Raw genomic sequence first — 144,179 nt, 5'->3', positions numbered from 1 at the left:
TCTCTCTGCCCTTTCACCCCTGCTGTCTGCTTCTAAAGAGAGCTGCTATTTCTGCTCTCCTCTCAGTGTCCGTTTGGGGAAAGGAGAGGAGAAAATCCCACTGGAACGCCACAGCTTATCTCCAGCTTTGTTTAAAGCAAAAAACAGATCTGAGTGAACTGCTTCAAGGCTGCTGGGCGTAATGAGTGGCAGGGTGTGTTATCAGCTGTAGCTCCAGTGTAGAACAGCTACAGGATCACACACACACACACACACTCAGAGATAGGAGAGATACTGTGCCTCTGCTAGCAAAGCTTACTGAAGAGATTATCTCACAGGCATATGGGGACAATAGGGTATACTTGTCACTGATGGCCTTTATGTAATGGCTATTGCATTCATTCAGGATCAAAATAAAAAAAAAACTGCAAAATTAAACAACAAAGTGATTCATCTTTGTAATTCATATTCCCTCTGCCAAGGCCTCACATGCTTCACCACCTGTGGGTGAGAACTGGGGTCTGGGTATTCAGAATAATAGGATGATATTCTCATTATGGCTGCATTTCTGTGTTCTTCCGGCCGGTTTACAGTGAGTCATTCCTGCTTTGGCCGCAGGATAATGATGCATAAGCATTACACACACACACACACACCCACACACCCACACACATAGCATTCATCCATGAATGACAGAGGACTGGGTAGTGAGGGACAATTGTCTTCAAATTACACAGTATTTTATCCATCTGATGATGCGAGTATCATCCACTTGAGCTCACTGAGCTGCTGGCTCTCTCACAGACAGGAGATTAGAGAGAGAGAGAGAGAGAGAGAGAGAAAGAGAGAGGGAGAGGGAGAGAGAGAGAGAGAAAGAGAGAAAAAGAGAGGGAGAGAGAGAGAGAGAGAAAGAGAGAAAAAGAGAGGGAGAGGGAGAGAGAGAAAGAGAGAGAGAGAAAAAGAGAGGGAGAGGGAGAGAGAGAGAGAAAGACACCCACCACTGGAGTATGAGAGCATTGAATCCGTTTGGCATTTGCATGGTTTTAACCCTCAGTGAAGAAAAGAGAAATGACATTCTAGTGTAAGGTAAGGTAATAATGCTAGTGTAAGGTAAGGTTATAATGCTAGTGTAAGGTAAGGTTATAATGCTAGTGTAAGGTAAGGTTATAATGCTAGTGTAAGGTAAGGTTATAATGCAAACAAATGTGTAATTACAGGAAATGGATCCCATTTAGCATCTACAATAGTGTACAATATTGCAACATAGCATGCCTGTACTACTTTCATATAACTTTGAAGCACTTTTGCTTGCCATTGTCATCTGAATATAACTGTCCTATAGCTGCCCCATGGTCCTGTGCCTGTGAGTTGCCAAACCTCAATGCAGCATGATCATCCATCATCACCATGGAGACCATGCTGTTTCTACTGGGAAGTGGCCTACGTGAGCGTGTACAAAACTGGGGCAGGAGCTGGAAGGCCATTGAGTGGACGACGGTGTCGGCCTGCTGCTCTCTGTCGACTCTCTGGAACTGAGGGAGCAGAGCAGCCTCCAGAAGAGCCTCCGACCTCAGTCAGAGCCAAAGAACCAGGCCATCTCATCACATCTCATCACGGCGCAGGGAGCCAAGAGGCCACGTGAGCGGACAGCTCAAAGAGGCTCAGGTGCTGAAAACAGAAATGTAATGACGTCCCGGGAGGAGAGCGGGCAAAAGCAGGACGATCCTGTCAGGTCAGACGGCAGGCCAGTCACCTTGACAGTGAAAAGGAAACAGAATAAAAATGCTAGAGGCAGAAAAATATGCCCTCTGGATATATGAACACACAAGTGTACAAGGATACATGAACACAAACTCAAGTGTACAAGGATACATGAACACACACGTACAGTAATTATACAAACTCACACACATTTTAACATACAAAAACACAAATATGTATTATGTACTGAAAAATGGAAAAACGGCACACAAAGTCCTGTTGCTTAGCCTGAGATGACCTTGTTTGCGATGCAGATGGGGTTATATGGCCAGATCCCAGAAGAAGGTGAGATTATTTTCCAGTATTTATTTACTGTTTATTTTTTGTTTTGTTTGCAATAACGTATTGTTTGTATTGTACTCTATAAATATCTGTAATTCTGTCTTTTTGTTGCAAAATTTTGTAAAGTGATTACTGCAGACGTCCTATTTTTGACTTTCACTGAAGACTGAAGACACTGAAAAAATTACAATGAAAATAGAAAGACTGTGTTGTTTTGCATAAAGTACACCAATGTGTTACTGAAAATGTGCCTGTATTTTGTTGCAAGAATGACATTTTGCAAAAGGATGGTTAAGTTTACATGGCAGACTTTCACTTTGACACAGATGTCAGTTGTGTATCTCTGAGTGTTGTGTCTTGATTTTGTGTGTAGTTTTTCACAATGAGCCAAATTCTACAAAAAGCATGTTAGCTATCGGAAAAAAATAATAAATTACCTAAGGGTATTTTCGTTTCAAGGTTACAGTGCAGTCAAATGTTTGGCAATACTTTGAGTGCCCTTGAAGATGTTTTTCTATGCCATTTTTCTAATAATGTCAGTAAAAATGTGTAACTGCTCCCTTAACATCACACTAGATGTGCTACACCACACAAGTGCCGCCTCTCTGCGCCTCTTCCAGGCGACTCCCAAACTCCCACTTTCATCGGCGCCATTTGGGGCTTACAGGAGGTTGCAGTGGGGCTCCTCTTAAGATGCTCGTTAGATGAAGACAAATCAAACAGAGGTACGCCAGGCAGCAAACGCTTCACCTGATGCCCTCAGCTCCATCTGTGTCACACACACACACACACACACCTTCATCAATCGCCACTCATGTGACGCTACATTAGTGCAATACGTCAAGCTGATGGTGTTAGTATTCCCCTGTCTAGAGCTCAGCATCCTTCCATTGCCAAAGCCATCTTCTGGCAGGTCAGAGTTCAAATGAAGACTCAACCTCCCACCAGTCACATGTAGGCTACTGCCCTGGGAATCATAGGGGTAGCACTGATTGCTCTGCATGCAACAGCACGTGCAGAGCCAGAATGTGTGTCTTCACACAGAATTGTTCAGTTCCACATTCATTAGTAAAGACAAACATACTTAAATAAGAATGATAGAACTACCAGCATGCAACATGAATAAGGAGAGAACAATCGTTTAGCTTTGGTGTTGAATTCTATTTGTAAAGGCAGAAGAAATATGTCTATTCACTGGATACATCCGAATATTTCCGTGGGACTAAAGATTAAAGGCTTTTGAGTAATTTATTAGCAGAGGCAAGAGGTTTCAGTTCAATTGTGCTTTTAAACATGCAAATCCATTACACCACCAAGCTATTCCAAAATTAGTTGATTTAATGATTCAAATAAAGTCAAAATATTGCTGTGTACACAAAATAGCCTCTTTGGCTATATACTGTATGGGATAAAATTATGCAAAGGGACCTAAATAAAGCAACACATTAACCATGAGTTACAAAATCGTTTTAACTAGCACCACAACAAGAATTGTCTGTCGTAATATATATATGACTAGATATAACCAGCAGAGCTGGACAGTAACGGAGTACATTTACTTGAGTACAGTACTTGAGTACAATTTTGAGGGATCTGTACTTTACTCGAGTATCATTTTTGGTGAGTACTCATGACTTTACTCAAGTACATTTGAGAGGCAAATATTGTACTCTTTACTCCACTACATTTCTATCCATAACTGTGAGTACCAGTTACTTCTTAAAAAAAGAAAAATCTCAGAAACCCTCAATTTGTTGTTTCCCTCTCAAACGTGATTGGATTGTACAGGCGCCACTGATTGGGACAGCCTATCAGCAATCACCTTCAGCTTTCCGCTCAACTCCATGGTCAGATTTAGATAAGAGACGAAACCATGGACGAAACAATGGATGAAGATGCAGCAGGTCCATCCCGGGATTGTGCCAACCTGTGGCCCCACCTCGCCAGACTATTTCAAATTTCTGAACCAGTTAATGATAGTTTTCACTTCAAGTGTTTCAATTACAAAATAGTATTTTGTATTTGAAATGCGTATTTTAAATACATGTATTAGAAATACTGCCCATCTCTGGCAACATGGTAAAAAGATGAAAATGACTTGATTTTACTTTCAATTCCTTTTACATTCTCCAAGGTATTAACATTAACATTTTTCATAACTCAATGTAGGACGTTTCTGTACATAAATGTAAGCACTGTGGCAGTAGTAATGCAATATTTCGAAAAATGTAGGCTACTCTTGTACTCTTGATACTCAAGTACTTTTAAAAACAAGTACTTCAGTACTTTTACTTAAGTAGGCATCTGACTGTTGTACTTTTACTTGTACTTGAGTAAAATTGAGCAAAGGGTATCTGTACTTTTACTCAAGTAATAAAGCTGTGTACTCTGTCCGCCTCTGATAACCAGTAATTAATCAATTCATTGCAATGCCTATCAGCACTATTGAATCATCATTTTGACTGGATAAAAACGCATTGTGTTGTTTTTGTTTCCCATCAAACAGCTGGCTCAATTAGGCATACATGAGTTTTGGGGCTTCATATGTTAAATTGAGCATAGATAAATGTTTTTTTTTATTCAGGCAACATCTAAATCCCTTAATTAAAGACACATGTAGAAAGGCAAAAATGGTGTTAATGAATGCTCCTGACAGCATGTATTTAAAAATAATGTTCATCATGCCTATTGGCACATTGAAACCACAGCAAGCTCACTGGTTTGCTAACACTTCAGCGGTTAGATTGATAATCATTTTTGAAAACATATTTACTCGCATGACCAGCTCTGAAGAGCTCTCTGGCCCTAACCTAGTATAGAGTTTGTGTGGCCCTGAAGTGAACCCACTAACTATTGGATTTTCCTCCTCTGCTGAATTCTGCTGCCATTTGTTTTCACTTCATTGTAGCCTCCAGAGGCCTGCACCCCTCACAGTGAATATCCAATAATAACAGAGGAGAGTGTGCAGGGGCAAGAAGGCAGCACAGTTTGTCTTGATCAGCCCTTGGAGAATCTGGCAGTTGTGGAGACTTATGTCATTTAATATACGTCAGTGTCTCTATTGCTGCAAATGAGAACAGAGTAGAGTTGGATCCACAGGCTCTCTGGATTTGGACAGACCCTGAGGAGGCAATTGGCCCCAGAAGGCAAAGGCCACAGTAGAATAAGCCCTGCCATTAGAGACATTTTAGAATGGGTCTGTACAAGGTTAGCAGTTTTTTTGTGCAGTACCTGAATGAATTACAAGGAGATTTATGTATGTGATTTGCATTATTGTTTGTGTTTTAGCTTTGTTTTCTCTTTTTTGTTCCAGCGGTTTTGATAGATATTAGAAATATTGTCCTCATTAGGCAAGCATTTGGCATTTATTGTCGAAATGCAAAACTATAAAAAAAGATATATGCTCACTGAATATTCATTATGTGCTATTTGTCGCCTCATTTGGAATGCCTCAAAATGTAATTCATCTGGAACTCATAATCCATTTTCCAAAATCACAAACAGCAACTTATTATCATAAAATACATCTACAAATTTCCTTCACACACATTTAGTCATCTTCTTGCACACTGTGGTCATGGCACATTTGTCATTTACTGAAACTACATTTTTCAGCTCAAAAGAAAGAAACGAAAACATGTGAGGAGGAAATACAAGAGACAGAGACGTCAAAAGTAGTCTTTCCAGAAACATGAATGTGCCTTTCTAAAACCCTGACAGAATCCAATTGTTGTTTCATCTGAATGAGAATGTGATTCTCCAGTGATGTTATCTCCAGTATGGGGGAAACTGCTGGCCTGAGCCTCTGGGACAGAACTACTGATTATGACAGAAAATCAGAATAATAAAAAAAAAAAAACGAGACATACATAAGTGCGTGTGTGTCTGTGTGTGTGTGCGTGTGTGATATGTAAGTGTGTGTGTGTGTGTGTGTGTGTGTGTGTGTGTGTGTGTGTGTGTGTACTGTGAAACACATTTACTGCCTTGCTGGGATGGGAAGACCATTGCAGACGGATAAGAAGAGGCGAATAGGACATGATATATGCTACATTTCATCTACTACATATTAACCTCAATCAGATTAATTATCAATGAATTCCATTTACCATTCAGCATTTGCAGAAGACCTACTATAAGGAGTATGAGTGTGGGTGCTCCGACCATCAGTATTCATACTAAGCATTTTTGTTCTTTTCAAGTGATAAAGGGCCCTATCATGCACCTGGCGCAAGGTGGCACAAAGCGCCACACAAGGCTTATTCTTATCTTACACTCAATATACTGTAGGTCTGGAATGCAAGCAGATTCCTTCAAATGTGCTGCCGACTATCAAAATACTGATGCGCTGTTTGAAGTTGTGCTGCTTGCTGTTAAAGGGAATGACGGATTTTAGACAGAAACTTTACACCTGACCATCCGTTTCTGATCCCCAAAATATGGCCCAAAGTCTTCTTTAAGAATTCTCTGATGTTCATCTTCCAAAGGCACACATACTTTGGCAATCAAAAACTGCAGCCAAAAGCTAAATCAAATCTTAGTCAACTGTGTAGTCAAACCGACTACAACTAAGAATAGAATAAAACTGCAATGAATGCAAATGCAATGGACAACACAGATTACTCCAATTAGAGGTCAAATATAACTTGCTCACATAAATAAAAAGCCATATAATAGTGCAACTGTGATCTATGGTGTGCATGCATGGACAAGACGCCTGTGTAGATTAGTTCATCCTATCAACCACCCTGGTCAACCCTTTTATTGGTTTTGCTCTTAAACAGAAAATGATTGACAGACACTGGACTGCTGGCCAGAACATCAGCAATCTGTGGAGCAGAGCAGAGCAGATGAGAGATCAGAGAGGACAGACGTGAAGCATCAGGGAGGCTGAGCTTGTTGCCTCATTATTCTGTGCTGTGGACAGGAAGGCATCATCAGCTCATCAGCACAGCGGGCAGAGCCGTCTTGATGGAGAGAACAGGAAATTACAAAACTCAGATGAGTCCCGTAGACTTTATTAAAGCTCTGCAGACCGCTTATGCCTTACAACCAGACAAAGGTGTTAAGGAAGATATGAGCCAGGAGATTTAGCATGTGCACACTCAAGCAAGCACACACACACACACACACACACACACACACAGAGAGAGAGAGAGAGAGAAAAAGAGACACACACACACACACACACACACACACACACATGCTGCACATACACACACACACACACACACACACACACACACACACAGACTCAGCTTTTATTAATAAAACCATCATGGACACAGGAATGGGGAAAAGAACAGAAATCAATGCTGAAACCTCATACTGTGAAGTCCTCCCCCACCCTTGTCCTCCTGCTCTTCCTCCCTCACTTCAGACAAACACTGACGTTGTGTTATTAAAAGCTCTCTTTTATTAAAAGCACACACACAACCAGACCTTTTCAATAACATGCGGAAACCTGGCAACATATATGATGATTATGCATGTTGGGCATATTTCTACACCTCTAATCCATGCTTTGCTCAGTAATGAACAAAACAAGTGAAAACACAAAATGAAGCCTGGTATGATACTGAAACAACTCTTTTTTTTTCAAAACTTAAAGTGGAAATCACGGGTTGTAAGGCTTCCTCCCCATCCACCACATATTAATGAAAGAGAGGCCAAAGATGAAAGTAAATAAAGTCTCATAAGGCTTTCATCTCAGCATTAACCAGTCCAGCCAGAGAGGCAAATCTAAACAAATTGCAAACAAGCAGGGACAACATGAAGGCTGTGAAGCTTTCACCTCACTCACAGGGATTATAAATTAGAGGCACATGAGTGTGATGAAACAGCCATTCCGGGGTTCATGCAGTGCCTCTGAAACTAATGCAACAGTGTGTTCACAGCTCTGGAACAGCAAACGCGGCAAAGGGCTGATTCAGACTAGGTGCGTAGCGTGAGCGTGTCCGCCGCGTGGCATGTCATTTTTTATTTCACGCGACACACAAGCACGTTGGAAGCGTTTCCATTCAAAAGAGAAAGTGAAGAGATGTTTTAATAGGCAGAGGGGCCTCTGCAGTGCAGTCAGACACGTTTCTGGTGTGGAAAGACGTAGAAAACGCCACGCCACATGGGCAATCTGCAGCCGGCCTAAGGCCCATGTGAATTTTACCAAATTGCGTTTATGTGCATGTTTTGCATGTTGATCCTTTGTCTATAGTGATTTGGAAGGTATCTTTTATATTATCCAGGGCACCATTATTTAGAGAGGCAAGACAAATCATTTGAAATAGAAATACTTTTTAGAAGAGGAAATGCTTAGTATGCATGAAGCAAATGTTTTCAATCATGTCAGATTCATTTGATTAAAATGAGAGCTACAAGCGTATTTCCGATTGAAAAAACTAAATCCTGCTCATTTACAAGCTAAGTAATCATCTCATATCATGGGGTTTGAATGTCATATCTGAATTGTGAATTGTGATTGCTCATTACAATGTCTTATCATAGTGGAGAAGTCAGGCTCCTTTGATACAGTAACTAGCTCTCTCTCTCTCTCTCTCTCTCTCTTTGCCACCACCCCCAAACACACACACACACAACATTCTTGTCTGTTGTTATGAAGAACGACATTTTGGCAAAAAAAGAGACGGAAACATTTCAACACATAAATTACAATGAGCAAAGCCGTGTCAAATCAGGTTATTATGCCCCCTGCTGTCTCAACAGAGGAAAAACAATCATATGGGTTTTATTTGTGTGGATTTTATGTGGATCCTCTGGATCTGCCATTGAGATTGTTTACCTATGCATGCTTTTCCACATGGTGGAGATGCTGGTTGGTGTTTGTCTGCATGCAGCCCATCCTGTGTGAGGGAAGAGTGGGATGGATTAGGATGGATTAGCCTTGTGTTTGCCTCCCCGCGCTCCTGTTTGTTTTTACAGATTTCCCATCTCCCATTGTGTGTTTGCTCTACTTTTTAGCGTCTTGTGTTTTCCTCCTCCCTGTTTGCTCGTCCAAATGATCTGTTTGAATGGAGCCACGTTGTGCCGCACCTCTGGTGATGAGGCTCTGCTCCAGTGAGCAGAAATAGAAGCAGGGCCACGCGCGCTATCTGCTAACTTCACTATCTGCTAACGGCAACGAGAGTGTGGGGCCGAGCTCTCATGGGCACAAAACTAAAAGGGGCTTAGTGGCAATTACAACCACACACTCACACAACCACCCAAGTGCTAGATAGTCAACTTAAGTCTTTGACAGGGGACTTTTCACAACGTCGGTACACAGTGGGGCACCTGTAATACAGTAGGTCTCACTACAGTTCACAGGAAAGACTCTTATTCATGATCAAGGGGGCATATTTTCTTTTCAAATGGGTTGAATATCTGACCTGAATCAGATGGTTGCATTACATGAAGCTCTGAGTATTGCAGCGCTCTCTATGCTAACCTTGAGGAAATCAGATTTATTTTGAGAAGAAAAATAAATATTTTTTAGTAAAGATACATGTGCCACAAGTATTGCCATCCTTGCATTTAATTATTTGTAAAGAATCTCTGCCAAAAAAGAGCTCTTAGTTTTCCCATATAATATCTAATAAAAGCTGGAGAATACAAAGCAAGGGATTTGAAAGCTCTTTACAGAATATCTTTAGTCGTCTCTTGGGCATTTTCCTCTGAACCTCACCCCACTGGCTTTCTATGGAGTTCAGATTAGGGAACTAAGGTGAACCTGGCATTTGTGTTCAGTAAACCATTTTTATGTTGGTCTGTGATGACAGACATTTTGGATCATTGACCTGCTGGATGATCCATTCAGGACTCACGTTTAGTGTCTTGGCAAAGGTATCCAAATTTTGATTTAAAATCCCCTGGTATTTTGTCATGATACCACAAACATGAGGTTCCGATGGAACATTAGATTAAAAACTGCACCAGATCAACACAGACCCTTCACTATACTTGTACTTAGACATGGGGTTCTTGTAAGTATAGACATTCTTCTATGTACAACAAACCCGAATATTTGGTGAAAATAGCTCACTTTTCTTTTCATCTGACCACAGAACATAATTCAAAGCATTTTCATACCTCTTTTAACTTATCTTTACCAGAGGTGCCAATAAATGCAGGGAACAACAACTTGAAAAACTGTTTATTAATAATGCTTTGCTGTTTTGAGAAAATATTATAGGAGATATCTCTTATTTCAGGATAAAATCAACTGAATGCATCAAGGTATTGTGATGTGGGCACCAAAACAACACATACTGAATGCTGATTGGCTCTCAGGCATGTGTGAGCACATAGAATGTGGTCACGGGTCGCAGAGTAGCAGGTGCAACCACGGCACAATAACGGTCGCACACATGGACCACATCAGTTAGCGGTCGCACACATGGACCACATCAGTTAGCGGTCATTAGCAGTAAGCAGGTACTCATGCAGGTACTGATGGTCATTTTGATACCACAGATAAATAGAGACCCAGTCAGACCAATAGTATGAAAAATCAGAAACAGAGTTTATTTACAATGATGCACATCAAGGGAGAGACAGCATGACTTCACCTAAAGATCCATCAGCTGCTCTAACTAGACAAGGAAATAGTTAGGGTTTAAGTATCGGGAGATGGCGTTGGTCATCCCATCTCACATGGACTACACTGAATCAGACCCTGATTAGTGGCAACCTGGCAATCTGGAGCAGATAGCTACTGACGCAGCCATGCAGAACAGTGAAACACTGCAAAGTCATAATATTCCAGCTTATCTCTAAATACAGTCACACACAGATATACACAGGAACAGTACAGATATCATACAGTCATTACATAGAATCATACTTTTAGTATCAACGTGACCCACTAATGAGAAATGCAGAACATCAAACCATATATTGGAATATTGGACATAATGCAGAACATTAAATCACATATTGGAATATTGGACATAATGTTCTATGACACTTTCTCTCAGTACTCAGCAGGAACATGGTGTGAATAGGATTAATGGACACTTAACTGTGTCCTTACGTTCACATTACATCAACACATGGCACATAGGACGCTAGGATGAAAACATACTGGCTACATGAACACATTAACACCTGCACCCTATACATGAAATTCCATCCATGTCAAAATATAATCTTTAAAACAAGAAAACTAGAAAACTAGCTGTTCTACGTCCCACCAGATGCCAGCTGTAGCATAAAGCTGAGATTTTACAAAGCTTCTACAAAAGATGTAAAAACTTTGAGAAGTGTGTGCTTGGAAAACTTCTGTCATGCATGAAAACATGAACAAAAACATCCAAAGAAATGTTGAACACTCAGGTGGAGTGGTGAAAAAAATCAGGTGGGATAGCTCTCAGGTAGAGTTAGGGAAGAGGATGAACTTCCCAGTGCTTGCAAACACTAGTGCAGCCGTGGCCTACTGGTTAGGGCTTCGAACTTGTAACCAGAGGGTTGCCGGTTTGAACCCCGACCAGTAGGCACGGCTGAAGTGCCCTTGAGCAAGGCACCTAACCCCTCACTGCTACCCGAGCACCGCTGTAGCAGGCAGCTCACTGCTTCGGGATTAGTGTGTGCTAACCCCCCCCCCCATATACTTATACTTACAGTAGTGTGTCACACCAAAATCTTTTAGGATCCACTATAAAAATAAAATTGCCAATAAATTAAAGGCCCATGAATGATCTTCATATTTATATATGTAAACCAGTGCAGATGGTTTTAAATGGTTGATGGTGATGAGAAGTATCAAAGTGTTACAATATCAAGACATGGAGTATATTCAAAAAACATCATTTTTAATATGGACAGGAAGATGGTGAAAAAACGGAATGCTATTGATATGCCTTTGTTCATTAGAAAGCTGCAGAGGCTGGTAGTAAGGGTAGTATGAGGGTAGTAAGGGTAGTATGAGGGTAGTAAGGGTAGTATGAGGGTAGTAAGGGTTTTATAATGGAGTCTCCCCTGAGCTCAGACTCACAGAATCCCTGGAGACATAAGAGAATATCTCAGTTTTGTCCCTCGCACTGCTTGCATACTGTAACAGTCTTCTCACTATACTGTATGTGTGCTTCTCAGAAAGCAATAAAAATACACTTCCCATCCCCCCCTGGTGCCGGTTGGGCCACTGTGGTCATGATGTTGCACTGTGTTCATGATGTTGCCTTGTCTCACTCACAGAGCTAGTCGACATCTGAAAATTAAGCTACTTATCTCTGTGCATATCTTTCACATTTCACTTCCTGATGTCTGTGTTATGAAAAATGTATATACTGTACATCCTCCCTCAGTAATTTTTCCCCTTGGTGTGTCTTTGTGTGTGTGTGTGTGTGTGTGTGTGTGTATGTGTGTGTATGTGTGTATGTGTGTGTGTGCATGTGTGTGTGTGTGTGTGTGTTATTGAGTTCTGCACAGTAGTTGGTTTTGAAAGACAGTCTAGCTCCTGTGGATGTGCTGTTGATGATCTAAGGAGCAGTTTTGAGAGCCTGTGGCCTTTTCTTTACTGCTTCCGCCATAACGAGCAGCTTTACTGCCAGGGCTGCGTGTGTCACGACTCTTTCACTGAGGAAGATTTCTTTTAAATCCCTGCTTTCTATTTCACTTTTCACATGTTCCACACTATTCTTACACTCTAATAAAGACTTTTTTTCAAGAGCACAATAGTAAAATAAACACTGCTCTTTTAACCGCAATGTTGCAGGACTCATACACCACCACTCGTGTCTTTCCTTGTCTAGTTAGACACTTCTTAGGACAGCTCCTCCTGTCAGCCACTGACAAGCTTATTGCTGCTCTGTGTCTACCTTATGTGCTCAGGTGCTTTTCTTTCATGGTCACCATTCAACCCTGGACCCAACACCTGTCTCAGCATATTGCAGTAAATTCCCCCCGGGACAAAGACTTCCTGTCTGTGCATACCATGGAAATTAATGAAGCAAGCAGACGCTAAGGTGACCATATTAACCATATGGACACACCGTCTTCTTTCAGGATGACACAACTGACCCATGGGGCGAATTGTAAGCAGTGAGTGACATTCAGTGCTCTAGTCAGTGGTCTGGAATATGATTAGTGGAGAGTTTTAGGCGGGGATCACATTAGCCAGCGGCAAGCGGCAGGTTTTCTATTGTTCTCTATGGTTCAGCAGCGGAACGGTGGCAATGCTGGCGTAACGCTAGCGTTGAACAAGCTGAGCGTTGAACTTGGTTCAACTTTCAAAGCACAACGCGAGCGTATTCAATTGACAAACCGTTTGTGTTGCTTAGGAACGAGATAAAACTTATTATGGTCTGAGCGTTGCATTACGTTTGCCGCTGCCGCTTGCTGATGTGATCCTCGCCTTAGAGGTGACCGCTGCTGAGATGCACTGCCTGGCTCTCCATGTCCATCTGGAGGAAGTGCCCCATTTCCTGCCAGCTGTGGCCCGGATCTGGGCTGGATGTGCTGTAGTATGAGCTGGTAGAGAAGACTGGAGAAGATTGCTGGGTGTTGAACCAGCATCTGCTCTGGCATCTATAACTGATGTTAGTGGACACCTGTAAGGCTCTCCTTGGGTGTCTGGGTTAGGATCACGCAGCCCTAAGTTTAGAGCGCAGTTCAGACACAGCCTACCAAGCACCTGCTGGACTTGATCCTCACCCCACTGAGACTTCTCTGGACATAATGCTTAGACTTAGACCAGGGGTGGGCAACTAATTAAAGTCTGAACTCAATTCTGTTCAATTCTATTCTGTTCTTGTATAACATTAAGTAAATCATATGGTTTTGTTTACTAGTCGTAAGAACAGATGAAAATGTGAGGGAGACAAAGGAAAAACAGCAATATTTAATCTATGTCCAGTATTTAATCCTCATTCTCGAAAATTATTTTTTGACATTGACATTTTTTTCAGTTTTCAAAGACTGATATAAAAAAAGTACTACAATATCTATATAATTCCGGCGGACAGCACGTGAAGGACGCTGATGTAAAGCCACTTGTAAAACCTCCTGTAAAATGTGATTATTAACGTCGAATTATATGATTTACCCTACAAAAGACATTTAAATTTTGTTTCAAGAGGCATGAACTTAAGGTCTGGCGCGGAAACGAAGGAATTTAAGTCAAAGAAAACTACGAGGAAACGCCAAACAAAAGAAGTGGAACAAACAATGGCTGAGAGCAGTCTCGAACAAAGTTTGAAAACTATGTTGACCGACTTTAAAGAAGACATACTGTATGTGCTCAAATTGGAGAGCTGAGGCGCGACTTTGAGAAATTCTCAACAGAAATAAAACAAATACGGGTGGATATGGAGGAAATTCAGGTTGGATTAAGAGAGGCCGCGGGCAACATACAAGACGCTGAGCAAAGAGTCCACCACCTGGAAGAAAGCGAGGTGATAACGAACAAGACCTTAACAATATTGAAACAAGAATACAACCAGTTAAATGAAAAGTTGGAGCGCCTCGAAATTAAAGATCGCCAGAATAACATTAGAATCTACCAAATCAAGGAAGGTATACAGAGAGAGAAGATATGGTGGATTTCGTGGGAACTTTGCTCAGGGGAACATTGGATATTTCGTTGGACACACAGCAGATCACCGCAGCCTACCGTTCCTTCTCCAAGAGTGGGACACAGGGAGTCGCAACCCCCAGATCCATCGTGGTGCGGTTCCAGCAGTGGAGAACGAGGCAAAAAGTCTTACAAGCGGCCTGGACAAAAAAGGAGATAATCTATGACGGAACACACATCTATTTCTCCCAGGATTTCACGAGTAAAGTACAGAAAGAAAGAAACAGATACGGCCCAATAAGAAAACTACTGAAGGAAAAGAACATTAAAACGCACCTGATGTACCCAGCCAAGCTGAAAGTGTTTGAAGACAGAGGGCCTGCGGTCTATGAAACACCAGAAGGAGCGGAGAACATGCTTTGGCAACGGGGCCTAATCTTAAACACGGATCGGAGGCTATATCATGCAGAGACAAACGAGGTGAACGTGAACCCCACTCCCCCCCAGAAGGAGGATGAGTAGGAATAATGGTAAATATGTTTTGACTACACCCCCCCCCCCCCACCAATAAGGCAAATATATATAATTAATTTTCCTTTCTCCTTTTCCCCCTTATTTTTCAATGTTTCACATAGTAACTTGAATGAATAGCCCTGCCTACTCTTAGTTTTCGCAGTTGTTTATTTTTTGTTCTATGTTTATATAATGGACATTAGAAGGGAGGGAGTAGGAACGATCTCTGTAGAACTGAATATGTGAATATGGAAAACTTCCCTTTCTCATTCTCATCCAATCATATATTATGTTTTCTCTTTTATTTTCCCTTTTTTCTTTTCCTTTTTTTGAATGACATGAGCTTATAGAGGGAGAAGATGAGTAGGTCTATGTTTTTGTTTTCGCTTTGGCTATGGACTACATGCTATATAGAGGTGTGTGTGTGTGTGTGTGTGGGGGGGGGGGGGGGGGGGTTAACAACGAGTGTACCATATATTAAAACAATGGAAGGGTAAAAAGGATAAAAAAAATAAATTAAAAAAAAGACACATTTGGGGGAGATCATGTGACATTTCATATATGCTGTTTGCCACACAAATAGGGGCCTGTATTAGCCCTGTTACCGCAGGAATAGTCTTGCGGCAGGGGTTATCCAGTAAGACCCCTCTCTTCCACAACATAAGGTGGAAGGCTTTTTGCAACCATAAAGAGGTTGTGGTAACTGGAAGTTCACATTTGGGGCTTTGGGATTTTTTCTTCTTTTCTTCTCTTTTCTTCTTGTATGTATTATGTTACTATTAGGTATATGTGTAGTGGCTTTGAACATAATTACAGATGGTGGGGGAACAGTTTCTTAAATGGAATATCATGGGGAAGGTTAGAGTAATCTCTCTCAATACAAATCGACTAAATAATCCGATAAAAAGGAAACGGGTACTTCAAAATCTCAAGAAAGAAGGAGGAGAAATTATTTTCCTCCAGGAAACTCACCTGAGTACAGTAGAGCATGTAAAATTGGAGAAGTTAGCTGGAGCTCAAGTGTACTATTCTTCTCATACAATAGCCAAAAGGGGAGTAGCAATACTTATTAAAAATGATCTTATGTTCCAAAAAGAAAAATGTATTAGAGATAAGGAAGGAAGATATGTGGTAGTAATTGGGGAAGTAGAAGACCAAGTTCTAACTTTGATCAATGTTTATAATCCACCAGGAAAAGAAGTAGCTCTGATAAACAGATTATTGTCACTGATAATGATGGAGGCAAAGGGTATAGTGATAATGGCGGGAGATTTCAATTTGGTAATGAATCAGAGAGAAGATACTCAAAGTAGAATAAAACACAAATCAGAGCAAGCGGCAACTCTATTGAGGAAGGCTCATATTGAAATTGGATTATTAGATGTTTGGCGCTGTTTACACCCACAAGAGAGAGCTTTTACTTTCTACTCAGATGCACATAAGGTTTTCTATAGATTGGACTATGTTTTTATGTTTAAAAATGATATAGCAAAAGTCTCCAAATGCGAATTATTACCCATATCAGTATCAGATCATGCACCAGTTGTAATTGATATAAATATGTACAGAGACAGAGGAGATCAAATTTGGAGAATGAATAACTCACTACTTGGAGACTCGGTTTTCAATGAGAAGATGAGGAGAAATAGTCTTTTTTTTGACATTAATGATAATGGGGAGATAAGACACATAGTATTATGGGAAGCTGCAAAAGCAACCATACGGGGGCAAATAATAGCATATTCATATAATAGCATATTCATATAATAGCATACTCATATAATAGCATACTCATATAATAGCATACTCATATAATAGCATACTCATATAATAGCATACTCATATAATAGCATACTCATATAATAGCATACTCATATAATAGCATACTCATATAATAGCATACTCATATAATAGCATATTCATATAATAGCATACTCATATAATAGCATACTCATATAATAGCATACTCATATAATAGCATACTCATCCTGGAAAAAGAAGCAAAAGGAAAGTGAAAGGAAGGGGTTGGAAAACAAGACTAGGGAGTTGCAAAAAGAGTATGAAATTAGGAGTTGCAAAAAGAGTATGAAATTAGGAGTTGCAAAAAGAGTATGAAATTAGGAGTTGCAAAAAGAGTATGAAATTAGGAGTTGCAAAAAGAGTATGAAATTAGGAGTTGCAAAAAGAGTATGAAATTAGGAGTTGCAAAAAGAGTATGAAATTAGGAGTTGCAAAAAGAGTATGAAATTAGGAGTTGCAAAAAGAGTATGAAATTAGGAGTTGCAAAAAGAGTATGAAATTAGGAGGACTAAAGAGGTGCAGACACAACTAAATGCGGCTAAAAAAACACTTGAAACAATAGAAACAACTGAAATTGAGAAAATGCTTATGCTACTCAGACAAAGCCATTATGATAATAGTCCTAAAGCATTGAAGAAATTGGCATTTAAGCTAAAGAAACAGCAAGAAAAATCCACAATAGCTACTATTAAGGACAAAAATCTTATATATAATAGAGGCAAATCAAAAATAGCTGCATGTTTCAGAGATTACTACCAAAAATTGTACACACCAGAAGCGGAAGTAAATGTACAGGAAATTAAAAGCTTTTTAGAACCCTTAAATCTCCCCCTAGTAACTGATGAACAAAACAAAGGCCTAATACACCCGATAGCTGAGGCGGAAATCTTAGATGTCATTGGTAAAAGTAAATCTGGAAAAAGCCCGGGAAGTGATGGTTTTACCAATGATTTTTACAAAGAATTTAGGAATTTACTGTCACCCATCTTATGCAGAGTCTTTAATGAGGTACTAGAAACAGGTACCTGGCCAAGTACATGGAACTCAGCAATTATCGCCGTTATACACAAAGAAGGGAAGGACCCAGAAATCTGCTCATCATATAGACCAATATCACTTTTAAACGTGGATCAGAAGATTTTTACAACAATCATAGCTAACAGACTCTCACATATACTACCAAAGATAATTTTAGACCAGACAGGTTTTGTTAAGGATCGCTTACTGGGTGATAATGTCCGGCGCACTTTGGATATTATAGATTATGCATTAAGAACAGAGAAGCAAATGCTGACATTATTATTAGACGCAGAAAAAGCTTTCGATCGAGTCGCATGGCCTTTCCTTATAGAAACAGCTAAGAAAGTTGGACTTCACCAAACCTTTATTAACTTAATAGAAGGAATGTATAAAGAACCAAACGCAAGAGTGAGAGTTAATGGGACACTATCGGAAATAATTCAACTGAGAAGAGGGACAAAACAAGGAGACCCCTTATCACCCCAATTATTTGCTTTATATATCGAACCATTAGCAGAGAGTATTAGAAAAAATATGGTTATAAGAGGTCTCCCCATAATGGGAGAAGAACACAAAATAGCACTATACGCAGATTACATTATTTTATATCTCACAGATGCTTATAACTCCCTTCCGGCACTATTGGATGAAATTGATAATTTTAGTGTGCTATCAGGTTATAAGTTAAACACAGATAAAACAGAAGCCATGGAAATAGGAGGTCAACTCGAAAAACTCTTCAAAAGACAGTTTGATTTTAAATGGGATCAAAACAAAGTGAGATACTTGGGTGTGATGATACCAAATAATCTAGACCACCTATATCATTGTAACTACGAAAAATTGGAGAACTCAATAAAACAAGACATTAGCAGGTGGAAAATTCTACCTCTCACCCTACTTGAAAAAATAAGTAATGCATAAGATGGGTGACAGTAAGTTCCTAAATTTGAAAAATTGAAAAAAAAAAAAAAAAGACTTCAGAGATTTCACCAAATGTTTGGAGTGGATGGAATGGAGTCTTTTGACAATATAGCAGATGCATATAAACTACCAAGACACCACTTCTACCGAAATTTACAAGTCAGAAGTTATTTAAATGAAGAATTTCAGTTAACAACGCTCAACGACCTCCATCCTTTGCTGGAATACATGATAAAGACTTACCAAAGCGGAAAAATAAAAAATGTAACTGGTCAAATTTACCAATTACTGCAAGAGAATGAAACCAAAGATCTAAACGGCTTGAAAGAGAAATTGGAAAAGGATCTGAAAATAACTATACTTGACAATGACTGGGAACAGTGTTCCAATATTACCAAATATACAGGATCCCCCTTTTGGCAGGAATTTAGCTGGAAGATGAATATTAGATACTTTAGAGCACCTTCTACAACACATAAGTTCACTCAAACTAGCTCCAGTTGCTGGAGGGAGTGTGGGACAACCAACGCTGACTTAATACATATATTCTTTACTTGTAAAAAAATTACAAAATTATTGGAGAGAAGTATTGAATAAGATGAAACAAATTTTAAGAAAAGAGGTGTTATAGAGTGTCATAATATACTTCTGGGTATACAACCCCAATCTTGGGAAAAAGGGCAGTGTTATCTTTTCTGGATTTTGAGAATCACAGCACTCAAACAAATAACAAGAAGCTGGAAAAAGGTTTAACCACCCAATGTAAATAAATGGTTAGCGACGGTAGAGGATGTGTACAGGATGGAAAAGGTAACCCATAAGATTGCCAAAAATGAAAAGTTATTTGAGAAAAAATGGGCTCTCTTCCACTTAAGTTGGATGGAACCCTGATTTTTTTGTTTTTTGAATAATGGATAAAAGCTGCTTTGAGGAGGTTAAAATAAAGGAAAGATTACCTCTGTAAGATAAGCCAACACCATGATAACTGTATCAAAGCCAGTTTTCTTTCTTTCTTTCTATATTTTTCTTTTTCTTTCTTTATATATATTTTTTCCCTCTTTTTCTTATATCTCTTTTTTTTTGGTCTATGTGTATGCACTTGTGTGTATGAGTGAATGTATGCGTGTGGGTATATGTGTACGTATCTATGCTTGTATGTAGGAACATGTGTAGGCTACGTTTGGGTATGAGTGTATTTGTGTATGTATGAATGTGGGTATACGTATGTGGGTGTATGGGTATGCATGTATGTATGTGTGTGAGTGTGCATGTGTATATGTTCATAGACCTGGGGCCTATTGCACAAAACTAGGATAAGGGATTAAGCCGGGATATCTTGGTTATCCTGGCTCAATTTATCCGTGATCCAGTTGCACAAAAGCGGGATAGGGGGCAGCAGGATATGTTATGGTATAAGTTACCATGGCGATTTATTCTTTGGAGCTAGCCTGCTCCAGACCAGGCTAAGTTCCAGGATCTATTTAATCTCATCCCTTATCTCAGTCAGCAGTCACCACAAACGGAAACCAATAATTATTCCACTGCCCACTACACATTGTTATCACATATACCTAGACCCATTGTCATTATTTAAACGTTTGTGATCATTAATTAACTTTTACATACTCGCCATTCCCGACCTGTCATGCGACAATGTGACATCACGGGAGTGCCTAACCATTTCGCACGTGGTGGTCGCGGAACTAGTTGCAATATTCTCCTAAACAGAGGTGTTGCTGTTTGTTGCCTGTTGTGAAAAGGCTATCGCTTCTACACCGTAGAAGAAGCAATGAAGCTGCTCTAGTTGCCATGGTGAATCAGTGAATCTGTGATCCTGGGGTCCGTTGCACAAAAGCAGAATTAAGACATCCGGGATAAGTTACTGAGCTGCGCTCAATGAATCCAAAACAAGAGTGTACAGGCTTAATTGGTTGCACAAAGACCAAGCCAGGATGAGCAGACACGAATTCATCAAGCCAGGTGAAACCTATCCTGGATAAGTGCGCGCTCACGGCTCCCTCAAATAGACCCCGCCACCGATCACAGATTCACTGATTCACCATGGCAACTAGCGGCTTCATTGCTTCTTCTACGGTGTGAAGTAGGTAGCGATAGCCTTTTCACAACAGCAACAGAATATTGCAACTAGTTCCACGACCACCACGTGTGAAATGGTTAGGCACTCCTGTGATGTCACATTGTCGCATGACAGGTCGGGAATGGCGAGTATGTAAAAGTTAATTAATGATCACAAACGTTTAAATAATGACAATGGGTCTAGGTATATGTGATAACAATGTGTAGTGGGCAGTGGAATAATTATTGGTTTCCGTTTGTGGTGACTGCTGACTGAGATAAGGGATGAGATTAAATAGATCCTGGAATTTAGCCTGGTCTGGAGCAGGCTAGCTCCAAAGAATAAATCGCCATGGTAACTTATACCATAACATATCCTGCTGCCCCCTATCCCGCTTTTGTGCAACTGGATCACGGATAAATTGAGCCAGGATAACCAAGATATCCCAGCTTAATCCCTTATCCTAGTTTTGTGCAATAGGCCCCAGGATTCGCATATATATATGATTTGTTATTTCAGATTTATTTATTTATTTATTTATTTGGGGGCTGTAAAAAAAAAAAAGTGTATCAATTGTCAGGGAAATGATTTTTCTAATTACTTTCAAATTATGAAATGAAATGAAATGAAAACAATAAAGTATAAAAAAATATATATATATCTATATAATTAGGCTAGGTCATGAAAATGTGAAGGAGTCAGTACAACCGATAGGCCTGTGCCACCATTTCATCAACACTCAGCAATATTTCATCATTAAATCATTACCATCATTAAATTAACTCTATGCAGAATTAGACTACGAAAATGTGGAGCAGACAATAGTAGGCTGTCATTAGTTAATCAACATGCACAAAGAAAACTATTTTAAAAATGTAGGCTATGTTTTTGCTTTAACTTTATGCACATATAGTACAGTACGCTGTGTTTGGAAAATAGGGTCCCGCTGGATTTTCATGTAAAAATTGATTTTTTTGCATATTTTGCTAATATAGAGTCTAAGGAACAAGATTTTTTTTGTCTTCAAATTTTCACGATCCATCTTTAGTGTTTTTTTCTGTATGTTTTAAAATAAGTGATTATATCTAGTACGAAAAGTGATTTTCACATTTTCTTCTATTTTTTTGACAATTAATTCCACTTTTTGCACACAAAACCCCCAGATAATGTAGAAAGGTTGTTGGTTCTAAAACAATATCCATAGTTTTCAAACTTTGAGTGTCTGAAAAGTGTAAAAACACCTCCACCCTTGTTGCCTATGTCAAAAACGATTTCTTAATCTTTGCTTTTCTTGATGCTTTCCTTGACCTGCCATGTCATTCTATTGTCTACCTTAAGATAAATTTGTCTTGGAAATAATCTAAAATAGTACAGGCAACACAGTACACCACTAGGTGTCATAGGCATGGGTAGTTGAGTAACAGTAGGCAAAATTAAGAAACAAAAGAATATAAGGTACAAACAAACAGACAAACCACGGATGGCCCTCTCACAGCCTGAACTAATACAAAAAAAAAAAACTCAAGGGAAAACATTGCTTAGACACTAAACCATGTGCATTTGCTCTCTTTAAAAGCAACGGGTTATCCACAGCCAACAGGCCGGGCGTGCGAGAGAAGCAATGAAGTTTTAGAATTAAGAATGAAGCCATGTTCTTCCAACAACAACAACCACAAACACCCATGCGGCAAAAATATCAAATGACCGGTTGTGTTCTCCCAGAGAGAAAGCTACGTATATGATCACCACCCACGGGTGGGCGTGTAAGCCAGCGCTGCAGGTCAGCCTTTCCACATACACATCTGGCTTTAAAGTTCACCCTCCTGGTAGCATACCTATCTACTGCCAAGGCCTGAAGGGGACGGGGAGAATATTTACTTCTGCTACACTGGCAGAGAACTCATGTGAAACAGAATGTGGGAGGTGGAAGGGGTTTGAATGCTGTCCGGCAGTATTATGAGTGGAAGGTCTCTTCCCCATACGGCCTGATCTTATAGTGTGTGCCAATTCTATCAAGACACTCCACAATTTCATACTTGGTAGACACCCATGTATCCTGGATTTTGTGGCGACCGTTAAAATGGTTCTTGCAAAAGAGTCACTGTACATTATACTTAGCAGACACTTCTTGACCAAAGTCACTTACATACTGTATGTCAGCTATATTACAAGGGATCAGATTGTCCCCGGAGCAACTTGGGGTTAAGTGCCTTGCTCAAGGGCATAACAGTGAAAGCCGGGAATTGAACCGACAACTTTCAGGCTACTGCACGCTAGCCCAGCTCCTTAACCACTACACTACCACTGCCCACTTGAAAGACTAGAGTGCCAGGTGGTAATATGGGTACAGTGTCAGGACCGCACACTGCAATCTCCCAGAAGAACTACATTTACTGAGTTAAAAACATAACTGATGACCCTGGTGGGTCGAAACGTTGCGTTATGTGTTATGATTGCAGTGTGCGGACAACTACTCTTCTTTCCTTGATAAGCTTTTTTGTCCTGCACCTGGCCTCAGTGAGGTTGGATGTGCATACAACCACTTTGAAGAGGACTACAGTGTTAGGACCACCATGCCTACGATATGCCGCAGCCTCTTCTAAGTGTCTCCTAGCACTAGCATAGACAGAAGTCAGGTACTCTTGATGTTGCACCACCCAATCAGTCGGTGGACTGTCCCTGTGGTCACCTCCAGTATTTCCAAGTAGGTAGTCGACTGGTAACTGTGGCTTCTGACCGAACATAAGCTCGTATGGGGAGTGCTGTGTGGACTGGTACATGGTGGTATTATAGGCGAACAGGAGCTGAGGGAGCAACTGGGGCCATTTACGCTTCTTTTCAGGGGGTAAGGTCCTGAGCAAGTCATGAAGTGTCCTGTTGAAAGTGGTGGTTCTAGTCTTTGTTATGATGTAGGTGTCACACAGGTGCTTCAACAGCTCCCCCTCAAAGCTGCGCCCCTGATCAGAGTGGATTCTCCTTGGCACACCATACACATAGAACCATCTCTCAGTTAGAATCTTAGCTACGGTGGAAGCTCTCTGATAAGGGGTGGGAAAGGCCTGGGTAAACTTTGAGAAAACATTTGTGACTACCAGAACGTTCTCCTATGCTAGCCCAATCCAAGAGAGTAAAGTCAATGGAGATTATCTACAAAGGCTTAACAAAGGCTAACATATTTCCCAAGAAGGTTCTGGCTTGGGTTGTCTTGCTTTAGCAACCACACAGTGCTCACACTCAGAACGCCACTTTTGCATCTCATGCCACATCTGGGGCCAGAAGCACCTCTGTCATATCAAATCTGTGGTCCTGTCCACCCCCAGATGGCCGTGGTTGTTGTGTAGGCTAGTGAGCACTTCAACTCGCAACACCTTTGGCAGCAAAAGCTGCAGCACTGGATCCCTGGAAGGAGGAGCCTAGATCGCTCGGTACAAGGTCCCATCCACTTCCTGCATCTGGGACCACTGCTTTATCAGCTGCGGACTTCCCTTGGTTCACTCCACTTGTCTTAACGGGTATGTGGTCGTCCCTGTCACCAAAACCACAGGTATCTGGAAATACAGGGATCAGTACCTAGCAGGACTTTCAGGTCTCTTTTGGTTTGACCAGGGATGGTGTCCACCATACAAGATTCTGTCATCCAAGAGTCTTGGATAGGTGCACTCGAGGCTTGCATGTTGGCTATGGCAAGCGGCAGGGGGACGTCCAGGCTGTGTGACACAGATCGCAAAGAGTTGTGGGAAGCCAAGAAAGGGTATCGGCATTGCAATTAGCTGTCCCAGGACGATATTTGATGTTATAATAAAGAGGGCAAGCTGAGAAACCCTGCACTGTTCCAGAGCGCCCAGTTTCGCTGACTGCAGGTATTGGAGGGGTTGTTGTCAGTGTACACGGTGAACGTGTTGCCCAGGAGATACTTGCCATTTTGATTGTGATTGCCCACTTGACTGCAAGGAGTTTGAGTTTCATGGCACTATAATTTGACATGTTCCTCTCACTTGGCCGCAAGCCCCGGCTAGCAAAGGCTATTGGTCGCTGTAACCCATCCTTCTCCTGTGACAGAACTGCCCCCAATCCTGCATGGCATGCATCCGTCTCTAAGATAAAGGGATGACTGAAATCGGCATAACCTAGGACTGGTGCTTGAACAAGCCATTCTTTTGAGGCTCTGAATCCAGAAAAAGTTCTGAAGGCAAACCTGAACGTCACTACATTTAATGTTAACTATCCAATATTCAGATGTCTGTAATTGAAATGTATGCAAATTAGCGCATAATTAATGAGATATTGTTAAATTACATGCATAAACATATATTTTCAGAAAACTTGTAATGCAAAAAAATATTGTCTCTACATAAATAATCAACTAGTAAAGTTTCATAAGAATACCAAAGAGTTACATTTTTTACCCTATTCACCCATTCTATGTTGCCTATGGAGGCCAGTTTTAGGCCGCAAATGCTAATTAGCAGGTTTAAAACTAAAAAATCAGCTAAGTAAATATGATATTCAGAATCAGCACCCAAAAATTAGGCAGAATACCCTCTTTACCAGTGTTTTCTCACATTTAACCCCCAAGTGACAGTAGTCCCAGTCTTAATTATGCATTATATAAATGATGATGTCATCTAAGTGTGAAAATGGATCGTGAAAATTTGAAGACAAAAAAAATCTTGTTCCTTAGACTCAATACTAGCAAAATATGCAAAAAAATCAATTTTTACAAGAAAATCCAGCGGAATTACACAAGACACCGTACTAATAACTGTGATTGGTGAACTCGCTCTGTGTGTTGAGCCGGCTGCTTCAAGCAACCTGTGGGTAGTAGCATCATACGAGTTGCTAACATAAGCTTTGCAAATAAACTCAGACATATTTTGGTTACAATTACGGGGTTATCCGATTGTAAACTGTATCTGCCAGTAACGTTTTGAAATGAACACTTCGTATCGCCAACGAGCAGCAGTAGGAGTTTGTTCTAACAACCTTTGCGGTGGTGAGCGGACATAAGAGACACAAAACTTTAAAAGGTTTACGCCGACGTAAAGGCAACTGCATTGTGTTGACGCAGAAGCATAAATTCTATTCACCAGCACATCAGTGAGGGTGTTTACGTCGTATGCATCCACGCACAAATGTATGGGCGTACAAATAGCAGTCGCTTTCAAAATAAAAACAACGATATTGATTTGCATGCATTATCTCTATGCTAGGCTCTTGACTATTGTTCTTTCACGGACCTTACGCGGGCCGGTCAGGGAAAGCCCAAGGGCCGGATGTGGCCCGCGGGCCGTATGTTGCCCATGTATGACTTAGACCATTTAACACTAGTATTACTACGGTAATATCTTAGCCAATAGCAATACTATTCTGTTAACATGGCAGGAACTCAGTAGCTTTCACAGCCATCCAGGATCCTATCAGCAAATCTTCTCTCAGCCCCTTTGTGTTACTAAAGGCGTACCTCAAGGTTCGATCCTAGGCCCAACATATTTTCTCTGTATATAAAAATACATTGCTAGCCTGGTTAAAACCACTTTATGTATAGAGTCTGGGGACTCGCGCTTGCGAAAGCTTTTCAACACTAGCATGGTGATGGACATTGACATTAGCGTTAACTTTGAAATCATTGGTCCAGCCTCATTACTACTATTTAATTTATTCTTTAAAGTTGAGCCGGCTCTTGAGCATAAGAAATTTGATCACTGATAGATCTTTATTTATGAGTACATGACAATAAACTTGAAAAGTCGAGACTTAAACAGCCATGGCAGTCACGACACAATGTAGATTTCACAGCTTTATTTGTAAAATCATTCAATATAACAACAAAAATAGCTTGCGTGACAACTACATTTAATATCTTAATTAAAACATGCTTCGCACATGTTTTTCTTTTCTTTCCTTTTTTCGTGGATTTGGTCAGGTTTGGGTTACAAATCAGAGCGTATTTTTGTGGATGGGGCGGTGCCTACTATGGAATTCAACCCTAGCGCCGCCCATGATCAAATATAATACCTGGGATTCTGGTTAGACAGCACTCTGTCCTTCTAACATCACATAAACGAAGGCATTTGATCGCAGATGTATTTTTATCTTTGTTTTTTATCTGAAGCAACGCAGACTCACAACATAGGGTTCAAAGAAACCCAAAAGAGCTCAATATGTTTGGGAATAGGAGTATGGTATGGCTATGGCTTTAACTTGCACACTTAGATTTTAAATGGGAGTGCAACATTTGGCATGTACTGTTGTTGGCAGTTTGTCTAATGTAATGTATTTGTCTATATGCAAATTGGGCTTCCTGGCCTCTGGAATTGACACATTAACAAATTTACATTCATTTACACACTTCATTGGTTTCATTCTGGTTTAATGCAGTCATGGCAGTTTAACATTTTGTTTTGCGCATAATGTGTTAAGTATTTAAACACCAGTTTTGATTTGGCCTTTTAAAATAATGAACCAGTGTGTACGTAGCAGACATTATGTGGGTGAAACAAAGACAAACCTTCCTCTTCTCTCTTCCTCTCTCTCGCTCACAAAGACACACTCCTGATGCCTAACTACACACCTCCTGCTCAAGACACACTCCTGATGCCTAACTACACACCTCCTGCTCAAGACACACTCCTGATGCCTAACTACACACCTCCTGCTCAAGACACTCCTGATGCCTAACTACACACCTCCTGCTCAAGACACACTCCTGATGCCTAACTACACACCTCCTGCTGAAGACACACTCCTGATGCCTAACTACACACCTCCTGCTCAAGACACACATCTGATGTCTGAACTAAGGCATTCCTTTCCCCATGCTGAGACCCAGTCCATGTCTTCCGGTCATAATTTGCCTACTCTCCCTGTGCAGCTGGTTAAAAAGTCCCTCTGATGTACCTGCGGTCTGGACCAGCAGCATCACCTAGTCTGCTCTCACAGCCAAAGGGAGCCCTAGGAGATGGACACAGCAGGGTCGTCTCCAGGGGACCTGCAGCCTACATGAAGAGGTCATGCTCCCTGCAGGAGGCCTGGATACTCACACCTTTATCTCACACCTTTACTTGCCTCCTGTGATAGCTAACTCAACTACTGATTTCAATTTGTTGAAGCCTGAAAGCATTTGTGGTTTGTATAGGCATGTCACTATGATTTTACATTAAATGTCTAGACATGGAATCATAAACTGTCAGGTTGCTGAGCAGGTTGGAACCCAAATGCACGACAAGAGGCTTGAGAATACATCAAACACTAGTTTACTCTTGAAAACCCAGGAAACATGGGAACATGACAAAACCATAATGACCAAGCAAAGACAAAGACAACCACAAGACCTTAAATACACAGGAAGGTAATTAAAAGGACACAGACGATAGGGCAAAAACAAGGAGACACAGATGAACATGGAACAAGGCACTAATCAGACTAATAGCTTAACAAGACTCAGGTGAGGGGCGGAGACATGACAGGGAACAAAGCCACATGGCAATATAAACAAAGGAACACATGGCACAGGACACAGGAAGTAACAAAGACAACAGGAAGTAAACAAGAGAACTCAGCAAACTACAAACTAAGAGTCCCAAAAACCAAAACACAAACTCCAAACTGTGACAATAAACAGTAAACTCTTGTTAAAATTATTCTTCCTTGTGTCTTATTATGTCTTTTTAATCATTCTCTATTTTTAAATGATTTCACCTTGTGTGTTTTATGTTTTCTTTTTATTATGATCTTTACCTTTTGAACTATTCTTTGACTATATTGCCCTTCTATGCTTTTATTTGTTATTATTGTTTGGTTTTGTTTATGTAAAGCACATTGAATGACCTCTGTGTATGAAATGCGCTATATAAATAAACTTGACTTGACTTGTCTCTATAACAAACTGACTGTTCTCCTCTGACATATCTCCTCTGGTAACTATTCTACTGTAAGGTTCAAGTTGGATCAATTCAATCTGGTTGAGTTCATTTCTCAGCATGTAGTTTTATGACTCATGAGTTCCAGCTGAGTCAATTAGACCGGAATTTCATTTTCTGTTGCCAAAGGTCAATGAATCACAAAGTCAAGATAATTTAAAGGGACACCAGGCAAGCCTGATGCTTTTTCTCTACGAAACTCCCCCTCGCTCGGTCTGAAGCTCTTTTACTTTTCTTTGCTTCTTCCGTCAAGGGTTTTCGCTGCTTCTTCGCCGGCTCTGCCATTATACAGAGGTTTGCAACAATCTCTAGCATTTTGTTAGCCTGCCTCTGTGCTGTAAACTGATCCTGCTTCGGTCGGTGGGTAAGATACACCGAACTTGCAAGTGGGATATTCTTCCAACAGGCAGTAGGGGCGGGCGAGAGAGCCTTCATTCGCCCCGTAATGAGTCATTTAACCATATACCGACTTACGAAGATGATTAATTAACACGAAAACGTTGCCTGGTGTCCCTTTAGCGAGAGATAATTATTTTATTAAATTTTTTGACACAAACTCACTTATTGTTTATAGAATCATTTCTAAAGGCAAATATTACATGTGACTCTAAGATAAGAGAACAGCTCACAGATGCTGCAGAAATAGTTTATTAATAAATGATTAACATATTGATAAGGCTCATCAGCATATACATTGGGTACAAAGAGAAATATATGCAAACGATAAACCTCAGAAAAATAATCACTTAATACTGTTCTTTATGGTGGAGCTACACACTTCAAATTTGTCATTTTGTTGGTGCTAGATGTAATGCTATTAGTGAACTATTGAGTTGTCCACCAATGGAGAACTACATGTAAGGGGCACTTATTCTAATAAAAATGAAGTGCTGCCTTTCTAAGGAACTTTTCAAAAGAGGAGAGAAATATGAAAAAACAAGGTGGTTTACTCAGAACATATAGCCAGCATTTATTTAAACATCAGTTATCAAACAGAAATAGAAAATATAGCTGCAAGCAGCAATGTGGGGGCCAAGCAGGCAGTTCAGCAGGCCAGATTTGCAATGCAACTCAATGCCGTGGCATCAGGCATATAGCATTAAGCAGTCACAGCAAGTTCCATGCAAAACAACCCAAGATTGGCTGAGTTACAAGGTCAAGTTTCACATCACAACATAACTGATTTTGTGTGGCTGAACCAGGGCTGAGTGTCGCTGCCCGTCCCACCCTGCCCCACCCTTGCACGCACGCATTAGAATTAACTGGATGGAACTCGCTGTCATCAGTTTCACATCAAAAATAAAAGATCGATTGAGATATGATCATGCTTGCTGTGATTTCAATGCCCCCATAGAGGTCAAAGGTCACCAAATTATTTGTGCATCATCAGGATGAACCAGACGGTTCTATTGGCTGCCATTGACCTCCATTGCAGAATAATCAGGGCTCCAGACTAACTTTTTGCACTGGTTGCACTGGTGCGCCTAACTTTTTTTCTTAGGTGCACCAGCACAAAAGTTAGGTGCACCCAAATTTTCAACCACATCGCATTTAACACCGCAGCAGGTTCACTTTCTTTCCTTAATTACTGTCCTATATAGGTTGTCCTATGACTTATGATTTACAATTCTACAAGAAAAGTAACTTAATGAAGTGTTGGTGCTTTAAGTGCTTCACTGAGCTAAAATTTAAACTTAAAACATCTCAAGATGTATTAAATAAAAATAACAGTGAGTAAATTAACAGTGCATGTCTTTAAGGGCTTCAAACTGCACATCTCATGGCTCAATGTTTTACATACTATCCTTCATGATCTTTAGGCCTTGGCTAAACCAGCTCGCCATAGCATCTTCCATAGAAATGTATTTGAGCACAATTTAAAGAGATGTTCCAAGTAGCCTGGGGGATTTTTATGTGATTTTGCAATGATGATTGCAATAATCATTTGACAGCCCCACAATGCAATTTACTTTTTAATTTTAGTATTTTTAAATTTTCAATAAGAATATGGTTAATGCAGTAACGAAATGGTAGGCCTAATATTATAGGCTATTGCAATGACTTGTCATGCTCGATCTAAATGTGTCCATTCAATTCACCGTACACAATGACCACTGTATACATGCATGGAATATTCGGGCTTTAAATGTAGCAGCGATGTTCGGTTTGCGCCAAATACCGGATTAAATTGATTGATGCCATCAGAATGAGTTTACACAACTCGCGCGCAAAACGAATATTGCTGTTGAAAACCGGGTTACTCCCTGCATGTAACTGCGGTCAATGACGCACTCCTTTTCGGCGATATCTGTATCTCTGTCGTTCGCGAAGGCCTCGTATGCATTGTTCGCAATTTTAAGACGTCTTTTCATCTGCAACGACTCCTATAACTTTGGCGCAAGTGGCATTCATGTACGTCGGGTTACGTTCAAACTATATTTCTGGTGAATAATTATTTCGGACTGAACTTGGTGAAGGGAAGTTTCACTAGGCCTATCGTAGGCAACGATAAACTTGATCATCATCTCGGGCTCGTCTGATCGGTTTGCTGCTGCCAGCTGCTGAAAGGCAGTGGGGAGAGGGGACATTTATCTCGGCCTATGTGACCACACTGTAATGCAACTACATCCTCTGTCTATCTGACGGGTCTCTGACCTCCCTCTCTCTCTCTCTCTGCAGCACACGCATTTTCAAATTTACACACAGGCACTGGGCCACGGCCAATCAGAGGGGAGGTCCCGCCCTTCACTGTCTGTGATTTGTTTAAATCACGATATTGGCCAAATATGTGTCTGTTATTGAACCAAAGGTAGAGTTTCAATGCGGACACTTATTCCTCTCTCGAATAGCTGGTTGCACCGATTTTTTTTAGTCGCACTTTTGAAAAATTAGGTCGCATATGCGACCAAATTGGTCGCACTCTGGAGCCCTGATAATGCAACTACAGGCCAAAATACATTTTTGACAATTACAGAGCCCCCTAGAGGGCAAAGGTCACCAAATTTGTTGAGCGTCCTCCCGATGGGGTCTGAGGTGCATGTACTAAGTTTGGTTTTGATACATGAAAGCGTTGCTGAGATATGAGCTCACTTCCTGTTTGGCGGCTTCGCCGTACATTTCAATTGGCTGTTACGGGCTAATGCTTCTGTCAATTGTTCCAGAAAGCAATGCACTCATCAGGCATAGTCTGAAGATGGTCTCTGTCAATTTTGGTGAGGATCAGCTGAAATTTGTGACCTGCGAAAACTTCTTTGTGTTTTTGATTAAATCCAATATGCCGTCCGAATCAATTATGATGACATCAAAAGTTGACCTGGGTCGGCTTAAGGAACTCTAACAGTATTACCAGACACCACTAGTGCGATTTAATTTTAAACACAACAGCAGGTACAGGCCAAAAGGCATGTTTCTTAATTACAGCGCCCCCTAGAGGTCAAAGGTCACCACATTTTTTGAGTGTCCCCCTGATTGGGTCCTGAGTCCATGCAGCAAGATTGGCTTTGATACATGCAAGGGTTGCTGAGATATGAGCTCACTTCCTGTTTGGCGGCTTCGCCGCAAATTTCGATTGGCTGTTACGGGTGAACGGTTTTAGTTCCGGAGACAAAACACCACAACTTTTGTGAGGATTGGTCTGAAGATCATGTGTGTCAAGTTTGGTGACGATCGGACAAAATTTGTGACCTGTGAAGAATTAGTTTCACTTTCACTAAAATCGAAAAATGGCGGAAAATACATCATGGCGGAAAATGACGTCAATACATTGTCACTCAATATATCGAACAACTGAGTTATCAGCAAAAATACAAAGGGATAACTTTACATGCTTAAACTAATTAAACACACTGTCAGCTAATAACACATAAGAAACACGTGTAAAACTCACCGGAGAAAAGGAATGAAAGAAAGTAAATAAATGATATTGACGAGATGTGTGTAAGCTAAAAACCAATCGGAGATTGAACATTAGTTTGAATGATTTGAAGTACCATGCTATGTTAAAGTGTAACGTGTAACTGCGTGGTATGCTAGTTTCCTGTATGTAGTGAATGCAAATGTTCAAAAAATAAGAATAGCTACTACAGTTCATGAATGAGTTTTTTTTCCAGATCTGGTAGAGAGTATAAAGAGAGTAACTGAATGTTGCCCTTGAAAGTAATTGTAGGTGACTAATTACTTAATATTGATCTTAGACTGGCGAACTTCAGGAAAAACTCAGGAATCAGGTTTATTATGTTACAAGCTGAGAGAGAGTACAAAAAAAGGTCTATGGTCTATGTAGGCCTAGCCCAGGCCTGAGGCCTAGGTTGGCCTGTAGCCAACTTATCCTCTCTTCCGCTACATCCTTAGTCCAAGTCTAGAAAATCTGATCTGACAAACATTGCAGTTTAGTTACTTTTAAATGTTTTAAACAAAGAACAAAATGGCGCCAAGAACAATCCCACTTGGTTGGCTCTTCACTTGGTATCAGACACACCTACTCACACCCACTTCACACCTATATGAATAGCATGAGGAGAGATATCTTATATATCAGAAATATCACTTATAGAATGTTCCAAACATTCTCACAATCACATCATTACAATCCTTGTAATGAGACTATCAAAATGATACCAGACATGAATACATTTACATTTCATGATACATGGATACATTATATCAAGGTAGCATCCTTTGTCTTGTGTAAGTGATAGGCCTTAAACCAGCACATTAGCATTCCATTGGGGGAGGGGATGGGGTCTTTGTTTAAAACCATGAAGGGTTACATGGCTAAATAAAAGTAGTCTTGAAGTTAAATTATTATCCATTTTTTAACCATACATTTTTATTGCTATCACCCTGCTATGCAGGTTGGTTTTTCTTGGATGCATGATTTGAGAAAAAGATTTCCTTTGGAAAATTCGCCATTGGACACGAGGCAGCAGAGCGGAGGGCGGTGAAGGATCATCTTGCCTGCATCACGAACTGCTACTACTCACCATTTCAATTAATCAATCAGATAAGCTCGAGATTTCGAACAAAAAAACGAGTAGATGGACTTTTAATTTATTATTTTGGGGTTAAACAGAGCTCTGTGGTCATTTTATTTTCTATTTCTGTTCGATAACTGATGTTTAAATAAATGCTGGCTATATGTTCTGAGTAAACCACCTTGTTTTTTCATATTTCTCTCCTCTTTTGAAAAGTTCCTTAGAAAGGCAGCACTTCATTTTTATTAGAATAAGTGCCCCTTACATAATTTGGCGAGCCAGTGGCCAAGAGGAGAAATTAGATTGAATTACTATTTGTTTACATTGCCGGTTAAACCTGATTATTGACACACTGTAATATTGTTTCTTGTTAGCGTTTTCAGTTGCTTTTGTAAATTGTGTCAAATCTTATATACTCATGGATGCTGAACAAGAGTATGGTGTAAATTTGAAAATGGCTGTGTACATTGAGGGTATTACCTCAACTGATACTGATGAACAGATAACCGAATTCTGTTCAGCTTGTGGGCCTGTGAACAAAGTTCTTAGGGTTAGACAGACAGGACAAGAGAATGGAGTTAAAGCTCTAGTTGAGTTTAAATCTGAGGAATCAGTCATAGACCTAGCTCCTAACCTCCCACAATATCTCCCTAGTGTTGGAGAGCCAAACATTATGTGGCGTGTAGATAGGGCTTATAAAGTAGCTCCAACCCCTGAAAATTCCCTACCCCCAGTGAGATCGAAGCTTTTTTTTTTTTTTTAGATACTCTTTTGATCCCGTGACGGAAATTTGGTCTCTGCATTTATCCCAATCTGTGAATTAGTGAAACACACTCAGCACACAGTGAACACACAGTGAGGTGAAGCACACACTAATCCTGGCGCAGTGAGCTGCCTGCAACAACAGCGGCGCTCGGGGAGCAGTGAGGGGTTAGGTGACTTGCTCAAGGGTACTTCAGTTGAAGGGGTTCAGTGTGATTGCCTTCTAGATTCAGGTTCCCAGGTTAGCACTATTTCAAAGTCTTTCCATGAGAGTCATCTTTCACCAGAGAGTCATCAGCCCATTTTCCCCATTCAAGACCTATTAGACATAGAAGGTGTTGGTGGTCAGGAAGTACCTTATCTAGGCTATATCCAAGCCATCATAAACTTTCCAGAGAACATCATGGGAAAGCCTGTGAAGATTCAAACCCTAGCACTCGTCGTGCCTGACCACAGAACAAACATGGACATTCCCTTGTTGAGAGGCACTAACACATTGGAGCAGTGAGGGGTTAGGTGACTTGCTCAAGGGCACTTCAGCCGTGTCTACTGGTCGGGGTTCGAACCGGCAACCCTCCGGTTACTAGTCCGAAGCGCTAACCAGTAGGCCACGGCTGCCCCTCTTGGACTTAAGTAACAGCTCAAACTCTGATAGTGAGCCAGATTCTGATGACAGTAGAACCCCTTTAGTCCCTAAAGCACACACTAAATATCACCCAACCCACCATGCTTCCCCTACATTCACCACTAAAACAAGAAAACTGACAACACAGTCAGCTCAAATCAACCAAGAAACCTCAGACAATGACATATTCAATCTACCTGACGTTCAGAGGATCATTGTAGAGCATGTTATTAAAAATGACAACTCCAATGCCTTAAACCAGGGATCTAAGCGACTTTGTCCTTTTTCAGGCAAACTTCCTAAACCTACAAATGAAGCTGACTTTCAGACATGGTCTCTTCATGTGGAGCTTATGATTCAGGACAAAACCCCTGCTGACATACAGCGACGTAAAATTCTAGAAAGCCTGCTTCCACCAGCCTCTGATTTAATCAGGCAGCTAGGCCCAGATGCAGCCCCTTGTAATTATGTGAAGCTCCTCGACTCAGCATATGGGTTAGTCGAGGATGGGGAAGAAATCTTTGCAAGGTTCCTTAGCACTCATCAAAACGCAGGAGAGAAAGCCTCAGAATATCTGCAGAGATTGCAGGTGCTAATCACTACAGCTATAAAGAGGGGTGGCATTGTGAAAGCAGACGCCAATAAACAGCTGTTGCGACAGTTTCGCCGTGGGTGTTGGGACAGTCCCTTATTCTGGCATTGCAAATAGGCCTTAAAACAGAAAACCCACCCAATTTCTCTGATTTCCTACTTCAAGTTAGAACAGAGGAAGACAGGATAACTGCAAAGCAAGATCGCATGCAACGTCAATTAGGGAATACAAAGCCCAAATCCTCTTTGAATATGCAACTCGTGCATGAGCCGCCTTTTTCTGATGATGCAAGTGCAAATGTTCTCCAGACATACATTACAGAAACTGAAGCTTTACGGAAACAAGTCGCTGAACTAAAAATGCAACTTACCAAAAAGAAAGATCAAAGGAGGACAAAGTATGCTAACAAAATCCAGAATTCAGCTCAAGGAACCCCCTCAACTAGAGTAGCCGAAATTCAAGCCCAACAAACATCGCCAAAACCCCGGCCAAGGGCTTGGTTCTGTTTCAAATGTGGCAATGATGGTCATCTAGCAAGACAGTGTGTGGTGGATCAGAAATATAAGGAACTCAAAACAAGACAAACCGAATTAAGAGTCTGTGTCTTCTTCTCTAACAAAGTACAGCAGTTTCCCCTCTATGCAGCGCCACCACTGCCACCTACTGGACAAATGTGATGTGCAGGGAAAACATAACTAAAAGAAATCAAGAAGTTGGATGTAGTACTAAAAATAACCTAACCCTGTATGAATGCTATTTTTGAGTGGGTTACATCCAGATGAGAAAAGGTTGCATTGACATGAGTGTACAGGTGGCAGAGCCAGGTGGCGTTCTTTGGAGGACAGTTGTATGAGGGTATTCAAGTGGGTGTACAACCAGAACACTTTGTAGGCAAGCATTAGCGATTTAATGCGGAAGGCCTGTGGAGCTTGATGAGCTGGTTAGTTGGTGTTTCTCACTACCCAAAAAAGTCGAATTTGATTTAATGTCATGGTGGATAGTTGGTTTGGATGAGAGGACCAGCCGTTCGGCCTTTGAAAGTTTCAGCCTGAGAGACATTCAGAAATCCGTACAGAGACCAAGGGGTCATCAGATGGGAATGACAGATAGAGCTGTGTGTGATGATGACAGTCACAGTATAGAAATCAAAGCCAACTTCCCTTTCAGACAAGTGTGTGGATTTGGGACGAAACCCTAGGAGTCGGGGGAGAGAGCAGTTCCAGCCTGCCCCCTCACAACTTCTGGGTGATGGGACTGAAGGACTTGGGGTCAGCCCGAGCCTCCTCCATGAACTCCTCGATCTCCTCAACGGTACGCGGGACGCAGGTGAGCAGCTCCATTCCGTCTGCGGTCACAGCGATGTCATCCTCAATGCGCACCTGTTGGGAAGATGAAAATGTCATAATATTCCTCAGAGACCTACAGTAATGTCACAAAAGCACATGGTGAATAGTATAAATACAAAAAAACACAGGAATGTTCAGACGGACAATAACATTTATTCCTTTAGCAGAGGCTTTTATCTAAAGCAACTTAAATATGTCAATTATATGACAAGGGCCATTGTCCCCGGTGCAACTTGGGGTTAAGTGCCTTGCTCAAGGCCACAATGGTGGAAGCCATGAAGTGAACCCACAACTTTTCAGCTACTGAAACATGATTTTTAAAAGTTAGGAAATTGAAACTAGGGTTGGGCGAATGAAGCCCCACGAGGCTTTGGAAGGTTCTTCCTGATTGTATCGTTAAGTGTTTCGAAGTGTCAAAGCATCGAATACAAAACAGTGACATCTGGTGGTTAGCAGACATAACAGCGGCTCTCATTAGCAATTAAACAATTACAGACGAAGCCACATGCCGACCAAATGGCCCTTCTCTGACACTGGTAAAACAGAGCGGAGAGACAACGTGTTCTGTTCCCTTGTGAGTAAAAACTATTAGGCCTACAGTCATTGAAATAAACATTATAGTTTTGATATGCTTCTAATGATTCAAATTGAGAATGTAATGTGCTGGGTTTTAAATAATGCTATGTTTCCGTGAAAATGGCCTTGGGAGGGTGGTAGCGTGTTCGTATACAGCGCACGCACGCAACGGGGTCAAATCCCGCCATGTTCATAATTGCCATGCGTTAGAATTATTTGATATTGCATGCTTCTCTATAGTGGTTGTGTTTAAGACTTAATTTGATGTTTTGCAAAAATGAATGGCAAAATAATGTAGGCTAATTGCTGCAGATGACCACAGCAGTGTCAGATAACAGAAAACATATAAAGGGCATTGTGAACAGTGGGGGTTGTGAAAACATGGGGCATTGTGTACAGTGGGGATTGTGAAGTGCTTGTGTAGGGCTACAATTTTAGAAGGGTGCTTGTGCAACAAAACATATGTGTTGGGGAAGGTGCTTAATGGGGAGCAGAGCTACTATCCAAGTTTTTATTTAAAAACAAGATTTGCTCCACTACACTTGGTTTGAGACGTGTTAAATGAGACGTGAGCACTCTCACCCCTCCAAAACCACGGAAGCGAGGCAGCACGTCGTTGTTGATGAAGCAGCGCTGTGCTGGGGAGGCCAGAGCCTGATCCAGCAGGTGGTTGATGAAGTAGATGCCCGGCTAGGGATGTAACGGTATGAAAATTTAACCTCATGGTTATAGTGACCAAAATGATCACGGTTTTCGGTATTATCACGGTATTGTATACAAGTGTGTTCAATATGTTCAGAAAGCACTGATACAAGCTGACATACAGTATTTTCAAAAAGTTTCCCTTTCACTTTTTTCTTGGTCATGTTTAATTGGCTATGTGTTTATAGCTTAACTTACCCTACCATAACTTGGAGTTTGCTATTTCTGTTATTTGGATCTAAGCGTTCGAAATAAAACTTTAGGCTACTGTATTCTCCTGATAACGTGAGTGGAATGGATTTAATGTGGACGAGAACATAAAAAGACCCAGAGTGGCTACATGATACAGTGCACATTTTGCAGTGAAAATGTTTTAAAATCAGGTGTAGCCTAATCCAAATCATAGTTAAAACCATCAATTAGACAACAGAATCAGTATGGTACAAGTTTTGTTTCATTGTACCAGGCCTACTGTATGTCAAAAGCAGGCTCGGATGAAGCTGGGAAGGATTAAACACACGGTTTCCACACCGCGGTAATCAACCGTGATAATTATGATATTTGAAAAGAAAAAACGGTAATTGTTATCGTCAACATTTTTATCACGGTTTACCATTATACCGGTAATTGTTACATCCCTATGCCCGGCTCCACAGTCAGGACCATGCGCTCCTGAACCAAGCGACCCATGCGCAGTGAGCTGCCTGCTACAACGGCGGCGCTCGGGGAGCAGTGAGGTGTGAAGTGCCTTGCTTAAGGGCACTTCAGCCGCGGCCCACTGGTCGGGGCTCAAACCGGCAACCCTACGGTTACAAGTCCAGAGTGCTAACCAGTGGGCCACGGCTGCCCACTGACAAGACTGCCCACTGACAAGAGTGCAAGACTCCTCCAGGCAGAAATTAGAAAAACACACTTTAATGACTGCCAAACTAACAGACAGACAGCACTTCGACAGGATAAACAGAGAGACAATCCGACAAGGAACAGAGAAGGAGGGCAGAAATACAAAGACCAATTAACAGAAAGACAGAGGACTGTTTGTCGTTGCCATGGCGCCGCCGCGTTCGGACGCCTTTTTGGTTGCTCCGCCTAATTTGTGCTTATATTTACTCTTTTACCTTTTATTAACCCCTACTTTTTTGCACTTTTCCACTGCACTGATTACGTATGATGGCGTTACACTCAGAAACATCGGAAATGAATTGCCTTTTTTGTTTCGGGATGTTTTAATCAACGATTCTACCCAGTGCCAGCGCTCCGCACACGCACATCACGCACTGCGCGTAGGGCACCAAGTGCCTGGGGGGGCACCAAAAAAATCTTTGTCGTGAAAAATCATCACAATAGGCTACTAGTATAAATAACAAATAAAATATGTATAAAGCATGTTAATATACAAAAGCAATACAAATGTAATAGGCCTAGACTAAATTAGTCGAGAAAAAGGTGAATCTCCTGTGCGGCCCTCTCTCCAGTCTCCCTCTGGTGCCCCCCTCCCCCACCTCCCAGTGGTCTGTTCGATTACGCCTCAATCTTTGGGTAGACACCATTGACCAGTCCCTCCAGGATTTTGCGAGGATTTTTTGAGATTGTTGCGATCTAAAATGCCTGATTTCGCGACAACTTACTTAATAACAACTTAATTACTAATAGCCAACTTAGGGCCCGTCCCATTTCTCCCCCCTTAAAACTTCCACTTGGTTTTGATTGCCCTCAACATTAAAGCCCCCTCGACAAGGGAAGTGGAGGTGAAGATCTTTCCTTATAAATTGGGACACCACTATATGCAAATTAGCGTAGCAAACGTGCTCACCTATGTCACGCGCAGCGCCGACGTGTCTACCGGTAGTAGCCTGCTACTATTTTCATTCAGGAACATGCTCATTCCAGCGGTCGTTGTTGTGTGGGCTGTGCTGGTTTATCTACGTCTAGTTAATCAACAAAGATATTCGTGTTCATGTGAACGCCAGAACACCCACCTTAAATATTGACGAAACTACCCAGATCAGATATATAACGTTATTTGATAGGCAGACTCTCTCAAAGCACTCAGCAGATATCATGAACATCGTCAGATAGCTTCGTGAGATATTTTCTAACATTAGTGTTCAAAACTCAACAGTCCATCAGATGTGCATCCAGCTAACATATTCCAACATATTCCGAAATTTTAATATGCTTATTTGCGAAAATATATGAAAAATTTGGCCGGCTCGCTGAGCTTGCACGGTATCCAGGGTAATTTCATCTCCCACTTCGTTTTAAGCCTGCATCGGTCCTGGCTATGTTTTGAGGGTTGATTTTAGGGGGAAAATAGCACTTCCCCTTGCTCCCTAAAGTAATAGGACACCCTAGCCCTACACGTGCACGCGCAAAAACGAGGGTTAGGGCAAAAATCTAGGGGTAGGGGAGGTATTGGGACGGGCCCTAAGTATCTAGTAATTGGGGGCCAAGCAGCGAAGCTGCGAAGGCACCCATTGAGTTACTAGCTTTTCCTATTATTACACTTCTGCCATTGGAGTCTATGGCAGCCCATAGAACGCCTGGCTATTTTTTGGCAGAAAGTTTCGGGACACTCCACTGACCACTCACACTCATTTACGGACCTCTAAACCCAGCCGTCTAGCGCCACCAACAGGTCAAAATCTGGCCGAAAATTGAACCGCTGGGTCTAAAGTTATGGAATTTGGCACACTGATTCAGCACTGTCGCATGATCACTCTCACCAATGTACAGAACTCTATGCCCAACACTCTAGCGCCACCAATGGGTCGAACCTGGATTGCATTCACGCATGTGACCATTGAACGGTGCGTCCGATTTTCACATATCAGGCACCGTTGGAATCCCTGGACCGACCTAAGTTCAATGACCCCTATTACGTCACTTTTCGCCATATTGGACCTCCGCCATATTGGATTTAGTCCAAACTCTACGAAAAGTTTCAGCGGTCACAAATTTCATCCGATTTTCACGGAACTTGGCGGAGATGATCTTCTGCCCGAGCCGCACAAAAGATACTTGTCAGATTTTTCAATTTCATTTTTGTTTGCCCGTGACAGCCAATCAAATATGGCGATGAAGCCGCCAAACAGGAAGTGGACAAACATCTAGGTGACACTTTGCGTTAACATAACAAAACTTGATACCATTACTCAGGACACTGTCCCAATCACTCACAGCAATTTTTATGCATATACATCGAACACTCTAGTGCCACCACCAGTTCAACGCTGGACATGTGTTCAGGTGCGTGATTCTTGACTCTTTTGTCTGATTTTCACAATTGAGGTAGCGTCTGAATCCTTGGACCATCCCGAGTTTATCGACCCCTATCCCGTCACTTTCCGCCATATTGGACCTCCGCCATATTGGATTTAGTCCAAACTCTACGAAAAGTTTCAGCGGTTACAAATTTCATCCAATTTTTACAGAACTTGGCGGAGATGATCTTCAGACCGAGCCGCACAAACGATTCTTGTCAGATTTTTTTATTTCAAGTTTATTTGCCCGTGACAGCCAATCACACATGGCGACGATGCCGCCTTACAGGAAGTGGGCTAACATCTCAGCTATGCTTCAATGTATGAAGTCCAAACTTGGTACAGGGACTTGGTATCTGATTGTGAGGACGCACTACAAAATTGGAATCATGTGGCCTCTATAGGGGACGCTGTAATACAGGAAGTGAGCTTGTATCTCAGCAACGCTTTGGTGTAAAAAGTCCAAACTTGGTATAAGGACCTGTTACCTGATTATGATGACGCACTAGGAAATTGGAATCATTTGGCCTCTATAGGGGGCGCTGCAATACAGGAAGTGAGCTCCTATCTTAGCAACGCTTTGATGTATGAAGTCCAAACTTAATACAGAGACAAAGTAGCTGATTGTGAGGACATGCAAGGAAAGTGGTCTCATTTGGCCTCTAGGGGTGCTGTGATAGACAAATTGAGCTCACGTCTCAGCAACTCTTTGGTGTATGAAGTCCAGGGACACGGTAGCTGATTCTGAGAACGCACAAGGACATTGGTGTAATTTGCGCCTCTAGGGGCACTATAACAAAGTAAATGAGCTTATTTCTCAGCCATTCTTTATCCAATTGCAATCAAACTTGTTGTGAGTGCTTGCTCATGCCATGGCAACTCCATTCCTGCTATAGCGCACTGCTTGGCCCCCACATTGCTGCTTGCAGCTATATTTTTATATTGATTTAAACTATTAGACTACACTTTTCTTTAATGTTATTACATTGGTGGTGTGTACGTCTAATTGACTGCCTGCCACTTTAAGGACGTGAGAGTACCCTGCTGGCATTTCAACATTGATTCAACGGTGAATAAACGTTATATACCAAGGGTGAATCAACGTTGAATTATGAGTTGGATTTGCAAATCGAATCAACGTTGATATCGCAACATTGTTTCAACATCCGCCGTTTCAACATAGGTGAACACATGTTGAAAGCCTTAACAGTGAATCACGGTTGAATATGATATATTGCAACATTGAAACAACGCAGTAAAATCCAACATGGTTAAAGCCTCAACTACAAATTACCGTTGAATAAACGTTGATATTGCAACATTGCTTCAACATTTTACCTTTATTAGCTTATGCAACTTGCAGTAGGCCTATCACACACAGAAATGATAAACACCTCCATCAAGAACCAGTCAACTTATATATTTTTTTACATTATTTTATTTTGTTTTATGTTTTACAACATAAATGATCTATCCAAACTCAGGTGTATGTGGTGCATGTATACCGCATGTATACCATTCAGCAACAGCAGGGAGTGTCTTCCGAAAGCCACCACCACCCACCCTCTCCAGTGCATAATTCAAATATCTTCCCATGGTGTCCATTATTCGGGTCAGGGTGGTTCGCTGAAGACAGCATCTAAAGAGGAAACAACAAACCATTATTGTCAAAAACTGGTGAAAAAGCCTGTGGACATTCTCTGGGATTTGAATCAGGGATATTCAGATGACTGAACTTCCAAATAACGTCCATCAGTCACACTGTGTGAAGTAAGCGGCGCCAGAGAATGTCTAATAAGGGCTCTGGCGGCGCCCTAATTAGCAAGTTCATAGCTAGCTAATGTTACGCGGTTTCTAAACTAAAACATTTTTTGTCACATACAGCAAACATCACCTCATCATCCGCTAGTTGCCTGTCCCCTCAATACCATGTAAAAAAAACGTGGTCTCTGTGGACAGCCCAGGCTCCAAAAACCATGAAACATAACAAACTGTTCTAGCCAGGGGAGGGAGGGGCGAGCTAGCTCTCGGTTTTGTTTGAACATCAACAGAAGTGATGTTACCCAACATCTCTTGGAGCACCTGTAATGCAAACTACTCAGCTTGTGTGACAAATAAAAGCAAACCTACACTAGCAGCCTCGAAGTCAGGTGCAATAGTTAGAAGTAAAGCAGATGTGTATACACAACCATTATAAAGTTTGGGGTACACTTAGAAATGTCCGGTGCATTTCTTTTGATAAAGAGGACCTTTTTTAAAGGCCGTGTTGCAGGGTTCATTTTCCAACGAATTTGCACAATTTGCTTATTGGTAATAAACATTTAAACTGTTATCCATTGTATTTGATGTTGTTGGGTATCACAAAACGGAATATAATACGAAAAAGCAGGTACAATTTCACAGCGGTTTGAAGTGATTCTCCTTTCCCCCACAATGCATTGCATTACGTCACCTTGGGGAGGCTACAGACCAAAGCCCACCTTGAGACCCTTGAGAGTAAGGAGAGAGGAGTAAAGAGACGAGTAAGGGAGTGTTCAGCAGTAAATAGCGCAGATTATAGATAAATAGATATAGATAGCCTAGATAGATATATAGACAGGTAGATAGATAGCTAGATAGATCATGTCATCTGCTGGTCGCGGGGTGAGCTCGACCAGCGGCCAAAACGCACTCGCTTCCCCAGTAACAGCAGCTCTCCACCGCAGTTTCCATCGGGATGGCACAGCCCACACAAGCACCTGCCAAACTGCGACTTGCCCTTATTATCTCCCTCTTTGGTAAGCCATACCCTGACGATGTCAATGACAATCAATCACGAGGAGTAGTTATCGAAAATATTCATGCTGAAGACGCGACCAGCCTAATCGGCGGCGGTTTGCAACAACAGGGGTGGCTCACAGGTGGGACTGGAAAGTTAGCCCATAGCACTAGCTAGCTATCATGATGCTTTATATTCTGATCTTCTGACAAAGTTTACCCAGTAGCCTACTTATCTGAACTAACGACATGATCGATCACCATCACTAGATATAAAGAAAATGTTGACTTCCACTCAGTGCTGTTCACTGACAGTAACAAAAAAAGGGTCATAACGATATATAAGCATAATGCATTGAACTGAATAGGCGCATTATGTAGCCTCATAACGAGACCTCTCAAATTCAGAAAATTGCTTAATTAACCCTTAGAACCCTAAGCTGTTTTTAGGGCATTTTCACTACCTTTATTCATAAGGATTTATTCTGGTCATTGTAAGTGCCACACACATATATTGTATATTGTTTTTTTCAGGAGAGTTTAGGCTATTCAGATCTGCCACCATTTCATGTATTAATACTAGCATTGATTTTATTTTGATTTTTAAAGAATTAAAATATAAAAAGTGTATTATAAAAATTCTTATATTTCGACATGTATCTCACCACAGCAAGCTCACAGCTCTACATGCATTTCATGTGTGTGTAGGGCAGACTGTCCTGAATCGGGCAATATAATTGCCATGTTGGAGGGATCCTATTTACAGAAATATTTGCTGTGTGATTTACGGAAATAAATGCCATTTTTTATTTAGTGATGAAAAATGACCTTTCTGCGCTCCATATCTGTGACACGAACTGATCTGACCTGACTTGACCCGAGGTTGCGTGTTAGTCTGCGTGCCTGTGTGTATGCAGTCATAATAATTCTCAACTCTTTACTGCATTGCCATGAACAAAGTAAAGGCAAAAAAGGTGTTTATTTGTTGAACAAATTGGGATACAATGTGAGCCTTGAATTGGATGCCATGCAGGAATTTGCTAGGATCTCAAAACCGGAATATGAACATGCTTTGCCATAGAGAAACACATGATAGCATTGGATTATAAACATGCTTTGCCACAAGAACAGACAAAAACGTGGGGTAAGTCCAGCTATATGAAGTTATTATTTTGCTGTCACTTCGTCTGTTTTATAACCCAGAAGGATGTACTTGGTATCAAATGATAGCTCTGAGTCTCCTCTTTCATCTGACATACGTGGCATATCTATGCGATCACGGGTCCGCGAGTAATTCAAACGAGAGTAATGAGTGTGCAGCGTTGGTTTGTGTACATGACGTTATTATTTTGCAGTCACTTCGTCTGATTTTATAAGCCAGAAGGATCGATAAACATGGTACCAATGGATAGCCCTGTGCCCCCTCTTTCATCTAATATGCTTGCCATATCGATGCGATCACGGGTTCGCGAGTAATTCAAACTAGAGTAATGTGTGTGCAGGTGAATGCAGAGAAGTATAGACTGTAAATATGATGCAATTTGATTTAATTTCATGATTTTTTTAAATTTTCATACTTGATCGTACAGACAAGTGTGTAGTCTCGTTGGAAAGCCCCACTTCTGCTCTGTCGCGCAATAAAGGTTTCATCTCGCTGCGATGAACCGTTCTGGAGCAATGTAACAGAGAAGAAAGGGTGTGTTTTTTGACGCACTTTGCGTCAATCGGGTTCTAAGGGTTAAACTAGAAGACATTGTTATCTTTGTTAGACCATAGGGTCGTTGTCATATAAATGCTGTAACAAAATTTGAAGTGTAAATATACAAACTTTATGTTGAACGTGTAACCGCGACCGTTTCCCATAGGAATGAATGTAAAACATACCCTCCAAAACGAGACCTCCCCAAATTCAGAAAAAAAATACTTAATTGATATCAGGCAACGTTATTACCATTGGTCGATCATAGGGTAGCTGTGATATAAATGCTGTGATGAAATTTGAAGTGTAAATATACAAACTTTATGTTGAAAGTGTAACCGCGATGTCCATTGGAATGCATTGAAATGACTGAAGCGCAGATCATGTAGCCCCCAACGTGACGTCATCACCAAATTGCGTAAAAAAAACCCCGCTAATGCTAAAAACAACAAAAACTGGCATTTAACACCATTTGGAGACATTTTTAAAAATGATATACATATATCGAGTGCTTTATGTACCCATTAATCAACAGTGGTGGTTAACCTGCAACACGGGCTTTAAAGTGACCCAACACATCTAAGCAGCAGTATGTCTGTGTGATATCATACCTAATTGCAACATTGCCTGCAGCAGCTCTTGCCTTCTTGCTTACACCACCTTTCCTCCCCCATCTGACTTGCAATAGCAGCTTCTGGCTCCAGGCTGGGACTGCTGGATAGCACCTAACAAATAAAACAGCAATTGCCATACATTTTGTTATTGTTGATAAAGGTCAAAATCATAGCATCAAAAAAATAAGTAAGGTAAGTCAATCAGGTGTACCAACAAAAATTATAATTACCTTCTGAAGGCACCCTTGCCACCATCGCCGTCTATGTTAAGTCTTGATATCAGTTTACTTGTGAGGGCTCTGCCAGTAAAATATGAGTAAAAGATAAGATTAAACAAAATTATGCATCCTGTACAAAAAATTGAATTGCTGTACAATTACAGAAATATTGATTATGATCAGTTTGGCAGATATTCACAACACTACTAACATTACCACCAACACAATGGTAAAGTGGCTAAATTGCAAAATTCAAGACTATTTTAAGTAGCTGCAATAATCCTGATTAGTTTCTGTATTAATGCATTACATAGCACATATGTCAAGCAAATTAGAGCATGCACAATAACATAACCCATAGCCCTATCCATGGAACAAAAAAAATGCATTCAAAACACAAACACTTACACCACGTTGAAGGCAGCAGCCATGGCTATCAGACATCATCAAGTAGCAGGTAGTGCCATCCTGACGGACTGACATTGCCCTGGATAGTTGATGGAGCCCACTACACAGTCATAACAACAGACAGACACATGAAAAGAGGGGATAAACTAAACACAGTTACAGACACAAATACATGCTTACCCATTATAATGCTATATGCAATTCTACGTGTGTTTGTGTGTGTGTCTACCTGGTGAGTGAACTCTCTTGCGGGCTTGGAATTTCTTCAGTATGGAAGTGGCACACATTTGGAATATTCCAGAATGCACTCAGAGTTCTCAGGGCAGCAGTCCTCAGAACACACCGACTGCAAACAGAGGGAACACATGGAGACTAAGATCAATAAGTTCCAAAACACACAGAACATGAAAAGACCATCACTGAAGCACTACTTCACTCACATGCATCTTAAATAAACACATGCCTCAGTGCAAGTCAGGTACATCAAACAAGGGCCAAATAAGGGCTAAGAAATGAAAAACATGTAGCCTAACACTACCCTTCACAAACTAAAGATCCCTTTACTTGTTGGCATGCCCACCCATCATACTTGCCCCCATTCACATCTATTATATGACAGGTCTGTTAATGAACATGGCTATACTAAACTGCAGTTCCTTAGTTCCTTAAATCAGCGGGTATAGATATAACTTATATATGACTTTATTAATTTGTTTTACAGGTCATCTTTCCAGTTAACACGTTATAGCAACACTACATGTATATTATGTATGTTGAAGTTCGCAAGGTAACCGTTATTACTGCTGCTTAACTTTAACAACCTTCATGTGTCTGTAACATTAGCCTGCATGGTAACAGCCACTTTAATGGTAGCTAAGTTAGCTTTATAACTTACTTGCGCCTGATATTTCATTCAAACTAAAACTCTACATTCATAGCGACATCACAGACAGATACAGTAGAACTAGATATGGTATATGATATAAACTACCATTCCAGATATTCCACACAATAATGAAGTTAGTAGCTGGGAAAGTTAGCTCGCTAGCTAATTGCTAGCTAATTCCTAACATGACTAACAGCTTTGGTTAACATTCCATTATGAAAACAATATATTTCGAATAAATTCCCGTTTTCAATTGGCATACAAAAGTACTGTAATTCTTACCTTGGATATGATAACGGCAGAGTGCGGTGAGTCAGATGCATGACAGAACAGTGACGGTTAAAGTCACTGGTGGGCTGGAGTTCAAAATAGTCAGTCAGGGGTGGGGGATGGGAGTTGCTGTGTGTGCGCATGCGCTTATCAAGCGGCGATAAGCATCCGTTAAAAACAATCGTTGCATTTTAGACTGTTACATTGAAATGGCTACCAAACTAATTAGAAGTGTCAAAACAATAATAACATTAGCCTAGTCTAGTGGGCTGTTATTACTAGCCTACTATTATGATTATTAACATGATTGTTCCCATGAACATTTTCTTTCCTTTTCCTTTTCTTGATATCAAATCAATTTGGTTTAATATCCATGCTGATTTCGTTGATTTCTTATTTTACAACCATTTGTCAACATTTTACAACTATTTAGCATTAAAACAGTGTTTCAACTTTTTATTTCACCTATAATTCAACATTGATTTTCTTGACCTTTTTACAACCATTTAACATTGAACGTTGTTTCAATGTTTGTCTACATACCCTTTTACAACCATTTAGCATTAAACATTGTTTCAACATTGTTTCAACATTGACGCAACAACTGACGTTATTTCACCTATATTTCAACGTTGAAGGTCGGTCGTGTGCCGGCTGGGTAGCCTATTTACATTTCTAAGTGGATTGGAAGGCTTGCATCTCACTGTGTTCGGCTACGAGTGGAAATAACTTTTTGCATAGTGCATTACGATATGTGGATGGAATTCGGGATGTTTCTATGTCATTAGTTAAAATAAATGTTAAAAAATAACTCGAATGAAAGCATTCTTGGATCACAGAAGAGGTAAATGTCTTGCAATGTTATTAATTTCTATGATTTTGGTAGCACTACACAACTGAGCCCACAAGCTAGCAAACATGACACGAGACATCTCCAGGTGTAAACGTTTGCCAATGGGTTGCATACTGTAGCCTACTCAAATGTCGGCCTTAATTAAAAAAAGTAGGCCTTAATTAACTTACTTTCATAGCCTAGGTAGGTTAGCAACACCAGGTTGAGAGATGCGCAAGTAAAGCAGCTGATCATTAACGTTAGCCTTCTATTTATTGTCATTAAAACTGCAGAGGAGTGAACATAGGGCAGTCTCTGGTGTCTGCAGAAGTGAGTGTGGCATCTGACTTAATATTCTGCACGAGGGACTGTTGTGGTAGGTGAAATTTCACGGGGAAAACATGATGATTGATCAAATTTGCGAAAAAGTTGCGGTGTTTGGACAAAATTGCGAGGTCGCCCAGAATTCACGAGGATTTGCTGAATTTGCGTTAATTGTTGCGATCGCAACATCGCGAATTCCTGGAGGGACTGCCATTGACATGGCCTCAAGATTCGGGGGCGGAAAAAAGGAAAAAGAAGAGACAGCCAGATGATACTCGTGCGGCACTTGCCGGTAAGACAATGTTTCAAATAAAAGAAAAATGTTAGTTTTGAGGCCCTTGCGTGTATGCATATCTATGCTTTAAACTTTGTAACGTAAGCTCCTACTAGCCATGTTCATGTTCAAGTGTTACGTTGATTGATGCTGGCTAGCTAGTTATTTTACGTTGTGGATATGGATGGATTATGGGTTATTGAATGCAATTCAACACTCGGCTGTTTTCTGTTAACGTTAGCAATCGGTGCATAAGACTAGCTAGCAATGGTATTTCTGATTATGCTTAAACTGGGCTTGCTATTTCTTTTCAGATATAGTCAGATAACGTTAGCCTATTAGCCTAGTTTGCTTTGCATTTCAGGACGCTTTTTCGGCGTTTGTTATCAATTATGATCAAACAATCTGATTGTGTAGTGAAAAAGTAACGCTACTGTGACACTTTCATAACGTAGGCCTAGATGAGTGGGAAACGGCTCTTGTTAAGGTGAACTTTGGAAAAACCCTGTAACTGAACGTGATGTGATTTTGCCAAATTAGAAAGCTTTAGATAAGTTTAGTTGTTGTTGTGTATGTGGTTATTTTCAAGAGGTTCATAGAGGGCGACATGTGTTGGTGGAACTGCAATTAGAAAAAAAAAACACAATATCAGTAGATTTCATGTATTTATGTAGATGTCTTGTATTTCTGAATGCAGGGTCAATGCTAAGATACATGCAAGGAGCAACTCAAGGCCAGGAGGAAGCATTAGATCAACCATCAGTTCTAGTCCACAACACCAGCCACCAACCAGCTCTGCAGACTCTGCAACAGCACTCAGCCCTGACCAACAATCATCAAATAGCCCAGGTACAGATACAAGTCGACACACAACCGCATCTGCTTCTGAAGGCAGAGTGAGTCCTGTCACTGAGAGGCCATCAGCAAGTGACACTGCAGAGACATATCTGCCCCCTCCAACTGATCCTGCTCTATGGTCAGCTCACATTTTAGATGCTGATGTGTGGAAATTGTGCGGAGAGGGCCTTTTAAAGTCAGCTCTGATTTTGTAAATAAAGACAACCTAAGAAATTCTGAATGATTGTTATTCCTTTGGTGGTGGTGGTGGTTGGTTGGTTGGGGGTTGGGGGCACCACCAAGCATTTGTGCTTAGGGCACCCAAATGGCTAGCGCCGGCCCTGATTCTACCTGGCCGACTGAGATTCTCCGAGATGCATCAGGGAACCATGGAGACGCATCTCGGCGCAGAAGGAAAAAACACAGAGGAAAACGAGCCGGGGCCCGTAACAGATTGAGGAATAGAGCTCATAGGCCTCCACTGCCTAGCATTCTCCTAGCCAATGTCCAGTCTCTTGTGAACAAGATGGATGAACTAAGAGCGAGGAAACAGTTTCAAAGAGACATCAGGGACTGTAACATTCTATGCTTTACTGAGACATGGCTAACTGAACTTGTACCGGACTGTGCCATCACTTCGGTGGAGTTTTTCTCTGCTGCTCGCTCTGACAGGACTGAGGAATCTGGAAAATCGAAAGGTGGCGGTGTTTGCATCATGACGAACAGCAAGTGGTGTGATCCTAGAAATGTCACCGTTCTCTCAAGTCCTGCTCGCCTCATCTAGAACATCTAGCGATCGTCTGTCGACCCTTCTACCTGCCCCTTGAGTTTACTTCGGTAATATTCAACGCTGTCTACATTCCTCCACAAGCCAACACAGATGCTGCGGTTTCAGAATTGCAAGAAGTGTTAAATAGACAACAACACACGCACCCTGAAGCTGCGCTTATTGTGGCCGGTGATTTCAATCAAGTACATCTGAACCGGTCCATGCATGAATTTATTCAACACATTTACTTCCCTACACGTGGTGACAACACACTGGATCACTGCTACACACAGTTCAAAAACAGTTACAAAGCGAAGTCTCTACCAGCTTTCGGAAAATCAGATCATGCCGCTGTTTTCCTACTGCCTATGTACAAACAGAGAAGTCATACGGATCCCCCAGTGACGAAGGAGGTCAATCGCTAGACTGACCAATCGGAAGCCAGGCTACAGGATGCCATTAGCAACGTTGACTGGGAGATGTTCAAGACGAACTCTGCTGACATCAATGAGTTTACGGAAGTATCATTGAGTTACATCAATATGCTAACTGATTCCACCCTCCCAACTGTAAAGATCCGAAGCTTCCCTAACCAGAAGCCATGGGTGGATAGAGAAGTGAGATCGGCATTAAAGACACGCACCATGACTTATAATGCTGGGCTTATTTCAGGGGATATGACGGATTAAAAAGCATCACAGCCCGAGAGGACATGAGCACAGTCTCGTAGATGGCCTTCTGGTCTGGCGTGAACTTGCCATTGGCTGGAAAAGAGTAGGTGATGTTGGAGGAGTAGCAGTAGTACTCTCCACCCATGTCAAACAGGCTGTGAAATAAAAAATAAAACAAAACAGAAACTATTTGATTTAGCCTAATTTAAAGAGCTATTTCCACCCATGTCAAACAGGCTGTGAAATAAAAAATAAAACAAAACAGAAACTATTTGATTTAGCCTAATTTAAAGAGCTATTTCCACCCATGTCAAACAGGCTGTGAAATAAAAAATAAAACAAAACAGAAACTATTTGATTTAGCGTTCTTGAAAAAGAAAACTCAAATAGCTATTTGTAGACTTGTAGAGACGGTAAATTGCAGCACAGCTTTAGAAAAGGGCAGAAGGCCTCTCAGATCTCCTAGTGTGGTGTGAACATGAGCTCTCTAAAGTGCCGCTTTAAATCTCCATCAACACACCCACTGGACATCGTCTCTCAGGTTCAACCACAGAACACACTCCACTGCCATCAAACACACACAAGCACACACACAAGCACACACACAAGCACACAGCACAGAGGGCAGAGCAGACACAAGTCTGGTGGGGGAGTGGATGGAGACATCCTCTGAGTTAATATGTTAAAAAGTCTAGTGGGCCTTCCATGTAAACATCCTCTGAGTTAATATGTTAAAAAGTCTAGTGGGCCTTCCATGTAAACGTCCTCTGAGTTAATATGTTAAAAAGTCTAGTGGGCCTTCCATGTAAACATCCTCTGAGTTAATATGTTAAAAAGTCTAGTGGGCCTTCCATGTAAACGTATGTCAGAAGGAACTGGATATCTTGAACAGACTTGATTATTTATTTAAAATAGAGAGAGACCTCATCAGCTTCATCGCTACAAAAGCCTTAGAATGGACAGGTTATGTAATATTCCAAAAAGATTACATCTGTGTTTCCTCTTGTGATTAAAATGAGAGAGTTGAATGCAGACATGAGAGAGTTTTGAATCTCTGCACTCACAATACCAAACACTGACTAAATCAAGTAAACTTTTAAACACACAACACAGTTCACAGTCTCCTTTGAAAAGGAAAATAATGATCTGATTGGCCTCAAAGTCAGTGAAAATGACAATTAAAGCATTTTGGTGAGTTTGTGTTTCATGCTCACCACATATTTCCGTCATCAATAGTCTTGTCATTGGGAGCTCCAGGATGGCCATAGTAAATAATTGAACCGTTGTTTCCGCTGTCAATCAAACACAAAATCACACAGATCATAGTCTTAGCTTTAATCCACCAATAGGGAATCATGACTTAAACAGACTACAAAGCGCATCATAAACACTGACCACTTGGATCTTTACTTGACAATATCGACATAAGAGTGACATGATCTTATCCGAACCCTAACTTGTTATGACAAAAACCGAATGTCACTTAATAACAGAAGCGTTACAGTATGTCATTAGCGTTTTTGACTTGTTTATGACACATTCATGACAGTGTCATGTCACTCTTGTCGATACTGTCAAGTAAAGTGTAACCCAAAATTAAAACTCTGCAGTAATCCTGACTGAGTGGCATTTAAAATGAGCCAGCGATGGTGTGGTTTATAAGAGGGACAAACGAGTTGAAACAGAAGGAGCTGGCCTGTCACTCGTGCCACAGAGCTCAAAGATAAACACAGAAACGACAGCTTCTCAAAGTTTATCAGTGAAACCAGCTGCATGATGTGGGGATACACTTGAAAGGCAGCGCTTTGAACTGAGGGAACTTGCTCAGAGGAAGACCCAGAGCACGTTTCTGATGAGGCTTGCAGTAGTGAGAGATGAGGAGCGTTTTTCAAAGAGGCTGAATCACTGCCACGTATGTGCTATGCTCACTTAGAGTCCCCATGCCCACTGCTATAGTGCTGACTGGAACTGAATGTGTGTCTATATCTCCCCCAGAAGGGTTGAGGGAGGATGAAGCCTTACCTTCCACAGATGCATGTGTAGGAGACATGTCGCATTCCCCCACGAGAGTAGCAGTAGTGCTGGAACAGACTGCAACACAGAAACACAGATGCACACACTCACACACTGCAGTTAAGACACCTCAGGGCTCTCGTTTGAAACTTCCTGGACTGAGTGAGTGGAGGCGTCGTTTCTGTTGGCGCACCCAGTTCATTAGCAGCTCAGGGACATCATCTCACAGCATATGCACAGACTGTACAAATGTGTTAGACTATGATTTGGAGAGAGTAGTTCTATCAAACAAAAACTGAGAATGAGAAATATTATTCATATTATTTTAGGCCCCAGCGGCTACTGTGTGCTAACAGAAATACTTCGAAAAATGACATACTGCCAAATATTTCAAAAACTCAAGCTATTAACAACAAATATTTCCTCCACCATCAATTATCCTTGTGTACCAGGAAATACGTCATCAGACTTTATGACAACCAGAATCCAAGTAGAAAAATTGAGAGCTCAAGATCTATGACAATAGATTCAGGATTAGGGTGACAAATACATTGTGAACATGTTTCAGCAATAAGGGAAAAGATACTTATTTACACCACGAGACTAACATTACCTGGTTATGATGGATTTAAAGAGATCTAAACAAATCTGAGGACATGTGGGAAAACTCTGCACTTCTCTTAGTCAATCTGAGCTGTGCAGCAGCCTCACTGAAGACTCTTAACTCACTCTACACACTTAAACAGCCACATTCTCAAACACATGCAAAAATCCCTCCACCATCTGGGAAAATGGTGTGAAATATGGAGAGTGTCACATTCACAAACAGCTTGTGAGGAAACATGGAGAGAGGGAGAGAGAGAGGGGAAGATATCAGTCGGGCGGAATGAGTCAGCCTCACTCCTCCCCCAGTGAATGAGAGGAGGCGTCTTTCTGTGGAAAAGTGCTGGGGCTCAATTAGGCAGATAGTGAGCTGGTTAGGGTTTGCTATCTGTGCACATGTCCTCAGCCACTAGGATGAAGGTGCCAGATAGTGAGCTGGTGAGGGTTTGCTATCTGTGCACATGTCCTCAGCCACCAGGATGAAGGTGCCAGATAGTGAGCTGGTGAGGGTTTGCTATCTGTGCACATGTCCTCAGCCACCAGGATGAAGGTGCCAGATAGTGAGCTGGTGAGGGTTTGCTATCTGTGCACCTGTCCTCAGCCACCAGGATGAAGGTGCCAGATAGTGAGCTGGTGAGGGTTTGCTATCTGTGCACATGTCCTCAGCCACCAGGATGAAGGTGCCAGCATCAAACAGGAAATGGACTCTTATGAGTGCACACAATAATGGATTCTCACACATCCTTACAAAGTTTAGTTTGGTTTAAAGAAAAGGCTTCACCTTAGTAGATAGATTGAAAACATTTGACCAATGACCAAACACTTGCATCTCTATGACTCAAATAGCATTGTGTGAAATAAACATGTTGTAGGTGAACTTTGATGATATAACTACTGCAATAACACAGCATGGCTAGCACAGTGCATCTTCAAAGTAAACATTTCACTTGTATTTAAATTACAGCCTAACATTAGAGATCTTATTTACTAGATACAGGAAACAGCTTAAAATACTCATTGCTGACCATCAAAGGAAAACAAATCATCAAAGAAAAATCGGTGGAAACATTCATGTCTGATTATCCACAAGTGTCATGCTCTCCTCTGATCTTCAGCAGCAGACAAACAACTTCACAGTTTCTCCTGCAGAACCTTAATTACCAGTAGTGTGAGACTCCACATCACCTGTGTTCTCCATTTCAGAAATATGATTGAAAACATTTTTATAAATATTGATGTTGGTATTTTTTAATTGCCCGCAATTTTACCAAGAGCAGACCCTGTTTTCCACTCATCTACAAAGCATCGATTCTTGACCACAGGGCAATTATTCCTGGATCTTTAGTCAGTGTCAGAAAGATCTCACTCAAATGCTGCAGATAAAAGTTCACTGTAGGCGCCTGTCACCTTGAGAAGGTCACAGTGAGTTTTAATTGGCAGACTTGTGTACACTTGTCATGCGTGTGACCCCAGCTGAATTTTAATGCAGAATCTCAAACCAAGAGGACAGACTGATGGTCTAGCAGTCATTAGTCTCTCAGTTTGGTGTGTATAACCACTGAGAAGTGTCAGTATATAGCAAATGGATTTTACTAGTCTCTTCTCATAGGCAAATTATTATAATATGGAAAGGTCTTTAAACTTATATGACAGCCTTGTTAAAATGCACAGTCAGGGTGTCTGTTTGCAGCTGTATTTCTGTGATGAAAGCCGTTTATAATGCAAACAAGAAATAATTAAGACCTCAGACCGCCGCCTCCCTCTGCCGGTGCCATGAGTGATGGTTGTGCTGCCCCGACAGCAGACAGATTAACCCCAGCGCTTACACACGGCTGCCTCCCAGGACATAAATCCTCAGAGAGAAATTCAGGCTGATCTGGGAGAACAAGGCTGCCTGCCGTGTTCAGCAATTAGGGAATATTTTACCTGTCGCACGGTCAGCTGTCATCAAATTAATTATGTCAGTGTCAGAACTCCAATTCCAATTATCCAACCTCATACGCTTGTGGAGATGGAGATGCTCATGCGTGAGTACATGATCATGCATCTTGCATTAACTAGGACCACATGTAAGCAGTGGAGCATGATGATGTTACATCAACACAAACAGAAAGATAAGACAGACAGCACCCACAGACAGGGAAACACACACACACACACAGAGTACTCAGCTGTGCCGAGCTGAGCTACTCGTGTGTCCTTTCCTCAAACCCTCAGCAGGCTCCGCTTCAAACTGCTTTCATGCTGCCGCAGTGGCCCAGGCCTGTCTCTCCTGAGGGGGCTTTATAAGCACTTCCACATGGCACCACTGGCACATGTGCCCGCTCTGCTGCCCTCTGCCTCTACAGATGCCAGGCCTGGAGATGGATTTTCCACAGCCGGCCCCTGGGACGTGTTTCCATCTTATTACTATCCCAGAGAGCCTTGCTGCTGACTCCGTCCCCGACAAACATAGCCGTGCACCGGCAGCAGCGTGACCTTGAGGGCAGCGCAAACGACCTTGCATCCTCCGCAGGGGCCACTCCGGTCCTGCTGCCGTGGTAACAAGCATCAGGACGAGTTTTGATTAATGCTTCTGGCCCACTCCGGCAAGACCCAGGTCCGCCCCTGCCCAGAACCGCTCCTCTGCAACCCGTCTTGGACCGGCCAGCGATGGAACTGGACAGCAGATTTATCAGCGGCAGCAGCCCCAGAGCAGCAGAGAGGGGAGAGGAGCTGGACCGGAGGGGCTCTGCACCACATACTTCTACCTTCACAACCACAGGCCTCCACCTCTCTGCAGCCCACTAACTTATGGAGGAAGCAGAAACTGCGCCCTGACTGCATGCAAGGCAAAACAAAAGAGTTGAGAGTTCTTTCATTTGGCAGATAATCATAAAACAGAGATTCCTACTGCATTATCTGCACAAACAGGTTACTAGGAAAATACATGAGAAAATGTAAAGGCAGAATGAAGGCTGCAAACTGAAGCTCAAACAAATAAGTCCTCATATCTGTCCAGATTCTATTCTAAGAAAATGTAATCAAAAGGGCTGACAGGCACTTGAATTGGGTCAAACTGATAGATCAGTGATGGATCCTTGCATATCACTTCTCCTAATGAACCCCAAACATTCAGAGTACAAACATAACAGCTGGTCTGATTCACTCAACATTGCTGTGACTCACAATGAGTGGGGAGAAAGACTATGACCTTCAGAAGCACACAGAATGATTGCACACACACACACACACACACACAACCAGGAGACTGCTGCCTCTCCTGTCTCTGACGACAAATGAAGCGCAAACTCACCCAGCTCAGCCAATTCCCCTGGTGTCCCGCGTCAAACCAACTCTTGCAAAGCGACACGCAGAGGAGATCCTGCCCAGCTCAACACTGTCGTTATTTTTCCAACGTTCTGTCATACCAGGAGATTTACTTAAAATATGAATAAAGGACACAGAGATGACAGATGAAGCAGAAAGAATCAGGATGGCCAGAGGACAACATGCCCCCCAACGTGCCATACACACACACACACACAACCAAACACACACACACACACACACACACAAGCAAGCAAACAAACAAACACACACACACACACAACCAAACACACACACACACACACACACAAGCAAGCAAACAAACACACACACACACACAAGCAAACAAACACACACACACACACACACACACACAACCAAACACACACACACACACACACAAGCAAACAAACACACACACACACACTATGTTTTGTTTTATAGCAGGTTAAGCATTAATCACATCCCAAGCCCAGGACAGATGTGTACTGAAACATGGATTGAATATACTGGACAGGTCAAGGGACCACTTAATCCGCTAACTGTGAATGAGCCACAGACTCGCCCAACTAAACCAATTCTGTGGGGGCCGGCGTCACAGGAGGCGTCACAGCACAACAAGAGGGCTCGCCGCACCCAGGACCTGTCTTCCTGGCAATGACGCCTCAATAGCAACTCAAACGGGCACATATCAACACTCCACCACACCACCCCATCCTGCCACCCAGCTTGCTATCAACACAACAGGAGCAGTTCCAGGTGAAGGCTGCAGCAGTGAGCTCCATTGTGTTATCTCCCCTCCCCCACTCGCGCCTCCCCTCCTCCCCTCTCCTCCCTGCTCCTTTCGCCTTCCTCTGGCCTCATGCTGCAGTGTCATATCAGAGGCTTTGATGTCAGAGCCTCTGGCTGCGTGTGTGTGTGTGTGTGTGTGTGTGTGTGTGTGAAAGAGATGTATGTGTGTAGGTGTAAAGTATGTTTGGTATGTGTGTTTGTGGGTATGTGTGTGTTTGTGTGTGTGTGTAAGGTTTGTGTGTGAGTGTGTGTTTGTGTGTGAGTGTGTGTTTGTGTGTGTGTGTGTGTGTGTGTGTTTGTGTGTGTGTGTGTGAGCTAGGTGTGTGTGTCTCCTCATTAAATCCCAGCACTGTTTGTAATCACCGGCGGTGTCATGGCATCCTTGGTGGGAGGTGAGGCGGTGAGGGAGTGGGGGGGGCACAGGAGGGCAAATGAGCCTGACGCACATGCCATCCACCAAGGAGAGGCAGGAGGCACATGGCAACCACCAAGGAGAGGCAGGAGGCACATGGCAACCACCAAGGAGAGGCAGGAGGCGCACAATCACAGAGGCACAGAGGCAGACACTAACACTAAAAACATTATGGGAGTTGTGTGGGGAGATATGAGAGCAGAGGTCTGTTTTGATGTTTTCTAACAAATGGCTTTTATTTTTTTAAAGAAGACACAAAAAAGCTGTGTCACTCTGTGTAACGTCAGGGATTAGTACACAGGGGCCAAGGGCAATAAACCTAATTAATGAAGCAGGGTAACTGAGTCAGGCCGAAGTGCATAACATGTGATGTTCCTCCATTTTAATGGGGGCTTTAAAGGGACACACACAAGTTGAGTTTAAACAACTCATTATGGGCATGTTTTCTTGTGAATGATTTATCTCCTCATAGCAGCAGCAGTGGAGGATTCTGGGAAGGATTTCAGCACAGTCTTTCATCCTCCTTGCTCAGCTCCCCTGTCACCTGCGCACCACAAGACACTATTTATAACTTTGTAACCATAACAACTGCCATATTCCTTGACTAATGTTAGAGGATCCCTGTCACTGCTTGTCTTTTGTTCTTTCCAGAAACACGCTCTTCTTTGCATTTGTTTACAGAGCCTTCACAAAAAGTGTATAAATATGACAACAACAAGAGACAAAAGCTGCTCATGGCTGAATTCATTCTAAAGTCCAGAATCATGGGACTCCTGTGTGCTGTGATGTCTTTCATGGAAACAACAGATAGCAGGGAGGAGGGAGTAGATTCAATTCAATTCAACTCAAAAACACTTTATTTATTCCCAAGGGGGAATTTACATGGAGTAGAGCACAATTAAAACCTATAAATATCACTGTTTAAAATACATGATGGAAGGATCTGGACTAAGTCACTGGGCAGCAGAGAGATGGAGAGCTCCGACTGGACATATGTGTAAGACTACACTAACAGCTTATACAGATGGAGAGGTGAAACAACAGTGTGAAACTGACCCCTAGGTCTGTGCCACATCAGCTGGATCAGGGGCTGTGAGGGTGTCTCTGACATGAGGGCAACACAAGGCCGGCTGATCCCTCAGCATGGAGCAGACTCTGGCCTGACCTTTCAACTCAGGAAATAATAAATATGCAAATATGCTTTTGTGGAGCAATCCGTCTGGGTTAAGAATGATCAGAATGCTATTATTCTACAAATTCTCTAATCTTATTTAAAAGTAATCTGGCATTTCTGATCAGGATCCCTGAGCAGGGAGTCCTGCAGTAATGTGTACTGTAAAGCTGATCAGGATCCCTGAGCAGGGAGTCCTGCAGTAATGTGTACTGAAAAGCTGATCAGGATCACTGAGCAGGGAGTCCTGCGGTAATGTGTACTGAAAAGCTGATCAGGATCCCTGAGCAGGGAGTCCTGCAGTAATGTGTACTGAAAAGCTGATCAGGATCCCTGAGCAGGGAGTCCTGCAGTAATGTGCTGAAAAGCTGATCAGGATCCCTGAGCAGGGAGTCCTGCAGTAATGTGCTGAAAAGCTGATCAGGATCACTGAGCAGGGAGTCCTGCAGTAATGTGCTGAAAAGCTGATCAGGATCCATGAGCAGGGAGTCCTGCAGTAATGTGCTGAAAAGCTTAAGAGCGCATGGTCTCTGCAACATTTCAACAGAGGGGGAAAAAGGAGGAAAAAATGTCCTCAACTAATTATTAAATTATTTTCAACATGTAATGGCTTTCTGTCTTTGATAGTCTATTTATGCAATCTCTGTGAACTTGCAAACAAGCAGTTCTGCAGCATGACCTGTTTTAATTAAAGCAGCCTGAGCAGAGTCTACTGGGCTTATTTCTCATATTTATGGATGTTTCCAGAAGGTATTACCTGGGGAGACACACCACCACTCCTAGCTGCTGTTGTTTACTGTATTTATTTATTTAACATCATAATCCCCTGTTCAAAGATCTTCGCACCATTTAAAAAAAATAAACAGTTCCACTGAACTGTAATGTGCATACTTTTCTCCCGGAGTATAATTAGGTAAAAAGTGGACCAGTTTGTCCACCAATTTATACATCCAAGCTCTCCACTCATATCTATAGGGGCAGCCTGGAGCTAGCTGGCCTGTTCTTTTTACATAAATGCAATTTAATTTCTTTCAGGACAGAAATAGCCATAGCCATGACTGAGAAACTAATTTAAGGATTACTAAATGACAAGTTTGAAAAATGAGATGAGGAAAATATAACTTCATTAAATCTAATTAACTGAACTGAGAACATTAAGTATGCCATTTCTGTAGACCTAGCTCTAACGGCAAGTCTAAACTCTTAGACAGCCACTCAGCAAACAGCAGCCATCTCACTGCTTTTGAAATGCACAACCATCTGCCCGTCTTGTCAGTGCGGCCGGTACGAGTCAATTTAACACAATTTGTCTCACAGGGAAGCTAAATGTCATCTTCAAAGCCTGTTAGTGTACTAGCAAACAGAGGAGTGTGTAAAGTCAGCAGAGCTCTTTTGTTATGTGAAACATGCTTTGTCAGCTGAGAGGCGCATGACCAATTGGCCAAAGTTAGTTTAAAGTTAGTGAAGACATTCACAGATTTCTGAGAGAGGGCCATATATATATATGGCTATGGTCAATTTAGCAGACGCTTTTGTCCAAACGGACTTACAGAATATGCACATTACAATAATTAAAATGAACAGTTTTAAAAAAGTTGTTAAGCCTGCATTAAGCAAATTATTAATAACAACAAATTATTAGGATTAAATATTGTTTTATCTGTTCATATGTAGGCCTTTTGTATTGTATTATTATTTTATTATAACCGCTGTGCAGCGAAGCGGCGGTCATGGTTTTATTTCAGTTAGCCTATTAGCTGGTATGATTTGCATTGAGCTTAAAGAGCATAAAAATAAAACCATGCCAATCTCTAGGTATAGTGAAGCGTATGTGATGATGTGGGGCTATTTTAATTCCAAAGCCCAAGGGAACTTTATCAGGATGCATAGTATCCTGGATCCATGAAATAACTGGCTTTTAAAATCTTTAAAAATCTGCCTGCCTCTATGGGAATTTAACATAGGGGTGCCAATACTTATGACCCCTGTATTTTAAGTAAGTATATAAGTATATAAGTAAGTATATATACTCTTTTGATCCCGTGAGGGAAATTTGGTCTCTGCATTTAACCCAATCCGTGAATTAGTGAAACACACACAGCACACAGTGAACACACAGTGAGGTGAAGCACACACTAATCCCGGCGCAGTGGAACAGCGGCGCTCGGGGAGCAGTGAGGGGTTAGGTGCCTTGCTCAAGGGGAGCAGTGAGGGGTTAGGTGCCTTGCTCAAGGGCACTTCAGCCGTGGCCCACTGGTCGGGGCTTGAACCGGCAACACTCCGGTTACAAGTCCAGAGTGCTAACCAGTAGGCCACGGCTGCCCTTCGAAAGGAAGAACATTTATTTATGATACATTAGTAGATAGATACATTATGATACATTAGTCATTCACAAAGAAAATTGGTGTCCTTAAAGGTTGGATATTTCCTCATTTTTTTACTTAAGGCATTAAGATCAATTTCCAAAAGATGATTTTATATTCCTCTTTTTAGTCAACTTTAGCAGAGGTGCCAATAATATTCATCCAATAATTGGAGGTCACTGTACATACACAAACACACACACAAAAACACACACACACACAAAACTAACTTACATGCAGGCACACATACTCAATAAACACACACAGAAGCACACATATACACAAAAACAACCACACACTGCACACACTCAATTACAAACACACAAAAAAGGAACAAAGTAGGAAATTAACACAATTTTTTTTGTTATTACACAATTTTGTTTGTTATTGTTAATCCAGTGTTTCCTCATCTATTACTACAAAAGGACTAAAAAGGAGTCAATTTAAAACATCTTTAGAACAAATAGAAGCCTATTCGAAGATGGAAGTGAGAGGAGAGTTGAGAGAACGTGGCTGCTTCATGGAAGCCATGAGAGCCATCTTCAACGCCATCCGAGACTGGCTCAGACCAATGAGAGCACGACAGAGGACCAAGAATTATAGGATCTGTCGCAACTCCACCATGACCAAGATCAAGTCGGAGAAAGAGAGAAACCTGAAGAAAAAGCTATCATCTGGGCTGTAAGCCCAGACACTTGTAGGTGTTCATCACCTCCACAATGGAGACTGGTAGCAGAGCGGGCTTAGACCTGCGGAAATCCACCGCCATCTCCTTGGTCTTTGAAGTGTTGAGTTGAAGGTTGAGTTTGCACCATTGCACAAAGTCCTCCACCAGGCTCCTGTACTCCTCCTCTTGCTCGTCCCTGATACACCCCACAATTGCAGTATCATCAGAGAACTTCTGCATGTGGCATGACTCAGTGTTGTAGCAGAAGTCAGATGTGTACAGGGTGTGTATAGTTTTAGTCAGACGGGTGCCTTTTCATCTGAGTGCTAATTTTCAATGCCACAATAGGCTGTTGGCAGGGTTAGGCCTCAGTTTTTGCATGATACTGTCAGATTATAATCATCAGATGATATACATTTCAGACGATGGAATAAACTAAAAAAAATAGGATAATTCAAATAGGACTCTAAGCAGACCTGAAGCCCAGTCTCACACACAGATCAAAACACACAACTTACCCTCATTAACACAATGCACACACAAACCCTTCATACCAGACATAGACACGTTTGGTGAAACGAATGATCAGTATGCAAATGAATAATTTCAGGCAAGCTCACTTAGAATGCACAATATTACGGCAAATGTCCAGCAGAACGGAGCAAATTTAAATAAAATAATTACTTTCCAAGTGATTGCATTTCCAGTATTGCCGCACACTCACTTATTCTAACCATGATCCCTACCTGGGACCTGACTCTATTAATTAAAACAGTAAGTGCTCATCACAGCATACTGAATCCTCAAGGATTACAAGAGCTAAAAATGTGTGTGTGTGTGTGTGTGTGTGTGTGTGTGTATACATGTGAGCTTCAACAATGTGAGCAGTTTGTGCTCTCCGTGGTGCTGATCTCAGCTGGGAGGTGCCCATTCTTCACCATGCCCAGTTTCCAGGGCCTCAGATGTGGTCGCTCTCCAAGGTGCTGAAAATGGCTCCTCACCTCTAACCAGCTGCTGACACACCACATAGTGTGTGTGTGTTGCCTACATTCAGCACGATCATACAGCTTCAAATATGAATCTCACTTGTTCATTATTCATCAGAGAGTGTGAGTTCACAGTGATTAAACAAAAAGATATTAGTGAGAGTTTCTCAGAGCTGAAAAAATATTCCTGGATAATTAATGATGATCTGACTACAGCACTCCTGGCTATTTATGGTGGACAGATGGAGAGGAGAGGACGGTGGGTTTTCAATGCGCTATATTTGAGAGGTGTCTGAGAGGATAGGCCTTCCAGCTGTGTAAAAGTGTGTTTTGTGTGTGTGTGTATGTGTGTGAAAGGAAAGTGTTATGTGACTGCAACAGTAAGCCGTCACAGCCCATTACGTTAATGCATACAGGTGTGAGATTGTACATGTGAGTGGGTGTGTATTACAATATGAGAATGCCTGACTGTATGGGCATGCATACTCTGTGCCTCTGTCACCCAACATTCCTCATAGTCAGTAAACAGCAGCCTTGCGTGACCTCCCCTCCAGCCCTTCTGTCCTGCTCTCAGTCCCACTCCTCCCTGCTCCTGCTCTTCCTCCTCCTCCTCCCTGCTCCTGCTCTCAGTCCCACTCCTTCCTGCTCCTGCTCTTCCTCCTCCTCCCTGCTCTCAGTCCCACTCCTCCCTGCTCCTGCTCTTCCTCCTCCTCCTCCCTGCTCCTGCTCTTCCTCCTCCTCCTCCTCCCAGTCCCACTCCTCCCTGCTCCTGCTCTTCCTCCTCCTCCTCCTCCCTGCTCTCAGTCCCACTCCTCCCTGCTCCTGCTCTCAGTCCCACTCCTCCTCCTCCTCCCTGCTCCTGCTCTCAGACCCACTCCTCCCTGCTCTCAGTCCCACTCCTCCCTGCTCCTGCTCTCAGTCCCACTCCTCCTCCTCCTCCCTGCTCCTGCTCTCAGACCCACTCCTCCCTGCTCTCAGTCCCACTCCTCCCTGCTCCTGCTCTCAGTCCCACTCCTCCCTGCTCCTGCCCTCAGACCCACTCCTCCCTGCTCCTGCTCTCAGTCCCAGTCCTCCCTGCTCCTGCCCTCAGTCCCAGTCCTCCCTGCTCCTGCTCTCAGTCCCAGTCCTCCCTGCTCCTACTCTCAATCCCACTCCTCCCTGCTCCTGCTCTCAGTCCCACTCCTACCTGCTCCTGCTCTCTTCCTCCAGTTCTCTCCCTCACCAGCAGCACCCCCTACAGGCCTAATCGCACAACAAAACTCAAAAGAGCCCCATCAGAGCCTCAAGGAAGACTGTTTAGGTTTTGTCCAATAAGGTGCAGTGGGTTGTATTGACCATTCAGTTATCATACTGCCACACAGTCTGTTACATGCCTTTACTCAAGAATATATGAAAATTCTAGACATAGTAATCATTTTTTAGAGAAAATGAAAAAAAAAACTAATGTTTATAAATGTAACAATTGCACTGTCTAACAACAACAGTTGTAGTTTTTTACACCTACTTTATTGAAAGTATACTGACCTTTTCATTTATATGCTGGTTTCACTCCCTCTCAATCAAAAATAAGAAACACTTCCAGAGCATTGTGAACATGTTCTAAAATCATTGGCCACCCTCTTCAATCTCTGACATCACTGCACGACAAGGCAACATTAAGGAAAGCCAACTGCATCCTAGAAGACTCTACCCATGTCCTGAATGGCTGCCCTCTGGCAGTCTGCGCTGTCCTCTGGCTAGGACTAACAGGAGGAAGGCTATTCGCCTTTCTAACTTGAATATGCTCCCAGCCCCCTCCTCCTCCATCTCCTGGGACTAACCCCCCCCCCCTTATACTCCTGTCTGTCCTGTTCTTTCTTTGGTCCTGTCTTATATGTTGTGTTATGTCTTATGTCACTATGCCTGCATAGGGAAAATTGGGGAAAAAAATCAAGTTTTTTGAATTGAATTGAATTAAATACTAATGTAACTAATGTAACCAACTATTCCATCTACTGCCCTCTAATGTAAGTTCAGTGTGTGTGTGTGTGTGTGTCTGGATTTCAAAATGTAGTTTCTACAGTGTACTTACTAGTCACTACAAGCCCCAGAGTGCAATCTGTCTCTCTACCCTTTCACCCCTGCTGTCTGCTTCTAAAGAGAGCTGCTATTTCTGCTCTCCTCTCAGTGTCCGTTTGGGGAAAGGAGAGGAGAAAATCCCACTGGAACGCCACAGCTTATCTCCAGCTTTGTTTAAAGCAAAAAACAAATCTGAGTGAACTGCTCCAAGGCTGCTGGGCAGAATGAGTGGCAGGGTGTGTTATCAGCTGTAGCTCCAGTGTAGAACAGCTACAGGATCACACACACACACACTCAGAGATAGGAGAGATACTGTGCCTCTGCTAGCAGAGCTTACTGAAGAGATTATCTCACAGGCATATGGGGACAATAGGGTATACTTGTCACTGATGGCCTTTATGTAAGTGATGCTGTACTCATAAAAATTTTTTAAAAGATGTTAAATAAATGTAAAGGGACATACCTCTCCATTTCATATTCCTTCTGGCCAGGCCTCACATGCTTCATCACCTGTGGAGGAGAACTGGGGTCTAGTTATTCAGAATAATAGGATGATATTCTCATTATGTCAGCAACTCTGTGTTAGTGAGGCCAGTTTGGTGTGAGTCATTCCTGCTTTAGCTGTAGGCTAATGAAACAAGCACATATCTCACACAGACACAGAGAGCACACAAAAAAGGGGAATGTTGAGTGTGAGCGAGCAATTGGAAAATGAGGGGAAATTGTCTTCAAATTTCACACTATTTTATCCTTCAGATGATAAGAGTGTCATCCACTTGAGCTCACTGAGCTGGCGGCTCGACAGAGAGGAGTTTAGAGAGAGAGAGAGAGATAAAGGTGAAGAGAAGAGAAGTAGAGACAAGAGAAAATGAGAGAGGGAGGGAGGATGAGACAGTAGAAAGCAGTGAGACAATCAAGAGAAAGAGCATAATGGATGACACACAAGCAGGGTAATGAAGTGCAGGTACACAAGCAGGGTAATGAAGTGCAGGTACATTCACAAGCAGGGTAATGAAGTGCAGGTACACAAGCAGGGTAATGAAGTGCAGGTACACAAGCAGGGTAATGAAGTGCAGGTACATTCACAAGCAGGGTAATGAAGTGCAGGTACACAAGCAGGGTAATGAAGTGCAGGTACATTCACAAGCAGGGTAATGAAGTGCAGGTACACAAGCAGGGTAATGAAGTGCAGGTACACAAGCAGGGTAATGAAGTGCAGGTACATTCACAAGCAGGGTAATGAAGTGCAGGGTAATGAAGTGCAGGTACATTCACAAGCAGGGTAATGAAGTGCAGGTACACAAGCAGGGTAATGAAGTGCAGGTACATTCATAAGTCTACATTTCAGAATAAAAAACCCAATTTTACAGAATTTGGTATAGACATTAAACAATATATAACAATTTCTAGCAGTAATAATAAGAAGGCTGTCAAAACACAAAACACTTTTTGTGCTTTACAATGTGTTTTTATGATGTCATTATTATTTTATTTTATTTTATTATTATTTTTGTGTAATGTACATCCCCCTGGCGTAGTTGCAACAATGTATACTCTTTGTATACTGTTTGTATACTTAAATTGATCTAATAATAAAAAAAATAAATAAAAAAAAGGATAATACACGTATGCATTGAGCAACACTATCATGCTGATATGTTGTATCTAAGCCTTAACGTTATATAACTTACTGTCATAAAGCACAGTCTGCACTTATCTGATTGAAGGAAATTATACAGTGTAAAACTTAGTACATATGGCTTTTTGTAAGCAATATACAATAAATAATATATACTTCTGTGAAACCCACAGTTTGACAACAACTGGTCTAACTGGTTCAAACTGTTTTATTTTGGGATGTGGCATAAGCAGACAACTCAAAGATTTGAGGTGCTGAAAACAGAAATGTAATGACGTCCCGAGAGGAGAGAGGAGCTAAAGTAGGATGACCGGTCAGGTCTGATGGCGGGAGCAGAAAGGACACAACAAATGAGGCACACATTTACACAGGTCTTGCCTCCATACATATGCACTAACTGGTCTTTCAACAGCACAGTTATACTAACAAGCTGTAGCTAAACACAGAATGCCGAAATGGCAGAAATACCCTGAGCCAACATGGTTAGCATGGCTGAAAAGAGGTTTGGTGTTGTAATGAATCACTATCAGTGGCATGCAAACTTTTCTGACGATAGGAGATAGTGATCAACCACATGACGGCACAGTCAGAAAGAGTAAAGATGAGTAGCACTTTGGATGTTATCACTAATAAAAATCGAATCTAATGATTTAGAACTGGCTGTAGGACGGAAGATTAAAGGTTTTTAACACATTTGCAGTAGCACAGAGGTTTCTCCGGTGTCAGTTTAGTTTTACATACATACATACAGTACATACATACATACATACAATCATACATACATACATACATACATACATACATATACATACATACATACATACAGTACATACATACATACAGTACATACATACATACATACATATACATACATACAGTACATACATATACATACATACAGTACATACATACATACATACAGTACATACATACATACAGATATACATACATACAGACATACATACATACTCATACTCACTCGGAAATTATCTATAAAGAATTTTAATATAGGCTAATGTACTGCCAGCCCATTTGTTTGCCCTTTCCTGATTGGAGGCTTTAAGGGGCAGATCCACGGTTACGTGCATCCACGAGTTCATTCACTAAGTGGCGTCTCCAGAGTGGTATTTCCCGTAGACTGGCACGAGACAATTAACAAATGTGCCAAACTGGAACACTCTCTTGAATGTCAACAAGCCGCATAACAGCACAATTCAGCAGTCCAAAACACATATTTTGCAACACACTAGCAATTAACATTAATAATAATGCCAGTAATTTACTGGTGTGATTAGTATACTACACCATAACAAGAAGACGAAAAGGTACTCAGAAACCACATACAACTATAAACTGCCTAATTGAGTCTAACAGACATCTGACCAATCAGATATACAAGAAGTTTGTGGTTTATTGCTGTAATTATGTGAAACTAGACACACAGATCAGACAATATCTAAAATATTAACTTGGGGACAAACGTTTTTAATAACTGCACTTGGCTAAATTAAAAATTAAAAGACTGCTTGGGCCTATCGGCCCATTAAAACCACTTCAAGTCTGCTAATACTTCAGCGGTTAGATTGAGAATTATTTGTGAAAACATATTTCCTGGCATGGCCAGCTCTGAAGAGCTCTCTGGCCCCAACCTAGTATAGAGTTTGTGTGGCCCTGAAGTGAACCCACTAACTATTGGATTTTCCTCCTCTGCTGAATTCTGCTGCCATTTGTTTTCACTTCATTGCCTCCAGAGGCCTGCACCCCTCACAGTGAATATCCAATAATAACAGAGGAGAGAGTGCAGGGGCAAGAAGGCAGCACAGTTTGTCTTGATCAGCCCTTGGAGAATCTGGCAGTTGTGGAGACTTATGTCATTTAATATACGTCAGTGTCTCTATTGCTGCAAATGAGAACAGAGTAGAGTTGGATCCGCAGGCTCTCTGGATTTGGACAGACCCTGAGGAGTCAATTGGCCCCAGAAGGCAAAGGCCACAGTAGAATAAGCCCTGCCATTAGAGACATTTTGTCATCTGCTGGAGAAGAATGCTACATGCTTTATAAGAACTCCCACATAAGTGCATTTTAAGGAGATTAATTTTACAATTTACATAAATACTAGGGCTCGGTGTAATATATGTGTTAAATACGGTGGTTTATAGTTGGTTTTCAATGCCACAAGGATGGCTTCTTTTTTTCCTTATTTATTCATATTGTATGTCCAGTTGGGAAGCCAGGGATATGCACCTGAGATAACACCTGATTTCAACATTTATAATACAAAAGTAATGGTTGTCATTTCACCTACTTCCCTCAAAATGTAATATAAACCAAGAATTTAATCTGTCACACTCACTGTGTCCATCAGGATTAGTCCGTTATTCTGTGCCAATTGAAGTGCTTATTTCATTAATGATACTTGACTTGGCATGCCAGTTCATATACTGTATGCATTGGAGAAAAACAAAATAAAGATAAGAGGTTTTAACCTTCCTAGAATACAATTAGAATCTGTCTTGGTGCGCCTCTGCCTGAGTTCTTCAACTACCAAACGAAAACAAACTGCAATCGTCTTTGCTTGAGGCAAAGGTAGTATGTGTGTGTGTGTGTGAGAGAGAGAGAGAGAGAAAGAGAGAGATTGAGATACAAATGGAGGGTGTGAGTATGTTTGTGAATGTATGTGTGAATGTGAAAGGTGGGGAAAAGGGTGTGTGTGTGTGTGTGAGAGAGAGAGAGAGAGAGAGAGAGAGAGAGAGAGAGAGAGAGTGTTCCCTGTGATTTATAAATGGGCCAGGCAGGTGAAGTGGGCGACACTCTGACAGGATAATCTGGCTTCATTGCAGCAGGAGTCTGGGGCCTGTTGTGTTCCTGTGCCAGTGGCCCTGATCGGCTCCTCTCTGGGTCCCTGAGGACACGGCACACGTCCCCTGAGCTGCAGGCTGCTGCCTCACTGGCGTGGGCTCCAGCCTCCCATGGCAGAGAGCACTGCCTGCTGCCCAGCCCACGTCTCCAGCTCTCGGGCCCAGAGAGGAGGGAAGGGGAGGTTGCAGACCATGCTGCTGTACTGAGCTGAGCCTCTGGGGCAGAGCCACAGACGATGACTCAGCAGAAACAGCAACAGAGGAACAGGGAGGCTGAGATCATGACTCATCTGTTTTTTAAGTGCCAGCTGATTAGTTTGAACTAATCTCAGGGGACTACTTAGTATTCTCAGAGTTTTTAAAAAGTTGGCTATGCAGTCTGCCTCACTCAAGTGTTTTTTGTTTCAGGTAGGTTAAAACCACAATATTTTCTGGCACAATATTTTCTGACGCCACCCAATGTCAGTAGTTATAAATGTTCTTACCTTAACTTTCACGAGTTGAGTCATACCTCTCCCGTGTCGGTACGTGCACTCAAACGCTCTGGTGCGCGGCTGGACTGTGTTAGCATGTTGCTATGCTAGCGGGCTTTGACGGTAACTAAGCATAGAAGTAATCAAAAACATCCACGTTTTCCCGACTTAAATACAGTATTTTGTATGAACGGAGTATTTTGTCTCTGTCTGACAAAAAAATGCTCAGTTGTTATTTTGCAAGCTTATTTACAACCCTATAATTAGACTCGGGAATAAATGGCCCATTTTAGTAAAATATATGGTTTTCTGGCACTGCATCTGAATAATGAATTGCCTTGCAGACAAGGGCTGTTTCTCAAAGTCAAGGTGGGATCCCTCAAGGCTGCTATTTGAAGGATGCTACGTGATCCAAGTCCCGCCCAAGTACTGTTCCAAAGTCAGGTATCTATCAAAGTCTACTAAATTCTACCAAGGCCGAAGTCAAAGTCGTTTTGCTGAATTTTCGAGGATGCATGTATGTATCCGCTGCGTGCTTGGAACACCCACAATTCTGTGCGCACATTTATGGAGGATTTAAAATCTGTGCTAAACAAGGCAGTTCACTATGTTTTTAAATGTAAACATTGTCTTATTGTCCCTATGTAAAGTAGCCTAAAAATGAAATATGGGCTCAGATCATTTTGACAACTTTGAACTCACCATAATCGTGTAAATAAAACATTTAGGAAGGGTATTTAAACATTTTCTAATGACAGCCATTGCAAGCTAAATATTACGATTTTCTCTTCACGATTTTGCTTAATGGTTGCTGCTCTGTGATTTATTTTGGCAAATTAATCAAATATATATAATTTCATTTATAGACGTGGGAGAATGATAGTGGTGCATTCATTGTTTCAAAAAGAAGCGGGCAGGAGGCATGGTTTTCAATAACGCACACCTGCAGCTTCCTGCCCACTTGCTAGTCTGTTCCCTTTAAAGGATTTGACTCGGCAGGGCTCCGTTAGCCTGGGTGTTCCCATGCTGCCTTGCGCGCGATTTGATTCACGCTGCTAAGGCAGCCTGGAGACCATGGAGCAAATTTTCGCCTGAGATAGGGGACCAATCACAGAACAAGGGGGAAAGCAAGACGATGATGAGCTATGCACAGACGCATGATAGACATCCGTGGCACCCAATAAACGGATCTGGGCATTTTTTTCAAATACGAGAAAATGAACGTTTGGTTTCCAGACCACGTCTCATTGAGAAGTGGTGCCGCTAGCCAGGCTAGGGCTCCGTTCTACCAAGCACAAATCCTTGAGAAACAGCCAATGACTACTCAACACGCTCTAGCTTCTACCTGAATCTCCAACTCAAAGTGGTAATATGATGTTTGTTCATTTGTGTGCTTCTCTTAGCTTACAAAGTTAGCTGGCATGCTAGTGGGTATCTCAATTAGGGACTGTTCGTTATTTATTTAAGGGGGCATCGGAGGAGTTTTGGGAGAGTTAGTCAAAAAAGACGTGACCCTCCCTCGTCAGCAAGAAATTTTTCTATGACCCTCCAAAGTGATTGAGAAAAAACGCATGACCCTCCCCAATGGGTCAATTAGGGAGCTTGCATGCTACCACTCCTTCCTTGAAAAGGCTGTCGTTTGCACAATTTCACAAATAATCACTTCACCGGACCGAAACATACCTGTCAACTTTTTCCGGGTTTATCACGTATTTGAACTTTTTTCCCTCTGTCTTAGGAGGAGCTGCAGGGCCGTCGCGAACTTGACAGGTGCGAGGCCCTTTTTACTTGCATGAAATCATGCGATAGCCTACTACACGTAGCCTACCTGTCGGTGCATTTTATAGGCTACACCAGCTTGTCTAAGAGGGGGAATTGTATAGCTTATCTGAGTCACATAGGCTATTTGGCCATAAGCCGTTTATCATAGGCTACATCACGAAACCAACCAAACTAGTGTAACAAAGCACTTTAACAGGGGGAATTAATCATGAATGGGGGCATGAATCATTGTGCTGAAACACACTCGACATTCAAACTATTGATAAGATGTGCACTATGGAAACTGGTCTGTAGGCTAACATTGGACAAATAAATGACATTGACTCGCCATATCCTGACTCAAAATAAAAAACATTTTCTTGCTTACTTTGCCGCAAACTCAGCCATGAAATCATAGGCCAGCTTGCAGGTAGGCTATAGCCTAACGTCTTTTTGAATTCATAGAAGGGTGAGCCCACTACCTGACAAACACGGGACGTTCCCCGGACCTTATGCCGACATTCACGACGTCCCCGATTGGTCCCGAACGTCATGTTCTCTAGCGGACGTTCCGGTGACCTTATTGACGTCCGGAGCAAGTTATCGTTTGGTTATTGCGTGACGTCCGGTGCAGGACTTTCTGGGGACGTCACTGTCAGGCTCTATCTATCTAGTCTGTTAGTCTCTCTAGCAGTAGCTGCATTAGCCTACCATAGTCTAAGGCAAGATATCATACAGTTTATGAAGTTGTGCGTCTATTTGCTCATAGACGCAAAACTTCATAAACTGGGAAAAGGGTTGTTAACGTTAAACTCAAAATGTAGGCCAATGTAGCATATACATTTTGAGTTTAACGTTAATGTATAACGTTACAAACTAGGGAAGGGATTTTATCAAATTCATGTTAGCTGATGTGATGCTTGGTGTAACGTTAGCAAAGTCGCTGTCTAGCTTAGCCTACAATGCGCATTTCTTCAGATAACTGTCATTATGTGATGCATGTAACATGCTCTAAATAGGCAGTGGTTTATTTAACGTAGTCACGTACTTATTATCTGTTTTATTTTCAGAAACACACACACGGCCGAATTGGGACTGAACCGACTTTGAGCTGAATACGATGCAATAAAACTAGAGAAATGTTAAAAACAGACCACGTAGCATTTGTTTAGGGTTGTCTAGCAACAGAACTACTTCATTTGTAAAGCAAAACGATCTAGCTCTACATTGCAGAAGAATTAAGGATACTGCTTCTTCATGACTTGTTTTAAAATGTCATTGTAATTTATTTGACACATGCTCGCGTTTAAAAGTGTCACGCATAGCTGTCCCCGATGTTACAGCAGCTCCTTGTGGAAACAGCAAAGAGTGCACATATCCGATGAGATTTCTGACGAGGAGCAAGCTCTCTGCCTCACCAGAGCCTTACTGTTTATTAATAAAACAATGATATAGAATAGAAACATCTGGAATCTATTTATTTCATCTTAAAGTTGGCTACAAAGAGCATTCAGAGAAAACGATACATTTTTCTTTATCTGCAATGTTCCAGGAAGATAGGCTTACATTTATAGGCTGTCCCTGTTTGATCACAGGTCCAAGAAAACGAGTGGATATAACGTCAATGCATTCTAGTTATGTTTCATGTTGAGTTTTGCTTCCCAGCATGCATTGCGATTCATTTAGTATTTTTTGCTATTATTAGTTTTTAATATTTTGAAACAATATGGTTTGAACAATTTATCTTAGGCTAGCCTAGGCCTACTCTGATGATGTTTTGAACAATATGCTACGGGATATGCCCATTAAAACGTTGTATTAGTTTATTAAGAAAATGACACCGTAGATGTGAAAGCAGCACATCCTAGCCCGGTATAAATGTCCATGTCTACTCATTATTAGTGTAATGCATTTGGAGGACGTGATTTCATACATGCGTGAAAATATGAGGTGAGTGAAGTTGATTGTGTAGTTGTAGAACAAGTCGTTAATGCGTGTTCATGTTCCTTCTCTCCTAGCAACGCTGAGACTTACAGGATGTAATAGCCTACCATACTAAATCACGCTTCATGTTTTTTTTTTTTTACCATCGCGGAAATATAAACGTTGCGCGCATAACGTCGCGGTGACCATTACAGGCCGTCCTCTCAAAGTCTCGTGGACGTCTTTTAGACCTCCCGAACAGAGGTCCGCGGGACGTAAAGGGAACCCTACACAATGTCGAGGAGGTGACGTTCGCCAGGGGACCTTTAGGGGACGTTGCCAGGACTTTATTTTGTTTACTGGGTAGTCTCTCCTGTGACATGGAGGTGAGCAATGGTTTTTAATAGCCTGTTCAACTTCGAAAAGCTTCGTTCACCCGATGCCAGTCACTGATCGCAATTTAAAAGTTTGGGAAGGTTCATCTTTTTAAGTTTTAAAGGAACACTCCACCCATTTGCATTAGGCTTTGCATTGTTAGAAACCCAGTCATACTTTTGAATGGTCATGCAACACTCTCTCATTTCCCCCTGAGACAGGAGAAATCCGTATTCACCTCTTTACACTTCCTCCCACAATGATGCAAAAATCGTAATTTTGCGTCATTGTCGGAGGAAGTTTAGGAGGGGTGGATTTCTGTTGAGACTACAAGCGCTAGTTCCCACCCTTTCAACCCCGCCCATAGGGGGTTGGACCTAATGCGCTAACAGACCTATCACAGATCAGTGCCAGTGCTTTTGAATTCACTGGCAGAGAGCTGCAGAGACCTGCAGAAAACATGGCCGAAGGTAATGAATACGCAGACGGATGAAATATGGAGGACTGGGATTTTGAAGAAGATATGGTAGAAAAGGATGTTCGTGGCTATCTTTATGAGCCACAATATAGCGACGAGCAGCTGAGGGCTATGGAGGAACAGGAGGCGGCTGAAGCTGCTGCCACAACAGCCGAGACAGACGACCTGCCTGCCGCGGACGAGGAGCCCGCAATGGCTCGAGCTGGGGCGAATTGGTGGTGCCTGTGCTCTAACTGTGCGCCAATGGACACAACAAGAGTCTGTCTGCTGCCGAGAATTCCAGCGATGCCAATTTCTTCTGGACGAAATCACGGAATCGGAGGATGACATGGACGTGTGTGTTGTTGATCACCCGAGTTTCGCACCCCATATGGATAGTGGCGTCCTGGAGACCTAAATGGACGTCTTTCTGTAAAGTAAGTTCATTTTCTTTGTTACTATGTCAAGGAGTAATCTTGCTAACACGCTAACGTGGCATGTTCATTGCACAAATAGCTTGCAGTTATGCTAGCTACTGTGGCACGCTAGGCTATAAGACCATCGCTCACTTTGTGCTCAATGTTTTGTCCAGACAATTTCTTCTAACAGCCTACCGGCACTTTCTTGAGTGGGTCCTACAAGGAGAGAGATTGGGCAGAGGTCGTCATGTCATGTTACCTGCTTGTGTCGTGCTGGCTATCCGCCAGAAATACCCAGCTCCAGGCGGCCAGTACTGCGGGCATCAAGAAGCGGAGGACGCTCGAGGAGCTATAGTTTCATTGTTTGTATATAGTCATTCAACAGTTGTATTGTGTGTATATTATAGTTATTTAAAGCTACATTGTGTACTTTTTTGAGTTAATTCTTAGCAAAAACCCATTTGTTCTTTCAAAAATATGTGCTCATTCATGTGTAATTATTTCCACTTACTAATCAAAGTATTCTCGTAAGTGTAGAATCTGCTATTCCAAATACATACGCGCGAGTCGCGCAAATGGCTGAATCCATGTTGCGCCTCCATCTTTGAAATACATTCGCCAACTAGGGACATTCCTGGAAATTCAGCTCCGCCTTTCGCGCTTGTAGGCAACACTCATTGCATGATCAGTCTACTCGCGACTGCCGGCAGATTTGAAAGTCTGTTGAAAATGGAGGATTACAACTATTCTCGAGGACATGAAAAGGAGTCGCCAAGGAAGCGAAAAAGAGAATTAAAACGCCAACGCGACCGGAAAAACAACAGACCAAAGTCAATATTGGAGTGGCTTTTCTAAGATGGAAAGAGCTCGTGAGGAGCAAGGATTTTAAAAGGGACGCCGAAATTGCCTGCTTTCTCCTCGACAGGTAATTTGGCCTATTCGTGTAAACATACAGTCTATGGTGTAAATTCGAAGTTTTATAGTTGCTTGGCTTAGTATAGCATGGTTGTCCATAACGCTAGAATGACGTCTGGGATACTTTTCCTCGCGTCGATGAAAAAGGATTGTAACATAAATCTGCTATGACGGATCACAGGCAAAGGGCACTAAATTGTAGTTATTTTTCATTGCTTTTGCTTTGTAGCCTAAATATTATATCCTAATCTGATAATGCTAGTGTAGCCAATTCCAAGGGTGACGTTCACATCCTGAGGCCTGTCCTGTAGTCTTATTAATTGTAGACGTAGCCTACTAAATTGTCTGAACGTTTTTCACTGCATGAAAACAATTGTTGATTCTATGTGATTGTTGTTTGATAATAACTGAAAGTATATTTTTAATATCTTGGTGTTTACCATTTTATGTACTGTTATATGTTGTGAAACGCTCTGCTTATTCATTTCAGATGAGCATCTTGGCGCAATTGCAGAAGCCCCTGAAATTGAGAACCTTGAACAGAGGTAACCCATCAATGCTCATAATGTCTATACCCGATGACATTCTCTATTGTATATTTTCATGATATAAGCATTTATATATATTTTTTACAAAGCCTACATGACATGAGCATCGTGGAGGAGGATGTGGACGAAATTCAATGGTCTTGTTATGTGATGCACGTGCATGCCTTCATTGTAACCTTGCCTGTAACTCAGTCTAGGCAAAATAGCACTATACAGATTAGTAACAATATGTTGAACTATATAAAATGGCGTGTATGTCTAACGACACTGCATGTCTTCCACAGGATCAGCTTTCCAGGAGACTGCAAATTTAGAATGATGGCCCATGTTGCTTCAAAGGCACCATACAAAAAGGAAGGGTTCATGTGTAAATACCATAATTTGTTAATTTCTGTAAATAAATATATTGCAAATAACATTGTTGACCATGTTACTGTCATTTGGTGTTTCAAAATGGTAAATTACCACAACTCCTTTTTTAATTATAAGTTTGTGGATGTAATGTATGAGGTACAGCATGAACAGTCTCTTATCAATTCTAAAAGTTTTTATTTTCATGAAAGCAAAATATAGCGATGTACCGGTGTAAAATAAATTAAATACAGTTTTAAAAGGAACAGGCAGTACAAGAACACTAATACAAAACTATTTACAATAACACAACATTACAACATTATAGGAAGGTGAAATAAATTCCAGAGATGTCCCTGAGGGTCAGGGAATTTATCCCTTATCCTACACACACAGCTTGGGATCACTCTTCTATTACCCTGTCCTAGAGACCCATGCTGCCAGAAAATGAAATGTCTGTAGGTAGCATATCTGAACTCTATTGTCATCACCTGGCTCTCTTACATGGCCTAATGCTGTGATGTCTGTGATGTACTGCCTGTGAATCTGGAGAAAACCTTCATCTAGGCAGTGCTGTGTGTAGTGAGGCAGAAGGCTCACACAGGTGGCAGGGTTTTGTCCACAGCATTTTCTCTTCTGATCGATTGGCATGTCTCTGCAGTGTGTACAACTACACCAAGGCATCCCTGGCACAGGTGGGGGGACGACATGTCTGCACTGATGCATCAAACACCAGACCTGGCTGCCTCACTATAGCAACTGTGTGGTGAGGTTCCTGTGCTCTTGCAGGCTCATTCCATCCACAAGTCTGAAGAAATAAGACACAAGAAATAAGATCAGATAGGCTTGTTTAGGTAGCAAAGTTAGATTGTTAGCAGAGTAGTAGTAATAGTAGCCTACTCTGTGTCATTTTTCAAGTGTTCACACAAAATGATGAATACTATGTATGTGTATGGACAATGAAAAGGTGAAAATGTTGTGTAACATTTTCTATAGACCATAACGTAATTATGTGTCGTGATTTCACTGGGAGACAACTCTCATCATGCAGTTGACTGGCAACAGCTAGAAATTGCTACAAACAATTGAGATACAAACAGGCAGGGAAGCTACACCAAGCGCGTGACTGAAGCGTTCCGTTCACAACGCGTAAAATCAATTTTAGATGAATGGTCTATTTTTTTTCTGCAGCAGACGCAACGCAAACGAACGTGCCTGGTGCAGCTTCCGAGCTAATTTCGGTGTCATTGACATTGATACTGTTCAGAGAAATATATTAAAAACACAAACCTCCGTTGCTTCTCTCCTTTGTCTTTGAAGTTCTTCCAGTCTCTCCTCGTCATCTTTTGGAGTCTTACTTTTTCTTTGCCTAGGAGGTCTCATCGATCCTCTGCTACCGGCTCTTGGCTTTTCTTTACCTTTCCCTCTTCCTTTACCTTTCCCTTGCACCTCCGTTGCATCGACTGATCTCTGACTCTGCTCACTGAGAAAAATAGTAGGCTACGCTGTAAACATTGCCTTTACACTATTAATCTCGCACATACAGAATAACGATAGCACTGAATCTACTGTACTATAACATTAGCATGCATTCGTTTGGGAACCTGATAGCTGATGCTAGCAATGAAATAGTAGCCTACCAAAATAATGAAAACGTAAAACTAGGCTATTCACTTTACATAGAGGTCATACCCAACATGTTTACTGGCTATATAACTAAATGCAATGTGTAATTGTTTTCTAAAGTAACCTTATAACTGTAAGGAACACCGGACGAAGTCGTAGTACTGGAAGCAATGTTAACTTTGGCATGAAACGGCCACCGTAGGAGTTAAAATGCGCTCGGAATGGGAGGGGCTAGAAAGTAATATTCAGTTGGTTGTCATATAGAATTTCACCGCTAGATGGGAGAAGTTCTTACACAAGGTAGCTTTAATTAAATGCTTAAAATGTACGTTGTTGTAGTTCTTTCTTAGTAGTGTTGCTCCAAGTGTATTCGAGTTATTGAACGACCAACATTTCACAACTGGAACTAGCTACTGTTGCCTCAGATGACAACAGAATGGTGGTCATACCTATAATTTCTATAAATTATGAAGTATTACAAGTATACATTGCATTATAAGCTTGTTGCATATCAGTTACCTCCTTCCAAGTTTATGATGCTAAACTTTGTTGAAGGTAGACAGGAGAGCACGAGTGACATTTTGTTTTTAAGTGCAGTAGCCTAGGCCTATCTGTCCCCTTCTGAATTATATCTCGAGCCTATTATGAGGTAGCCTACAGTGCGTTATGTCCTGGGATTCGGACGTGCTCCAAAAGAAAGAAAAAAACTTCAGGATAGATTTTTATAGATGGTTATGAGGAGCAATATGAGAAAGAAATCTGATGATCATTGATCGTTGTTTTGGGACGTTAAGCCTTCCATATGTGTCAGTGAAGGAGATTAAAGAAACATGCCGTCACGTGCAGGTAACCTAAAGATTCTAGTGATTATGAGGAAAGAGCTTTTTGCTTAGGCTACAATAGGCGTTAATAAAGAATAAACGCTTAATGTCATCTTTGGCCAGGTGCGAGGCCCATCAGACGCGACGGCCCAAATATTGCTGTTTTCATGAATACAAAAGTTGGGTGACCCTCCTCCCTCCTAGAATTAAAAAATGGGTGACCCTCCCCTCAACAAAGAATAAGAAGACATGACCCTCCCCTATTTTCCTTCGGTGGTCCATTCCGTAAATACCGAACGGTCCCTTCTGCCTGAGTTCCTTAGAGAAGATGTAAAGAAGGACAACCATCAGTGTAGGTCAGTGCCTGGTCTTCATTTCATCAGACCAGATGATTTTACTTCTCATGGTCTGAGAGTCGTTCAGGTGCTTTTTGGCAAACTCCCCCCAAAAAATGGCTTCCATCTGACCAAACTACCATAAAGTCCTGATTGGTGGAGTGCTGCACTGATGGTTGTCCTTCTTTATGCTTTTCTCAAAGGAACTTTGGATCTCATTCACAGTGACCATTGCGTCCTTGGTTACCTGTCTGACCAAGGCCCTTCGTCCCGGATTACTCAGTTTGGCTGAGTGGCCAGATCTAGGAAGACTGTTGGTTGTTCCAAACTTTTGCATTTGAGAATGATGGAGGCTAACGTGCTCTTCGGCACTTTCAATGCTGCAGAAATGTTCTTGTATCCTTCCCCAGATCTGTGTCTTCACACAACCTTGTCTCGCAGGTCTACAGACAATTCTCTCGACCTCGTGGCTTGGTTTTCACTCTGATATACACCATCAACTGTGAGATCTTATATAAAGAGATGTGTGCCTCTCATAATAATGTCCAGTGAATTCATTTAGGCACAGGTTTATTATGATAGATTGTCTGCACCCATCCATCAGTGAAAAATATGTGTGCCTCAAGAGATCTAAAATTCTTTATTCTGCTTGCTGTGTAAATTCCTGTAATGTCAAAATAAAACATTTGAGCAAATATAGTAGCCTAGGCTAAGCCTGGTAAGTTTGTTATGATAGCTGCACCTTAATCCAGGTGGGTTAGGCTACAGCTTTGCTGGCAAATAAATATTAGCCTAGTTATTAAATCTTTATGAAATTATAATATCATTCATTAGTCTTCAAAAGACAAACAACTAACGTTACATGAATCAGACCAAAGAAAACAGAAATCAACAGTAGGCTAACACTTAACGGCTATGACAGAAATTATCATATCTCAGAATTATCTAACATACTTTACATCTGAGCCTGTGAGTCAACTACACTACATTAAAATTAATATATGAAGACAAAAATACAGGAAAACAATTTAGTTACTTACCTGGAGACTCGATGAGATACGAGTAAATGTCCGGGTATGACACTTCTGGCCACTGAGTGGGGTTGTTGCACCACTTCGTACTCGGGAGACTGAAGGGACATGTTTTTATATTAATTGAATTAAGCTTTTGTAGGTATCTTTCAAGGTCAATGACCGGCAAAGTGGTTATGTATTGAGGGGTCATATTGATTTGTTGTATTTTTTGTTATTATTTACTCCTGCGATTTCTGTACGAATTAAGTTTATTGACCCTAATTTGCATTGGAGTTAATGAGGGGTTGTTTGTTTGTCACGAGTCAAGTTCCCAGATGTGCCGGTCTAACGTATGACAGAATCCTACACGTGAGATAACTTCGTTTTTAAGACAATTGATTGGTCAGTGGGCGGTAGATTACACGATTTGAGCTATAACTTAGCACATAACCTCCTCCCGACCTGGGGGATATTCCATCAACCTCGCTAATGAAGGCGGCGCTTAACAGAAATAGCCTGGCTTGAACTAGCGTAGACTTCCACTTGGGGCTGAAGCCGTTCCATTAACTCAAGTTAGCGGCATCTTGGTCTCGTTTATTCAAGCGAGGTTAAAGTCAGCTTCATCTCTGCTCGTGCACGAGTTGGAACAGTAGACCAAAACAGTAGATTGACGAAAAGAGGATATATGTCGTAAAATTAAGACAATACTAGACGATTTTTGTTCGATTTGGCAAGCGCCATCTACAGGATTTTCATCGAAAGTCATCAAATTTAACATCGCGAGAAAAAAATAGATTGCCTACAGAAATGGGAGAATAATGAAAGCATACATTTAAAACAACAATACTAATGGTTTTGAAATCAATTGCAAGTTTGATTGGCTTCACTCTTGAACACATGGGTCTACAGTCTATGCTTGAACAAAACGAGTGCATGAATAAATAGTATAAACTCAAAAACAACTTATGGATATGCATATAGATATTCAAAACTATCTATAGCCTAGCTTACGTTCTTAGATTAAAAGAGTTCATTCACTCCAAATTATTGTCTAGGTGTAGGTGGTCATAAAATAAATTAGTATCAACATAATAGGCTATTGTCCCAAAGTGTTTTGAAATAAAATTATCTGAAATGCAATGGCTTTCAATTCAATTTATGCCTAATATTTAATCTGTGTAGCACACAGTTGATTTGACATTCATGAACAATCGTCGACACATGAAGCAGTTTTAATTATTAGCTGCCTAGGCTACAGAATAATTATCCTTTGGCTTGCATCAGATATAATAGGCTATATAGCCCACTGGCAAAGCTGTCACTGAACAGCCTACCAAATGTTCATGACCCTTTATCAGCAGTAGACATATGTTTTTCATCAAAGATTATATCTAAAAATGCCATTATCAAGGTGATAAACAATGTAGCCTTAATACTTCGTATGGGAAGCGAACCTGCGAACACGCAAGAATGTAAATCCTATCCTATGCCGTCTCGCTGCACGTTACACCACCACCGAAAGTAAATGACGCAGAGTAGCACGATTCCTAGAACCACACGCATGTGAAGTTAAAGCATTTTTAATCATATAATCTTCATACATTCTTTGGAGCTAGTGAATGTGTAAATCCATGCTTGTTGCACTGTCGGAAAAAAACATTTCTATAGGCCTACTTCTATTTTTGAAGTAGTATGCTACAGGTGACGAGAGCACAGGTTGACGGAACCATCTTTTTGGACTCGTTTTCCGACTGATTGGTTTTTTTTGCAACACAGCTTAATTTAGCTTGAAAGTTAACCTGCTACGGAGCAGGTTAGTTCTGTGGCATAAATTCCCATGGTTACCAAGCTGGGATTCACGTTAACCTCATTAATGGAACGGAATTCTCACTAAAATTAGCGAGACTTATCGAAATAAGCCAGGTTTGGCCTTTGGCGAGGTTGATGGAATACCCCCCAGGTTTGGTTGACAGCATAAGACACCATGGTGATATAGCGACACTAAAACAGATCCACTTTCGTGTCACAGCATACCCTGGCTTTGAGCGCAACATACCTCGCTAGCCCACTAATCGAGATTCGTGGTATACCCCACTGCTTTTTTGTGGAGTGTTTGAGTATTGAGGATTGAGTATTGTCAGAGCCGCGGAGAGGAAATGGCACAAATCCAAACTGATGACCTCAAAAACTACCAGACACTCCTGACCTCCTTCTCAGCCAGCATCACTGCTGCTAAGACGGCTTTCTACGAGTGTAACCGGCAGAGTGATAACGGTCTGTGTGAAGTTTGTCCCTCCGCAGCTACGGTAGCCCCCTGACGTCACGGTGCCCAGCTAGCTGCTGAGTGGCTAACAATTGACCTGTCGCTAAGCCCCGCCCCCCATTGTTACCGTGTGAAAACTCGGACAAACAAACTAGTGATGGGCAAACGAAGCCTTGTGAAGCTTTTGAAGCTTCTTCCTGATTGTATCGCAAAATGATCCGAAGCATCAAAGCATCGAAGACAACACACTGACATCTGGTGGTCAGCAGAAATGACAGCGGCTATAAATTCGACACACCCGAACGAAGCTTACAACATGAACATGAGGGACAGAATGGACACATGGCATGAGATGACTGAAAATTAAATAAATTAATTAGAACTAGGGTATAATGTTTGAATATAGCCTAGTGTGTTCAGCGTTTGAATTTACGTGTGTTCAGTTGGTTTTAACAAACTGCAGCAAGATATGCAGCCGTCTGCTATGTGGCAATATCAATTTACTTTAAATAAATAAAGTGTACCTAGGCCTTATCCAATAAACTGTATAACATAGCCTACTCATAACCAAGAGGCATTATTTAGGTAGTGTGTTTTAGAACTAAACAGGCCGTTATTGTTAGAAATAAATAGTTCGTGAACATCCATTCTTGCCGTATGCCTACGATAGAGTAGAGGTAACGATGATGCACAAATAGGCTGACACCAGACATAATTTCACTGCATTTCTTACTTCCAGTAACTATATGCATGTGACAATAAACTTCCTTGTATCCTTGTATGAGGACGATAGATCTGGCGACGTGGGTTCAATCCCCGTGAGTCACTTTACGAGGAATTTTTATTAGGCTTATGCAATAACAAAAAATATTTGAAATTTGACTTCAAAACTTTAAAAAGTTCTTCAGCAACAATGATTGCTGAGTAACTAAGACACGTAACACAGGTTTTGTTAAATTACAGCAGTAGGCTACAGAGAAGCAGTGTTGCTCCTGTTGGGTATCAGCGCAGCAGCAAACTTTCCAATCCAGCAAAACCCTTCGGTGACGTTTGAAGCTTCGGACGTCACCAGTCACGTGCTTATTCCAAATTGATACAGGCTCCAACACACTGTGTCGAAACAATTTGCTTCATGGGAGTGATACAATCTTCGGTGCCTCAGTGTCTAATGTCCCATCAATAAAACAAATCAGACTTGAATAGAAATACATTGTTGATAATGGCAGCTGACAGTACATGAAAGCAGGCTTTGAGGACGTTTTGGTCGATAAAAGGATTTACTTTCCTCCAGAAGCTATCAAAAGGGACTTAATTATGCTATGGAGGGGTGTTTTCAAAACTTTAGAATACATACAAGGTGACAAGCAGTTGTGGCGAGTAGCCATGCAAATCACCTGCAAAAACCACTGACGTTAATGCTAGCTAGCTAGCTAGTGGAAGATTGATACAAAGATATGTTAGGTTACGTTAATATTTGATGTAGTAAGAATATAGTAGTTGGTTAATGAGCATTTTCATCTTGGGATTTAACAGGGAACCTGTGCCCACGTTGTTGGCTTAGTAGCCTACATTATTATATGTCGAGCTGTTGCAAACGCGAGAGACGTCCTGTAGGCTACTGTTAATGAAAATATACCCCGTTTTCTAGCCTCTCGGGGTACCGGCTATCAGTATTACACGTCCCCTATACAAAACGTTTGATCATGGTTATCCGTCGGGTTTTTTGAGTTAATAAACTCCATAAATAACCATTAATTTGCCATTTTATGGCTGCTCCCTGTTGTTTCCTATGGAGTTGTCCGAGCTGATGTCCGAGTCAGTGTTGCCAACTATTTCGAATGAAAAGTAGCTAAAGCCAGCTCCAAAAGTCGCTAAATGTCGCTAGATGACGTCACGCGCTAATTTGCATATTAATTACGTCAGCACGTCGTACCCCCCCCCCCCCCCCCAAAAAAAAAAAAACGGTGATGGCCCTTTAATTCCCTTTTACTCCTGTTTGCTTTTCTCCTACTCATATAGGCAACTTTAAGAGCCTAGTTTAAATATATTTGATTTAATATACTTGTATATGTATTGATAGGCTACACTTTACTTTCTGTAGCCTATCATCTAGAGACTACACTAGCATCAGGTGGCTGAAAAGCAGTCATTTCCAACCTATTCACTGCTGCATCTGCTTTGCACTGCTTGAAGTCTGATTATAATGTGACCATAGGGTAGCCTACACGCAATGTACCCTTACGGCAATGGCTATATTTTGGATATATGTAGGGTATATAATATAGGCTTAAATGTCACTCGGACAGACCGATAGAATTATAATGTTTTTAACTCAGCCGACAGTCCTGCATCAACTTGCATTGACAACATTGAAGCTAGGTCTAGGCTACATAGCCTAAACGAATGCTAGGTTTTTCTAACATGAATGAAGTTGTAGCCTAGGCTGCATCCTTTGTTCAATTGTTGAACGATGCTGGCAAGCGTGTCCCTGTTTCCCTGTCATCATGTCATTGCTCTCGTCTCGTTGACTCTCTTGTTGTAATTTCACCCGAAGTTGCTGCACCTTCCAATGAGCGTTGTCTGAGCTTAGATCTATAGAACATCTACTTCCTTGTAATAAAATGGGCTGATACTAGGCCAGTCATTTCTTTTATAATCATGGGGCAACGCTTTGGGCAAATTCGCGATGTAATTCACTAACGAAACAGGCAAGAGAGGGGAGATTTTCTGACGTTTCAACAACGAAACAGAGTTTGCCATCTTTGCGAGAAGATTTTTCTCACGCTTTAAGCTGCTGCTGCAGTCAGCCTGGGCAAGCCGAAGGATAACGCAAAGAGAAAACAAAAGTCGCCAGACACACAAAAAAGTCGCCAGATTTGTTGTCAGTCGCTTGATACACTTTTCAGTCGCCAGAGACGGCCAAAAGTCGCTAAATCTAGCGACAAAGTCGCTAAATTGGCAACACTGGTCCGAGTCCTGTTGAGGCTGGACTGTCATTGGCTCATCAGCGTTCTAAGGGTGGCGCTTAGCGACAGGTCAATTCATTGGCGGCTAGGCCAGTTTCTATAAAATAGTTTTAGCGTCGGGCTAAGAGAGATTCCCTGGCGTCCAGATAAAACTACAGCCTTGTTACGGTTTGGATACGCGTTCCCCTGTGCAAACAAGGTATGTGAAAACGTTTATATAATGTAGCAAGCTAAGTATTTAGTTATGTTTATCTAACACTGGGCTATTGGGAAATAGGTGTCGGACTGATTGCCAGACGCTTCCGGGTAGTCGTGCTGTGTACTACCGAAGGTCTTGGGCAAGGCACCCGCTGGGTAGCTGTACAGCGTTAAGACGCGGCATCCACAAGGTAAAGGTTTATTGTGTTACCAGGTGTGTTAGGACCAATAGCCTGGAACACAACGCAATGCAAAATGAGTCTGTGTTGCCCTGATGTAATGCATGTTCTTGTTAATTGTTAAACCTTAATAATGGAAACGTATCTAATGAATATGCTGTGTGTAACAACTGATGTAGGATTGTGAAGACTGATGCAAGGGCTGCTTTTCTACTGTCATTTCGTGTGGTTTCCGAGTCACCTTGAGGTAAAAGAAAAAAAGGAATGTTTGGTATGAAATGTTTGTTATGTTATGTGACATGATGTTATCTGTGCCTATGTCTATCAAGCACTAATGTTAATGCTTTTGTGTCTGCAGGCAGATTGCTCCTGCTGCTTTGCCTTGCCTAGATTAAGTGTACAGTTGCCTTTCCTTATATTTTCTTTTCTTTCTTTTGTTTGGTTATTTTGCCGTGACCTCCGTCTAGTGCCCCCCCCCGACTGATGTATTGGCTGTTCCAGTAGTGTGCATTGTCCTGTTAAGATTTTGCCCAGCTGTATACTGTATTTAACCGGTTAGTAATAACAACCTCCTCATCCTTGTCCCCCTTTTCAGAGCACTAGAGCAGCTGCTCATAAGAGGTTCCTGGATCCGCCTTTGCGCACTGCACCGCGTATTGTAACCTGCACCTCACAATATTGATTGAATCACTTGCTTGTAGTGGTTGTGCCTATGTGTGTGCGTGTGTGTGTGTGTATGCATTTGACTGTAGGCACCAGAGTCCAGAGCACGGTTGGTGAACTTCACGCTTATCCCGGACAGGTAACCTACCTTGACAGCGAATCAGTATTGTCCTGTACATTGTTAATGATATTGTCCCTGGTAGCAGCCAATACCAGTCTTGGTCTCCCCCTTTAGGCCCGTCCTTACCGTTCACACCTATTGTGCCTCTGTCATAACGGTGTGGCTCTTTTAATTACATTATTGCCTAATAAAGTTATTTTTATACTCAAAGCACGTCTCTGTCTAGTTCATCTTTGGTGTATTCCTATGAACCTGCTTGCCTGAGATCAGGTATTCAGCAGGTAATGTGCAAATTATATCTTGGTGTGAGAGGCACCAGGTGGCGTAGTCAAGAACCTTTAAGCCTAGATCTGGTCAAAGTTTCACAAGGTCACACAATGACAAAATCAACAGCGCTACAGATACTCAAAAACTTTTCTCAACCTTCAAATCGCTACTCAACCCTCAGGTGCCTCCTCCTCCATCCAGCCTTACTGCGGATACCCTCGCCTCATTTTTTACAAAGTGGTGGCAATCAGCAGTCAATTCTCTACATGCCGACACAACGCATCTGACTCAGATACCGCACTCCTACAGCCTCTAGGCGCTGCTAGAACATCTTTTTCAGCATTCGCGCCTCTCTCCGAGAGTGAAGTATCTAGACTCCTGACATGTAGCCATCCTACCACATGCTCGCTGGACCCTATACCTACGAGCCTACTTTAGTCCATCAGCCCGACCATCGCACCAGCTATCACACATGTGATCAATGCCTCGCTAACCTCCGGCACATTTCCAACAGCGTTCAAAATGGCCCGGGTAACACCGTTACTTAAGAAAGCTTCTCTCAACCCTGCTCAAGTCGAGAACTACCGCCCTGTCTCACTCCTGCCTTTCCTATCCAAAGGCATTGAACGAGCAGTCTCCAAACAGGTCTCTGACTTCCTTTCACAGAACAACCTTCTGGATCCAGATCAGTCTGGGTTCAAAAGCGGCCACTCTACCGAAACGGCTCTGCTGTCTGTAACAGAAGCCTTAAAAGAAGCCAGGGCGACCGCTCGGTCATCAGTACTCATTCTGCTTGACTTATCGGCTGCCTTTGACACGGTTAATCACCGCATCCTTCTCTCTATACTCGCTAACATGGGAATCTCCGGTTCTGCTCTCTCCTGGTTTGAATCCTACCTCACAGGACGCTCGTTTAACGTATGGCATGGCTTGGTCAGCTATCTGCACCTCACCATCTCACCACAGGGGTCCCCCAGGGCTCAGTGTTGGGCCCCCTTCTCTTTGCTGTCTACACCAACTCCTTGGGACAGATTATCCGTTCCCATGGCTTCTCATACCACTGCTATGCAGACGACACACAGCTCTAACTGTCCTTTCCACTTGATGACCCCTTGGTTTCAGCACGGATCTCGGATTGCCTCTCTGACATAGCTACATGGATGAAGGCACACCACCTCCAGCTAAACCTCTCAAAGACTGAACTGCTGGTCCTCCCAGCTAAACCTACCATACACCACGACATCAACATCAAATTTGACTCCCTGTCTGTTTCACCTACCAGGACTGCAAGAAGGAGGAGTTGGAATCTACTCTACTACTAACAACATGGTAAACAGTTTAAAGGAAAATTCCGGTATTTAGCACTTTGAGTCCCGTTTCTGGTTTGTTTTGGATGAACTACAGTGGTGGACACCGAAATTTTGACGATTGGTCCTGTCTCGACTTTTCTGACTCGTTTTGAATCGCCTTTGACTTCTCAGAGTGGCTGCAAACAGGCATACTGTAGGCTACTCAAACATGTCCTAAAACAACCCTTAACATTCGTTTTCAAAACTGTGCAACTCACCGAGTGGTTAGTGGTGTTCGTTGATTATTGAAAGCAAATATATCGGTGCAATGTATGATTTCCAGCCATCTTATTTGCTATTGTGGAACTATTCACAACCGCTCAATATTTGAACCTGAAGCATAGACGGTGGCGCAGTAATATCAACGTGCAATGAGTCTTCCAACAGAAATCAATGGGATTTTACAAAATGCCAAATAAAACACGACAAACTGTATTTTGCTACGCTACTTGTTTTGGAACATCAACGAACACCACTAACCACTCGGTGAGTGGTAAAAATGAGTCAGCCAAATGTAATGTAATGTAATGTAATGTGTGTAGATTGATAAAAAAAAAACATGAATTGAATCCATTTTAAGATGAGTCTGAAACATAACATAGAAAACTTGAAGGGTCTGAAAACTTTCCGGTTGCACTGAATGTCATTACATGACATGTAGTCAGTTGCACTTGTGTTTTTGTAGATATAGCATGAACTATTTAGTACTTTGTGTGCTAGCACAATGTCCGTTTACCCAGTTCTTTACAGTGCAGGAAGAGAAGATAGAGGAGAGCTCTTGTTTATTACAGAGACAAGTTTCCACAGGATTACTATAAGCCTCCCACCAGGGTCGTAGTCACCATAGACTTTGGGGGGGACGTGTCCCCCCCAATATTCAGACGTGACCAAAATGCCCCCCCCCCCAATATTCGGACATAGAAAAAGAAAGAAAGAAAAACACGCTATAGGCTATTACAGGAAACCAACAAGCGTAAATAACGCACAAATTAGTGACCTGTTGATGGTTTCAGAGAGAGTAGCCTACACTGTGAGTGGTTTGTCCTGGAGGTTTTGCGTTTATCGTTTGAGGTGTGCGCTATCAAAAGCTTCCTGCACCCTGCTGCGGTGCGGGCTGCGTCAACAATATCGCAAAAGATACCGGTAAAATTCTCACAAAACTTGTTGGAAAGGTGTAGCACTGTCTAAGGAAACCCATTTTTGAAGCTGATCAGACTCAAAGGGAACTTTGAAGCAATTCCATATTGTAGCCTATTTTCTCGCAATGATAGCGAAAGTGAAAAAGCGAAAGTGTCCTTTTATTTGAATTTGTGCGTGTCTGTGTCATTCATTTCTTTCACATGTCTTACAACATAAATAATGCATTCATATGCTAGTAGTAATGTCAGAAATTAACCGGTTTATAAACCTCTTAGAAATGGTTGTTGCATCTTGCATGTTACATTTAGATGCACGCTCAATCGTGCATCCATGCAGGCAAAACGTAGCACTCAAATGTGGCGACGGCACAAAAGTTGAAAAAACTTTTACAATGGTGGTGATAGCCTACAGTTAATGTGAATCGCGGACAATAACCAAAGAAAGGAATTTCCACCTCCATTCACCAAATAAAGGCTGTGTTTCTACATGTTAACACAAAACGTAATTTCTGTCAGAAACCAGCCTATAATGCATAGGGTAACTTGAGGCGAGTCAGACAGAAGAGGGACCTGACTTAGTAGGCTAGCCTATCTTGAATCCCATCCCTTTAAAACTACCTTAAAATTGTGTGATTAGCTGCCAGAATAATAAAATCAAAATACAAAATATGATTGGGCTATAGGTCCAAACCTATGAGTAAGCATTCAGTGTAATATAGAGGTTATCAAAGATACTCTAGTTTGTATTTTCTTTTAAAATATACATTTTGGACAAATGGAGTCATACCACAGGTCTATATCCAGGGATGGATTATTGAATGGACCTACCGGGCCCAAGAGCTCAGGGGGCCCTGAAGCCTAAGACTGTGTGAAGTTGCTTCTCCGCCCTTTTTTTTTATTTCCACAAAACTCACAAGTCGTCATAATTATAAAGGGTCATTTTTTTAAAGTCTTCCGGGGAAGTATGCCCCTATCTTAACAGGGGAGGGGTTTTTTGCATCTATGCCCAGAGGTTCATAATCCATCCGTGCCTATGTCCGTCAAAAGTTTGGTATATCCTAATTGCTTGACTTAACTAATGACTTGTTTGTGATTTTAATAATATTTTTGCATGGCAGGAAATGTGAATTGAAATTCACACCGCACCACAGATTTGGTCCCCCCCAATGTTGACATCATGGCTACGGCCTTGCCTCCCACTCACACAATCTCTGCCTACTCCCAACACTCAACGCTCACACAAAATATTCACACCGAGACAGCACACTAACATCCTCACTGGTCTGTCTAATAAACAGAGCAACAGATACATCTTTATCTTCAATCATGAATGTTCTGAGGCTGTCCACAAATAGCACCCAGCTGTGAGATTGCATCACTTGTGAAATTCTAATAAACACCTTTTGGGATGAATGACTCACCGTGCCGGCAGGTGCACAGAGTACAGTAACACACGATTTTAGTCATCGCTATCTGACTGGGATGGGGGGAATGAACCTCACTCTCTCTCTCTCTCTCTCTCTCTCTCACACACACACACACACACATATACAGAGATTGGGGGTGTGTGTCAGAAATCTCATTAGCGAGGTATATTTCTCGTTGTCTATTCTTGGTCAACTCTCTGTCAACATTTACTTCAACTCAGTTAGCTGAATGACTCATAGGCAAACTGGCAAAGTTATATTTTTAGACCTGGTAAAAGTCACACATCTCGGAGACATGAGACAGTATAACTCATTTGGTATCGATAGAGACCCATATAAAGCACACATACAAATATGCAGTGTTGCTGTATTTGTTTAGTGGTGGAAAACTGATGCCATGGTCATGACTTGAGAATATGTGGTGGGCTTTTGAGTTTTGCTAGAGGTTTGTTTCATCTGTTCAGAATGGCCCTTGAACCCTTGTTGATGATCTTGGGTAATAGGCAAGAGAGGGAGAAGGAAATGGAAAGTTTGCAGCGGACTGAGGTGCGACCATAATGAAACGGCTTCAGGAAGCAGTAAAAGATCCAGAGCCTAATACCAGGGGCAGCCAGGCGAGCACGAAGACCATTCCAGCTGAGCAGCCTGGCTTATGGCTCTGCCTGGGAGGCCGCACACACACAACCCAGAGAAAAGCCCTCGTCTCTGGGAGCGCACATGAAATTACCCCACAAGGAAGCTCTGGACACCGCTGTCTAGGCTTGGCTAACATAAAACACACACTGCCTGGAGACAATTTTTAATGTTTTCAGTTTAATGTACAAAGATGACAATATCCCATGAACACTAAAATTGAAAACAGTAGGCCTGCAGAGTCTGGTGTCTACATTTCCATGAATATGACAGCCTAACTTCACCCTGCAGTGGAGTTGATGTACAGCCCATCCTTTTCTATTTGCATTTTCCAACATCAAACTGAAAGAACTCAGTCCTCTGAAATACTTTACTTGCCCTTTTATCATGAATACAATTTCTATTGAGAAGTCAGTCATGTAGTTAAATTGAGCCTTGATGTACAGTATAGCTATTGTCTGACATTTAGCACACACATTCAATATTAATTTTGTTCTCTAAATGTGGCTGTTGTGAACATTGTGTTGCCTGTACATTTCACATACGAGTTACAGGATCAGAACCCTGGCTTTGAGTTCAGCCTAAACCCTCAAGCCTCCACAAGGCCATCCAATAGAAGGCTAAAGGGCATGTGCGACACATCAAAGTCAGCCATTTGCCATCTGAAACTAAGTAATCATACCATGGCATAAACCCTCTTCAAGAGTACATACATACCACCTCTGATGGAGTATTTTCAGTCTAAAGCCTGGTGAGTTTTGCAGTCAGACCCTCATCTCTGGGTAGGTGCTGGGAACAGATCTGATGGGCCTCTGGGACTAAACTCCTGTCTGTTCTGCAGACGGTGCACTGCTTTTCTAAAGCTCACTCTGATGTTCAGGCGTCGGCTCGCAGGTCTCCGTGGAGACCACTGACAGCCTTGAATAAATTTCAAGTTGCTGCTAGAAGATGAGGCGACTGCACCACTGAAACAATATATTTAGACACATACATCACACACACACTGATAGTAGGCATCACTGAGTCCAGCCAAGAAAATGCTACGCCAGATAATCAAAGACAAAGAAATCTAATCTAACCAACAATTTCTTCTTCAGTGGACATCCTATTTTACAGACACTGCCTCCGGTATTCTTTAGGGCGATCCCAAAGTGCCTCTCCACTCAACACAGCCATCTTAAAGTGACGGCGCTAACATAGAGCATCTCTCCGAAACTCCAGAGACACAACAGAGTTGCAGCTGGTCCGCAGACAGCTATATTTGCCAAGAGGGGGCACAGCAGAGGACATGTAAAGACAATGTCAGATAATCTCCGCTGCGATAGACCCACACAAGCACACAGCTCCATGACAAGGCAGGAGAGCGACTCTGAAGCGACCCATTAAACTCCTCTTCATTGTTTGTGTGTGCATACAGTATGTGTGTGTGTGTTTCTTCTTCTTTGATTTGAAACATTTCACTGCCTTTTGAACACACACACACACACACACATTAGACTGTCGTATCCTTAGAAGGGTTTGAAGTCTGAGTCTTCAAAACAGTCCTCCTCTGATCACAGTCAGTCACTGAAACCCACCCTCCTCTAATGTGCTAGCGGGTTCATTTAAAGCCTGCAGAGGGTAGAAGTGTCCTCCTTTTCAGATAAGGTGTTTGTAGATACAGTGCTCCTTTTCAGATAAGGTGTTTGTAGATACAGTGCTGCTTGAAGGTTTGTGAACCCTCAGACACGGTCAGTTGTTATTTACAAAACAATCAAAATAACCTTATTAAATGCACATCCAACCCCTAATTTGTAAAGCTTACCTTCCAAAGAATAGACAGAAACAAAGGAAAGTTATACAGTTCAAAATACGACATTTATATACAAAAGTATGTGAACCCATGTAGTTAATTTCTTGTAGCACCTCCTTTTGCAACCACTACTTTTTGGGTTTTCTGTACCCATTAACCAGTGTCTCACATCTGTTTCTTGGACTTCTCCTTGCAGAACTCAGCCAGTTGAGAGAGGCTGGAGGGTCAACTGGCATGTACAGCCCGCTTCAGATCTAGCCAAAACATTTCTATTGAATTGAGGTCTGGACTTCGACGAGGCCACTCCAGAGTACGAATTCTCTTTATCTTAAGCCATTCCTTGGTCATTTTGCTTGAATGCCTATAGGGTCTTGTTGTAAAATCTGTTTCCTCCCTAGCTTCATCTCCCTGACAGACATGAGGTTCAGATCAAGAATGTGTTGATAGGCCTGAGAATTCATACTTCCTGGATGATATGGAGTCGCCCAGTTCCGGAGGCAAAAAAACAGCCCCACACCTCCATATTTCCACCACCATGCTTCACTGTTGAGAGGGGGTCTTTTCTTGGTAAACAGTGTTAGCTTTCCTCCAAACATGACGATTTGGATTGTGACCAGATAATTCTATTTTGGACTCACCTTCCAGAAGGCCTCTGAAAGTTTCTTGAGAGCAGAGGCTTCCTTCTAGCAACCCTAGAACGTCATGTCTGTCCCAGTTTCATCTGATTGTAAACGCATGTAGATTTAGATGCTGCCATCAAGATCTGTAACTCTATAGAGGAGATGTGTGGGTTGGCTTTTACCCGATTTATGATCTTTTTGGTGCATGGTCATACTTTAATGGGCATCCACTTATAGGAAATGTTGCTGTGATGAATGCTAGTGCTGCCGCGATTAGTCGACTTAGTCGACCTAATCGACCATGAAAATTAGTCGACGGCAATTTTTTTAGTCGAAGAGTCGTTTTACTATTGACCGCCTATTTATTTTTGGTCTCACACGGCTGTAATGTTATATTAACTCTATGTTATTAACTCTTGAAAAGTACAATGACTGTCTTTGGATGTTAAACAGGCTACTAAGACTTTGGCATGTTTTAAACCCCACTATGCACGCAAGTGTTAACGCCAGCAGCAAAGCTGCGTGCCTGCCTGCTTTCAGCGCAATTAATTATTAGGCAGAGCTAAGTGGGGGGAGCTAAGCTAGTAGGTTACGCTAGTCCAGACTCTGACTAATATAGTAGCCTATTGTGGAAATTGAAATAAATGAAGTGAAGTGTCTCATGTTGACAACGCAACGGCGTGTCATTACTGTAATTCATTCATACAAAAAAACGTTAAACCGAACATGCCGCCGCCCGTGATATCAACAATCAAGGTGCGCGTCATTTCCCATGGTCAATAAGTCACGACGCATATTTTTTTAGCGTTCAAGCCAACTGATAAAGTGAAGTAACCTATGTGGTAAGACGCGCAAAGTGCCTGTAGCCTACTTGTTTTGAACATGCTGATGTTTGGCTCATTTGCAAAGTCCTCAACTCCTGTCGCCTCAACTCCTGTCGCCTTTCAAAGTCCAGCGTTTCTCAAACTATGGACCGCGCGGACCAGCACCGGCCGTAACGTGGACATTGCTGGTCCGGAGCTGCGGAGTGAAATTATTCCCGGGGCTTCGTCTGATAATTTGCTGCGCAATTAATCAAGGAACCGCGGACCGACAGAAAAAGAAAACTAACTTTTCTGCAATCAGTATGAATTACTTGCTAATTTGGTGTCATTAAACATAGAGGCATACAATTAAATGGTGGTATGAGCGTTCATTCAATGCGCGAGAGAAACTGAAACCACTTGATAACGTTGGTAGCAAATCTCCAATTCAACCTATTGGAAAGCTATTTAATTATGAAACTACATTTAATAGAACAATGTGGATTTATGCAACTTCCATAAAAACAGAGCACAGACTATAATACACTATCTAGAGTATTGTATAGTCAAATTTGAATAACGTGGCCAAAAGCTTGTGGCATAATTAAATATGTAAATATTCTTTCCATTTGCCTACCAGTATATGATGCTTGCATGAGGGAAACATCCCAAAACGATGACACCCATATAATTGCTGTTGTTTTGAGAAGTATTTATCATGCAACCATGCAAAAGCAATGGAACTATTCTAATTATATTTTACATTAAAGCAGTCCTCTGATGTGCATGTTTTCAAACTTTTTGTGAACAATGTTAGCACTTTAAACACTGGCTGCTTTGAAGTGGATGTATAACAATATAGCATAACAATAATAATTGTGATGTGATATAATGATAATTTGATGGGGGGTGGGTTCATGTAGGTGGGCCCTATGACCCCAAAGTATGCCATGACCGGGCCTCAGGTCAAAGAAGTTGTCTATGTCGATGGCAACACTGGCATACAAATAAAGTCTATCAAAGGTCTGACATTACTGTAGATCTGAAGGTAGCATTTTAAATGGATGTTTTTTTTTTAATAGGCTACATAATGTTTTTGAACAGTTTACTTACAGTAATACAGCTTCTAACAAAAGTAGGGTGATATATATTTTACGTTTTCCCTTTAGTTGAGTTCAAAATAAAACGTACACAACAAAATAACAAACACTTGATTTAAAAAAAAAAATAGTCGTTTAGATTAGTCGACTAATCGAAAAATTAGTCGAAAGATTAGTCGTTAGAAAATTAGTCGTTAGTGGCAGCACTAATGAATGCCCTCCATTTGCAAAAAGGCGTGCCTTACAGTGGATAAATGGAGCAGGAATCTTTTAGAGGGTCTTGTAACTTTCCCCAGACTGATGGGCTGTCACCACTCTGAGTCTCTACCTTATGACCTCAGATATCTCCTTTCCTCTTGGCACTGTTGATCTGCAAACCCTTTCCAAAGCAAGTCTGTTTGATTAGTATGCTTAACTGATTATTTCAGCACCCAGATATGTTTTACATTAATCAATTACCTACTTGACTTTACTAATGCAGCTGGGAGTTACTTATTTTTGTACATACATTAATTCCATGTTTCAAGATTTTTTGGCTTCTCACGCAGTTCCCTCTAAACAAGTCCATGCATTTAACAAATATACACATCTGACAGTAAAAACTGGTAATGATAAAATTAGAAAATCATGATAAAACGGATTTTTCCAAACTGTTCAAGGAATTCACATATTTTCAAGCAGCATGTGAAATGCATATGTACTAAGAGACTGTACTACTGTGAATGAGGCTTCTTAAACTAGCAATAATGTTGTACAAACACAAAAAAATGTACTTTGTCGTTTGAAATAGCATTAATTTATTTAACACATTTAATCTTAAATGAAAGCATCCAAAGGATATACATGAGCTACAAATTGATGATTAATGAATGGCTACTTTGTCAGATCTTTTGAGGAAACGTTATCTGAGAGTCAATTATGTTTTACCAAAAACAAAGGAAAATGTTAGTATCTGACTTACTATAAATTATTTAGATAATCAGGAGAATACAATCAGCATTCAACATGCCCATGTCCCTAATTCACTCAGGTTCAAATTTACACATTTCTGATATTTGCCATACAATCCAAAAACACTGAAATAACCCAGACATTGTCTTTATTAAACCATCCAACAAGATAATATCTAAATGTATCACTACATATATTGTGGCATAAAACAGCTTATCTATTATCATTTTCATGAATAGCCAAAAGCCTACTTACCATTCCACAATTACAGGGTGCAGGATGGTGTTGTTTACTTTGAATCTGTAATTGAATGCATACCATGATAAGGAAACTTCATTTTACACATTTTAAACAGAACTTTTCCTTCTTTTTCTACGCAAGTGCATATAATTCAAACATGCACTTTCTGAAATAGGCTTATTCAAGAAATGGAGAATGTCTCAACGTTCTTTCTGCTACATAACAACCAGAAACAAAATGATCAATCACATTCTACAGCTTAGCATTCACAGCATAGCTGCTAATATGAGTGGAAATGAGCTTGGAAAACAATAGAAGATTAGACTAATGAATATTTGATGCTACTAAAACCTACTGGCTGATTCCTTCAAAGGAGGCTTCGCGACAGGTACTCCCACTATCAGTATTCACACCGCGCTGCAGAAGAAGAGCAAAAGGAAGCAGAGCAAAACAAAGACATTTCAGAGGAGGCTTTCAAGTCCTTTATGATGCTCATCCACTGAGAGAATACAGAGACACACAACGGATAGCTGTCTGCCTACATAGGATGCCAAATGAACTTATTCCGATTTGTGACAACAAACCCAGTGAGGCTTGCCAAGCAAGCAACAGTGATGTTGATTGTGGAGAATAACCCCATCTCCACAGATGCCAACCCATGCGGTTAAATTCAACTCTATCCTGGCCCTATGTGTGCAAGTACTTCATCACACAGTAAGTTTATACACGAGGCAATAAGACCGCTTTAAGATCCACTTTTTTTGTGTGTAAAATATTCAAAAGAGGTGTGGATGATGTGAAACAGGAATATAAAACACAGATAAATGTATTGGATGTCTTCCTCCACTTCTTCTGTCTCTGGGTTTTTAACAATTTACAAATTAACATATTAACACAGTGTATTTTGTAAATCTATTGGATTGAGGAAGATGGGGAGTAACAGAGTGTGTAGGTAATTTCTTTGTGAGTTTTTCAAAGTGTGTTAACATCATCTCTATTTGAATTACCTCAGTTGACTTTCCTTGATAAAGACTACAGCAGCTACTGCTACAAAAACACTGAGGGGGTTGGAGGGATACCCCAATAGCAGTGAACCTACCAGAGTAAGGAGGGCCGCTGGACTCCGCTTGGCCAGAACATCAGCAATCTGTGGAGCAGAGCAGATGAGAGATCAGAGAGGACAGACGTGAAGCATCAGGGAGGCTGAGCTTGTTGCCTCATTATTCTGTGCTGTGGACAGGAAGGCATCATCAGCTCATCAGCACAGCGGGCAGAGCGGTCTTGATGGAGAGAACAGGAAATGACAAAACTCAGATGAGTCCAGTAGACTTTATTAAAGGAATTATCCGGAGTAAAATGCACTTTAGATCAATTTACGGATGATTGAGAGTACATACGTTGAGTTGACATCCAAATCATGTCATTCGGATGTGTTTTGGAAAAGTTCGATGTTACCGTTTTTAGTCAAAACTCGTTAGCGTCGAAGTGAGAAGGGCATATTATTCACATAAATTCACAATTTCGTCGCCGTTTAAAAAAACCCAAAAAAAAAACATAATCCAGTCCATACAACTTAATTTCAATTTCAAAAGAAATACTGGACTATGTTTTTTTTTTTTTTTAAACGGCGACGAAATTGTGAATTTCCAGAGCACACTTGGCAATCGACTCCTACGGACTTTCCCCTAAAGATGGCAGCAAAGATGGCAACATTTCCGGAAAGGTACTGGCTTGATGAAATTCATTCTGGACTCTCTATCCGACCACATAAAGACCTCGGGATACTTCGGTTTGGCTTTAGGGACCCTCTACTCACTACCACGTAAGTGCAATGTTGTTTGGAACTGTAGAAGAGGTATAAAAATAGCGTTTTGTAGCGGCGAAATAATATGCCCTTCTCACTTCCACGCTAACGAGCTTTGACTAAAAACGGTAACATCGAACTTTCTCAAAACACATCCGAATGACATGATTTGGATGTCAACTCAACGTATGTACTCCCAATCATCCGTAAATCGATCTAAAGTGCATTTTACTCCGGATAATTCCTTTAAAGCTCTGCAGTCCGCTTTTGCCTTACAATGAGACAATGAGTCACAGCAACACAAAGCAGAATTCAGGAGAAATTAGCCATACGATTCAGTACACAAACACACACACACACACAACCACTCTGAATAAAGCCATCATGGACACACACATAACTCAAAAACTGAAATTAATGCTGAAAACTCAGACTGCAAAATCCCCTTTAAAATCCCTCCATCTCCTGTCCCAGCTTAACCTGACCCTCGCCAGATGAATTTCACTCCGCCTAGCTCCACTCATCCATCTGGGACCGATCCATTGGAATGGCGTTTCAGAAGGCTGGGCCTAATCAAAAAATGCTTGCCTTTGATTGAATAAGCCACTTGTCCGTCATCTATTGACGTGCTACTTCAACCACTCACATCGAAGCCAACCCGTGACACTGATAACAGTCTCACGGTCGCTTCTCTACTACGTCACATCTATGAAACTCCCGCCCTGCGTCCTAATTGGCTGAACCATAAAGTCGGTTGCAGAAATCATGCTTCTTTCGAGATGTCTCGTAAATCATCGTACACTCACCCGTACAACATGTACCAATGAGTGGCTTTAGGAACGCCTTTCTCTCGAGCCACGAGGGGCATTAGCAGGAGGCTAGTCATTGTTATTGTTTTGTGCTACATGTAGCCTCTAGCTAAACGGCTGCAAAACAAATTGTTACATTGTATTGCAGGCACAGCAAGACCGTGCAATGCATGAAATGGTGACCGGATTAAAGCAGCAATGTAATCTAGTGTGTAAGAGCATTACATCAACTTTAACATGACCAACACAGTACATATGCAAAAAAAATACATGTCATCTTATCTCAACTATGGGCGCAGCCATGTTTGTTGCAAGGTCGTATGTCCAACTCGGGGTACCCTTAAGTACTCCGAGGTAAAGTGGGCGTGCCTGCCCAAAATGCCGCAAGAAAGCTGGGTAATTTCCACTTTCCAACTCGGGCGGCGGATTTACGAGACATCTCGAAAGCAGCACCACTCTCAATGGAAGAGGTCCCAGATGGATGTGAGTGAAGCTAGGTGGAGCTAAGCGGAACGAAATTCATCTGGCGAGGGTCAGGTTAGTCCCAGCTATCCATCTAAACATTTCTGCTGGATGGCTTTCTAACAGCTCTCTTGCAGACAAACAATGACAGTTACTTTTTTCATATTCTAAACTGGAAATCAGAGTAAAGAGGTGATGGCTGTTTGCCCTCACTTTCTAAGCCATGCCTCACACAGTAATGAATGAGAAAGGGCCAGACATGAAAGCAAATGAAGCCTGACGAGGCTTTCATCTCAGTATTAACAAGTCCAGCCACAGCCTCTGATTAATGGCATGAAGTGCATGATGATACATACCACTCTTAATGTTCCAAAGCCAAATTACAAACAAGCTGTAAACAATATAAAAGCAATGAAACTTTACCCTCATTCAGAGGAGCAACATATTAGGAGCAGGATGTGTGACATTCAGACTTTGAAGCTCTCTATTAGTTTCTGTACTTCAAATGCACTCTGATCCATCTATTTGAAAATAAAAACAATCAGTTTCACATGTTTAAAGGAGGTCCAAACCCATCCTACTAACAACAGCTAGAAGGGGGTCTCTGTGACACAAGCGGCTGCAGTTTTTGTACCACACTTGAGTTCAAATCTGACCCGTGGTAATTTCCTGAGAACCATATCTTCTTCTCTCTTACTCGCTTCCTGTCACTCTTCACTGTTCTACTGTGAATACAGGCAAAAAAGCAAAAAATACTAAAAAGAAAATAAAAAACTGCACGAAATACCCTAAGCTAATAGGCCTGCTTGTGAAGATGGACACGAGTTTTAGTGGAAGTTTCTAGAGTCATTTCATTGAGCTGTACAATATATAAATGTAGGTTTCATGTTACTTGTGGGAAATGATTTAATCTCACTTATCCAAAAGAGGCATGAAAGGTTATGAAAAAAGGCCGCATGAGTGAAAATGAACAAACTAGAACTCCTCCACCATTTCTCACAAAGATTGCATGGGGACAAGAGAGAACTGCTGACTTTTAGGGATGCTCACTGGCATTCACCATTTATGAGGCAATCTGATGTTTCTCTGGTGAATGAGTTAGTTTCCATAGCTACCTGACAGCACGGGTCACGAGCAATGGTCCCAGATCCAATCACTCAGGTGATCCCTCTGACCACATGCCCAGCATGAGGAAGGAACCGGCTAAGAGGCGTGTTTCCCTGGAAACTGGCCTACTCAGAACCTCTTCAAAGAGGGCAAAAAGGGCACTGGACTTGCATCACTCCCATTCTGTTGCACCACACTCATTCAAAGGAAAAGTTTCTTTGATGCTCAGGATATGGAGTCTTATCTGGATGAATACCTGTGTAACACATCACGCATGTATCCACAAACTCATAAACTGGTAAACTCAGTGTGGCCCTGGTTTCAAAAGTAGGACAAAAAGGGCAAAGGAGTTGCATCACTCCCATTCTGTTCCTTACCACAATATTTCAAAGCATTTTGACTCTGATTCTTTGATGCTGAGGACAGAAAGGTCTTATTATGGATGCATATTGAATAACTGTATAACACACAATGCATCCATGCTGGTAAACACAGCCTTGGTCTGGCAACTGATTCAGAACCTTCAGAATATAATACATGATCCTACTGATTCAGAATAATGCAGCTACATTACAAGAATAATATATGAATGCATTGCCATGGCACAACACTGCCTAATGCAGGCAGCACCCAGAGCAGGAGGTGTTTTAGGTGTTTTTCTGGAGGTGTTTTAGTGCATTAAACTGGACCCATGTCAGTCTGAACATTACATCAGCATCCAGCTGCCAATCATGTATCATCCTGGGATCAGGAAGATTAGTGTGGACACAGTGAATAGCGAGACTGGCTAGACTCCTGGGCATCATTTCAAATAGAAGCACAAAATGTGTCAAATGTCTACTGCAGGACTGTGCAGTTACTTCTGTTTACTGTCCATGACAGTTACTCTGTCTAGTGAAAATATGCATGTGGAACACAGTATCAAAACATGTGGAGGACTTCGCTTGAATTTGCCTAGGTGGCAGTGGCTGGTCTTTGTTTCTGAGTCATGTTTAATGTTGTCTAACATCAGTCAGGCTGTCAGTGGTTCCCTTTCCTCTGAAAACAGGTTAAGCAGGGCGGGCTGATGGGCTTTTATCTCAACGCTGCTAATTAGCGGTTAGCCACACTGTGACAGGAATAAATGGGTATCCAGAAATGACATGCTAATGCACACTCATAAGGCTTTGACAAACGCAGAACAAAGCAGGGAGGCCATTTTCGCAAAAATCAGGATATAATGGATTGAGAATGGGTTAACACGCCATCTACTGTTTAAAATGATCCAACACTATTTAGCATTTTTAAAAATGTTGCTTTTGGAGGAGTGAGGCTCAGAGCTGAGGCTTCTCAGGCAGAGTCAGCAGTCAGTCAGAAATCTCAGAGAGCTTTATTCACGGAGACCTATGCCGTGTCGCTAACAAGCGCAGTCTAAAGATACAGAGAAAAGGCACACTTCTTCTAGGACTTGTCAAAGCTTACAGTACATCGCCCCCTGTGGCATGTCAAATATTCACTGACCACATCACCCAAACTAATCCAACATTGTACACAAGTATGTATCCCTTAACAACCAGCATCACTGACATTTACCCAAACCTTGACCTAACATACATGAAGGCGCCAACCTTCTTAGTGAAGATGGCAGCTCCATTTCAGGGCCCCCTCTATCCAAACTAGTATAGGTCCAATCACCTTGAGAAAGAATGTCACAAATGCTAAACATCTCTCATCATCCCAATTTCTGTTCACTCATACACTTCTATGAATAACTTAATCACAAACAAACCCCAAAGAGCACATAAGTAAAATATAGACAGCACACAATCTTCACTCATGGGTTAAAATGTCATCCTACAGGCTACAGTTACACTTTAAAGAGCAATCTCTCATACTCACATCACAGGTGTAGTGCACTTCATCAACATCGTATTTCTCCTTGTAGTGCTCCCTCGGATAGATCGATCCTGTCAACATACATCAGAGAGGCGCTTTTTAATTCAATTCAATTTAATTCAATTTATTGTGCTTATAGAGCGCCAAAACATTACACATGTATCTTGGCGCTTTACAGAATTCAGGCAATCAGAGAAAAAAAAAAGAAAAGAAAGAAAGAAAAGAAAAGAAGGCTCATGGGTAACAGGGGCGACAGGGAAAAACTCCCTAGAATTGGAGATGCATTATAGGAAGAAACTGTTTATATGTAGTCTATGAGACTTCGTGTCAGGTTCAACCAAGTATGCTTTTATTAAGCAACATAGCAGGCCCGTAAACAAGGGAGACACGAACTGGGGAGCCTTCCAGGTTAATGCATACTAATATAAGCCACCAACAGGTGGCGCAGTTAGTCTAATAACATCTCCCCTTTTACAGTTTCTTTAGTACATTACTGCAGGCTAACTCAGACGTTACCTTTAAACTTAACTTCAAATGAAATATCATTACTCCATAATGGACTATAGACAGCTCATGAACTAACTGTCATCTCAATACCGAGATATACATTAACATGACCTAATAAACATGGCCTACATACATGTGCTGCTCTTCTTTTTTTTTTTTTGTGTGTGTGTATGAGTGTAAGTTCATAGGTTGAGTCTCTCTGGAGGTTTGCTGATTCTGCCACTCCTTGTGTGGCTTAGTGGCGTCAGTGCTGGGGCTGGACTTGCAGGGTGTGCTGGCTGGGGGGTGGATGGCAATGTTGGTGATGGCACAGCATTTGGTTCCTGTGGGTTGAGATGTCCCTCTTGATTCTCTGTGTTGCTCTCGCTGGGTGTATGGTCGTTGGAGGTTTGTAGAGGTGTAGTATCAGGTGGAACGGGTTCTGCTGTCCTCAGGTCTATTCGATTGCGTCGGTATGTGGCACCCTCCACTTAGGTGCCACCTGTTTGCTGTGCTTATTGTTTCCATGACGATTGTAGTGCGGTTACATTATGCATTATACACGTGTGGTTTGTTTACAAAGGTGATGTGGGGGGGAGTGACGATTAACTGCTACAGGTGTTCCCCATGAACTATTACCACACCTCCTAATCATCCAAATTACGGGACCGCTGCCCAACCACTGAAAACTTACCTGGCCGCTGACCCCGGGTCCCGACGAGCTGCTTCCTCGCTGTTGTTGTGACCACCGTTGGACCTCCGAATACGCCGCTACTGACGCCGACAACCGTGTTGCTCCTGCTGACCGTCCGATCGTTCTACGCACGCAAGTATCCTCATTCAGTGACGTTCTTTTTCTGTACCCTCTTCTCCTGCCCATTGGATGCTTGTTTAGAAGCCCAAGAGGCATTGTATTAAAGAGTTTGTTCTTCTCCTATCCGGACTGTAGCGTCGACGCCGCCGAACCGTTGTATCCGGGCATCTCCGTCGGAGGTTACAGCGACCAACGTGGAACAGCTGATGAGCACTCTGCGGCCTCGGCAAAGGAAAGTAATCTCTCCAAGCTGTGTGTGTGTTGGCCTACTAGCTAGCTCCTACGCCTGCTCGTTGGGTGTTGCTAATTATCTTGCTGGTCTTCTGTCTCCCCGAGGTTCACACTACACGGTGGCACTTCCGGGTTAGCGTCGCGGACCCTTCGACGTCCCTCACGCAGAAACGTGGAACCACGCCCCCACGAGGGATTCCCCGTGCTAACCACGCCCCCAGCTTGGGACTGCAGCATTGCCCTTAGAGTGAATGGGTTTTATTCGGACTATTTAATGCAGACGCATGTATTGCTGTTTCCTGTTGTATCTGAGGTGGAAATTGTGTATTTATTATAACTGTTATTACTACTATGCTATTCATTCAAGGTGCCCTTTTATTCTGAATATTTAATAAACTGTTTTGTTTTATACCTTAAATTTGCTGTTTGACTCGGGCTCTTGGGATTCATAGAATGGAAGAGGGTAATTCTGACACTCTCCCTGTCGAGTTTGCATTGCAAGAAGGCATCACGTGCGTCCACCAGTGAGAATATGCGGGCTTTGGGCAATTTGTAAAGGACATCATCTAGCGTTGGCATGATGTAATGAGATCTCCGTAAGGCTTTGTTAAGTGGCTTTGGGTCAATACAGATTCGGATCTTGTCAGGCTTCTTAATAATGACCATATTGCTAATCCAGTCTGTGGGCTCTGTCACATTGGTTAGGTGGCCTTCCCTCTCGTGCCTGTCCAATTCTGCTTTCACAGCTGTTTTGAGGGCTACTGGGACATTGCGTGGGGGGCACTGAACAGGTGTGATGGCCTCATTCAAATCAAAGTGGATGTCGCCAGGGAGTGACTCTATGGGCGAGGTGAAGACGTCTTTGTACATAGTCACGAGTTGCTGTCTGCCAAGTGAGCCGGGTACAATGGCTTCCAGTCTGTGCAGTTCCTCAGGTATGGTGAAGTGCATCAGTTCACATGTTGACCCAGACAGCAATGGATAGTGCTTTGTCTCCACGACTTTAAAGTCTAATGGGTAAGTACATCCCCTTATCTTGCAATGTGTTCTGAACAGTCCAAGTGAAGTCATGGCCTCTCCAGAGTAGAGCTTCAGCCTGGTTTGGCTCTGTCCTAGCTTCCCTTGTGGTGCCACTTTTTTCATATCTTTGATGCTCATGACATTGCATGTAGCTCCAGAGTCCAGCTGGCACTTCTGCCTTACACCATTAAGTCTCAGGTTCACAAACCACTTCTTCCCCAGCGTCTTATCAGCTGAAGTTGTGTAAATGCATGCGTCAGCCTCATCTTCCAGCACTTCGTCTGTTAGTGTGTCCACAGCATTAATTTGGCGCTGCCCCATCTTTTTCTTCAGACAGACGCTAGCGAAGTGGTTAAGCGTTCCACAGTAGCGGCAGGTTTTGCCAAATGCAGGGCATGTGTCTCTCCCTGTCTTGTGCTGGTGCCCGCAGTATTTGCAAGTCCCTTCATTCCCCTTAATGGGAGGTTTCATGCGCTTACGTGCGTCATATGTGGATGGACGTGCCTCCGCAGTGTTGATTGTATCGTAGGATTTACCATGGGCTAAAGCTTTCATGCGTACATCTGTGAGCTCCGCAGCCCGACACATATCGATAGCAGAGGCGAGTGTAACGGTGTGTTTCCAAACAGCGAAACACCTCGCGATTTTCGGCCAGCGAAATTTCGCCTCGGGGGCGTGACGGCGAAACCGCTAACCTAGACTGCAGTGTCTAGCCAGTGGTGGCAAGCGAGCTAATTAGGCAAATTAGCTAATTCAAACATTTAAGTACTTAATGAAGATATCCAGGGGTCTTTATGCCTCGACTAAGTTAATGTTGCCTATAAACAACAATTCATGTTCATAGAAACAACAAGGTCAATAAGACATAATATATTTCATACCTGTGTTGCAGCATGTAGCCTAGCTGTCTAGCTAGGTTTACAATGCAATCCAATGTCCTAAAATACTAGCATTTCGCCTGTCAGCTAGCTAAAAAAGATTGAGTGCTTAAACTAACATATATAGTGGTCTATTTAGTGGTGTATGTGCTCTGACTAAGTTCGTGTGGCATATAAACCACAATTCGTGTTGATACAAGTGCCAATGTTCGTGTAGAAACATTTTAATCACATACAAATGTTCGCGTTACAGCTCAGGTAGTCTCCGCCATCTTGGTCAGACTTTTTTGTAACTCCCGCCTCCAAACACAAAGACGCGGACCTGATTGGTTCTCGAATGGTCCTCATTTAAATAAAGTTAAACTTTGGCCAACTTTGTTTCGCCTGCCTCGGCGATTCGTTTTCATTTCGCCCAACTAGGGCGAATTTCGTCTCCATTCAACCTCAATAGACCTCTGAAGTTCGCCTACAAAAAAGATCCAAAACGGCCATCTTTGCCCATATAAGGAGATCCGGTTGTTAATTGAAGCTAACTACCTATGGCAAATTGCATTGCAAGTTAGCTCTGGGGTAGCAAAAATCTAAGTGTGCCGCCTTCACTTATCGGAGATCACAGTATCCACTCGAAGGCAGAGGACAAAAGTGTGTTCAGGAAAACGTCTGCATTTCAGACTTTTTCATCCCCACGAGACTTTAACAGGTGCGATTATTCAAAATCCCCATGTTATTTTCCCATAGGAAAAATCGCCAGATACCGGATGTCAAAGATGGCAGCTTTTTTGTAGGCGAACTTCAGAGGTCTATGAGAGCGACGCGAAATTTCGTTGTGTGGAAACACACCGTAAGGCCTCTTTCTCTCAACAGACGGCGGCATGTGCTCTCGTCTGCTATGCCCAAGACTAGCCTGTCTCTTATGAGCTCCTCTTTTAGCTGACCGTAGTCGCAGGTCGCAGCTTTTTCTTTCAATCTGGTTATATAAGTGTCTATAATTTCTCCCTCCTCTTGCTTTAAGTTCCCAAAGACAAAGCGCTCAAAGATCACGTTTTTCGCGGGTTTGAAATACCTTTCCAGTGCTATTAGGATGGCTGCTACATCCTTCTGCTGGTCCTCAGTTAAATGCAAGTTATGCTTGTAGATGTGTCGGCACTCGCTACCCATAACTCTTCTCAGTGTTGCTGCTTGTACCTCCGCCGCTTTGTCGTTCATCCTCGAATTCTTCCCTGAACACGTCCCAGTTAGAAGCCACATCTCCAGAAAGTTTCATCTCAGCAGGAGGCGGAATCGTATTCACGTTAGCAGCCATGTTCTTGCTCCACAATAGACTTCAGCGATAGCTAAACAAACTTAAACTAACTAAACTAAACTGTACGACTAGCTAATCTATGTTGTTAACAGCTCAGGCTCTCCAAGCTTCTGACACCATGTTTATATGTAGTCTATGAGACTTCGTGTCAGGTTCAACCAAGTATGCTTTTATTAAGCAACATAGCAGGCGCGTAACAAAGTGAGTCACGAACTGGGGAGCCTTCCAGGTTAATGCTTACTAATATAAGCCACCAACAGGTGGCGCAGTTAGTCTAATAACAGAAACCTCGAGCAGATCCACGACTCAAGGGCCTGACCCATCTGCATAGGGTCAATACAGGACATTAAGGTCTGTATACATGACAAATGCATATAGTCAGGCGTAGAGAATAGGACATGGTGTTTAAAGCACCTGAGGTGAAAGCTACAAGAGGTGGGATGATTACGTATCCAGTATGATAATGCATTAATCCTGTTTTAGATAGATAGATAGATAGATAGATAGATACTTTATTGATCCCCAAGGGGAAATTCAAGGGTCTCAGTAGCATACAGACATCACACACAACATGCACTTACAGCAGACATGGTAAATATAAGTATAAACATATAAGTAAACTCCACTGTACAATAAAGACAGTAGAAGATAAGAAAACTAACAAAACTAAATACTAAATACACTATATAAATTAAATTTAAAAAGTCCAATGTGCTTGAGGGTGATCAAGCATGAGACGCTTGTAGTGACAGGGCCGGGACTGGTAAGGTGCTCAAGAGAGTGAGTGTCATGGTGAAGGTGCAAAAAGTAGTCCAACATTAGTCCAACAGAGCAAGAATAAGGTCTAGAGACCAGCATAAATAATATGGACAAATAGGAGAGTAAAGTATAATGTAGACAAGGTAATATAAAAAACTATGTCAGTGCAAGAACAGGTTGAGGTAAAAGGGTTATAGCCATTCATTCATTCAGTATTGTAGCAGAAGCCTGACCGCAGCCATTGATCATGTGTGCTAATATAGCATGAAAAACAGTGTAGCAGTAAAACAGTAGTGAAAACATTAGGCTGTGGACATTAGTAAAACAGTAGTAAAGCAGTAGTGGGCAGTCAGTACTCAAACATGGAGAGGGTGGAGAGGCAGACAGACTAAGCAGAGAAGTCTATCTCTCCTCTTCCCTTTAGTGAGGCATTGAACAGTTCAATGGCCCTGGGGACAAATGACTTCCTCAGCCTTTCAGTGGTGCATGGCAGTGAGCGAAGTCTCCAGCTAATCAAGTTTTTTTGCTTTTTAATAGTGCTGTAGAGTGGATGACATTCATTGTCCAAGATGTTGATCAGTTTGTTCAGGGTCCTTTTGTCAGATATTGAAGTGATGCACTCCAGTTCAGCTCCCACTACAGAGTCAGCCTTCCTTACCAGCCTGTCAAGTCGCCCAGCATCCTTCTTTTTTCTGCTTCCTCCCCAGCATACCACTGCATAGAAGAGGACACTGGCCACAACAGACTGGTAGAACATCCTGAGGAGCTTGCTGCACACATTGAAGGACCGCAGCCTCCTCAGGAAGTACAGCCAGCTCTGTCCTTTCTTGTAGAGTGCATCAGTGTTGGCTGACCAGTCCAGTTTATTGTCCAGGTGGAGACCCAGATACTTGTAGGTGCTTACCACCTCCACATTGACCCCATCAATGGACACTGGTAGCAGAGCGGGCTTAGACCTACGGAAATCCACCACCATCTCCTTGGTCTTTGAAATGTTGAGTTGAAGGTGATTGAGTTTGCACCAATGCACAAAGTCCTCCACCAGGCTCCTGTACTCCTCCTCTTGCTCGTCCCTGATACACCCCACAATTGCAGTATCGTCAGAAAACTTCTGCATGTGGCATGACTCGGTGTTGTAGCAGAAGTCAGATGTGTACAGGGTGAACAGGACTGGAGAGAGCACAGTTCCCTGTGGTGCTCCGGTGCTGCTGATCACAGTGTCAGAGAGACAGTTCTTCAGTCTGACAAACTGTGGTCGCTCGGTCAGGTAATCTGTAATCCAGGTTACCAGGTGAGCGTCCACACCCATCTGCAAGAGCTTGTCTCCCAGTCTGAGGGGTTGGATGGTGTTAAAAGCAGTTGAGAAATCGAAGAACATGATTCTCACAGCACTTTTCCCCTTGTCTAGGTGAGAATGTGTCCTGTGTAAAAGATAAGTGATGGCATCGTCCACGCCCACTTTCTCCTGGTATGCAGGGGCGTAGATTTGCGTGGGGACCGAAGGACGTGTCCACACCAATGTCAAATTACGACTGAAATGTCCCCACCAATATTCAGGTCGGAATGGGGAAAAAAACGCTCACATGCACTACACAGAGTTAAATAATTTCTCACTTCAGTGCTGCGGATCATCTTGTAACGTGCAGTAGCCTATAAGGGTAAATCGCGCTGATTTGAAGTTACCTATAATAACTACCAGTGAGCCGCAGTCTCCTGCGCCTACACAGTCTCACTCCCTACTCGTCAAAGGTCTGACGCATGGTCAAGTGTCCTTGGCGTCAAATTCCAACGAGAAAGGTGTACCTTCTGCGTTGTTTTCCGACGTGGGGGTCCGTCAGACATTCATGTTGATACCTCATCGTCAAATAAAGACGAAAGGAAATAAATGTCCATAAAAGGTGATGCCGTCACGTTAGACTAATGATTTGTTTGAAATTATCTAAAAACAAAAATCGCACACCATCAGAGCCATAGGCTACCTTAGGTTACTTTGATCTTGCATAATTTTATTCAGCTTTGGTGTAGGTAACGTAAGGTAAAATAATAATAATAACAATAACAATAATCGCGCATATTTCTGTATTGCGACCATTGTAGCCTACAGTTGTAACAGCGCGTAACAGTCGTTTTACTCCCCGTATGCGCTCATTATAATAGGCTCTGCTCCTGCCTAGATTCGAACTCAAACTGCCTGAAAGTTGCAGACCTGGTTCTGGAAATACGTGCATTAACCCACTCAACTGTCAGACAGTCAGTCAGTCAAAGACGAAATCTAAAAGACTACACTACCCAGGAGATTTCTAGTACTCTTAACAACTAGATGTACCGGAGAGCGGTACAAAATATGACCGCCGCCCAGTCCAGCACATTTTTTCCACAAAAATAAATCACGCTGAAAGGCCTATATGATTCTAACTGTCTCACTAAATTGCATTATCCACACTCAATTCTCACTGGTATCTGCTAGACAACAAGTAATAAAACATGATTAGTTCATAGATTTCACATGTAAAATTCATTTTATACAACCCCACCCCCATCTTGCCTGTTCATAATTCTGAGAAATTCTTGAGTGCATGTGTGCGTGTACATGTTTATGTTTATGTGTAAGGGTGTGTGTGTGCGTGTGTGTGCCTGTGTATGTGCCTGTGTTTGTGCATGTGCATGCATGCGTACATATGTCTACTGTGTGAGTATGTGTCATACGTATGATTACTGTGAATGTATGTGTGTGTGTGTGTATCTGTTTATGCACATGTGTGCAGATGGAATGGGTTAAGATGACCCAAAGGCAAACATACGGAAAAAATGGGTCATCCTAGGCCCTACGGTTCTCAAGATATTCACAGAAAACTGTGTCTGCCCTACCCTCCTTTCAGGGGGTCCAGTCCAGCGGGGGGGCTACAGATCAAAACGAAAAACGATGGTTCCATGCTATCCATGTGGGGTTACATGCCCACCAAGTTTCGTGTACCCCGGTCTTACAGTGTCCCGGGAATCCTTGACAGAAATTTGGACATGCGGAAAAAAAAATTAAAAAATCTGCCGCGCTTCGCTGCGGTCATAATAAGATATGATTACCCCAACACCATCACATATTATTCTGTTGGAATCTAAACACAACATATGGTCATAGCTGATCTCTATACTACATGTACTGTTAAATCAATAGAATCTTGACAAACGCATTTTCCACTACTCACAGGTAAAAAGGTAACAGAGCACAAGCTCCAGCACCATTAACCGAGTTTTTCCATGCATATCAACCTGAGAGAAAATTACATAATTGGAGAAATGGAATGAGAGCTTTCAATAGTGGGGATTATAGCTGGGTGAGAGTCATGTGAATAATGTGAGAGTGGAAAGCCACCTCCACAATTGATACCTTTGAATGCAATAAAATGAAAAGCCAAGATCAAAGAGCCTGACAGCCCTAATGCTTATTCTCCATTACCTTGAAGTAAAGCCCTTTCACAATCCCTATTCTCAGCAGCAGGTCACTGAGAGTGAAATGTCTACCACTGAGAGGTAGACATTTCATAAGATTTGTACTGCTTGCGCAGGACCACTTCACACCTAGTGATGGCTCAGAAGAACAACTACAGTACCTGACTGGAGAATTTTAATACTGCCAAACTGTCATAGACTACAGAAATGCTGAGCTATTAGTGGGGAGAAATAATGACTACTATAGAATATGATTTCAAAGGTCTGCTGATAAAAAAAAAAAGAAATCACCCTGAAAAAAAAGCATTTACATAAATACTGTAATACCGCTTCCATCATGAGAGCTTCAAACCCAACATTTCTCATTACAAACCTTGTTATTAGTGAATTTCAGGGTTCAGGAAAAATGTGTGAAACATCTGAAGATTTTAAATGACATTAAAGGAATGGTGTATTGAAAGAAAGGATAAGAACAGTACAGAAGCCACTCAGACATTGTTATTCAGACATTCAGTCATTTCAAAAGAATAATAATGAAAGTGTAAAAGATCCCAGTTCCCTCAGCTCCAGAAAGGATCAGAAGAGAAGACTTACTCTCCCATCCAGGTGGCATAGCTGTCGGGCAGCTTAGGGACGAAGAGCAGGGATCTCCCTGACTCCACGTGGATGGCTCCAAAGCAGTCGGCCTCGGTCACCCCAAAAGCCCAGTGGAAGAAGGACTCCTGCAGACCAGAGCAGCAGACACATACAGTCAGGACTCAACTCAAGGCTCCAGCTCTGACAGCTCCCCAAAGCTGCTTCCCTAAGGCTGGCACAAGGCATGTGTAAAGTGACACCATACAGTGGCCTCACTCACACACAAGAAAACACAATGGTTATATTTTACTCATCCATGCAACAATTTCCCCAGAGTACTTTTTACAGTGCATGAAAATGCACTGTACTGTTCTTCCTAGGCAACAACAACTTTTTCTTCTTATTACAGTGCATGAAAATGCACTGTACTGTTCTTCCTAGGCAACTTCTTCTTATTATTCCGCTTACCACCTTTTCCGTACGCAATTTCTCTTGAACAGTTTAACTTAGAAACGTCATTCAAACTTTGTAACGTAGGTCTTCAAACAGATCGGGTTGGTATGACTTTTCAACTTTGAAACTTTTATACTTTTTAAACTATTAAAGAAAAACTTTTAAAAAATCCCCATAGACTTAACATTGCCGATTATGACATCATAATACGGCCATTAAACAATTAGAATCCTATGGCAGGTGTTCAGGCCACCTGCAGCCTCAGGCTTTAAGCATACAATCTGGGTCAATTAAGACTACACATCCTATTCAACTGTTTCCTCTGCCCAAAACTGTTTCAAAATAAAAGTCCTCACTACAATAATCCACTGTTAAACAATGTAACCCATTAAACTACTGAACTTTTTACATTCAACTTTTAAACGGTCTACTTTTAAACTATCATTAAACTATCTATCTATTAAACTAGCTGTCTATCAACAACTTTTAAACTATCTACATTCAACTTTTAAACTATATACATTCACTAGCTGTCTATCAACAACTTTTAACTTGTCATCAACTATGTCAACACTTTTCATCAACTATGACTCCTACCCACTGTAGCTAGTTAGCATGGTTAACAAAGTTAGCATTGTTAGCATTTTTAACAAAACTGCTAAAAATGATTAGCTAGGTTAGCTAAGTCACTTGGTTAGCATAGTTAGCATGTTAACATGCTAGTTAGCATAGTTAACAAAACTGCTAAAAATGATTAACTAAGTTAGCTAAGTAACATAGTTAGCATGCTAGTTAGCATTTTTAGCAAAACTGCTAAAAATGATTAGCTAGGTTAGCTAAGTAACATGGTTAGCATAGTTAGCATGCTAACATGTTAGTTAGCATAGTTAGCATAACTACTAAAAATGATTAGCTAAGTTAGCTAAGTAACATGGTTAACATAGTAAGCATGCTAACATTGTTAGCATGTTTAGCAAAACTACTAGAAAATGTTAGTTAAAGCTACATTGTGTACTTTTTTGAGTTAATTCTTAGCAAAAACCCATTTGTTCTTTCAAAAATATGTGCTCATTCATGTGTAATTATTTCCACTTACTAATCAAAGTATTCTCGTAAGTGTAGAATCTGCTATTCCAAATACATACGCGCGAGTCGCGCAAATGGCTGAATCCATGTTGCGCCTCCATCTTTGAAATACATTCGCCAACTAGGGACATTCCTGGAAATTCAGCTCCGCCTTTCGCGCTTGTAGGCAACACTCATTGCATGATCAGTCTACTCGCGACTGCCGGCAGATTTGAAAGTCTGTTGAAAATGGAGGATTACAACTATTCTCGAGGACATGAAAAGGAGTCGCCAAGGAAGCGAAAAAGAGAATTAAAACGCCAACGCGACCGGAAAAACAACAGACCAAAGTCAATATTGGAGTGGCTTTTCTAAGATGGAAAGAGCTCGTGAGGAGCAAGGATTTTAAAAGGGACGCCGAAATTGCCTGCTTTCTCCTCGACAGGTAATTTGGCCTATTCGTGTAAACATACAGTCTATGGTGTAAATTCGAAGTTTTATAGTTGCTTGGCTTAGTATAGCATGGTTGTCCATAACGCTAGAATGACGTCTGGGATACTTTTCCTCGCGTCGATGAAAAAGGATTGTAACATAAATCTGCTATGACGGATCACAGGCAAAGGGCACTAAATTGTAGTTATTTTTCATTGCTTTTGCTTTGTAGCCTAAATATTATATCCTAATCTGATAATGCTAGTGTAGCCAATTCCAAGGGTGACGTTCACATCCTGAGGCCTGTCCTGTAGTCTTATTAATTGTAGACGTAGCCTACTAAATTGTCTGAACGTTTTTCACTGCATGAAAACAATTGTTGATTCTATGTGATTGTTGTTTGATAATAACTGAAAGTATATTTTTAATATCTTGGTGTTTACCATTTTATGTACTGTTATATGTTGTGAAACGCTCTGCTTATTCATTTCAGATGAGCATCTTGGCGCAATTGCAGAAGCCCCTGAAATTGAGAACCTTGAACAGAGGTAACCCATCAATGCTCATAATGTCTATACCCGATGACATTCTCTATTGTATATTTTCATGATATAAGCATTTATATATATTTTTTACAAAGCCTACATGACATGAGCATCGTGGAGGAGGATGTGGACGAAATTCAATGGTCTTGTTATGTGATGCACGTGCATGCCTTCATTGTAACCTTGCCTGTAACTCAGTCTAGGCAAAATAGCACTATACAGATTAGTAACAATATGTTGAACTATATAAAATGGCGTGTATGTCTAACGACACTGCATGTCTTCCACAGGATCAGCTTTCCAGGAGACTGCAAATTTAGAATGATGGCCCATGTTGCTTCAAAGGCACCATACAAAAAGGAAGGGTTCATGTGTAAATACCATAATTTGTTAATTTCTGTAAATAAATATATTGCAAATAACATTGTTGACCATGTTACTGTCATTTGGTGTTTCAAAATGGTAAATTACCACAACTCCTTTTTTAATTATAAGTTTGTGGATGTAATGTATGAGGTACAGCATGAACAGTCTCTTATCAATTCTAAAAGTTTTTATTTTCATGAAAGCAAAATATAGCGATGTACCGGTGTAAAATAAATTAAATACAGTTTTAAAAGGAACAGGCAGTACAAGAACACTAATACAAAACTATTTACAATAACACAACATTACAACATTATAGGAAGGTGAAATAAATTCCAGAGATGTCCCTGAGGGTCAGGGAATTTATCCCTTATCCTACACACACAGCTTGGGATCACTCTTCTATTACCCTGTCCTAGAGACCCATGCTGCCAGAAAATGAAATGTCTGTAGGTAGCATATCTGAACTCTATTGTCATCACCTGGCTCTCTTACATGGCCTAATGCTGTGATGTCTGTGATGTACTGCCTGTGAATCTGGAGAAAACCTTCATCTAGGCAGTGCTGTGTGTAGTGAGGCAGAAGGCTCACACAGGTGGCAGGGTTTTGTCCACAGCATTTTCTCTTCTGATCGATTGGCATGTCTCTGCAGTGTGTACAACTACACCAAGGCATCCCTGGCACAGGTGGGGGGACGACATGTCTGCACTGATGCATCAAACACCAGACCTGGCTGCCTCACTATAGCAACTGTGTGGTGAGGTTCCTGTGCTCTTGCAGGCTCATTCCATCCACAAGTCTGAAGAAATAAGACACAAGAAATAAGATCAGATAGGCTTGTTTAGGTAGCAAAGTTAGATTGTTAGCAGAGTAGTAGTAATAGTAGCCTACTCTGTGTCATTTTTCAAGTGTTCACACAAAATGATGAATACTATGTATGTGTATGGACAATGAAAAGGTGAAAATGTTGTGTAACATTTTCTATAGACCATAACGTAATTATGTGTCGTGATTTCACTGGGAGACAACTCTCATCATGCAGTTGACTGGCAACAGCTAGAAATTGCTACAAACAATTGAGATACAAACAGGCAGGGAAGCTACACCAAGCGCGTGACTGAAGCGTTCCGTTCACAACGCGTAAAATCAATTTTAGATGAATGGTCTATTTTTTTTCTGCAGCAGACGCAACGCAAACGAACGTGCCTGGTGCAGCTTCCGAGCTAATTTCGGTGTCATTGACATTGATACTGTTCAGAGAAATATATTAAAAACACAAACCTCCGTTGCTTCTCTCCTTTGTCTTTGAAGTTCTTCCAGTCTCTCCTCGTCATCTTTTGGAGTCTTACTTTTTCTTTGCCTAGGAGGTCTCATCGATCCTCTGCTACCGGCTCTTGGCTTTTCTTTACCTTTCCCTCTTCCTTTACCTTTCCCTTGCACCTCCGTTGCATCGACTGATCTCTGACTCTGCTCACTGAGAAAAATAGTAGGCTACGCTGTAAACATTGCCTTTACACTATTAATCTCGCACATACAGAATAACGATAGCACTGAATCTACTGTACTATAACATTAGCATGCATTCGTTTGGGAACCTGATAGCTGATGCTAGCAATGAAATAGTAGCCTACCAAAATAATGAAAACGTAAAACTAGGCTATTCACTTTACATAGAGGTCATACCCAACATGTTTACTGGCTATATAACTAAATGCAATGTGTAATTGTTTTCTAAAGTAACCTTATAACTGTAAGGAACACCGGACGAAGTCGTAGTACTGGAAGCAATGTTAACTTTGGCATGAAACGGCCACCGTAGGAGTTAAAATGCGCTCGGAATGGGAGGGGCTAGAAAGTAATATTCAGTTGGTTGTCATATAGAATTTCACCGCTAGATGGGAGAAGTTCTTACACAAGGTAGCTTTAAGTTAGCTAAGTAACATGGTTAGCATGTTAACATTGTTAGCACTGCTATAAAACATTAGCTAAGTAGCATGGTTAGCAGAATTAAAAATCTTAGCATAACTGCTAGCAAACATTAGAGCAGTGTTGGGAGTAATGCGTTACAAAAGTAATGTAATTACTGTAATATATTGCTGTTTGCGGTAACGCGGTAATGTAAGGCATTACAAAAAAAAAATCGGGTAATATTTACTCGGTACAAACTTTAGTAACGCGCGTTACAATGCAGTTTAACCCAAAATTAAGCGCTTGTTTTGTTTTGATACATATTCACAAACACCACGCGAGAACAACAGAGGAGAAAAAATCCACGCAAAATAGTAGAATGTATCTCCTGATGGTTGAATATGACTGTGGCTGCAGCAGACTCGCAGGCGGACTCATATTTGCGGGATGGACATAATCCTACGCTCATTATTTTCAGCTTGTCAGAGACAAGGCTATGAAGAACATAATAGTTAGTGCACTTTGTGTGCGAAACCGAAAGATCTCTCAGCTCGCGAAATAGCACAAGTAAATTAATGAAACATCTAAAGTAGTGTCACGCTAATCTTTTTGATTCTTGATAAAACACAAACTATGCTGTTGTGCATGTCAGCTTTGTGCTGTAAACTTAAATTGAAGAGAATAAAGGGATAGAAATGCAGAAAAAGATTGTGTAGCCTGGCAGTGCCACCGCTCCCACCACGCGCATCACACACTTTGCGTTGGGCACCAAAGGACAGAGGGGGCACCCAAATGTAACCAATGAATAGTAGCTTTACTGCAAACTGCGTTTCACTCCATCAATAACGTTTACAATGTCAAAATGCACTAACACGATGTTACATGCAAGTTTGATACCTTTTGGGTTCTCTCAATCACCACGTAGTACTAGAATTGTTGGGTCTTCAATCATTCGTTTTCCAAGCATTTAGGCTACATGAAGCACATGATATGCTGAGTCGACTGAAACGCATTCCATTCAGATAGCTAGGTGGATACCAGGTTCATAATTCACTTGTATTCGCAAAACGAAATGTGAAGCAACATGTCATTGCATACTTCCATTTCCAAAGCAATGAAGGTTGCTTAAAACAAGTTAACATTGTGCATATTATTGTTAATATTGTGCTATCAATGTAACTCAAACAAATAAGGCTTGTAAACAAGAGCTAGCAAAAGGGCATTATGACAACGTAAAGATCAATTCTCTTAAAGTGACAGTGCACCATTTATAAGTAAAACAGCATTTCTCAGCAAAATAATGTTTAAAAATACACAGTAATGGTCTGTAAATAATAGGCCTTTTATTTTACTTTAGGTGTTTGAGTTATCATTTAAATGTCACTCACTCAAAGCCACTCACTTAGGGCACCGAAATGGCCAGCAGGCCACCATCTTGACATGTCTTTATTAAAGGAACCGTATGTAAAAATTGTATTTCAATTAATCATAAAATTGCTCTGATATGTCACTAGACATTAAGAAATCATGTTCATTTCAAATACTTATATCACTGACAACAGTAGTCTGGCCAGGATATTGTCATTTAAAAAGTGAAGTTGCAGCCCTCAACTGATGTTGATGTTGTCATGTTGTGTTTTGGCCTAATGCGCCACCCTCCACCTATCTACTAATCACAAAGTCAGTAGTGTTTCGTCATCCGGTTGCCAACTCTGCCTGTCAGAGGGGAGGGGAAGGGGATACACCGCTCTACAGTAATTTGAAAGTGATTGTAGTACCTTGAATTTTCCCTGGGGATCAATAAAGTGTCTGTCTGTCTGTCTGTCTGTCTGTCTGGGCCACAATCTTACATATGGTTCCTTTAAGCTTTGATTTACAATATAGTAGGCTCTCTATTGATTTTAATGAGTAGACCTAGGCCTTAAAGTTACAGTATTTCTATCACAATTTACCAGACTTTGACCTTTTGTCGGTTTTTAACATTCTGACTATGATTGTTCCTTGTATTGCATTATGAGCACTGCGCCTATTGCATTCTACTGTTGCTTTAAGCCTAGCTCAGTCATTATGCTATACCACATCTCCCTCCATTGGAAGAGCAAGCTGCATTGAGCGTAATAAACTGCATTTAGAATGGCAAATCCATATTTCTAGATATTTTGGTGAAAGTAACTTAAAAGTAATGCAATAGTAGTGTAATGCCTTACAATTCAGAGACAGTAATATTATAATGTAACAAATTACTTTGAAATGACAGTAATAAGTAATGCATAGTACATTACGATTTTGAAGTAACTTGCCCAACACTGCATTAGAGCCATTCCAACTTATAGTTATCGTCAAATATCTACCTATACACAGCCATTAAACTATTTGAATATTAACATTCATTCAACTTCCAGTCTGTCAACAACTTTTAAACTATTTACCTTCAACTTTTAAAAATGTATCATTAAACTATCTATTAAACTAGCTGTCTATCAACAACTTTTAAACTATCTACTGTCTATCAACAACTTTTAAACTATCTACATTCAGCTTTTAAACAGTCTACTTTTAAACTATCAACTTTTATTAAGCTATGCAACCACCATGTCTATCCTAGCATCACCGTAGTAACCATCTCTATATTATCTGTTTTAACTATACATGATATTATACATCACAACTTTAGCATTTTCATGCACTGGTAATTCCTTGGAATTGCATTTCTAGTTATTTTTCTTCTTCTAACGCAGTTAATGCAGCTTCAACCGTTTAACGTAGAAACTTCATTCAAACTTTGTTGCGTAGATCTTACTTAGGACACCCGGGCAATGTATTTTTCATCTTTGTAACTTTTATACTTTTTATTGTCATTATTGATTAATTAAAAACGAATCAAAATTTCCCCATTGACTTAACATTATGACTATGACATCACAATACGGCCGTTAAGCAATTAGAATCCTATGGCAGGTGTTCAGGCCACCTGGATCAACTGCCAGTCTCAGGCTTTAAGCATACAAACTGGCCCTATTTTAAGACTACACATCCTGTTCAACTGCTTCCTCTGCCAAAAACTGTTTAAAAAAAAGTCCTCACTACAATATTTCACTGTTAAACAATTTAACCCTTTAACCTCCTGAGACCCTGGGTATAAATTTGAATGCATTTCTTATTTCTTTCAGTTATTTTGGTTCATTAAGGCTTCATGAGTATACAAAATAAATTTCACCTCTGTACATCAAGTAGTTTTTGAGAAAAGTGATGTCCTTATTTGAGGACATTGGGTCTATTTTACCATAAAAAAACAACTAAATCGCCATTGTGTAACAAAGTGTAATTCTGTTTATTTCATCAGAATAGAACAGAGTTCAGAGTAAAACAAAAGTACAAAGTGTGTGTTTGGGTGTGTGTGTGTGTGTGTGTTTGTGAGCGTGAGCGTACACACGTAGGCTACATGTGAGAGAGGGTGCACCCATGTATTTCAAGTGAATTGTTTTTTAAAGTAACATAAACAATGAAATTAAACACTAAATTCAAAGTTGTGCAAAAATAATGCAAAATCTGTGTGTATGTGTGTGATAGTATGGCACCCCGGAGGTGTCATTGCAAGATATTTTGTGTGTATATCAAGATAATGTGCTCTCATTTTAGTAAATTGTGTGTAATTTAGCTAAATGCAAGTACAATTTAGCTAAATAAGCCCACAATTTAGTAAAATGAGAACACTATTTACGAAACTAAGCACATCATTTGCTAAATTCAGTGCACAATCTAGTAAAATAAGACCATGATTTAGTAAAATTAGCTATTTTTGTCAAATGATCTCACATTTTAGTAAAATGAGCACACTATATATTAGAATGAGTGCATGATTTAGTAAAATGAGTGCATATTCATTGGAACATATAATTCAAAAAATCAATTTTAACAGTTTAGTTAACAAAACTGTGTGAAAACAGTGCAAAATGCAAATAACAATGCAAAATATGTGAGTGTGTGCATGTATGTATTGAAAACTGCTAAATTTTAGAACCAACACCATAGGTCCATTATGTGAAAGTAATCTTGAAGCACACATTTTAAGTCCCGATGTCCTCAAATGAGGACATAAAAGATAAAAGCTTCCTGATGTGTTACAATAAAAAATAAATGTGAAAAATGTATGCCATATCATACTAGAACTGTAAGTAAGCATAAATAAACAAGTTTCAACCCTATAAATTACAACGGTACTCTACCATGATGACAGTTGTCATGTGCCCGTTGATAAAACATGTAGGTTGATATCGGCGCCATCTTGTTTTTTCCCAATACAGTGTAATGTGCTTTTATTATCACTAACTGGTACAAATAACTGTTAGGATATGAGGGCAACAGAAATGTATTCAGAATATTTAAGTAGAAAGTCCTGAAAAGCCTAAATGTTATGTCCTCATACGAGGACGCAGGGTCTCAGGACTGAACTTTTTAACTGTTCAGCCATTGTAACTGTTACTTGTCATTAACTATGACTCCTACCCACTGTAGCTAATTAGCATGGTTCCCATAGTTAACATGTTAGCATTTTTAGCAAAACTAGCAAAACTTTTAGCAAAACTGCTAAAAATGATTAGCTAAGTTAGCTAAGTAACATGGTTAGCATAGTTAGCATTGCTAACATTATTAGCATTTTTAGTAAAACTGCTAAAAATGATTAGCTAAGTAACATGGTTAGCATAGTTAACATGTTAGCATAGTTAGCATAACTGCTAAAAACGATTAGCTAGGTTAGCTAAGTAACATGGTTAGCATAGTTAGCATAACTGCTAAAAATGATTAGCTAAGTTAGCTAAGTCACATGGTTTTTAGCATGTCAGTTAGCATAGTTAGCATAACTACTAAAAATGATTAGCTAGGTTAGCTAAGTCACATGGTTAGCATAGTTAGCATTTTAACATTGTTAGCATGCTAGTTAGCATAGTAACTTGGTTAACATTATTATCTTTGTTAACATAGTTAGCATAACTGCTAGCAAACATTAGTCATTCCAACTGTCAGTTATCATCAACTATCTACCTAAATAATTTAACCATTTAAAGTATCCACCTATTTAACTGTTCAGTCATTCCAACTATATTGAACCTCATCTACTTAGCAACCAATATAGTTTGTTTTTACTCTGTATGATATTTTACATAATATTTTTCATTTTCATGCACTGTATTTCCTTCAGGAAATGCTTTTCTAGTATTTGTTAATTGTTACTAAAATATCTATTTGGCACAAATTGATATTTTTTTTCCATCATTAATTAAATATTAGTTGTTTGCATACAATCTGTATGTTAATGTTTTAACAAATCTATTAACTAATATTGTATTAATATTTGTTAATGGTTAACTAAATGTATTTTTGGCACTAATTAACAGTTATTTCTTACATCATTTAAATGTTAAATGTTTATTTACAAACGATATGCTAATATAAAAGTTAATGACATATTATTATTTATCTAGCTTTTCTGATTAGCTTTGTGGAGAATTTATGGTTTATGGCTTTATGGTCTTGTGGGGTGTAGCTATAAGGTACCCTACTGCCAGTGGTTGGTTGTGTGAGAGTTTGCACACCTCTTCTTCCATTTCATCCTCATTGGATATCTTTGTGGTTGGCTGTCCTGTAATTGGTGACCCTCTGTCTAGTGTTTGAAAGTAGTGTACTCTGCCTTTGGAAGTACTAGTTGGTTGCTGCTTGAATTTGGTTTGGTTTGGTACAGAGTTAGAAATGTAGTTTAGTGTTTGTATGTGATTTTCGCCGTAATTAAGCAGCTTTATTGAGATTGGTGTTTTGGAGCCCCCTTTGGAGAAACGGTATACTGCAGCTCTGCTGCGTTTTGTCCTTGTATTGTTGCCATAGCCGATCAGAAGCGGTATGCTTCATTGGGTAGGTTGACTGTATAAAGCACTCCCCACTTTGTTTTAATTTTGTAACTGTAAAATTTTGTTTACAGATATACCACCTGTATTATATTACTTTACATGTATTGTTAGGATTTGGGTGCAATTCTAGCAACTTAGAGAACGTTTATTAATGTTTTCATTATGAACAAGAGTTCATACACACTGAGTCTAACGTGACTAGCTGAAAACTACGCTAGCAACTTTCCATGCATTCAGTGTAGTTTAGCTTAGTGTGCATGGAAAGTGCAATTCAGTCTAACAGGAAATGAATGTACATTTAGTTTAGCATTATGTTTATGCATTACCTCCGTATGGTCTACGTCTGTGAGTGTTTAGTGAGTCTCAGAATATTAATAAACTATCGTTCTGTGCACCTGAACATTCCATGTCGCATGTGTCCCTTGCTAGTAGGGCTGACATTGATGGTATAATGATGCATGTAATATAGCCCATTCAACTACTTATTATTATTTTGCTTGTGCAGATGCTGTTTTATGTATGCCAGTGCCTGAAGGCATGTTTTGTTTTAACTTTTCCTAAAGGAATAAGTGTGATAAGCCAGTTTTGGTCTCAGTCTCTTCACCGTCTGACTAATAGTTATATATTACTAATATATTAATAAAGCTTAACCAACTTTATTATAAGGGTCCCCCATACTGATAGTTGTATATTACTAATATATTAATTAAGCTTAACCAACTTCATTATAAGGGGCCCCACACTTATAGCTATATACAACTAATATATTAATTAAGCTTAACCAACTTTATTGCAAGCGGTTCCGGTGCCAACAAGAGTGGCAGCTTGTCAAGGTAGCTCCGTGTTTTTTTCTTAAATTTCCTCTTGGGGATCAATAAAGTATATATGTATCTATCTCACCTATGTAGAGTGGTTCATATTGGGATAGGCAGAAGCACAGTTTAATAACAATTAGCTAAATAATGATAAGTCATTAACTTTTCTATTAACATATAGTTTGTAAATAAACATTTAACATTTAAATGATGTAAGAAATAACGGTCAATTAGTGCCAAAAAGACATTTAGTTAACTATTAACACATATTAATACAATATTAGTTAATAGATTTGCTAAAACATTAACATACAGATGTTATGCAAACAACTAATATTTAATTAATGATGAAAAAACTATTAACTTGTGCCAAATAGATATGTTAGTAACAATTAACAAATATTAACAAAGGGTTAGGTAATTGCTAGTTTGCTATTTATTATGGCACCTTATTATGGAGTGTTACCAAAAAGGGTTATGGATAGGTTCGAATATAGGCTACTAAAAATGAACAGATCAACGTGAACGTGAGTCAGTTACTGTAAGAACCGTAGCGTGATTTCATCGATGTGATGGCGATCAAGTGTGTAGGCCTACGGTTGATATAGGCCTACATATTCTATGCGATTTACACGTTCAAAAAAAATAAATGCATAGCTAGTGAAATCATTTCACTATCCTAGTCACTAAGATAGAAATTATTAGGACACATACTTGCTGTGGAGACGACACACTTTAGGCTATTCAGAAATTATTTGCGAGATCATTGCGGCCTGATTATTAGCCTATATTTAAAGCCTAACATCTCTGGTGTGGTTTTGACGATCAGAAAGTAATTTTCCTTAGCTATACTGAAATAGGCTAACGATGTCAAGTGCGCTTCTGTGGGCTTAGGGTGGGCGCAGTGGACTCGGAGTGCTGTCGCGGAACATTGGAATTTGTGGCTGCCCAGGACTTTTCTAAAACTTCTCGCTATCACCCGCACACCGCACTAAAATGATGTATTTAGCAGTGAAAATCCTAAACATGTCCAGGGGAGGAGGGGGGGGGGAGAAATCGTCGGACATCCATTATTTTTGTTATTCAGCACCCCTGGTCAAAAAAAGGTTCCCGCGCGTCTGTAGCACTGTGCTAAACTATGCTACTAGTGAATTATCAAACGTGATCGTTTTGGAAGTTGTGTCCTTTCCTTTGGTCTACCAGTAGACTGCAGCCACAACTTGGATTACTTGTTCATAGCATTCGATAAATTCTCAAACTGGCTTTTTCCTCAAGTACTTAATACTGTTTTCCAGACTACAAACGTGGGGGATTAAGAAATAACTATATTCCAGCTGCAGCATCAACAAATATGGTGACTAGCATACAGTATGTATGTACACTGCAGTAGTGGATTGTTGGGAGGGCGATGCTGGAAGTGGTGTGAGCACGTCAGCGCTCCGGTCTGCCTCAGCCTGCTCTGAGCTCTTGGCTCTGATCTCGTGCTGGAGAGGAGAGCCCTCGCACCGGATCATGTGCCACAAGCCAAAGACTGTTGAGACGCACAAAGCTCAAAGTCCTTCGTTCTACACGTGAAGAGGCTTCTCTCATGTCTGGGCTGTCGGCCAGCTGGGCCAGCTCTCTCTCTCTCTTTCTCATACTCTCTGTCTGCCTGTCGTCCTATCTCTCTCTCTCTCATACTCTCTCTGTCTGCCTGTCGTCCTATCTCTCTCTCTCTCTCTCATACTCTCTCTGTCTGCCTGTCGCCCTATCTCTCTCTCTCTCTCATACTCTCTCTGTCTGCCTATCGTCCTATCTCTCTCTCTCATACTCTCTCTGTCTGCCTGTCGTCCTATCTCTCTCTCTCGGGTGATTTAAGAAGCAGAGAGGGATGAAAGCAGATCACCACAGCCATGTAAACGACTTGGATAGGTAAGATTAGAATAAAACCTGCTGTGAGGGATACTCTTCTTTTTCTCTCTCTCTCTCTCTATCATCCTCTTCTCTTTTGATCACTCTTCTCATTTTCTCACTGTTTCCTGCCACCACTGTCTTCCTCACACTCTTTCACTCATGCACTCACGGCCTCTAATGAATTGATAAAGCTGCAGCCATGGTACGCTGAGGTCTCCTTGTCTATTTGTGTATGTCTCTGTCTATCCTCTCTATCTACCTCTATCTTTCCGAGGTGATGTAAGTGGTGGCCCACTGTGGTCTGACTGGGAGGCGTACTGTCCGAAACCAGCATGTCCTACCATCGCTTTACAGGGACATTGAATCAAGGGAAAGAGAATAGGGCAACAACTGAATGAGCGAACGGTCAGGTCAGAGTACATTTAAAGTGAAACTTCTAATTAATGAAATGTTTAGTGAGGAAAACAAGAAATACACACACAACCTCACAAACATACATACACTCATAGAAAGATTTGATTAAGCTCAAAACCATCATCCCCATTATCTACTAATCATAGAAATACATATAAAAATAGAATATAATATATATAGTTTTCTGAATGCCCTTTTTCACCAAAATAGTTGTCAGTAAAGGCTTTATGACAGTGTTTTTTTCCCCAGGTGTGTATTTGCTAAAGGGTACAATGGTGGATGTGGTGGTGGTGGTGTGGGGGGTGATGGATTGGGGATATGCTTTACTCCTAAAACTCCCCACAGGCCAACCGACTCCGGTATTCATCGGATCCAGGCCAGCTCTGTGAGCTGCCTCTCGGGGGTCATTGTGTCATTCTGGCTGCATGTGTCTAAATGGTAAGAGGTTCTACCTTAAGTGTACCTTAAGGAACTGAAGAGAAGACAAGAGATGGGAAAACAGATCATGTTTCAGACCTGGTGAGATTTAAGCAGCAGTCTCGACATCTCTCTATTAGAGAGTGAAGACAGCAATTGGTTAGTTATTGTTAGTTAGTCTTACTCTGGTAGTTTGCGTAGTTTGAATAGGCAGTGTTGCGTAACACTGCTCCTTGCAGCTTAAAATGACAATGTCAGAGAAATAGTTAGGAGAGGGTATGCTGATCTGACAGGGAAAGGATTGAAGTAACGGACAATATTTTTAGTACAACTCATGGAAGGGCTTAGAGCAGTGTTTCCCAAAGTCTGGGTCGCGACCCACGGGTGGGTCGCAGGAGATTTTATTTGGGTCGCCAGCACAATTTATGTTGTGTTATAGGCCTAACTGATACAATTTGTCATTTGATACCAGGAAAGCTAACAGTTTTCTATTAGGGTGTAGATTGTTAACTACCACAGTCACGGTTTTGTCATAAAAGCTCATGAAACTGGCGCATGAAACTGGGGGACGAACGCATCGCAGAGGGGGTGCCAGCATATCTACCTCTCAAAATGAAACCGTTCTGTACCTCGCAGTTGCAAACTGCAAGGGACATGAATCCGCCTATTTGCACGAACATTAATAGATACCAGCTCCTCAACTTTACCGATTAAAATCTAGTGACCGCGCTGTCAACTAAAACAGACATCCATAGACCGGACATAAGGCAGTTTCGATTGCAGATGCAACCTTTAAAGTTAATAGCAACCTCCTCACATTCTTATTTCTGATTTAAAATGCACAACAGTGCATTATAGTCTACAATTTCAATGGGCATTTTAAACACTATTCCTCTCGTTTTCTACCTCGCTAACTCCAAAGTAAAGGCGCATTCTTCCGGCTACTGCGCAAACGCCTCTTGTTCTGATATAACGACTATACAATATAATATAATACAACAATACAATATAACGACTTGAGTTATTTGCTGTTTACATTGGAATTGACGTCCACAGTGTTATGGACCCATTTGTCTGCAACGCAACGTAGCCTACAACATTTTTTTTTAGAAATACAGGAACAGCTATGCTGACGAATGACGACTGCACAACATGCGAAAATTTCCCCTACTCTCGGATGCGCATTAAAACGTATCTTTTCAGTAGTCATTTCCAACTTTTTACCCTGATGGTGCTCAAAATGCAACACAACCGTGTTCAAAGCAGGGATCCTATAGCAATGTATGGTTGGGGGAGGCATAGAAAAGTCATTTTTAAAAAGTGGGTCGCCAGAAAAAAAGTTTGGGAAACACTGGCTTAGAGTAATTAAACATTTGGTAGTCCATATAGTAGAAGTCATAGACTCGTTGCAAGTCAGAGGCATTGAGCTGTGCAAAGTACCGCTGCATGATTTTGAAGGAAGTTCTCTCCGCTGAGGGGTTCCTGTCCTTGAAGGTGGGGAAGGTGAGGTTTGCTGGCGCCCCTATCCGGTGGAATTGCATGAATTTGGGGAACGTCACGCCGCTGCCGGTGCGCAGAGCCTCCTTGGAGACGTTGACATGGTAACGGTTGATGATAGGCCGTCCAAACACCGGGTGGTAGTATTTGTTGGGGCTCTCAAACTTGTCCCGGTAGGCCGAGACCAGTCTCTCCAGGGGCACCCTCACGAACAGCACTTTGGTGTAGTTCCGTAGGCGGTAAGCAATCCCTTCCCGGTTGTAGCTGTCCAGTTGCCGGATGTGGTTGCCGTAGTGGACGGCGTTGTGCTTGATCCCTGTGACATTGTTAGCGATGCCTGCTAGGACCATCAGGACCCGTTTCCAGTTGGAGCAGCCCGCCTTGGGCACCTCGCAGTACAGGATCTTATACTTGTCTTCCACAAATATGCGGGAGACTCGCTGTGGCGTGATGTTCTGCGGGATCTTGGTCTTGTACTTGGCGCACACCTCTCTGACCCAGCGGCGCCGCGCCTCCAGGACACGGGAGGTCTCCAAGCTGCTCTGGCTGGAGGAAGGATCAGCGGAGGAGGAGGAAGAGGAGGATAAAGGAGGAAGGAAGGAAGCTTTGCCCTGGGATCGCATCACAGGGTTGGTCTTCAGGAGCTTCCTGTGGCGTTTGGTCACCTGAGAAGAGTCTGTGTCGTGGCTGGGCGGCCCCAGGGAGACAGGCTCAAACGCAGGGAACTGCATTGGCGGGATGGGACTCTTAAGGCCCTCATTGCTCTGAAAGACATGACAATGATTTCCAGTGTAAACACCAGGATGAACTGAAACACATTAACTGCATTAACCGGAATAAAGTTGGTTCTATATTGGACGTTGGATATATTTGACACATTTGACAAAATCCATTTAGCACTGGCTACGAGGGACACATTTGTGTCAAACCAATTTTGATATGTTTATACGAGATCTGAACATATCACACAAAGCTTCTTTAAAATAATACTAAAAAAGCTATTTGTGATCTTATATATAATTTAAAATGTGAGGATGAGGAAGATAAACGTGGAAACACGTTGCACTTTTAAGGGAAAGTAAAATACATGTTTTCAGACCCATTATTAATCATCATTATTGAACCTATATTGTGCACCATACCCCGAGAGTAGCCTATGTAGTGTGTCAACCTCCTCACCTAAACTACCCAGACTACTTTGTTTTGGTTACACTTTTGTCCAAAGCGATTGCTTATTACCTCCCTGCTGAAAAAAAAAACAGCTAGAAACCAGCTTATGGTGGGTTTCCACACAGCGAAACACCTCTCGATTTTTGGCCAGCGAAATTTCGCCTCGGGGGCGTGACGGCGAAACCGCTAACCTTTTGACTGCAGTGTCTAGCCAGTGGTGACAAGCGAGCTAATTAGGCTAATCAGCTAATTCAAACGTTTAAGTACTTAATGAAGATATCCAGGGGTCTTTATGCCTCAACTAAGTTGATGTTGCCTATAAACAACAATTCATGTTCATAGAAACAACAAGGTCAATAAGACATAATATATTTCATACCTGTGTTGCAGCATGTAGCCTAGCTGTCTAGCTAGGTTTACAATCCAATCCAATGTCCTAAAATACTAGCATTTCGCCTGTCAGCTAGCTAAAAAGACAGAGTGCTTAAACTAACATATATAGTGGTCTATTTAGTGGTGTATGTGCTCTGACTAAGTTCGTGTGGCATATAAACCACAATTCGTGTTGATACAAGTGCCAATGTTCGTGTAGAAACATTTTAATCACATACAAATTTTCGTGTTACAGCTCAAGTAGTCTCCGCCATCTTGGTCATACTTTTTTGTAACTCCCGCCTCCAAACACAAAGACGCGGACCTGATTGGTTCTCGAATGGTCCTCATTTAACACGGAAACACACCGTTATGCTGGTAGCTAGTTTTAGCTGGTATTAGCTGGTCTTTGCTGGTTTTCTTCCAGCTCTTGCTGGTCTTTGCTGGTGTAGCTGGTTGGGCCACCAGCTGGACATGCTGGCGTGACCAACTGAGGAAGCTGGTCATGCTGGTGTGACCAGCCTGTCTTGTGGGATACAGCTGGTGTAAGATGGTCATGCTGGTGACCAGCCTGCCAAGCTTGACATTGTTGATGTAAGATGGTCATGCTGGTTTGCTAGAATGACCAACATAAGCTGGCAGGGCCAGTTAAACCAGCAACGTAGACCACCAACACCAACTAAAATGACCAGCTTGAGGTGGTACGACAACTAAAACCAGTTAAATCACCATCGTAAACTGGGCAAAGCAGCTGAAGGTATGTTTTCGCAAGAGATTTGCTGGTCAAGCTAGTCAACCATCATAGGGTGGTCAAACAAGCTGGTCAACCAGCAAACCACCTTTAGCTGGTCAGGCTGGTTTTTCAGCAGGGTTATCATTATCTCCGGTACGAACAAGACCCACCCAGGCCATGTTCATGCATGAGGGTCATGTTTGAACACTGGAGTCCACGTGAGATCCGGGCCTAATACAAATACACATATGTTATCTTGGCAGTTATGTTACAGTAAATAAATGTTTAAAGGTCTCATCTCATCGTTTTTTCATTAATTTTGCAGTGGTCTGTAGTATTGATGAATGCCCTGTGAGTCACGTATGACAGAAAAAGTAGCCTACTATAGGAATCTTATAGTATTTTGGGACTAAATATTACAGTAATCTTATAGGAATACTATAGTATTTGGACATACTATAGGTAGGCTACTATAAGACTACTATAGAAAAACTATAGCGGTTACAGGATATTATAGAGTTATTAGTAGTACTTCTACAGTATGTCCCAATTATTCCTATAATAATTATTCCTATAAGATTACTATAATATTTTGTCCCAAATACTATAAGATTCCTATACTACTTTTTCGTAAGGGGATTGCTCATGTGGTTAGAAAAATGGGCAACACCAGTACCCCTGTTGTCTGTATGACCTTGTACCCAGGATTAGAACCAGTCTGCCTTAGCATAATGTACTCCCTTCAAAATGCACTAAACATTTGACTATGACGACTATGGCCCTCTGTAAGACAGAAGATATGAAAGGTAAGATAAACCTTTAGCTTAAAAGGGACAAAAACTGATGAAACTCCTAAAACAAATATACAAAACAGGTCAATTTTCAATAAATAACTTTATTAAATCCGAACCATTTCTTCCTCAACTCATGTTTCTAAGGCAAGACATGCAACATTGATGTGTTATTGCCACAAATAACACAGGCACGATTTTTTTCCGCCATGTTAGCAACTTGCTGTTAGCTCCTACTAGCTGCAGAGAGACAATCCCCTAGCCGCAAAATTTTCCAGCCTTCCTGTAGGCGGTCACAAGCCAAGGTGGGCGAGGCCATGAATAATCAGTTTCCCTTCGGTGTCATTGGGAAGGCTCTTTCTGATTCGCTTGTTTTTCCGTGTATTTTCTTTCATTGGCTAATGCGGGCAATGGGGGTAGAAGATCATTTTCACGTGCAGCATGCATATGCAACTTGGAGTGAGCTATAGCAGAGACTTTCTAATGAGGAGACACAGCACTCAAAAAATACTCCATAGAAATGCATGGGGCTAGTTTGTCACGCCAATATGGCCGTTGTCTACACATATCCCACCCCTTCCTCTGCAAAACGTCGATATGTGAATACATTGAGCCAATCATATGGTGTGTTGTGAAGACATCGTGCCAATCGTGTGTTGTGATCTCGCCGCTGGAGCAAGATTGGTGTCGTGAAGCCTTGCGCACGCGCAGTTCGACCCAAAGACTGTGCCCAATGAGTGCCCATAAAACGTTGGTATATGGCCGCCGAGTGGAGGGACTTGCCTAAAATGACTTTGGCTATAGTATTTCGAAAGTAACAAGTATTAAACGGTTTCTCAGTGAATGAGACCTTTAAAAGTGAATGTTGACTGTAGGCTCCATGGTAGGCTGCCATGAGGAGACCAGCACTATGGCCTACTGAACGAGACTGAATGTAACCATGGCTAACGCTCAAGTCTAATGTAATCAAGCAGTGTCTTGGTTCTCGGCAAGTTTGAGTTATTAACCAAGCCTTGTTTCTAGTGCATCTTAGATGCTTGTGTTCATGGCAATTCACACATTATCAATGGGAAAGTACATCACACACTTATCTTTCGGCTGTTAAGTTATGTTTAGAAGTGAATTTTGCCTGTAGGCTGATTACGAGGAGACCGGCAAATAGGCTTCTGAGTGAGACCATAACCGTGGCTACTGCATGAGTCTAATGTAATCAAACGGGTGTCTAGTTTCTCAGCAAGTTTGAGTTATCAACCGATCGCAGAAGCCTTTATTTCTAATGCATCTTACATGATTGTGTACATGGAAATTCATAGGCTACATTACTGGGGAAAGTAGGTTATTATATCACATACAAACAGCCTACACATCATAAATCCCCCCGCGGGCACGCAAACCATGCAGTGACCGAATCTATTAACTCGGTAGGCCAACCAACGACTGTCTGATTGAACCGACTTACGTAAAAGAGGTTGTCCCATCATTATATTGTCTTGATGTCATGTCTGAAAGTGGCTTATTGGCTGTCGATCGGCCACCATGTCCAAGTCCCAAACCAATAGCACGAGGACTTTCCTACAGTATATATAACTGAAACTGGTTGACTGGTCAAAATTAGACATGGTCAGGAGTTCTGCAGGGAGAATTTTTCATGGAGGTATTATATATAACTGGAGAGAGTGACTAAGTCCCGCCCTCCATACAAATGAATGGTGGAGGCTAGGCTAGTAAATCCGGCCAATTCATAGTCAACGCCATCTTGAACACTGGGGTTCGGATCCAGCGCCAGTCGACTCTGACCATGCGCCAAGTTACAAAGCTGGAAATGACGCATGGACCAACGTCGATTTTGATTGGATATTCTGTAAAAAGAGAGTCGTCCTCCAGTAAGAGGGTGGCGATAATGCACATAAAGTCCTTGCCTCGCAAGAAGAAGAAAATGTTGCTCGGGAACGCGCATGGAGTCCGAGTGGAGCCGCCCTGAATCGCAACTTAATTTCATTGGATAACACAGCGGCTCTAACTAAGAGCGGTCTGCCTGCTGTCCTGCTGCAAATATGCATTGACGTGAAATATCCGTAGTCGAACTATAAATAAACTATTCGGTTTTTAGTGCCAAGTGTAGTGCATTTTTACAGTCTATGATTAGTTTGTTTTTTATTTTATTGTTTGCCATCTCATAGCGGGTGCTCTAAACGTATTCTAGCGTTGGCCCATGACCAAATCAAGCCAATAATAGCCAGTAGCCACACTGGAGTGGACTGGAGCCAGGAGCCCTCAATAGCCACCCTGTTTTGAAAATAATATTGAAGATATTCAATATTATTGAAGATAGTATTGAAGATAACGCACAGAACGGTCAGCCTGAGCGGACAATTACGTCCCCAACTCATCTAAAATGTGGTGTCTTTACTTTGAGTTGTAAAGAGAATGTTGTCTGCGGACTCAGCAAAAAACAGTTTACTTACGCATCCACGACATCCAATCTTCACGCTCACCTGTGGAGTTACCATCCAAATGAGGCAGCGGTGTCAGAGGCACAGTAGACGGCCAGAGCATCGCCAGGCGTCCAACATCGTATGATTGCATACTTTCCGTAAATCCTACATTATGTCCGGGGTCTGCTATTTACAGGTATTTATTTGAGGTAGGCTTATTCGAGGCAGACCTTTATTTCTTACATTGTACGTTATTGTGAGACATGCGTTTTGTTTGGAGCGGCATACCAGGCTATCAAACGCAGACGATTTTCGGTTTTGGTATGGGATTTAATTTACTTTTTGACCTTGAATTTCCAGCTGTTTATTGCGAGACAAGGCCTTTTTCATTCATTGAACGTGCGCTGTGCTCTAAAGGAAACCTTATTGCATAGCGAAGTAGCCTAAATTGAGTTTTTTTCATTATGCATGTTTTTTTTTAATTAAATTCGTAGGCTGGAATGCCTCGCGGCAATAATTGTGTTTAAATGTAGTAGCCTAGTGCTTCAGCCTCTGGCAAGCTCCAAAGGGGGCGGCTATAGGTTGAGAGCAACGTGTTGGAGACCCATGGTGTAACGAGACAAGGTCTTTATGCCGCTGTTATTGTCTTTAATCATGTTTAGGCTACGTTTGTTCGGGACAAACAACAACAAAACAAGATCAATACAATTTTCTTTATTTGTTTATTTGTCATATGATGGATAAACAACCATAATATGCACGTCTTCTCATAGGATCCTCAAGAAATACGCACTGAATAACGTTTGGCTGTAGCCGCCGGATAGGTACCCGCCCACCAACATGTACGCGCATGAGAGCTCGGGCCCAACACGGATTTTCGTGCATGGAGCTGGTTCCAAATGCTCCATGCAGCGCCATATTTGAAAATGGCGTATGCTAACATGCCGAAGCTAATCTGCACGCTCTTGACCCCCTGGAATTTTAAGCTGCAGAGACATGGTACTGTGAGCGTATCTAAAAAATATCCGAAAATTTAATTAGAGATTTAGTATTAATGTAAATCTACCGAGATTGCAATAAGTGTCGCTAAATGAATGTAATGTAATAGCCTACATACAGTATTTCGCACTGATCAGCAAAACATCTGTGAGTAACAAAGTTTCCAACCCAGGATTATGTTGCAAAAAATGGTCCAATGCATAAGTATCAGTGCAAGCTACGGTACAACTATGGTGTACATAATACATACATTACACTGTATTCATACTGTGTATTTTCAACAATTTGTTGAAAATGAAATCTATCTTGTCTTTTGTGGCACATGAATTGGGGTAGCTTATTATTATCAGGAAGAGAAAGCTGTGTGCATAAAAAGAGCACCCATTCATTAGACAGGAAATGTCTGTCCCTGCCTTAATGGCATTAAAGGACTCCAGTCTAAGAACAAACAAAAGTCTTTTTTGGATAATAATGAGAGTAAACTTTCATTAGGGACCAAAACAACATTAATCAATCTTCGTCACAATGGCGGCGAGCGGAGAAAGAATTTAGGCAATGCACTGACAGTCTTTTTATTAATTTCTTCTGTACACTTACAAAGTTAAATACTTGTAGTTGTCTGCAGGGACCCTCTCCACCGTATCACAAAAGTGTAGTGATATTTTGCATCCTCGTCCACAGCAACATGTGGCACTAAGTGTGCCATAGGATTGTGGTATCTCCTTTGCCCTTTACTGTACCATTTGGTAACCATATGCAGGCCTATGTTGTCTCATGTTTATCTGTAATTGCTGTGCAGAATGCCTAGGCAACGCAATGAAGGTTTCTTTCACATTGGACCAGTTTGCCAGTCTGAACAGATCCATGATGCCTGAAGACCTTTAGAACAATATTTCTAAAAGCCAGAGACAGTGGGTGGCCTCTCATACTTGGTTTAAGGCTCATTTTCAGATGAGCAACTTGTAGACATATCAGTTAAGGAACTATTTTTGAAATATTCCTTATTGATTCCACTTAGTTGAAGGATCAATATAATGAAATCAGATACCTGGTCCAGAGCATCGATAATTTTCACAGACCAGAAAAGTTTCTTTCTGGTGTCTCTATGTGTTTACTGACAGTGTTCTTAAACTGGTCACTTGATGGCGCTGTTCTACTTGTCAGTGTACATTAACAGCAACTTCCTTCCTGCTGTATGCTCTCTTACTGTGCAGCGAAACTCCACCGGGCTTCCGATTTAACTGCACTATGATGCATTATACATCTCCCGAAAACATACTACACCATTTCCCAAATCAGACTTCTTAATACGTCCTGATTGTCACATGAAGTTGCCTAGTGGCAAAGCGTGGGCAACCCTACTCGATGTCATTAGGAATCATCATGGAGTGCTAAAGTCACTGGATTGAATATAATCGTAATTTCACTATTAATAAAATGATTAGGCCTGTTATGGGACAGGGCTCATTTGACTTGTAATTGGACGACGCAGATGTGGAATGTCTCCCAGGCCACGCTGGGAGGAGGCTTCGGTGGAGGCAATGATTCTCTGAATGGCTGCTTCTCTCTCTCTCTCTCTCTCTTTCTCTCTCTCTCAGACACACACACACACACACACACACACACACAAATACAGAAACACACACACAAACTCAGATACATACTAATATTGCCTATGCATGCCCATCTGGACCCACAGTTGCAGGTACAGTGTCACACACCCTTACATGCACAATCACACATGCACAGACTTCACAGACTGAGACATATGCATGCGATAAAAAGGCCACATACTCACACATCAACACATCAACAGTCACAGATCTATGCATGCACACACACACACACACACACACACACACACACACACACACACACACACACACACACACACTAGTGATCATAGAAGAGGCAGGAGCACTGTGAGGTCACACCTAAATAAACTAGCCCAGGCATGCAGAACATAACAAGCAGTCTGACTACTATTAATAGTACACACGCACACATGCACACACACACACACACACACCTTACCCTCTACGTAAGCATGTACATTCATATTCCCACATGGACACAGTTATAAGAGTGTGTATGCTTGCATACAGATGAGTCCTGACTCATCTACACAAACACAAACACCACTCTCCATCTCCTACAGACCAACATGCTGACTGAAACACAGATCGACACACAATCTCTCTCGCTCGCTCTCGCTCTCTCTCTCGCTTGCTCTCGCTCTCTCTCACTGATACAGTACACACACACACACAGTCAAACAGTACTCACTCACAGTCCCACACTCTCTCCCTACACAAACTCTCTCTCTCTGTCAGACACACACACACACGCACACACTGTTTCCCTCTCCAGAGCAACCCTGCGAGCACTGAAGCGTAAAGCTGATACCAGCTAAGATCCCACAGGATTGCACCCCCCCCCCCCTCTACCCCCCCCTGCGTCTGATGCTCTGAGAGATACAGGCCCTGCTGCCTCGCGTACACCTGCCTCGGTGCCAGAATGCCGGCGATGTTGTCGGGGAGTTGCTACTCGCCGCTCACTGTTCGCCGCTAACTGGTTGCGGGAGAGAAGTTGTCAACCGAGGTCTAACAAGGTCTATCCGGCATATCCACAAATTTGAGCCTTTTGCCCCAAGTAGTATAAAATAATACTGTATGGTTGAGATATGTGTGAGATAATTGTATGGTACTGTATGTGTGAGATAATGGTGTCATATTGTTTATTAAACTAATGTCACATAAAATACATTTAATGGAATAGTGGTCACTTGATTCTGGATTTTCAACTGTGTTTTTCTCAAAAGTGCATGTGGAGTTCCTTCTCAGCCATCAGCCTGTGGTCTCACTAATGGGGAACAGGCTCAGCAGTGTGCAAAGACAACTCACCCCTCTCACCTCCCGCGTGCTGTCACTCAACTTCCCTTCTGGAGAGACAGAAAGAGGTGGAGAGGGAGGGATGAAGAGAGGGAGGGAGGGAGAGAAGGTAAAAAAGAGAAAAAGGAATGTATTACTGATTAGTATAAATTTACAAACAGAGCTACAACATCAACATCTTTGGCAGAGTCAAAGAACATTAAGGAGAAATGGTTTGTTGAAGGACCCTTGCGCCAGGTGTTATTTCATTACACGGAGGATGAGGGAGAGAGATGGATAGAGGGATAGAGAGATAGAGAGATAAACAGATAAACAGCAAGCAGTGGGAAAATGGCAGAGGTTGAGAGCGACTAAGAAACAATAAGACAGAAAATTTGCTTGATTTACAGAGCCAGAGAACAAGTAAGAAATAGCTAATGGGAGTGAGAGCAACACACACAGACAAAGGAATGAAAGAATGACAAAGAGAGAGAGAGAGTAAGAAAGAGAGAGAGAGAGCCAGAGGCCTGTGACCCACATTCTGTCATGTTGTAATCTTGTCCAGGTGCTTAAGGGCTCATTGATCCCAACTCCTCTCCGAAGCCGAGCACAGAGTCGGAAACTCCTGCCCTCGTGTGTCGCTTTGCGTTTGGGAAAATGAAATCTGGAAATATTCAGTTTGACGCAGCGCACCGTACCGCACCACACCGCACCATTCCCACGTAAACTCCTTCACAGCCGCTCAAGCATTAGCCACTGAGGCCTCACAGCTAATGGAGAGTGCCTACGGTGCCTGAGCAAATGCACATTCCAGCCCACAGCACTCCTGTACAGTATACAGAGCCAAGGCTGCCACTGAGTAGAAGCCAGCCTCTAGTGCTGGAGATTGGGGCGTGCATAGCAGTGCACAGTGCATCTGTGTCACCAGCATGGCTACAAGAGAGGCGGTGCATGCGTTGATGGACTTACAGTACTTTACTTAATTTTGCCTGATCAAACATTTTGGAGATTTAAAGTTGGGATGTTGTGTGAGCATAAAATCAAGTAATTGCATTGCATGTAAATGCAATGGACTATTATCGCTGTTCTTCTTATTGCATTGCATGTGTAGCAGGATTAAGGGGTGGAGCGCCCCATAATCACTTCCTAATTGGTTAGCCAATAAGTTTACCTGGCTACCATATAAAATGGTAGGTAGCGTTTGCCCAGGTGGACACCTGGAAACCTGCCTCTGTCACTTCCCAACGCACGCCTTCCTGCCGGCCGCCGGTATGAGATCTCTGTGTTTTTCTCCCTCTTGCGCTACCGTTGTTACTTGTTTCGGGAGGTTAATATCTGTAATCCTGGTTTTATAGCACCATCCATGCTTGCCTCACTGGCCTCCATGCTGTCTTGGTGCATGGCTTGTTCCACCACGGTGCACTCTCAGTAACATACACCCTGCCTCAAGTGATGAGTCGCTGCTACACTGGTATGTAGCCTATTGAGGTAATTAACTTCTTTCTCATGTTTGTCCGGTTTTAATCTTATTTTTATTGTGCATTGTAGGTGTTGTGGGCCTAAGTCATCTGGACGTGCATTGTGCTCACTGCTGCTTTGCTGAGTTTTGGTCCGTGTATTATCCGTTGTCAAGACATTGTTTCCTGCTTACCGTTCGCGTGGCTGTGGCACCGAAGCTAGCGGCAGTGGCGGGCGCAGACACCTGCTTTTATTGTTGGTCTGGCGTGATTGTGAATGAATGTAAACGTGTATTAATGTGCATGACTGTAACCATGTGTTAATGTGTATGTTCATTGTTTGTTATTGGAGTCTTGTGGTGTTTGCTGTTGTTTTATCATTTTGGCACTGGTAGGAGGCCACCTCTGTTGCTGCAGATCACCTGAGATTGCGGTACCCTACCACTGTTATGTGTGTGTTTTGTGTTTACCATTTATTATTTTGTTTCCAGGAGCTGAGAGCCCAAGGGGAGGGTAGAAGTACCCCTGAGGTGGTGGTGTCCCATACCTGTGTGCGGTGTTCACGTGTGCTCGTTGCAGTGAATCTTTCTTGCAGTGTGTAGTGTGTGTGTGTGTGTGTGTGTGTGCGTGCATGTGTAAGTGGTTTGCTTCCTGGGATTCACCCCGGCCTATGGTGATCTGCCTCCCCAATAAGCCTCAGCCCTGGTATCCTTCTATCTGTTAGTCGTTTTGTAGTAACTATTTGTTAATAAATATACTTTTATGGATGGAACCACGTCTCTTGCACCATTGAGTAAACGAACTTGTGTGCCATCACTTCATCTTGTTACAATTGAATCAATACTTCTCTGGGTGAAATTCCCAGAGTGGCGTAGTCAGGCTACCTAAAATACCGCTCTTGCCACACATGTAAATGCAATGGACTATTATCGCTGTTCTTCTTATTGCATTGCATGTAAATGCAATGGACTATTATCACTGTTCTTATTATCGTCTTTTATTATTCTTCTTCCGACCAAGTTTGACGTTTAATGACACTAAAACCACTGAACCGTTTGACGTCATTCAAACACTCCTACAAAGGTCTTGTAACGGACAATTGTACAATGTATTTTTTACATTTGTGAACTTTATACTTTTTAAGATATTTACGATAAAAGAGCCAAGAAATTCTCATAGAGTTAACATTGACCGCCGTGGTGGCAACTTTTAGCATTATGACGTGACCTCCAGCTGAAAGCAATCAGTCTTGCCCTGCTGTGCCGTGGTGACTTTATTTGCTCGTGAAACTCTCATTCAGAGGCACATTTCTCTAATTAGACAAGGTAAGTGTTCCGGTTTTTGGTATTTGAGTAATTTATGTCGTCAAACATTATGTAACGTTAGCGTATGAAATGTATGAAACAAATAAACTACACTAACGTTTTAACATTAGTGAATTATTTGACGTTAGCACCTTGCTACGTTGATTATGTAAGGCACTGTTAATCAACGTTAATATGTCGTCAACTTTACAGTGACCGGTTAGCTGTAGGTTTCGATAGATAACGACAATCAAACGTAGGCCTAATGCACTAACGTTACATTTGTTCATTAGGCCTACTAACCAGCAGCGTTTTAACTAGAACGTTAACGTAAACCAGAGAAGTAGGCCTACAGATATGGCTCTGATTTTATTCGACATCAGGTCACTTTACACGGGTGTATAGAATCAAGCACCTAGAATAGATTATGAATGCAGACTGGTGCTTGATTATACTTTGTGAAGGAACCTGATGAAACCCATCATGGGTGTCATGAAGGGCATGAATAACGTGACTCATTGTTGATGGTCATAACGTTATAGCTTCCACCGTTCACATTTTAGTTAAAGCTAACAAATATGCTCCTGTTATTTTTACCAAATTTGTAACGTTGTTCACTGCTTGTTTGTGTATCAAATAGGCCATGGCTACGTTTTCATTCTATGCTCCTGATTCTTACGTAGCCTAAGTAAAGTTGATGGGTTTCATCAGGTCCCTTTCCACAGGTGTATACAATCAAGCACCTAGATTATGAATGCATTTGGTGCTTGATTATACTCCTGTGGAAAGGGACCTTATGAAAGCCATGAATAGGCTACTGTTGCAGACATTCCTTGTATTGTTTTGGCATAACTGTTAAACTTGTTTGCTTTTGTCTTTTAGGTTCCAGACCAGACCAGTGGTGATGACCATGTATGAGATTACGTGTGTGCCTGTCTGTGTGCAGACCTGTCAACCATACATCTCTGACAATGTTGCAACATACCTAACATACATTCTTACAAACATGTAACCATATCTGTGCACATACCATTTAACCATACTGAGACTTATCTGAGATCTACACTGAGACATTCTGAGAACTATATTGTTGTGAGGACTATACTCACTAACTATATGGAACATTCCTGTGAATCATATTTGTCAACCATTCATACCTTTGAATCATTCCTGTGCTGTATCATCTGTGAAACATAGCTGTGCTGTTAGACCTCTCTTTTTAGACCTGAGCTGTGCTGTGTGAAAAATAAGATTCTAACTAAGTTCTGTCTAAAACTGATCATCTGAAGGGCTGACTCTTTTATTCTTCAGTGTATATATCACCATCAAATTTGACCTAATACCATTAACTGAGGCCTCTAGCTGTTGCTGCCAGTTCAGAGTTACCACTGATGAATAAATCTGTTTTAGGATAATATGATTGGCATTATCAAGTTCTGTATAATGTTTTATAATTTTTTATAATTTTTACTTCAAGCTTACATTGGTAAGTGTTCATTAGTGTATTCTGAGTATCATTCTGCTGTATTAAAACAAAGAATGTTGATCATTATTGAATTGACCATTTATTTTTACTGACTGTCATATACTCTAAGCTAACATCTAACCAAGTAAGTGGTTTTCAAGAATACTGTAAGACTGTGTAATCTGAATAATCATACTGTAAGTAATATAATGTTATACACAGCAACTTTTTTGCATTTACATGCAATGGTAATTTCCTGGAATTGCATTTTCTAGTTTGATATTGAACTTGGATAGTTACTCAGATCGTTTTCAAAATCTAGTAAAGAACACTACAAAATTAAATTAATAAAAATATATTTGGCCAAAGGTCTATTTAGAGACTCTTTCAGCATGCATATAGAGTGCATAGCATCTGGTGGCTTAGGGGAGTTCACAGGCCCACCGTCTGCCACTGACCACTGGGACACGAATGTCCAAGGAACCTCTTGCTAACACTGGGGCAGATGCCCAGAGAAGGTTTCAGAAGCCAAG

General features: G+C 41.6%; 1 protein-coding gene, 1 long non-coding RNA gene and 1 pseudogene across 2 annotated transcripts; all 3 read right to left on the bottom strand.

Moving 5' to 3' along the window:
* Positions 1-36,921: 36,921 nt before the first annotated feature.
* On the bottom strand, positions 36,922-114,605 carry LOC143126058 (xaa-Pro dipeptidase-like; annotated as a pseudogene).
* On the bottom strand, positions 43,136-47,375 carry LOC143125324 (uncharacterized). The gene is made up of 4 exons (XR_012987250.1): positions 47,310-47,375; positions 46,914-46,982; positions 46,681-46,794; positions 43,136-43,252 (listed from the first exon to the last, which is right to left on the bottom strand). It is a non-coding gene; the product is annotated as an uncharacterized LOC143125324 (long non-coding RNA).
* A 15,261-nt stretch (positions 114,606-129,866) lies between the features above and the next one.
* Positions 129,867-140,136, bottom strand: LOC143126057 (carbohydrate sulfotransferase 8-like). Its single transcript, XM_076287979.1, has 3 exons — positions 140,124-140,136; positions 139,463-139,491; positions 129,867-130,814 (listed from the first exon to the last, which is right to left on the bottom strand). Exons 1-3 carry the CDS (start codon positions 140,134-140,136, stop codon positions 129,867-129,869), a joined length of 990 nt encoding a protein of 329 aa, XP_076144094.1.
* Positions 140,137-144,179: the final 4,043 nt, after the last annotated feature.

The sequence above is a fragment of the Alosa pseudoharengus genome, unplaced genomic scaffold (assembly GCF_046254945.1).
Source record: "Alosa pseudoharengus isolate Yale_2024_CS ecotype anadromous, Long Island Sound unplaced genomic scaffold, YU_APseudo_1.1 YU_APseudo_1.1_scf_16, whole genome shotgun sequence".
Lineage (NCBI taxonomy): Eukaryota > Metazoa > Chordata > Actinopteri > Clupeiformes > Clupeidae > Alosa > Alosa pseudoharengus.
Note: the sequence above shows the minus strand (reverse complement) of the source record. Positions and strands in the feature narration are given on the sequence as shown.

Coding starts and splice junctions, on each gene's coding strand:
- LOC143126057 (XM_076287979.1), bottom strand. Junction 130,815..139,462: donor TGAGTGACAGCACGCGGGAG/GTGAGAGGGGTG, acceptor CATGTCTTTCAG/AGCAATGAGGGCCTTAAGAG.